Source organism: Medicago truncatula, chromosome 3 (assembly GCF_003473485.1).
Source record: "Medicago truncatula cultivar Jemalong A17 chromosome 3, MtrunA17r5.0-ANR, whole genome shotgun sequence".
Lineage (NCBI taxonomy): Eukaryota > Viridiplantae > Streptophyta > Magnoliopsida > Fabales > Fabaceae > Medicago > Medicago truncatula.
The window spans coordinates 52,279,619-52,422,227 of NC_053044.1; the positions used below are offsets into that span (position 1 = coordinate 52,279,619).

At 32.6% G+C, this 142,609-nt stretch overlaps 14 protein-coding genes, 3 long non-coding RNA genes and 1 other non-coding gene across 23 annotated transcripts in view; 8 read left to right on the forward strand and 10 right to left on the reverse strand.

Moving 5' to 3' along the window:
• Positions 1 to 444: 444 nt before the first annotated feature.
• Positions 445 to 1,113, forward strand: LOC11428801 (probable steroid-binding protein 3). The gene has a single exon (XM_003603231.4). The coding sequence runs from the start codon at positions 538 to 540 to the stop codon at positions 838 to 840; it is 303 nt and encodes a 100-aa protein (XP_003603279.1). The 5' UTR covers positions 445 to 537; the 3' UTR covers positions 841 to 1,113.
• A 3,936-nt stretch (positions 1,114 to 5,049) lies between these two features.
• LOC11423334 (probable protein phosphatase 2C 60) lies at positions 5,050 to 9,935 on the forward strand. Of its 2 annotated transcripts, none has more exons than XM_003603233.4 (11): positions 5,050 to 5,251; positions 5,508 to 5,633; positions 6,187 to 6,250; positions 6,571 to 6,679; positions 7,192 to 7,345; positions 7,545 to 7,670; positions 7,930 to 8,053; positions 8,430 to 8,506; positions 8,685 to 8,737; positions 9,165 to 9,219; positions 9,534 to 9,935. In XM_003603233.4, the coding sequence occupies exons 2-11, from the start codon at positions 5,517 to 5,519 to the stop codon at positions 9,741 to 9,743; spliced, it is 1,089 nt and encodes a 362-aa protein (XP_003603281.1). In that variant the 5' UTR covers positions 5,050 to 5,251; positions 5,508 to 5,516; the 3' UTR covers positions 9,744 to 9,935. The 2 variants fall into 2 exon arrangements, with proteins under 2 accessions (XP_003603281.1, XP_024635474.1); XM_024779706.2 differs by having other exon boundaries at positions 5,058 to 5,251; positions 5,511 to 5,633; positions 9,534 to 9,743.
• A 1,563-nt stretch (positions 9,936 to 11,498) lies between these two features.
• LOC11425825 (uncharacterized) lies at positions 11,499 to 14,959 on the forward strand. 2 transcript variants are annotated; one of them, XR_005645338.1, is made up of 3 exons: positions 11,499 to 11,664; positions 11,751 to 11,797; positions 12,246 to 14,959. It is a non-coding gene; the product is annotated as an uncharacterized lncRNA (long non-coding RNA). The 2 variants fall into 2 exon arrangements; XR_005645337.1 differs by having other exon boundaries at positions 11,751 to 14,959.
• LOC112420602 (U6 spliceosomal RNA) lies at positions 11,531 to 11,633 on the forward strand. The gene has a single exon (XR_003010774.1). It is a non-coding gene; the product is annotated as a U6 spliceosomal RNA (small nuclear RNA).
• A 1,661-nt stretch (positions 14,960 to 16,620) lies between the features above and the next one.
• On the reverse strand, positions 16,621 to 20,681 carry LOC11431942 (pentatricopeptide repeat-containing protein At4g31850, chloroplastic). The gene has a single exon (XM_024777824.2). The coding sequence runs from the start codon at positions 20,549 to 20,551 to the stop codon at positions 17,186 to 17,188; it is 3,366 nt and encodes a 1,121-aa protein (XP_024633592.1). The 5' UTR covers positions 20,552 to 20,681; the 3' UTR covers positions 16,621 to 17,185.
• A 2,916-nt stretch (positions 20,682 to 23,597) lies between these two features.
• Positions 23,598 to 27,183, forward strand: LOC11431486 (nuclear nucleic acid-binding protein C1D). The gene is made up of 6 exons (XM_024780145.2): positions 23,598 to 23,936; positions 24,046 to 24,101; positions 24,183 to 24,237; positions 24,603 to 24,683; positions 24,792 to 25,085; positions 26,854 to 27,183. Exons 1-5 carry the CDS (start codon positions 23,723 to 23,725, stop codon positions 25,070 to 25,072), a joined length of 687 nt encoding a protein of 228 aa, XP_024635913.1. The 5' UTR covers positions 23,598 to 23,722; the 3' UTR covers positions 25,073 to 25,085; positions 26,854 to 27,183.
• A 157-nt stretch (positions 27,184 to 27,340) lies between these two features.
• On the reverse strand, positions 27,341 to 28,170 carry LOC11435425 (early nodulin-like protein 1). The gene is made up of 2 exons (XM_003603241.3): positions 27,921 to 28,170; positions 27,341 to 27,816 (listed from the first exon to the last, which is right to left on the reverse strand). The coding sequence occupies exons 1-2, from the start codon at positions 28,102 to 28,104 to the stop codon at positions 27,458 to 27,460; spliced, it is 543 nt and encodes a 180-aa protein (XP_003603289.1). The 5' UTR covers positions 28,105 to 28,170; the 3' UTR covers positions 27,341 to 27,457.
• Positions 28,171 to 30,255: 2,085 nt separating this feature from the next.
• On the reverse strand, positions 30,256 to 34,083 carry LOC11428802 (transmembrane 9 superfamily member 9). Its single transcript, XM_003603243.4, has 7 exons — positions 33,768 to 34,083; positions 32,942 to 33,106; positions 32,578 to 32,687; positions 32,375 to 32,480; positions 32,176 to 32,288; positions 31,907 to 32,060; positions 30,256 to 31,644 (listed from the first exon to the last, which is right to left on the reverse strand). The coding sequence occupies exons 1-7, from the start codon at positions 33,870 to 33,872 to the stop codon at positions 30,487 to 30,489; spliced, it is 1,911 nt and encodes a 636-aa protein (XP_003603291.1). The 5' UTR covers positions 33,873 to 34,083; the 3' UTR covers positions 30,256 to 30,486.
• A 10,240-nt stretch (positions 34,084 to 44,323) lies between these two features.
• On the forward strand, positions 44,324 to 48,600 carry LOC11436600 (phospholipase D Y). The gene is made up of 7 exons (XM_013606411.3): positions 44,324 to 44,902; positions 44,981 to 45,185; positions 45,432 to 45,633; positions 46,088 to 46,281; positions 46,831 to 46,984; positions 47,530 to 47,694; positions 48,035 to 48,600. The coding sequence occupies exons 1-7, from the start codon at positions 44,752 to 44,754 to the stop codon at positions 48,494 to 48,496; spliced, it is 1,533 nt and encodes a 510-aa protein (XP_013461865.1). The 5' UTR covers positions 44,324 to 44,751; the 3' UTR covers positions 48,497 to 48,600.
• Positions 48,601 to 49,935: 1,335 nt separating this feature from the next.
• LOC11436034 (DNA-directed RNA polymerases IV and V subunit 2) lies at positions 49,936 to 57,353 on the reverse strand. The gene is made up of 7 exons (XM_003603247.4): positions 56,695 to 57,353; positions 55,998 to 56,210; positions 54,549 to 55,429; positions 53,621 to 53,912; positions 51,859 to 52,803; positions 51,324 to 51,595; positions 49,936 to 50,758 (listed from the first exon to the last, which is right to left on the reverse strand). The coding sequence occupies exons 1-7, from the start codon at positions 57,154 to 57,156 to the stop codon at positions 50,257 to 50,259; spliced, it is 3,567 nt and encodes a 1,188-aa protein (XP_003603295.2). The 5' UTR covers positions 57,157 to 57,353; the 3' UTR covers positions 49,936 to 50,256.
• A 1,436-nt stretch (positions 57,354 to 58,789) lies between these two features.
• LOC11426746 (chorismate mutase 2) lies at positions 58,790 to 68,506 on the reverse strand. Of its 2 annotated transcripts, XM_003603248.4 has the most exons (5): positions 68,030 to 68,506; positions 66,037 to 66,120; positions 61,810 to 61,953; positions 59,415 to 59,507; positions 58,790 to 59,247 (listed from the first exon to the last, which is right to left on the reverse strand). In XM_003603248.4, exons 1-5 carry the CDS (start codon positions 68,303 to 68,305, stop codon positions 59,020 to 59,022), a joined length of 825 nt encoding a protein of 274 aa, XP_003603296.2. In that variant the 5' UTR covers positions 68,306 to 68,506; the 3' UTR covers positions 58,790 to 59,019. The 2 variants fall into 2 exon arrangements, with proteins under 2 accessions (XP_003603296.2, XP_024634190.1); XM_024778422.2 differs by lacking the exon at positions 66,037 to 66,120.
• Positions 68,507 to 71,794: 3,288 nt separating this feature from the next.
• Positions 71,795 to 74,635, reverse strand: LOC11426747 (protein POLAR LOCALIZATION DURING ASYMMETRIC DIVISION AND REDISTRIBUTION). The gene is made up of 3 exons (XM_003603250.4): positions 74,125 to 74,635; positions 73,023 to 73,483; positions 71,795 to 72,470 (listed from the first exon to the last, which is right to left on the reverse strand). Exons 1-3 carry the CDS (start codon positions 74,486 to 74,488, stop codon positions 72,138 to 72,140), a joined length of 1,158 nt encoding a protein of 385 aa, XP_003603298.2. The 5' UTR covers positions 74,489 to 74,635; the 3' UTR covers positions 71,795 to 72,137.
• A 19,166-nt stretch (positions 74,636 to 93,801) lies between these two features.
• Positions 93,802 to 94,541, forward strand: LOC120579765 (uncharacterized). The gene is made up of 2 exons (XR_005645507.1): positions 93,802 to 94,163; positions 94,249 to 94,541. It is a non-coding gene; the product is annotated as an uncharacterized lncRNA (long non-coding RNA).
• Positions 94,542 to 96,002: 1,461 nt separating this feature from the next.
• Positions 96,003 to 100,254, reverse strand: LOC11423335 (probable WRKY transcription factor 40). 2 transcript variants are annotated; one of them, XM_024778175.2, is made up of 4 exons: positions 99,985 to 100,254; positions 99,539 to 99,859; positions 99,286 to 99,402; positions 96,003 to 96,744 (listed from the first exon to the last, which is right to left on the reverse strand). In XM_024778175.2, exons 1-4 carry the CDS (start codon positions 100,054 to 100,056, stop codon positions 96,382 to 96,384), a joined length of 873 nt encoding a protein of 290 aa, XP_024633943.1. In that variant the 5' UTR covers positions 100,057 to 100,254; the 3' UTR covers positions 96,003 to 96,381. The 2 variants fall into 2 exon arrangements, with proteins under 2 accessions (XP_024633943.1, XP_003603300.1); XM_003603252.4 differs by having other exon boundaries at positions 99,539 to 99,871; positions 99,985 to 100,251.
• Positions 100,255 to 102,736: 2,482 nt separating this feature from the next.
• On the reverse strand, positions 102,737 to 103,739 carry LOC112420280 (uncharacterized). Its single transcript, XM_024779063.1, has 2 exons — positions 103,614 to 103,739; positions 102,737 to 103,369 (listed from the first exon to the last, which is right to left on the reverse strand). The coding sequence occupies exons 1-2, from the start codon at positions 103,737 to 103,739 to the stop codon at positions 102,737 to 102,739; spliced, it is 759 nt and encodes a 252-aa protein (XP_024634831.1).
• A 2,537-nt stretch (positions 103,740 to 106,276) lies between these two features.
• On the forward strand, positions 106,277 to 116,217 carry LOC11425826 (transcription initiation factor TFIID subunit 5). The gene is made up of 19 exons (XM_003603253.4): positions 106,277 to 106,553; positions 106,640 to 106,721; positions 106,819 to 106,897; positions 107,264 to 107,361; positions 107,473 to 107,529; positions 110,090 to 110,177; positions 110,271 to 110,380; positions 111,325 to 111,432; positions 111,636 to 111,787; positions 111,916 to 112,026; positions 112,112 to 112,181; positions 112,298 to 112,337; positions 113,994 to 114,158; positions 114,280 to 114,356; positions 114,900 to 115,016; positions 115,165 to 115,430; positions 115,543 to 115,638; positions 115,714 to 115,786; positions 115,879 to 116,217. The coding sequence occupies exons 1-19, from the start codon at positions 106,387 to 106,389 to the stop codon at positions 115,930 to 115,932; spliced, it is 2,010 nt and encodes a 669-aa protein (XP_003603301.2). The 5' UTR covers positions 106,277 to 106,386; the 3' UTR covers positions 115,933 to 116,217.
• A 6,139-nt stretch (positions 116,218 to 122,356) lies between these two features.
• Positions 122,357 to 129,855, reverse strand: LOC112419950 (uncharacterized). Of its 2 annotated transcripts, XR_005645339.1 has the most exons (4): positions 129,027 to 129,855; positions 128,212 to 128,602; positions 126,302 to 126,414; positions 122,357 to 123,081 (listed from the first exon to the last, which is right to left on the reverse strand). It is a non-coding gene; the product is annotated as an uncharacterized lncRNA (long non-coding RNA). The 2 variants fall into 2 exon arrangements; XR_003010095.2 differs by having other exon boundaries at positions 126,302 to 128,602.
• Positions 129,856 to 138,086: 8,231 nt separating this feature from the next.
• The window catches only part of LOC11423336 (muscle M-line assembly protein unc-89), a 6,622-nt gene continuing 2,099 nt past the window's right edge, over positions 138,087 to 142,609 (reverse strand). The window contains exons 5-12 of the mRNA XM_003603254.4: positions 141,799 to 142,609; positions 141,571 to 141,678; positions 141,302 to 141,375; positions 140,602 to 140,653; positions 140,034 to 140,120; positions 139,920 to 139,963; positions 139,598 to 139,669; positions 138,087 to 139,020 (exon numbers count right to left, since the gene is read on the reverse strand). The exon at positions 141,799 to 142,609 is cut by the window's right edge and continues 26 nt beyond it. Coding sequence (XP_003603302.1) covers positions 138,501 to 139,020; positions 139,598 to 139,669; positions 139,920 to 139,963; positions 140,034 to 140,120; positions 140,602 to 140,653; positions 141,302 to 141,375; positions 141,571 to 141,678; positions 141,799 to 142,609 — 1,768 coding nt within the window. The 3' untranslated portion in view covers positions 138,087 to 138,500. The remainder of the gene's footprint in view (positions 139,021 to 139,597; positions 139,670 to 139,919; positions 139,964 to 140,033; positions 140,121 to 140,601; positions 140,654 to 141,301; positions 141,376 to 141,570; positions 141,679 to 141,798) is intronic.

Consider the following 142,609-nt stretch of genomic DNA (forward strand, 5'->3'; position numbering starts at 1 on the left):
TTTTCAAATTTTTAAATCTTCGAAAAAAATTTATAAAAATTTTGGAATATTTTTTTTTTCTAATTTTAAAATTTGAATTTTTTTTTAGGAAAAAATTAGAAAAACCTTTTTTTTCGAAAAAAAAAATCTGACCTTTTTTAAAAATTTCGTAAAAAAAATTATTATTTTTTATTTTGAAAATGATTTTATAAAAATTCTGAAAAAAAAAATCTGGAATATTTTTTTCTTTCAAAAAAATCAGGTGTTAATCATTCACAGGGCTACAATAAACCTACATGATCCAACGATTTCTATTTGAAAAATAGATCAAATAGTTAAAATATAACGGATAGAACTAAAAGAGGTAATTGCAAAAGACATAAGGGATCAATTTGACACACTTTATAGCTAGGGGACCAAAATAAAATCCGAAATAAGTTAACGGACCATGTATTAAGCCTAAAAGAAAAGCAGATAAAAGGATAGGGTTGAAACGCGAAGTAGTGAAGTTTTGTGTGGTGTGAGATTCATTCCTTAGATCAAGAAGAAGAAGAAGAGATGGAGATGACAGCACAACAACTGAGCGAATACAACGGCACAGACCCATCGAAGCCCATCTACGTGGCGGTGAAGGGTCGCGTTTACGACGTCACCACCGGTAAATCCTTCTACGGTCCAGGTGGAGCCTACGCCATGTTCGCCGGCAAAGACGCTAGCAGAGCACTTGCAAAGATGAGCAAGAACGAAGAAGATATCACCTCATCGCTCGATGGACTCACCGAGAAAGAGATCGGAGTTCTCAATGATTGGGAAACCAAGTTTGTAGCTAAGTACCCTGTTGTTGCCACCATCGTTAGTTAATTAATTAATTAATTAATTCAACTCTCTTTATCTATCATCGATTTTCATGATCAATCATCATATTCTGAAGTATGTTTGTGTTGTAACTATATGAATCTGTTGATGTTGATGAATTCAGTCCTATCCCCTTTGTCCCAATAATAAATTGAACTTTTAATTTCTAGAACTAGAAAGGGGGGGTTTAGTGTTAGTTTAATGCATCTGGTTAATGTAAAATTATATTTTATCTGTCTTTTAAATCGATCAATAAATTAACATTGGTGTGATTGATTACGGTTTAATTCATCTATATTTGACAATTTCGTGTTTGGCCTAAGAAGGCGAGTAAAGTGTGGTCAATGGTTGGTTTGGATTGATTATTGAATAAAAGTATGAGCGAAACCACTTGGTTTATATATGTATGTATGTATAACTCAGGGGGGATTCTACAAGGAATTCAAAGATACTGGATTATGTCTTTGTTGTAGGTAGGTTATTGAATACTGCACGGATATATGATGAAAGCTCCAAAAGGATTTGATACAAGTCTTTTTTTTTTTTTTTTTTTTTTTTTTTTTTTTTTTATTACAGCATAGAGAGAGTGACAGTTAAGTGATAGAAAGACTGTGTATGATGATCTCTCTTTTTTGTGTGTGCGCACAAATCTGTGTTCTTCTATAGTTCTATTACAATATTTTGAACAAAATATTTTCTAAATACAAGTAAAATATAAGATTAGATTACATCAATACATAAATTTATTGATAATTTGATATAGTACATAATTATCAATACTAGCAATTGATTAATTTTGTATTTTCCAAAAAACTATGTAACATGCCAGGACCAAGAGTCAATAGACTAATCATTCATCATAATAATTAAGCGATACTCCAGTAAACATTTTTTTGGTACACTTGAACTAAATTGACCTAAAATTGAATTAACTGGATTAATTTGCCCGTTTATGACTAACTTGTTTTGCCAATTAGCATGTTGACATGACTTTAAGAGTATCTTCAATGCTAACTAAAAATAACAGTGATGGTGATACTACATGTTAAGTGTCGGAGTAGCATCAATGTACACATCAATGTGGTCTTCACGTCACATGATGAGTTTTGAAGACCAAATAACCTCTCATCAGTCGCCACTTCCTCTCTAAATATTGATGTTTGACAAAATGGAAAAATATTAAGTTGATAACCATATATAACTGCTTCTCGGACACTTATTAAGTCGGAAATTACTGCATAATCACTACCAATTCAAATTGATGAGATTTCAGTTCCTTTCACTATAGATTGTGATTATATATAATGACATATGAGGATAATAAAAAAAGTAAAAACCAATTCAGTGAACATCACAAAAATTTAAGGGTGAAAACAACTAATGACAGATCCAAAATAAAGACTCCATACAATTGTATGTTTGCATTCCTTGAAAACTTTGCTCTAACAAATTCATTTGATGTCAATATGACACATTTTTTGTCTAATATTCAGAGTATCTCATTTGCCAGGTTGTTTGATTAAGTGTTAGATCCATTTTGAGATAATAACCATGTGGATTAGCATTCATTTATGGGGAGAGGAGAAGAATGTGCGTTGTTGAGGAATCCAACCACAATATTCATTGACCCTACAATATGGTGCATGAATTATCCAAGTTGTGCCATGGAATTCCAGATTATGAGGCAACATAGTACGTAACAATGATCAAAGTTGTGTTCGTTGGTCCAAACCTATAATTAATTATTTTATTTTTATTCAATCCTTTACTGACTTTCAAATGTAATACTGATGCATTGTTTTTAAAGAGCTGGAGAGAACGTGGTTGGAATTGAAATGTGTATCCGCAATGATCATGAATATTTTGTTGAGCGAAATCACTTAAACATGTTCCTCTATTGCCGGTTCGCGGAGTGGAGGCTTAGAGTTTGCTTCAAGCTATAAATTGGGTTGGGAGAGCAGGGGTATATACCCGACGATATCATTTTATAGCTTGATTTTAAAATAGTCGTGTGGTTTTAATCAAGTTCGGAATAATGTTTCTGAATTTGGATCCATAATAGAGGGACTAATACCTCAAATTCGTCCTTGAATTTTCAAAATTCAGCCAAATTTATTCCTGAATTTTGCGAAATATCTATTTAGTCCTCGGATTTACAAAATGTCCATCAAATCAGTCCCTCGGTTAAGTTGGTCTGTTAACGGAGGTGAAGTGTACTGTTAACCTCTTACAAGGCTTACCACGTCAGAGGTCACGCAAGCAAGGACCAAATTGATTGATTTACAGAAAATTGTCAAGGACCAAATTGAATGATTTTTAGAAAATTGTCAAGGAACAAATTGATTGATTTTCAGAAAATTGCAAAATTCCCAACGGCTCTTTTTCTCCTCTTCAAGCTCTATGTACAATGATGATGTGAAAGAGCTTCAATGTTGGTGTCTTAGAATTTGTGTTGTAAGAAAAGCCAACACTGTCAATAACCCAAGAAGGCCTTTCTATATCTGCCCTCTGCCAAAGGTTTGTTTAACAATGGTTATGCCAAATAGTACTGATTTTGTCTTTTGATTGTATAGGATGATGGTGAAAATTGTAAATTTTTGTTTGATTGAGTTGTTTAAAATGTTATTGTATTGTGCCAAGTCTGTGTAATGTTGTAATGAAAAGTGGTTGTCAATGAATGAATTTAACCCTTATGTCAAAAAAATTCAATCAAATTGGTCCTTCTATTGTATGTCTATCCATCATATCGATCTCCAAATTAGTGAAAATACCATCAAACAAGTCCTTGAATTTTCACAACATATATCACTGTGATCCTTAGTGCATACATTTGCTGAACAAAGTAAAAAGTAAAAGACATATACTTTGATTGTAAAAAGACAGACATTTGTATATCATCATAAGTCATATATTTGATGTTCATAAGCCATTACATAGCCAAAAAATTAACATTACATAACCATCAAGTCATTTGATGTTCTTAAGTCATTACATATCCAAAAAAGCATAAATTAAACAAGTTCAAAAAACATTAATTAAACTAGTCCAAAAACATAATTTAAGCAAGCATCATTACTTTGGAAATCTTGGAATTGGGATAAACTCCATGTATTGGGGTTGAGTAGAAGCGGATGATCCGCAATTTGAATTTGGAACTCTAATAACTCCAGAAGCAGTTGGATTTTGTGGAGCAGGACCCCTCAATGGTGTTTGTTTATGCCTGTCATTTGAAATCACTGGTTCTCTCATGCCATTTCTCCTTGTACCCATTACCTGCAAATAAAATCAATCATATTAACCCTTAAATTATAACAATATCCATCAAATTAGTCCTTAAATTATGACAATAAGTATCAAATCGATCCTTATCATAGAGGGGTATAATTGGAAACACGGAAAAAATGATAATGAAAAGTTAAAACTACAATTTTTACCATTTCCATCAAATTAGTCCTTGTACACGTGGTTGCCTTGTTGACACGTGTACATGACAACACAACATGCAAGAGGACACATCATCACCACTAACAGAGCTTTTGGACGGAGGGACCATTTTGATGGACGTCCGTAAAATTCAAAGACTAAATAGATATTTCGTTAAATTCATGAACAATTTGACTGAGTTTTAAAAATTGATGGACGAGAGGTATTAGTCATAATAGAGCACCTTTAAATGTAAAAGGTCCAAGTCTCTAACCCTCTGGATAAATTTGTTAGTGTGAAGTGTCTCCCAAATATTTAATTGAGTTTTACTGTTTTGGTAATTGATTGTTGTAGCTTATGTCAACTTACTGGTGGTTCTCGCCCAGTCTTTATCTGTCAATTGTCAGCTTATTTATTTATTCAGTTCTCAATTGTCAAACAATAACAAAACACAGGAAAACAGTTATATTTCCAGATAAAAAGAAACAGAACAAAACAAGTATGGTTTTATCGGTATATTTCCTTTCAGAGTAAAATAGTTAAACAGTTATATTTCCTTTTAGAGTAAAATAGTTAAACAGTTATTCTTTCTTGCACAGGGCAACATGAAATAAAATATAAAAGGAGAAAAAATCAAATCGTATCAAATCTAATCTACTAGAGCTGCACGCACGATACACTTTGGGGCTTTACAATAAGCAAAAGATATCAAATAATCTAAATAATAGTTATTTATTTTGTAACAACCGAATGAGAATCAATCAATAAAACGAATAAATAAATAAAGAAGATAAGAACAAAATCGAAGAGAGAGAAAATGACAATGTTGTGTTTTCAGTCTTTCAACAGTCATCATCCTTCTTCTTCTGCCTGAGTTACTTCATTCAATTTCATTCCTTATCAATCCTCTTCTTCTTCCTCTTCTTCTTCTTCTTCTCTTATCAATTCTCTTTTTTCTTCTTCATTTTCTATTAATTGCTCTTCCTCTCCTCAGGTATTTTACTTATGCTCTTGTTTTTTTTATCATTCTAATTCTTCTTGATTCCTTGACTCGTTGATTTGTTCATAGTATAAATCTTGATTTTTTGTTTTAATGGTGATCTTGATTTTCATGCATAATAGAAATCTAATTACACTGAGTTCTTTAAAGTTACTATGGTTGAACTAACAATTTTGATATTTCATCTCATGATGAAAACAATTAGTCTCTTCATATAATAATGCTTACCCTGTTTTGTTTTTTCATACAGAAGATAGCAATGGGAATATATCTCAGTACTCCCAAAACTGAAAAGTTTTCTGAAGACGGCGAAAATGACCGTCTTAGATATGGTTTATCATCAATGCAAGGCTGGCGTGCATCAATGGAAGATGCTGTGAGTAACTCTATTCAAACAATTTTTATAAATTGATTAAGGTTTCTTGATAAGTTTCATGATGCAGTGAGTAACTATGGACTATTGAATAATAGATAGTATTTCTTGATATGTTTTATAAATTGATTAAGATTTCTTGATTTGAGGCTCATTCAACATTTCTACTGGTATTGTTTTAGTATGTGAGAATTGTGGTATATTTGGTGATTTTGGGCACTGTGTAACTGGAAAAATATGATTTTATCTTTTGTTTCATTGTTTGAAAAGATTCACAGGTTGATCCAATGAATTGCAATTTCAGGAATATACGTGGATGCTATCAATTATGCTTTTAAGTTTCTCTTCATGTTTCGATTCATTCAATTGATTTTGCTCGACTGAGATTGATCTTGTCTACTCCATTAATGTGCTGATGATGTTTTTACTTTCCTTTCGTTTGTTAGTATTCTGCATATACTAATCTGGATGGCTCTACTTAATGTTTTGGTGTTTATGATGGTTATTCCAATCCATTAGTATGCTGATGATTTTTCACTTTCTTTTCTTTTGTTAGCATGCTGCATATACTGATCTGGACAAGTCTACTTCATTTTTTGGTGTTTATGATGGTCATGGAGGTAATATTTAAAAATGTTTGACTACTTGAATTGATGGCAGAATGCCACTTTCATTACTTTGTTTCAAATTTCAAATGTCTTCTTTCCATCGTGAAAAGTGCATAACCTTAAGGATGTGTTTGGATTGATGGTGTAAGATGGAATGGAATAGGCTAGTTAGTTTTTAAAACACATGTTAATATCATTCCATCCTATACCACCAATCCAAACATACCCTACACTTGCAAGTTTTGCAAATAAGCATCTCAATAATCATCTCAAAATGTCTACTTTGTAATCAAAGCTGTATTATGAATGCTTACCGAATCCAAAATTTTCAGGTAAGGTGGTTGCAAAGTTTTGTGCTAAGTTTCTTCACCAACAGATGCTAAAAAATGAAGCATACTTAGCTGGAGATATAGGAACCTCTCTTCAACAAGCTTTTCTAAGGTTAGATGCTTAATAGCAGTTCCTCTGCCTGTATTGTGTAAATAAGTGACAATTGGTTTCATGTTTGGCAGAAGTTGAATTTTTGTGCTGTTCAAAACCTTCCATTTGGATCATCAGTTAAAACCTTTGTTTTGTATATCTTATTCTACATCCTTTCTCTTTAATATATAAAAAAACATAGTTGATAAGTCTCACCGAAATTTACTTAGGTATGTTTCATGCTGGACTAATTGGGGAGTATGGAGAAACTATATGTATCTTTTTTCTAATGACAAGTTGTAGCCTATTTGTTAGTTATGATCATGGCATTGCATATTCTTCAATTTATTTTGTTCCAGAACCAACATTACCGAGTAGACATGAAGTGTGACATTATATCTTCCGTCTCCTGCTGTAATTGATATAGAAAAAAAAGTTCCACTGGTTCTTAGTGCGTAATGCTCTGTCTCCCCCTCTAAACTAAAATCTGAAATGGAACTTAGTTACGAACTGGTATTTTCAATACTATGCAGAATGGATGAGATGATGCGTGGTCAAAGAGGATGGAGGGAGCTATCAATCTTGGGAGATAAGATAAACAAGTTCAGTGGGATGATAGAAGGGTTGATTTGGTCTCCACGAAGCAGCAATGGTATTAACCGAGTTGATGATTGGGCCTTTGAGGAGGTAGGTCTGACATTTGAAGGATAGTTTAATACTCAACAGTATCACAACTTAGTTGGATATACTTGGTAATTAGGTGCCTGGCAATGAAATATCATGTTCTTGGATAATAGTGTTTCTCCCGACATGCTTGTTTTATGCGAGTCTATTATGTTATACATTCTCTGCATCTCTCTAATTTGAGTTTATTTTTTGGAATCAGGGACCTCATTCTGATTTTGCTGGACCAACTTCAGGAAGCACAGCCTGTGTTGCAGTTATTAGAAACAACCAAGTTGTTGTTGCAAATGCTGGTGATTCCCGTTGTGTAATATCTCGGAAGGGCCAGGTAACTCTAGAATGGAAATTCTTTAATGTTTATTATGTTGAATGCTTGCATAGATGTAGACAGACAAATACAGATAAATATAAAATGCTGTTTTCATATGCTTGAGTTGCTTGACTACTGCACATTGGTAAAAAATATGTGCCTCTTATTGAAAATGATTTGTCTCTTTCTCTGGCAGATTACATATTCTCAGTTATTTCTAAGTTACAAATCTTGCGGATGATTACACACAATGTTTAACCACGGCTCTTTTCTGTAGGCATACAATTTGTCTAGAGACCACAAACCTGATCTTGAGATTGAGAAGGAAAGAATCTTAAAAGCTGGTGGTTTTATTCATGCAGGACGAGTGAATGGCAGTTTAAACCTTGCAAGAGCTATTGGTAACTTCCTCTGGGATTGTGAACTTTTTTAAAGATTAATTTAAACTACCATTTTTGTTGCCCCTCTTTTTCCAATTTTAATCCGCCCCCCGGGTGAGCAAGCTGGGCAAGGGCCTTTATATCTTTAGCTCCGGATAATTCATAAATTTGACGAATAAACTGAACAAATTTCAACTTCTTTTTTTCCTTGTATGCTGTATTTTGGTTCTTCACAAGGCATCAGGAGTTTGGTTTCTAAACACATTTAAAGATTTCAAATTTGTACAGCTGTCTGTTCCTAACACTGATTTCTTCTGAGATATTTTTTTATAGGATTGAGGGGTGAAATTGGGTATAATATAAATTTTCCTATCTTTGATGTCTCAATTCATTGTAGGTGACATGGAATTTAAACAGAATAAGTTTCTTCCCGCTGAAAAGCAAGTTGTAACTGCCAATCCAGATATAAACACTGTAAGTTTGTCATTGATGCAAATCCACCAACTGTCTCAGTGATACACATACACTACACAGATGTGGCACAATTTCCATTTTCTTTATGGCAGATCCCATAAATAGTATAATGCATGGTGTTATGAAGTATTCATCTGTTGTGACTGATATATTGTTTTTGTTTTGACATTTGTTATAGGTTGAGCTTTGTGATGAAGATGAGTTTATGGTGTTGGCTTGTGATGGCATATGGTACTATTCTTATACTTTTATATCTCCATATGATTCTGAATGTTGTGATGTATTTGAGAGATATCAATAATTTACACAATTAAAATGTAATAATTAATAGGATTTCCATTCTAGGCACACACATAGGCAGACAATATTATGTCTTTATTCTTTGGCGTGGGAAAAGTGCATTGTTTCATGCCTCTATATGAGTAAATTACACTGATCTCCTCATGTTTAGACACTGATGGAAACGCTAGTTTCATAATTCACACAGAATTTTTTATTGAATAAATGCCTTCTGCTTAATTATTTTGCTAGACACATGTGAGTTGAGGTCTTATTACTATTGCTGACACTTGGTTTGATTCTGGAATTAGTTTCGGTTGCACATGCCTCTCGTACTGCCTTTCTTAAAATAATAATTTATTTCCTTGGATCATTTCAGGGACTGCTTGTCAAGTCAACAATTGGTAGATTTAGTTCATGAACAACTGTGTTCGGTGAGATCTAAGTTTTTAATTTCTTTCCTAATAAGCATAGTTATTACTGTCATAGTTATTACTTGGTACTTCCACAGATAAGCATTCTGCTATTTTTGCTTGCAATTAGTGTGAGAGGATTAATAAAGCATTCTGCTAGTGTTCAGTAACACATCACGTTTCCTTACCATGGACAGGATCCATGATGTTCTACATCCATTGATGCACTAGGCTTTAATAACCATTGTCTTTTATAACGTCTAGCATTTCACGTTATGCACCAGAAGTCTGGATAATGCATCCTATTAATCAGCTGGTCTGTAATTATGCTGCAGGAAACGAGACTTTCTACAGTGTGTGAAAGAGTACTTGACCGGTGTTTGGCACCATCAACTGCTGGTGGCGAAGGATGTGATAACATGACCATGATCTTGGTGCAGTTCAAAAAACCTGCTCAGTCCAGTGCACCTGCAGAAGAGCAATCATCATCAAACGAACCAGCTGAATCACATGTTGAACCAAAAGTGGAAAGAAACGAAGTTTAGTACTGTATTCTGTAGTAACAGTTCAAATATGTGCATTCTATGTATAAAAGACACAAAGTTCAAATACCCCTTTCTATATAATATAATGTATAATAGACACACAGACAAGCGTATGTATAGTATTAGTGTACACCAGTGATACATTGCATCTGAATACCCATTCTCCTTTCATCTAGCACTATGAAGTGCCCAGTACTTGTGTTCTAGTGTCTATTTTTCACTCCTAAAGCTTGTTCTGCATGATTGACAAGCGGCTTCAAATAAAAAGCATACCTGCCTATCAAGTTGATAGTAGAGGCCTAGAGGGTAGAGTAAGAGAAAAAATAGTATCTATAAGGTAAATACTATTTGAAGTTATTTTTTCAATTTATAATCCACCTTCGTTTACAATTACCAGTAGCCATCAGAAAAGAAAAAAACAGTTACAACATAGTGTTGTTTCTCTCAACAACAAAAAAAGTGATAATAAAGAGAGTGAAGTTCTCGTGTATATTAATATTGTCATCGGGCATGCTTATGTTTTATACACTTCATCGTTAGGGCGAGAGATGGTACATGGCGGCAGAGGGGGCGAGGCGGAGGTGCTAGGTGTAGAGCAGGAAAGATCAGAGCTTGTTCATCGTTTACAAAATGAAGTGAATTAACATTATATTTGAAAGTCAGCAATTACCATAATACTTTTTAGTGAGTTGTGAAAAAAATGAATTGTATAAAAAAATATTAATAATTTTTTATATAAAGTAATATAGTGCAGAAGAACCAAGTGAAAATTATATAAAGAAACTAAGTAGATACCAACACGAATATCAAGTTCTAACTCATCTTTACAATACCTGTTTGAATGGTGAGGAGTGTCTCCTCTATATATACTCTTCTCAATAATCCTATCTATCCGATGTGGGACTAAATCCCACCGAGTGTTGGCAGCTAACAGGTACAAGACTACAAGCTTGGGGAAATAGATCAAAACCTAGGCAACACAAAATGGTAAAAATACTTTGTCTCATTAGAAATCTTACCATGTAATACCCAATGGAGTAAAACCTTGATGAAAGGAAAAAAGTGCAGAGTTTGCAATAACTAAAATCATCGTCAACAAAATCTATATGAAGGTAAACTTAACATATTACGATGAAATCATCTTTAGAATCGGATATATTAACCCACTAAATGAGATTAGAGACCAATATTCGCAATAGGATCAACGTCAACAAATTTCAAGGAATAATCTTAGATTGTGTAAAAGTCAAGTTAATAAGTTGGGGATTATATTCAAGCCAAAGATGGATCCAACATTTCACTTGAGTTAACTCAATAGCAAGAATAACGTCCATAGTTTCAGCATTCAAGCAAAACGGCCAAGAAAATCAGCTTGGTAATTTCAGTGAGACCTGGACTACCATAAGCAGCACCGCCTATTACACTTAATGGGGTAAAGTAAAACGAGCCACATCACCTCCTTGATTTTAAGGAGCATTTGAAGGAGTATAAAAAGAATGTATGTAATGTAAGGTTGTGTTGTGTCATTCAAGATAGCAAGACGGACCAAAGCTTCTATGTATCTATCTATGTCTATGATATGATGATTGTATTGATTTGGTTTGAGTACAGTGAGGGAGAGGGAGGAACTTCTTCACTTGTTTATTTAACCTGAAACTCAACTCAAATCACTGAGAGTGAATGTTGAGAAATAAGTATTATGTTATGTTTGCTTTGCTATTAGTCCCACATCGCTTACATATACTTCAGTTATATTGTTTATATAGCCTAGACGAACAGCAGGGCTTGTCCCTTCGGGGACATCCGATAAAATTGGAACGATACAGAGAAGATTAGCATGGCCCCTGCGCAAGGATGACACGCACAAATCGAGAAATGGTCCAAATTTTTTTTGCATTTTTTCCCTTACTCAATCGTTCAGGTTATGTTCTTCCTTTTTTTTTTCTGCAAATTAATTTCGTTTTCCACTCGGTGGTTCCTTTTCTTACTCTTTGATTCTGCGTTTAGGGTTTGTCCAATTTTGACATTGGTGATGTCTCCTCCTACTTCAACCTGTATGTATTGTAAACTCTTATTCCCATCAAAGTATTATATTATAAGTCTTGTTCTGATTTGGTTGTTTGTTTGTTACGGATAAAGAATTTTATTATTCTGTCTGTATTATTGTAAATGGTTTCATTTCAATCTTGTCTATTGAAATGATTCACTCACAATAGACAACTGTTTTTCATCTTGCTTCTTAATTAGTTTCTTCTTTTTTTTTTCTCGAGTGAAGTTGTTGAAACATTGTGTCATCATTTGAAAAAAGCACGAACTAATGTTAGTGAGTACTATGTATGTCATTCATATAGACAATTTTCGCCCATTTTCCCAATAAAGGGAATAAGAAAAATATTTACTAGTGTAAAAATGCTTATTATTCAAAATGTCACTACTAATCTATGCCAGTAAGCTGCATTTACAGCCCAGTAAGTTATAAGCAAAAACAATTTTATGTGCAAGGAATTGTGAGGCCACCCATTCTTGAAATGAAGATTGGTTCAGGTAGGACACGGGAATCACAAACCGCTTCATTTCCTCTCGATGTATGCCACAAGATAGCCCGTTGGCACATTCATGACTTTCAATGATGTTTTGGCTACTGCTAAAGGTGCCATTCTTATTGCTGCAGGTAAACGGAAGCCCTTGCTAAATGTTTCAAAGAGCAAGCTAAAACTCTCAAATTTAAGGAAAAAGTATTTATCTTTTGATGCTTGAGTATGTGAATGACTTGTGATTTCTGTGAGGGAAAGTTGTGCATTTATAGTCTTCAAGAGTTTCTTCAAATCAATTTCTTTAAGAAATTATTATTAAAAGACGGGCTCCATGAGATGAGGGATCATATGATCTTGCCTGTTGATAACCCACTTGGAAGTCAAATGAGATGGCTAGGTTTAACTTAATGCTTGATTTATGGATACTCATATTTTTTGTAGACATGTCACATGTTCTCTTTATATTGATAACTCGGTTCAATGCCGATGCATAGCTAGCTAGCTACCAAAGAATATCTTGTTAGTGTGGACTCTAAGGTAGATAATGGTTAGTTGGCTACAAATTATAAATGTTAGGAGGCAGCAGGGAACCTGTACTGAGGGTTTTGTCAGTAGTCAGAAGATAATAGTACATGTTTTAAACCACAAGTAGCAGAAATACTGGATATGCTGAAAATTATATTCTTAATTTCAACAGTCCTGTATATTTTGTTTGAAATAATTGCAGTCTATCGAAGAAAGTCTAGCAACAGCTGCTTTGGCATGATTATGAGGTGGACTATAGCCCAAAATTTTAACTTGCGCGGATAAGGGTTGTTCGGTGATTTGTTTTCTGCATATAAGAACAATTAGCTAGTAGAACCTCTACTCATGGAACTCTATTGACGATTGAGGGGAAGGAGTTGTATTTTAACGTTTCATATTTGTGTTTTGGTTTCCTCTAGTTTGAGAACTTATCACTGCTTTTAAGTATCAGACTATTTCAAGTTCTCCATTTAAAAGCGATAAGATAAACAGTCATGAATAAAAGGCCAAGAGGAAACATCAGGCTAAGCAAGGGTGCATGGCCTAGTTTGGATGAGTTTCTAGCTTTTAGGAGTTTTCCAATTTCCAATTGAGACAACTATTTGATTCTTAGTTAACAAAAGTACCTTTAAATGATATTAATTAAATGCCTTTTAAATTAATTATATGTTAAATGTTTTTGTTTAGTATTTTTCGACTTTGTGTCCAATTATGAAAGACTTTTCATAATTGGGTCAATAAGTGGTAAACTTGAAATATATTATTTGATGGGTTTAGCTTCTGTTTTAGGCTCTAACTAGTTGCGTCTATAATATTAATTACTATATGATCTGTTTCGACTCTGTTTAGTCATGGAATTCATCCCCTGAAACATATGAGATGAAAGTATATTTTTAATCTGAGAGGATACCGGATGGAGGGAGTCTATGACCATCTTTTGAATAAGAAAAATACATTAGATACACTTTTATGAATTGTGGAGGCTACTAGGAACTTAGAATAAAGGGTTGCCACTAATTTTGTGCTTTCTGACAACAGAGAGATTCAGCTAAGTCATTGCAATGACACGGTTCTTAGCTTATGATTCAGTTAATACTTAATAGAAGCATAAGGCATATAAAAGTTTGTAAACTTGGTTTCTTTTTTTCCAAGGATTCACTTATCTAGTAGTTCATCAATAGAAACACAGAGGAGCCAGTTGAGTTGTTGAAACACTGTGTCATTACGATTAGACAGAAATTATGGAGAGGAAAATAACTTGTTACGTAGTATGTCATTCAGATGGACATGTTTCACCCATTCCCGATAAAGGGAAAAGGAAAATATTTACAAGTGTAAAATAATAAAATATGCCTGTTGTAGAAAATATCACTACTAATCTATGTCAGTATCTTCCAGTTTTAGATTTATAGCCCATTGAAGCTAACAGTAATGTGCAAGAAAACATCTTCTGTGCAAGGAATTGTGAGGCCACCCATTGGATGATCATATCCAAATTCTTTCTCCACTTACTCAACAAGTCTTGAAATGAGGCTTGGTTCAAGTATGGCATGGGGATTACAAATCGCTTCATCTCCTCTCCGACGTACAATGCAAGATATCCCTTTGGCACATCTGCTACTTTTGATGATGTTTACTGCTAAATGAAACCCGTCTAATGGCTACCAGTGAACGGAAGCCCATTTCAAAGGTTTCAAAGAACAAGATAAAGCTCATTCCAAAGGTTTCAAAGAACAAGATAAAGCTCTCAAATGTGTCTAAGTTTTGATGCTTGAGTTAAGTAAGCTGGATAACTTTTGATGGCTGTGAAGGAGGATACTGTATTTATAGACTTAAAAGTTTCTTGAAATCTATTTTTGTTGAGAAATGGTTGTTAATTGATGGGGGTCCTTGAGATGAGAGATCACGTGGTATTGTCGTTGGATGTCTCTCTTTCATAGATCAGTAAGCACCTTCTGAACGTAAGTCCAGTAGATTACTCACTTGGAAGTCAAATAAGGTGGAAAGGTTAAAATTAATGTTGTCTACTCATGTATATGTAGAGTGTAGACAAGCATTAAGAATATAAGAATAATTGTTAGCAGATATTGTATTGATGGATCTCAGTTAAGCATGGAGTGTCTTATTATGTAATAATGTTTAAGCAACGATTTCACATGATAATGTTAGCCTTGAAATAGATTGAATGTAAAATCATTTCTATTTAGATACATTCACGTAAAATTAATTTTTATGAATTAATGTATGGATATTTTATGAATTATACTCACCTCCATTCAAAGATACTTGAATTACACTCCTCTCTCCTCTTATGTTAAATTATACACTCTCCTCCCCTCTTATTCAAAACATATTAGAAAATATTTCACTCCCCTCTCTTGAGAGAAGCTTGAATTACATTCCCCTCTCCTCTTAAGCTAAAATCTACGCTTTAGTCCCTCAATAATTTTAAAAGTGAAAAAATAAAATTATAATATGTGAAAAATTACTAAAGTCGATTAAGTATGGTTATTTAAAAGTAAATTTTATACTCTAAATTATAAAATTAATAACAAAAGATTTAAATTTAATTGTCATTGACATTTAGATTATAAAAAAACGAATTTATATTTTTTAAATTTTGATTCAAAATTAATATATACTATAAAAATATTTATTTATGTTAAAATAGATTAAAGTGTAGTCCATATTTAATTATTAAGGGAGAGGGATGTAATTCAAGCATCTTATAGGGGAGGGGAATATAAATTTTACTTTTTAAGGGATGGTAGTGTATATTTTAACATAAAAGGGAGGGGAGTGTAATTCAATCATCTTTAAGGGGAGGGGAGTGTAATTTACTCTAATGTTTAAGCAACGATTTCACAGGATAATGTTATCCTTGGTTCAACGTGAAACCGAAAAGCTTAGTGTGTTTGGTTTAGCATTAAAAATTGACTTTGAAATAGATTGAATATAAATCATTTCTATTTAGATACATTCACGTAAAATTAATTTTTATGAATTAATATATGAATATTTTAGATATTAATTGTTCTTAGTTTTTTTTTTTTTTTTGTCTGGATGAATCTACAAATACCGTCTAAAACTCACAATTGTGAGATCTCGAGTTCAAACTCAGGCGAAGGAGTCCAGTCTAGCATTATTGATATTGTCAATTGAGTTAGGTCTATAAAATGAATTTTTAGTATGTAATTTACCAAAATGAGTTTTAACATTTAAAAAATTACAAAAAGTTACAATTGATCCAACATCAACGTTAATTTACAAATAATCGCTTCAACTTAGAATTGATTCTGAAATTAAAATTGTTTCTCATTATAGAAACCAAACATCATGAAAATCATGTCAAAACATGTTTGACCATTGTAAACTCAAGTTGTAGAGTTTCATAGCTGAACCAAGCTTTAAAAAAAATGGACGTTCTACAATGTCTCTTTATAAATTAGACAAGTTTTAAAAATTAGACAAGTTTGCATGTCTCTTTATAAATTTTACGGTACATTTTTCATAGCTATTTTTTTAAGGTGGATCATTTTGATAGGTGTTCTACCATGGGCTATAAACTTTTAACACTGGATTTCCTTGTCCTAAAATAATATAATAGATCATCATATCAGAGTTCAAGGGTAGTGACAGTTGAAAAGGAAAAGGAGAAAGTGAGATGATCTTGTGTATTAGTTGAATCTATGAACTCATTACATTAAACTTGATCAACTTGTGGTGTCTACCAAATAGACAAATAATTTATAATTATGAAGAACTGAGTTTTGTTTTTGTTGAATTGCAGTCAGCAAAGTTATTATCAAGGACAGAGATTAACTAACAATCTGGCCTTTTTTTAAGGGAAAGAAACCGACTGGTCAAGAAACATACGAACAACAATACAAATATAAAGATTAACTAATAACACAGATACTCTACCTAAATTATGAACAACTGTATCTTTTTGCAAATGAATAAAAATACCATTTAGCCAACATTTTAGATAAAAAGTACCGCCACTGCCAATATGCTACCATTTAAGATTACTTGTGCAGGGGAACCAGAAGATAATATGATGATCTATTTATTTGACCGCCACCACCACAGGTAATCCTCACTGCACAACTGGAAGTAGCAGAGTGCAATGGGTTATTTCAGCACAAGTGATGACAAGGATTGATGAAGACCAAAAAAAGGAACCTAAAGATGTAGTAAAACTGATTCAAACGGATTGAGGTGAAGATAAAGAAAAGCCCAATGAAAACAGCTCCAAATGGATTATGTACCAGGCCTGCTCGGGGATCTGCCTTTACAATTTACTTTCATGCCACCCTTTTGAGACCAGAAACTTACACAAAAAATGGTTACATATACACTGGCATGCGATAATAGTAAATATCAACACTTATTAGGCAGTTGTGCAAATGTTTCCGTGTTGGGGCTACAACCGACAACCATCATCTTTTTGAAGACAGAGAAGGCTTGATCTTTATTGCCTGACAAACTATGACCACGAATGAGAGCATTATAAGTGAAAACACTCGGTTCAAGACCCACAAGTTGTAGTTCCTCATACATCTTTACAGCGACGTCTACCTTTCCAGCAATTCCAAGATGTAAAATCAATGCATTGTAAGTATAAAGATCAGGAGAAATTCCTCTATTCTTCATTTCACTAAAGAGAGAAAGAGCTTCATCCAATCTACGTGATTTTCCAAGCCCGTTGATAATAAAATTGTACGAAACCGTATCAGGATCAAGCCCAGTCAACTTTAGTTCCTCAAAATACTGAACAGCTTCATCAATTCTACCAGTTATGCACAGACATTCTACAAGAATGGTGTAAGATTTCAAATCTGGCCTGATTCCTTCTTTAACCATCTTTTTGAACAATTCACAAGCAAAATCAATTTCACCCGATTTCCCAAATCCGTTGATAAGAATATTGTAAATAACACTGTTGGGCCCGCATCCATAATCTAACATCTCCTCGAAAATTTTCATTGCTTGCTCGGATCTTCCAGCTTTTAAAAGACCATCTATAAGAGGACCATATGTACAAGGAGTGGGAGAGAAATCACCACTCATGAGTTCATAATATAAATCCAAAGCTTTATTCAAATTATTAGATTTCACAAGCGCGGAGATGATAATGTTATGGGTTATAGCATTTGGCTCGCATCCTCTAGAACGCATCTCACTGTACAGATCATAAAGTTTATTGATCCTCTTGGATTTACCGTGAGCATCAAGCAACAAATTGTAAGTAAAATTGTTAGGATGAGTACCTGCGCTCTTCATATCCTCAAAAAGTTCTAGAGCCTTTTCAGTGAAATTAGATCCAAGAAGTCCATCCATCAGGCAATTGTATGATTCTAGGGTTGGGTGAATTCCCAAGTTTTTGGTGAATTTGTCAAATACATTTTGAGCATCGAGGGCTTTTTTCCGCTTACACAGGACTTTAATTAGAGGTAACATTACATGATCATCTTGGCAAACAGAATTGCATACCAATATTTCAGCAAATGAAATGGCTTCTTCAATTTCTGCTTCGGTTAAAATACATTCCATTAGTTCACCCCAGAATTGTGAATTTGTCTGTAAACATGCCTGGTGTACAAATTCCATTACAACCTTGATTGCATCCTCAACCCTTCCATGCCTTACAACACCGGGAATGAGTGTGCACAAAGTTACATAATCAGGTGAAAGAAATTTCTTCATCTGATGGAAAAACCAGAACGCGTAATCAATTCTTCCTTCTCTTATCAAACCATAGATGATAGTGTTGTATGTCAGAACATCAGGATTACAGTTCATCATTGTCATTCTACAAAACATCTTCAAAGCCAAATCAACTGCATCATTCTTGGAAAGACAATCGAGGAGCGAGTTAAAAGTTATTGTATTTGGAGGGCATCCAGACTCTGTCATACTCCCAAATAATTCAAGGGCCTTCAGGATTTTTCCCTCTTTCCCAAGACCAGTAAGTAAAATGTTGTATGTCACAACCGTAGGAGCTAGCTTCAAATTCTTCAGTCTCCCAAACATCTTCCACGCCGCATCAACTCGGCCAGCTTTGTAAAGTGTGTTGATTAAAGAATTGATTATCATTACATCTGGTTCACACCCCTTGCTTATCATCTCTGACAAAAGTTGTGTGGCTTTGTCAATTTGCCCCGCTTTGCTATAGCACTTCATCAACATGTTATAGGTTACTGAATCCGGCGAAAGGCCACACTTGTGAAGATCATTGAATATATCTTCAGCTTCACTGATCCTACCCGTCTCTGCAAGAGTATATAAAGACGCATTACACGCTGCTATGCTGGGCATAATTCCTCTCTTTTTCATTGTTTCAAAGGTGTCAATAGCTTTTGCAGGATCACCAGATTTTCCATAATAATCAATGAAAAGAACATAAGAAAAAGCGGTTGGTTTAACGCCCAAAGATTCCATATTTTCAAGAAGTTCTAATGCCTCATCCAATCTTCTTGCCTTCAAAAGTCCACAGATCATTGTGTTATAAGTATGAAGATTTGGAAAAATTCCTTTTGTTGTCATCACATCTAACATATCAAACGCCCGATCAACATCCCCGGATTTGCATAAAGCCTCGATAAGTATAGTGTAGGTAACCACGTCGGGAGCATAACCATCTACCTCCATCTCATTCCAGAATCTTTTCACGGTTTCCAAGTCCCCAACTTTACCAAACTTGTCCATCAATGTAATGTATGTTACACGATCCGGACTGTGACTGCTAGCTCTCATCTTTACATATAATTCCTTGGCCTTGTCAAGTTTTCCTGCAGCACAAAGAGCATCGATCAGAACCGTATAAGTGATAACATCAGGCCCGCATCCTTCATCGTCCATTTCCTTGAAAATCCCCCATGCATCGTCAATTCTCCTCGCCCTCCCAAGCGCTCTAATACATATTGTATACGTGTAAATATTCGGCCTCAAACCAATACTCTTCATTTCTTCCAATAAATTCATAATCTTCCTGGTGTCCCCTCTCCTCCCTAATGCAACCATTAACGCCGAGTATGTCTTCATGCTAGGCTTCATCCCTTCTGAGATCATTCTTTTGTAAACCTTCAAAGCCTCGTTACAAAAACCAGGTAACAGTAAATGAATCAACCCATTATATGAATATGCATTCAAAATAAACCCAACTTCCGTCATCTTTCTAAGCGCAAAAGGCGCTCTTCCAATCCCGCCTTTAATCGAAAGAGCCTTGAAAATAGTCATGTATGTAGTCAAATTCCTGTAAATAACTTTCTTTTGCATCAAATCAAACACAAAAACCATATCCTCAATTCTCCTTTGTTCTCTCAAAATCTCTAGCATGTAATTGCATGCATCAGTGGTATGCACAAAATTAGTCAACTGAGAAACTATCTTAAAGTATGAAAAAGCAGAATTTGGATCTGAAATAGACTTCAAAATGGTCATAACTTCTTCTTCAGACACGCTAGTTTTGTTCTTCTTTCTCTTGCCATTATTTACAACAACCAAATCATTGTCATGGTTACATCTAGTTATAGTCCTAAATGCACGATGACCCACACGTGTTGTTCCATGTTTCTTCAAATTTAACAACGACCCATTTGATAAAGTTTTGATTTTGACAAAATTGGTGGTTGGTCCTCCATGATTGGTGAGAACATAGAAATTAGTATCAGTCAAAGTATAGCAGAATGACATACCGTTGTTACAACATGTGGTTGTTGAGGAGCAGAGAAGCAAGACTGTCATAGAAGAGCAACAATTATGAGAGTGTTTGTGGATTAACCTGTCTCCCAGAATTTTGAAGTTTCTGCTTTGGATATTTTTTGATACCGCTCTGAGTGCTTGAAGTGCCACCAATACTATCACATTATCACTTAACTTCTTATTATTTTTTTTTTTCTTCTTTCTATTTTACTATTTTGATTAAATCTTTTTTGAGGGATAAAATTAGGAATTACTTTTTCATTATCAAACAAAAATTAGGTCTCACTCACCACCAAAAGAATAAAAATCAGGTCTTCTAAAAAAAATTATGTTTTTTAATAACAATTTCTTTTAGGGTTAACCTTTCAATTTATATAGAAATGAGCTCAGGTTATCCGAAGTTCGATCATGATGTAAGTATAGTCTCACAATGAATTGTCACTCATTAAAAATTAAGATAAAAACAAAATTAAAAAAACAAAATTAAAAAAATACATTAAAAATCAAACTATTCTCCTATATATGTTGTGGTCGATGTTGATTGTATCCTTTAACTTGACTTAGTATAGATTGTTCTGAGTTTACAAGAAAGAAGATTAGTTGTGGATCCATCACAAATGTTCTTAGAGTGTGTTTGGTTTTCCGTTTGCAACATACAAAAGCATGTTTGCACGTTTTCCGATGCATTTTTGCCGTGATTTTCACAAGCTTCAAATACTAACTTCCTCGCTAACGTGGTTTTTTGCCGTGATTTCCATTCAAACTCTGTTTTTCAAACGCTGTACCAAACAGACACTTAAGAATTGCAACATTTTTTAGTTTTGGATAAGAAACAAAACTTTGGTTGGATCCTTGAGTGGAAGGGTGTTTGTTGTGTGCGATATTCAGTAGGTTGTTTGGTTTGGTGGATAATAAAAATAAATTTTAAATAATAGGCTCATATTTATATCGACCATTCTAATTTAATTCTTTTTCATTCACATTGTTAAATAAATCCAACTTAATTAAAGGATTCAGTTTATGTTGATGTGGAAGGGGTTTCGATCAAAGGTTCGTCTTTGGTGGAGAGATATTTGTTTTGTTCGGGGTGGATAAGGTCAAACTATTGTTAAATAGTTTGTTGAAAACTGACAAATTTGGTTGGATACTGGGTGGAAAGGGGTCTGTTGTGTGAGATACTGGGTGGAGTTGGCGTAGGGGTTCGTTTCATTGGAAAATGGGTTTGGTGGAGGAGTGTTTTCCTTCGCTGGATCGTTTGAATTTACTAATAGGTGAGGAGGATAAATAGATGTGGTGTTCAACTTTAAATGATATTTACTTCTTTGAAAATGTGTACGATATTCTAACACGCGTTGAGTTGAGGATGTTTCTCTATTTCATGAGATTGTGTACATTAAACATGTAGCTCTGAAATTTTTTATGCATGCTTGGAAGATGATGCATAATAGATCGTCTACAAAAAATAATTATGTTAAACGTGACTTGTTGTTAAATGAACATCACAAATGCACTGATGGGTGTGGGGGAGGAGGAGAATATGCCAGTGATCTCTTTTTTTAATGCCTCGTCTTTAGTGGAAGGGTGTTATTTCATGAATGGGTTTGTTTTTTTTTGTTCCCAAATAATCCATTGAGTCATGCGTCTAGTTTTTGTGGCTTTTACCATTATAAAAAAAAAAAGAATGTGGTAAACTTGGTGTGAATTTAATACTCGATGCTTTGACAATAGTTTTTCACTGTCTTATTTGTTTGAACTAAAAATACAAAAAGAAAGAAGAACAAACAAATGCATCATGTTTATAGTACCTAACCAGGTAACTTAACGCATGAACTACACACAAATTACTCAGGTCATGACAATTTCAACTAGTAATACCCAATGTTTTTGACATGCATGGGAACAGGGGCTTAAAAATAAAAAATGAACAGAGGCGTTGTCATGACTGGAAAGGGAGGAGCGAACATCTTCTATGGGGCAGAAGTAGTAGATTGAGCGCAGGATCACGTTATCACATCCATTGTTGTTACATTGATTGATCAGTGCGTGACTACGGAATGAAAATTGCTTCTCAACAACAAAATTGTTCTCCCACACCTGAAAATGAACAAAATACCCTCAACCGCAGTTAAGAAAAAATAAACAGCCAACGATAGTTAACTGTGATATTAAATGTTATTTTTAGGTGTGAGAGAACAATCTTTGACGTCTAAAGAGCAATCTTCTTACATAATAGCCATGAGGGCGTGCATTTTTTTGTCCAAAGCAATGATATTAGCCTTTCTATAATGTTGAAATGGTCACATTATGATGGTATGCTTGTAATAACAAGTTGGATAGGGTTTTGAATGTCAATTAACGCGATTATTGAATTTGGAAGATGAATGTTGAACATTAATTGATATTTTGCAATCACTAATTGTTATGTCAATTACACTAGCAATAATTTTTCATGTCTATTGACTTTCGTCCCAAAGCCATTGCGAGCCGCCATTGTTGCTTATGTACTCATTGTCTACATGCAAACCTACACCCATACTCAAACACCATTATCAAAGGTTCATGATCCTCCGCATTCTTATACCTCAAACAATGTTTTATTAAATTCAACAAAAACAAGAGAGAGTATGTTGATAATCGAGACTTTAATACTCATTTCTCTTTTTATTCTATTTTATGAAACTGACATTGATTAAGTCACAATTTAAATTGTCAAAACGAAAAATATCACAAACTTCTACGAATTCTTTTTTGTGGTGGCCGGAGTTTGAACTCTACGTATTCTTTTTTGTGGTGGCCGGGGTTTGAACCCCGGACCTTGCATATATTATGCATTGTCATACCAACTGAGTTAAGCTCACAAGAACCACAAACTTTTACGTATAGAAGCAATACAATCATTATTTAAGTTTTGAACAATTTTCAAATGTTGATGGATCATAAATAATACTCCTTTTAAACCCCATTATTTTGATATTGCTTTCAAGTTTTATACAATCCAATCAATCTATTCCAAAAAAATATCAACATTTTAGGTTAAGTTTAGAATACTAAAAATAGTTATAAAAAAAAAAAAAAAAAAAAAGGGAATGAGAAAAATTACGGCATCTGAATTGATTTGAGAGTGTGTATTTAAAAGCCCTAGATTTTAGGTTCTTCTGCCTCCACCGCAGTAACAGTGCTGAAGTTCGAGACTTTGTTTCATTCAACACAAAAATGGTGAAAGGAAGTGAAAGTGAAAGCTGTGGAGGAGTACCCGAAGCGGTGATGGATTCAGTCAACACCACTCTCTCTAATCTTCGTGAATTCCGTTCACATTTTCAACAGTTTTTACCTCTTATGAACCCTCAAATTCTCTCCCAACTTCCACCTCTTGAACGTGCTCACTCTCTCTTTCTCCTCTCCAAGATCACTTCCACCCTCCTCACACGTAATCATCTTCATCATCATCTAATTTAATTATAATTACAATTTTAATTTTTGTTAATTCCAACTTAATTTTCTTGTTCTATTGTGTTTTTTGATTTTATTTTTTTCAGTGAAATTGAGGTGTAGTGGAGTTCAACCTGATGATAACCCTGTCAAATCAGAGCTTGTGAGTTATTTTTACTCTGCTAATTATGTTTTTGAACCTAACCCTTGTTGCTTACTCTGTTTCAATTTTTTGTATTTTCAGGATAGAGTAGAGTTATATCAAGACAAACTTGAACGCCTTCTAGATTTGAATAAGGGTATATTTTTTTATTTTTTTTTATGCTTTTCTTTTATGAACAATGCGTCTTTGTTGAATGTTCAAGTTAAAATTATAAGATTCTTCAAAAAAAATAAATTAAAATTATAAGATGATGGATATTTGACACATATAAGTCATATATTATCCTGACACGTAGACACTGATGATAATTTAAGAAAACGAAAGTAATTGAATTTTAGCACATGCGTCGGTGTTGGGCCACTGACACATGTTAGACATTGGACACACCTTCAATATGAGGGGTTGCTGCTACTTAGTCTCCCCCTTTTTTATTAGCTTAGCCTTGTAGTATTCTATGGTTAAATTGATTGTCTTTTGGTGATTTTGGTTTTGTTTGTGAAGCTCCGTTGCGACCTTCTACTATGTTGAATTCTCAAGCAGCTACTCGCTTCATCGAACACTCTCTGCCTGACCTCACTCCAGGTGGGTAGTTAACTTGGTTTATTACTTCTAGTGGTGATAAAAAAATCTATATGTCTTCCACTTTGATCACATCGCATGTATGTAAGGAAGTTGTTATTTCATATGCAGAGCAACTGCAGAAAATGAGGAACTTAAGTAGAGGGGAGGGAAAGAAGAGGAAACATCAGGAGCAGGCTGGTCAAAAGAGAAAGTATCAATCTTCTGAAAAGCCATCTATTTCTGTTCAAGCTGCTGCTCAGGAGTTTCTGGAGAAAGCACAGAGGGAACTTTTTGGTGGTAATAATGGCGGTATTAAGGGGCCACTTCAAATTGACAACATGTCAGAAAGCGACGACGATCAAATTGACAATTTTTCAGAAGACGACGGCGATAAACTACCTATGACCTGAATTTTGAACTATGGTAGAGTTGCTTATAACGACCTTATTTACTTTACGAGTGTAATGTTCTTTCGTCTGCAGTGTGGATTTACAAATTAGGGTGCTAAGAAATTTTGCCCCATCTGAATTATAATTTTATTATGATTTGATAATGCATTTTAGGGGACAAACTTATCGGGGTGAAAGATCGTAATTGTAACTCAAATGATCAAAACACTTTTCTCGATTAAACACACGTAGACCCAATGTTTTCAAACTTCCTACCTAGGACCGGAAGGGTGTGACAAAGGATCATAGCACAGATCGTAAGATAGTCTCAACATTAAACTAAACTTAAATTGGAGGCACGGGTCAATAAGGAGAGGTTACATAGAAGAAACAACAGGACTTTTAGTAAACTAGGCTGCGGAACCCGGCTGAAAACCGTTCTGTCAAGGTTTGTTGTGGACTACCAATCCTACATTTTTAAGATTTTGCCCGTAATCGCAATCTGATACTTGCCCGTGATCCCAACCTGATCCTAGAGCTCCGTGATCCTGCTCACGATTCAGCATGCTTGAGCCTTCAAAACTTGTAGGATTGTATCATTCGATTGTACAAGGAGACACTCTCGATATTGACAACATTGTGTGGACATTAGATAGGAATTTGTATTGCAATTGATGACTAAAGTAGATTCGGAAGTATTTTACTAATTCTACAATTTACTGTTATTTAATAGCTAGCATTGGAGCCACAAAGTTCAGAAACTCCAAATTAAAGTATATTGTACTATAATATGATGCTGATATGCCCACGGTACTCCTAGATACATATCCAAAGATTATCCTCCAATTTTTAAAGCATTTTAAAAGAAAATATTGATTAACGTGTTTGGGATACTACTTCCATAATTTTAGATAATACTTCAGAAACTTGTCTTGAAGATCCTTGTACAGCTTTCTTCTTCATCGTATTATAATTATTAGGGGAGCACATACTTATCTGTTCATTCTTTGAGGATTTAAGGAATAAAAAACGTGGTTGTGTGACATTAGTAAAGCTGTACGCAATCAACTTGATGATGGACTTTTTGAATGCAGAGTCGTTGCTTGGCAAAAGCTATGTTTTTTCAGATGATAAAAATGCAAGAGATGAGAATGATATAGTTAGTCTAAGATAGTTAATAGTAAACAATTGGCTAGAAGAATCAAGACTTCTTTTAAATAGACCTAAAATTTTTTGTGATACTGATAAGGGAAAAAATTATATTTGTGGCATGTTTATACTATTTTGAAATTTGATGGCGAATAGACAAAGATGTTAATCACAATTTACAAAAAAAAAAGCATTTTTAGTAAATTGTGATTAATATCTATTGATGTAGTTCTTGTCAAAAAAATGTAAACTTTACAAATTTTACCATGAAAGTTTGGAAAATGGTCTCTAAGATGAACATAATTGTATTCATTGAATATTTTGTAATTGATTTGTAATTTGAATGCTCATTTCCTTGTGTGTCCTTGAGAAGTTGCAAGAAGAGCAAAAACCAGCTTATCGATTTTCTATCTATGTCTTCATTGCTTAGTTTATAATATGCACTTGCTTATCAATTTGCAGAAAATGCTTGAAATTGGATTCTGTTAGAATTTTATGGAGTTACAGTCCCTGATATACATATACATGTAACATTTCTTTAAATTTTTGTGACAGAAAATCTCTTTCTTTCATGTTCATGTGCATAAATTGATTAATCTGTTCATAAATATTCACAACGTATCTAAGATTTTTTTTTTTTTCCTTCTCCGCAGGTGTGTGTGGGAGAGAGGGTCTGTACCTTTCCTTTGCCAAATGGAGCTTGTGTTCGTCAGATGGTTGTAGTTTTGCTTGCTTGTTTTTCGCTAGCCTCTATTGACACAACCTCTCAATTCACACCCATAACTGGACATATGGCATTTCATTAGTTAGACATGTTTAAGGTTGGATTTTGGATGATGATGTCAGTGCTTTATTTTTTTGCTTCAATTTGTGTTGTACTGGATGGGAAGGAAAGAATCAATTTGAAACTTCATGACTCATCTATTGTATGGAATCTCAGTTGTTAGATAATATATTGGTGGTGCTTTGATTTCTTGCTTCAATTTGAGAAACTTTGGCATGCCTCATCCTCTCTATGGAATTCTAAAAAACAAATTTTGTCGCAGACTCAGTTCAAAGAGGTATTCAGCCTCAGGACAGTGTGTAAGAATCCTATATATTCATAAGCTTTGGAAAAAATAATGAAGGTATTCAGGAGAGTATAAGAATCCTATATCAAGTTTTTATTCATAGCTTTGGAAAAAAATAATGAATCGCTACAAAAGAAAAAAAGAATCACAATAATAACTTCACTACATCCTAATTAGGTGCAGTGATTCATATGAGAAAACCCACATAAATAGCCAACAGTCCTAAAACAGTCACAAGTCCAGTTCGCAACACTGGCGCACTGCTAGTTGGTGCAACAGCTGGACCTTCTTCCAACTCTGCTGGAGATGGTGCAGGTGAAACTCCAATGGATCTTTTCTTTGGAGACATAACCACCACAATGAGCTTTTGTCCCTGCTCACAGTGACCCTTTGCTCCACTGATGAAGTAAAATGGTCCAGGTCTGTCTGGCTTCACCTTCGTGTTCCCATCATTGTACTGTTCAATGGGGTTTGAGCTGTTGCAATTAGCATAATCTTCTTTGTTTACTTGCAAAACTGAGTCTTTCCCTCCATCATATTTCCATACTGCAAAACAAAGGTAAAAGAAAAAGATGTGTCAGTAATGAAAATTATGATAGTAAAAAATGGGTTTATTTAATCTTGTAGTTGAATGAATATTGAAAAATTACCAAGATGATCGTCGACTTTGAAACGAGACTTTTCTGCCCATTGATTGAGTGAGTCTGTTTCAGAAGATGGAACCTTCCATGCATCTATCTTGCCTCCAACCAATAGTTCCTTAGCTGCAGAGAAACCAAAGAGAAGGAACAAGAACAATAGAGAAGCAGAAGCAGTTCTTGAGAACACAGCCATGGTGACTTTTTCTGATAACTGAATGTGGTGTGTGTAGAGATTTAGTTTTGTTATTGATGTGGTTCCTTAGATTATTGAATTATTTATAGATGGTCAGAAGAAACTAGCCGTTGAGACTTCGAAAAAGTACACAACCTTTGCGGCTAGGTTGCGAGCGTGTGTGGCATTATAACGTTACAAATAACGGTAGAAAACCTTGAAGAGGTGGTAAATGGTAAATGGTAATATTCAAGTTTCCTATCATTTTTGTTTTTTCTTCCTCTTTCTTCTCTCCTTCTCAAACTCCAGCCGTCACCCCTTTCTTCTTCTTTTTCTTTTTGTCGGAGAGGTGATTTTGGGTCAATTTTAACCCAAAAATCACCCCTCCGATTTGTTTTTGATTTCACATTTTTTTTTCTGTTTTCTTTTTGTGATATCGTCGTCTCTGAACGACTCTGTATGTTTTGATTTTCCGTCTTTGTGCGGTGCGTTTTTTATTTTCCGTCTTAGTGTGGTGTTTATTTGATTCATGTTGAAAGATTAGCTTTGAGCAAGTGCAGATCCGATCAATGACAATGACTTTGGCATCGTCACCGTTGCAGATCCGGAGACATGAGGATTCCGGAGACTTGAATATAGTCATATTAGTCATATTTGTAGGCATAGGTACATTGCCGTTTTATGTTATTAACATGGATGTTGTGAGTTTATTCATAGATTCATCCTTTTTGTTTTTAGCGAATTTGGATTTGTATTGTTTCGATGTACTCTATCAATTTGAATGAATTAATATCGTTTATTTTTGTCAAAAAAAAAAAAAAAAACTTGTTCGCTATCGCGTCACTATAAATGCAAACGGAAAAAACACCGGCCGTCAAATTAACATCAAATTTCAGAAGTGCAAACGCAAACTTTGTTAAAAAAAAAGGGTCATGTTAAATTGCCCTAGGGGATATGTTAAGCAATCCAAAAGTAGAAATATTCTCTTGAATTTTGTGTATTCAATTAATCTAAAATTAAAGAATTAAATTCAAATGAATTAATTACAACAATTTATTTCCACTTTTAGCTCATTAACTTGTGCCTTAAGGACACAAGATAATATTTCCAAAAAAAAAACAATGGTTATTTTTTTTTCTCAATAAAGAGGCTCTTAGTTTTGTACCCAAAAATTAAAAAAAAAAGAGACTCTTAATTTACTTTTTCGTCAAGAAAAATATTAAAAATGGACTAGAATTGTAACAATTGCAAAAAGAGTTTTAACATCTATATAAAAAAATTGCAAAAAAAGTTAGAATTGTAACAATTGATTCTACCTCGGTGTAACAAATAAAAATCGCTGCTTCAATTTGAAATTAATTTTGGAACCGAAATTGCTTCAAAAACATCATAAAAACTGGTCAAACATGTTTAACCATTGCAAACTCAAATTAGAGAGTTCCACAGTACCAACAAGCACCTCTATTACACCTCTTTGTCTTAAGTTTAATCTCATGGCTATTGTCACAAGAACAACCTTATTGATAAAAAACCCCTTATGTGTAAATATTAGATTGACTTTCCATCCATGTAAATTAGAGCAGTGTTATTTAGCACAATTCATTTGCCTACGAAGTCCAACGACACATAAATCTGGAGATTACTACATGGCAGAGAGAAAATAAAGGCGGTTAAGGAGGGAGTAACAATTGAAGAGGATGGAGATGCCCCCCTTAGAACTCGTATTTATTATAGATATCTTTACGGGACGCAAATCCTCTTTATAGACATTAAACTTGATCAACATGTAGTGTCTAGCAAATAGACAATAATTTAGAATTAAGAACGATTGAATTTTTATTGAATTGCAGTGGAAAGTTATTATCACAAGGAGAGATTCTAAAGTGTAATGACTGACCCAATTAATCGAGCTAAAGAGGTTAATATGCTTCAGTTTAGCACAAATCCCGCATGAGAACTTTAAGTTCAAATCATGACTTAAACCATTCGCCGGATTTTTATTTATGTCGAGCCAAACTCTGGAATACCATGATCCCTTTTCCATAAAAAAAACCCGGAAGATTAAGAACAAAAAACACAAGTGTCATGATTTGCTAGCTAAAATACATATTCCAGGCATTCAGGCTCAAATTTGATGAAATTTCATTTCTACCGAGATATAGTGCAAATATATAAAATCGTATAAAACAACCCATTTAGACAAACCTTCAAAGCTGTATTTATACAAGTCAACGGCAATTAAAATGATACTGAAACAAAAGAATCACTGTCATCATAATTCAAAATTGTATAGAATAGGTTACACGTGCACATGACAGTACTTGAATTTCAAGATCCTTACACAAACTTCCTTCACCCTCTAATAAACTATAGTAGATTAACCCAAACCATTACTTGCTATAACTAATCAATTTTGACTGAGGAGTAGATGAGCCTTGTGAACCAAAAGCATGCATAGAATCCAATAGTACCGGTTACCACAAAAAACGCATAAGAAGCTATAAGCATGTATCCAAAGTAAAATATAGCCGACACCAGCTTTGTGATTTCAAGCTTGGTAAAGAAGTAGAATGTTGCATAAAGAAAGAGGTACAGTGCAGAAGAACCAGAAGTAAGGTATGAACGCCACCACCACAAATAATCCTCACTGCACAACTGGAAGTAGCAGAGCACAATGGTTATTTCAGCACAAGTGACAACAAGGATGATGAAGACCAAAAAGAGGAACCCAAAGATGTAGTAAAACTGATTCAACCAGATTGAGGTGAGGATAAAGAAAAGCTCAATGAAAACAGCTCCAAATGGAAGTATTCCCCCAATCAAAACAGAGAAGGCTGGGTTCATGTACCAGGCCTGCTCAGGGATCTGCCTTGGGATTTTGTTTGTTTTCACAGGATTCTCAATTGCAGGTTTTTTGAAACCAATATAGCTACCCACAAAAACAAGTGGAACAGAGATCCCAAACCATAAAAAGACCAGAGCAAACATTGTACCAAATGGCACAGCTCCAGATGACTTTTGGCCCCAAATGAGAGCATTTAATATAAAGAAGATGACAGAGACAATTGCAGGGAACAAGGTTGCAGTCCTGAGGGCAATTCTTTTCCACTCTGATCCTTTGAACATTTTGTACAAGCGAGTTGAAGAATAACCAGCAAATATTCCCATGAAAACCCAAACCAAGAGCATGGCTGTCATGAGCCCACCCCGGTTTGAAGGAGAGAGGAACCCAAGGATGGCAAATATCATGGTTACTAGTATCATCCCAAAAAATTGAACACCTGTTCCGACATAAACACACAGCAAATCTGAGTTGTTAGGTGGCCTAAATACATCCCCATGGACAAGCTTCCAACCAGTCTCTTCTTGGGCTTCTTCCTGGGTCTCAAGCTCGTTATACTTTGCAATGTCACGGTAGAGTGTTCTCAGCATTATCATTGCCACCATGCCCGAAAGAAAGAGAACAATCATTAATGAGTTTACAATAGAGAACCAGTGAATTTGGTCATCATTCATTAGCAAATAGGCATCCCATCTTGAGGCCCACTTCACATCACTCTCCTGCAGTTAGCAGCCAAATGTATAAGCGGATAATAAGAAATAAAACTAATTATCACATTTCATCATAACAAAAAAGAGAGGATGGTGATAGTGAAGACAATCCAGTTGGATATAAGAAAAAATAGCTATAAAAATGCTCATCAATGCGAAAGAGGGTGTTGAATATTCTATACGCCAACGACAGACCAGTTTGTGTATGCCCATAACCATTCTAAAACACAAGGTATAGTTGCACTACTATAATATCAGTTCATAACCTCACCTGGAAATCAACATCATATGTGAAGATAATTTCCTTGTTCTCTTCAACTTCTTGAGGAGAGTTGTTGTTCACAACTGTGTGCTTAGCATGAGGGTCACAGGTTGTCAAACGTGTCTTTTTGTCATCCCATTTACCATCATACTCATGTTTAACACTGCACATAGACCATTTGAAAAATCACCACCAAATACTAAAAAAAAAAAGACGGGTCAAATTGTGGAAAATAAAAAAGATTAAATTGATAAGAATTAGAGCACAAAAATAATGACCTGAATGGCTTAACCTCAAAGCCCACGATTCTAGCAGATTCAGTTTGCACATCTCTATGATACTTGACAGTAAATGCCAAATGATTGTGGATAAAATACTTTTCCTCCTTGCTCTGCACATTAGTTCAGATAAAGTAAGTAAATAAACTTATTGGTATTGAATAACAATGGCCATGGTGCTACAAAACAATATGCATACCCCGGTATACTGCCCTTTGAGTCCAACATGGAAACCAAGCTGATAGACGGTAGAATCCTGATCATTCCGTTTTATGGGAACAACTAGAGGAAGGTTATCTAGAATCCTGTAAATGAGTGGCAAAACCATTATGAGATATAAGTTATCAATACGATAGCAGAAAACTTGCAGAAAATATTTTACCAAATAGCAGCATAACATACATGTTCACCCGATACTCGTCATTGATCTTCTCTTTGAACTCCTTAGCATTTTTAGCATCAAGTTTAATTTTACCCACAACATTACACATTTGTGGCTCGCGCATTTTAAACTGAAAAATACCACTGAATCAGAATCAAATAATAACCATAGAAATTACAAAATTTATATATAAATGTTAAAAAATTGCTTGGAAGAAGGAAAAAAAAAGCTCATGTAGCTAACCAAGTTAATGAGCGATTACCCATTAACTATTCAAATGTGGTTAACCAATTCAGAGGTTAACTGTTCCTAAACTATATATTTCATTACAAAATCCTTTCTTAGAAACTGATAAAAACTCAAGAATTAACATATAAAACTGACCACATATAGTGAATTTTCAATGCGGTCACCACGAAGAACTTCCCCAAGATTTTCTGCACTATCCTGTATCTTTTTGGGGGCAGGATAAGGAAGTGAATAAAATGAGTATGGAAGCTGGGTCTTCGTAGATGTTAATTTGTTTACTTTCACTTGTAATACATCTCCCTGCAACAAAGAAATATTTTAACAAGTGAGTTAGCAACTTAGGTAGTAGATCTACAACAATTCACTTCGCCAGATCAAGATTATGACCACAAAAAAAAAAAAAAAACATTTCATTACATATTCTTACAGCAAAATATCCAGCAGATAGCTGCATTACATTTAAAGGAGCTACGTAGTTAGTAAACTGATTTCATTGTCATCCACAAGTGCAGTTAAAATCCTAATGCAAGATTTCAACCAAGCCAGATTATCTGATGATATATCATTCATATTTAAAAATACACCAACTATTTATAACTACACTTATGGAGCTTAAACATTCTTCACTCGATTCATTGATGCAAACAAACAGAGCAATTAAAGTTGGCTAAATTAAGTAACTGATAAAAAACACAAATGAGTAATAGAAATCAAAACATAAACCTCACAATCCTCCATATATCAACGATTATTAGTAAACGTTGTTCTATGAATCGATCCACTGAAATTTAGATTCAATCTATTCCATACACTTGCATGTCTTGTTTCAACCAATTCAAATAGAAAAATCTAGAATCAATCAATCACATCACATCACATCGAATCGAATTGGATAGAATACAACACAGATCTAACATATAAGATTCAAATACAGATCGAGAAGAAATGGATGAGATAGTACCTTAAAGAAGTCTTGTGGAGCAACGCCGGGAAGGTAGAAGGAGAAAGCGGTATGAAGGAGAGAGAGAAGAAGAGTAGAGAAAACGAGAGATCTCAAAAACGCCATGGCGTTCGAGATCGAGATCTACAAGCTTCTTTCGAATACTTGTTTGTCGGTGATTGAGTTATGAAATGAAAAAGGAATAACACAATATAAACAACGATTAGTTGAGGATAACGGAGGAGATAGTAGTGTCGTTCGTCGTCGTCGCCACCAGAAGGAGAGGACTGATTTTCTCCGGTTGCAAACTGATACAGTTACTGGATTCTAGTTATATATAAGTGCTTCTTTCTGCTTCATTTCTTCAAACGCGTTTTTCATCTTTACTTTTTTTTTTTTTCTTTCACATAAGGATAAAATCGGAATTACAAAGGCTTGGACCAAACTCTATTCTCACGTGCGACAAGGGATAAGATAAGACAAGGTTTTTTTTTTTTTTGGCTAAACTCCACTTTGCGCCCCCTAAGTTTTAAAATGTTGTAATTTTGACCCCTTATTAAAAAATGATAAAAATGACCCCTTATGTTTAGGGAAATATGCTATTTTGACCTTCTAACATAAGGGAAATATGTTTTTTGACCCCTTATCTTTACAAAAAGTTGCGATTATGATCCCTTTTCTGGGGGCACGTGGCATCTTCTGAGTAATTTTGGGATGAAAATGGTCAAAATTGCAACATTATGAAACATAGGGGATGAAAAGTGCAGTTTAGCCTTTTCTTTTTTTAATAAGCATGACAAGGGAATTATGTATTCATTTTTTTTAAAAATATTTTTCTCGTTTCTATAAAAAAATTCAATTTTAGTCTCTAGAAATTTTCATCAATTTTTGGTTCTTAAAAACAATTCCATCGTAATTATCGTTTCAGTTTTTAAATCAAATTGTGTATATGTTTTATATTTTTTAATGAATTTGTATAGATTTTTTTTTTTGGAAATTAATATATATAAATTATGCATTGAAAAATGGTAAAAGGTGAAATATTTAACTTTATAAAAGTCAAAAAATTGTTGTTTTTAATGAAAATTTTCTATTTTTGACATCCTTACCATTGCCCTTAAGACACTGTGGCAAAACCCAATTTTTTTTAGAGGATAATTTGTATAGAGATAGTGCATATAATAAATACCAATAATTTAGATTATAAATATTCATTAGTTAAGAGATATGGTGGAATGAGAATTTTTTTACTACCCCAAAAAATAGTACCAAAGACATTAGTCATCATTCATTACGAAATACTTCTCTATAAAGCACATTTGAAATTACACTAGCATCTTCACAATCTTCATATGTTATTAATACATGTAACCCTTCTTTTAAAGTAACTCTTGAAATTGCAACTTATAATCGAACATGCGTAAACACAAACTTTGAAAGACAAATTCAAGCATGTTTAAGTGATTGCTCTTGGCTTTTACTAATAGTCATTGCAAATGAAACGTCTGAAGGAAATTATCTCCGTTGAAACTTGAAAGGAATTTTTATGTAAGAAAGTGTCAAAGATAACCTTGATATGAAAACTTTATCACCAATATTATTTCCTAATATAACATTTCCTTCAAGGCCACATATTCTCATCATTGTTATAATTAGTCTTGTTCTATTGCATAATCATTATATCTCATCAATATTCCTTAATAGCTTTACCGACACTCCAACTTTTAATCTCAACTTGAGATTTGAAAGTACTGCGAAGTAGCAATTGTGTTTTGAAAATTGGGGGTATGAGCATCATCAACTGCATCATCAACAATGTTGTGTGAATATGGAGTATAATAACTTAAATATGTTTTATCTTTACCCGAAAGATAAAACAAAGTTGGCATTTTCTTCAGTTAAAAAATAAATTTATTGTCTCTACTATTCGATTTAATTTTTAAGATTTTCGTTAAGTTGTTTTACGACAACTCAACAATCTATATTTTTAGAGCGAAAAATATAGTAAAAGAAATTAAAAATCTTAATTGATTAGAAAGTTAGAATATTATTATTTTACTACTTAATTGGCTATTACATTAAAATGATTATACTAGTGTAGAATTAACTACTAGGTAGTAAACCTTTTTTTTCTAAAAAAGAATAGCCTCATTTTTCTAAAGAATGCATATTTTTAAATAATTTTTTGGACCAAAATCTAGAAAAAGTAAATGAATTGAATATAACATGAAAAACAGAGGCTTCAACTTTTTCTAAAAAGAAATTGACAACAAAATGAGAACTTAATAATATTAAAATGAATATAGCATAACATAGAAATGTGAGTTCTGGCCGTGGCTCAGAGTTCTTTCCTCGGCACGTGGTTTTGTTTTGCAGGGCAGTTTTTCTGTTAAGCTTGCCCTGTGTTCTTGTGACCTTATGAGCCTATTGCCTGCACTTTTCTTGTGATCTTGATAAATCACCATAAATGCTTGTTTGTGAATAAAAATTAAAACATAAATTGCATTTCAAATCTGTTTGGTTTCATATATCTTTGTATAGGCAGATTGTAGCTGGGTTTATAACAGAGACACTTTCAATATAAGTTGTGTCCGGTGTCTAACACAACACGTTTATGCCAATTTTTCAAAATATAACTAGTGTCGTGTTTGTGCTTTATAGATTATAATTAAAAACTACCGTTTCTTCATCCGCCAAGTCAATACATGCTAAAGTAGGACATTAACAACTGTCATGGCATGGCAAGAATATAAATGACGTTAAAAAAACTAGACACTCATAGTAAAAATCAGACCTAAGTTATGTGGTGGAGATAGTAAATGGTGAGAAATTGTAAAGATGGAGAAAGGAGGTGAAACGAAAACCTAAAACAAATAGAGAGACAGAGAGATGATACGTGTATTACAATTAGAGAACCCAATATTCCAGTATTAATAAAGATTCATCATGTGTTTACTGTTTTAAGCATTTTTTTCATCCAATTTTTTTATATTAAGAAGCGATTGGCGATTACAGTTAAAAAGAGGCATCAAATATGCTCATAGTGCTTTCTAGACTACCAAAAAATAAATGGCACAAACACAATTAAAAAAACAACATACTCATAATGTGATGAAATTGTTGAAAATAATGATAATGATGTGAGATACTGAAGATGTATGTATTGTTTAGCGGACATAGGATTGCGAAAAGCACCTGAAACCCTTCATGTAGGTCTCTTCCCATACATGAACTATGGCAAATGTTTGTGAAAAACCACTTGAAGGATCTTTTAATATTGGAATATTGGGTTATCTAATTGTAATACACGTACCATCTCTCTGTTTGTTTTAGGTTTTTGTTTCACCTAAAAATATGCTCATATTGACTTGGAGGATGAAGAAACGGTAGTTTTTATTTTCATCTAATCAAGCACAAACACGACACTAGTTATAATTTGAAAAAATGGCATAAACGTGTTGTGTTAGACACCGAACATAATTTTTATTGGAAGTGTTTGTGCTATAAACCCAACTACAATATGCCTATACAAAGATATATGAAACCAAACAGATTTGGAATGCAATTTATGTTTTCATTTTTATTCACAAACAAGCATTTATGGTGATTTATAGTGAAGAGTAATAATAACCTTGAAGCCAACATTCTTCAATTCCAAAGCAATGTTTCCCATTATTATTTTGTTTTCCGCATGAAACATGATGTTTGAAACCTGAACAATTTATGTTACAACTTTTCCATCACGATCTATGATTGCATTGCCAGCAGTATCAACACATGGATCTTTCCTCCTAATGAAAACAATGAAAACTTTTAACCATAGAAATTTCAAAACAAATTTATAGTTAATTTTATTTACTCACATTCCTAATGTTGAAATCAATCACCCTTTCCAGAAAGTCATAACCTAAATAATAAAATAAAATAAAACTTAGCACAATTGAGATTAAAACAGCAGTGTAAAAATCTAGGAAATGAAATTGGAGAAATTAATATCACCGTCTAGTTTTTTTTTTACGATGTCGATGAAGTATTTGACAGGTTGTATTGTTTGGTTAAAACAGACAAGTCCAGACAAAAAACCAAGCGAGTTGACAAAAAGTGTAGATGAAAAGGTTCAAACTTATAATTTCAAAGGGTTCAATATATAGCCAAACACCAAAAAGTTAGTGTAAATTTCTAATGTGCCTGAATGACTCCCCCACATACATATAACTCAATGATATATTGATAACAAATAATAAAATCAACACCACAAATTAGTGGCTAGATATTGTTTCCAAAAATAATATCAATGACTTTTGCTTTACCCTCTGGTTAATAGAAATGTAATCATTGATATGTATTAATTTGTTTGTTTACAATGTTGCAATTAAAATGATCGCTAACGATTTTATTATATTTTTGAAATACGACGTCTTACAAACTATGATATTTAATCAATTCATAAATAATATACCTATTACAAAATTTGATTACTTGTCTTCCTAAACTCTTTATGTTTATCATATCAAAACTTCAATCGTGTATTGCAACAAAATGTTTATATCACCTCTTCCATAAAAATGTAATAAAAAAAACGAATATTATGGTGTTATACGTGGTGATTATTGTACTAAGAGTAGTTTTGATCTCCTAACCATTGTGTTGGAGAGTGTTAGAAGATTGAAAAAAAAAATGTTGGTATATATAATTATAAGTTTTTGTTTTTGAAAGAAATGTTCAATATAGTTTTGTCTAACGTTGAATTTGTTGTTCCAACTTGACATTTGGCATATAAACGTGTTGCATAGATGAAAAACAAAACAATATAATCAATGAACACTCGAAATATACATGGTTTATAAATGTTTTTTTTTTTTTACCAATAGAGATAGCTATAATTTGTCCATGTTCAAAACCTATTTTGTTCCTTTATAACTATAATTTTATAAAGTATTGTTTTTTACTATTTAATAGCAAGTAAAGAACATGAACACACATCAATATTCAAGTTAAAAATAGTCAAACACATACATTTGAATATGAAAATCGAATACACATTTTGCATAAGTATATATTTCGGAGTTATGCTAACAAATGTTAATATGTTATTCAATAGAGATAACATAATACTTAGATTTTGTTATGTAGAACTGTATTCACTTATATGTGTGCGAAGTGATTAAGTATTATTCTAGTGTGTTTTAGCTGGTTTGGTCGCCCATTAGGGTTATATTACTTTATAACAGTCTAATAACAAATAGCGAAAACAACACCACAAATCATTGGTCGGAAATTGTTTCTAAAAGTAATATATCAATGATTTTTTTAAAACTCTCGTGAATTACCATGTTGTTTTAGTTTAGATGAATACTGATGAAATTTTACGTGTTTGAAATACAATGTCTTTAGAATGTGATGCCTAATCAATCCATAACTACATTGATAACTCACTTTTCCATTTAACCATAAACAACACACTTATTGCAAAATTTGATTACTTCTCCTCATCAACTCTTTTTATTCATCAAATTAAGACTTCAATGACGTATTTTGATAAAATGTCTCCATCGTCTTTTCCAACAAAATTTGATGAAAATAAGAACTATGTGCTACTCTGCGTGATGATTATTGTGCAAGGGGTAGTTTTGATCTCCTAATTATCATGGGAGGGTGTTAGGTGGTTTAAAAAATGTGTTGATATATTTAGTGTTACATATTTATTTTTGGATGAAATATTCGATTTGACCTAACCTAAAATTGAACTTGTTGTTTCAAATTGACAATTGACATAAAGACTTACTATTTGGACGAACAACAAAAGAATATAATCAATCATAACCGAAAACAAACAAGATTAGAAAAAGATTTTTCCCAGTTACACGTTGAGTTTAAAACCCAACACAATAGTCTCTTTGTTAGTTTCTCCTAAATGTTTAACAGTCACATGGCTTAATACATACCCCAATCTCTTAACTTATTTTATTTTCTCAGTTTAGTCCCTGAACTATTAAGTGTGTCAATTTGGTCCTATAAGTCTTCTTCCGTTTACTAATATGGTCCTCTCCGTTAGTTTTTTTCAAAAATTGTTAACCCCTTGTTCACGTGTCATTTTAGATTGATGATCAAGGACTGGATTTAGAAAGCGCACAAATATACAATGGACTCACAACATATAATTATTTCTATTGAATTTCCTAAAAATTAAAATTAAAATAGAAATAAAAAAACTCATTTCCCTTCTTTCTTTCTCTACTAACCTCTTCTTTCTCTCTCTTCTGTGTGTTCCCTCTTCTTCCTCTTCTTTCTCCCTTTTCTCTTGTTCATTCTCCTCCCTCTCTATTCATAGTCTTCTTCCAATCTTTCATAAAAAAACTCATTTTCGAATTCCAATCCTTCATCATCAACATCAATCCTTTCAAATTTCAATCTAAAACCCATTTTTGGATCTAATCTAAATCCTTTCAAATTTCAATCTAAAACCCATTTTTGGATCTAATCTAAACCCTTCCAAATTTCAATTTAAACTCATTTTTTTTATGAACATTAACCCATTAAATTAAAAAGTACAGAATGATTCTTTTTTGCTTTAGGAAAACCAAACATAGATTTAAATCACAACAAGTTGCTTCCTCTACCAAAAACATTGATAAGAAGGGGAACGCTGTGATTTTATTTTTTGTTTAGTGGTTTCATTAATTTCTTAATTCGTTTTTCTGGTGAAGATACAAGCAATTAATTGGTGGATCATGTGGGAAGTGTTGAATTTAATTTTCATTGTTTTTGTTCATTTATTTAATTAACTTACACCTGGGTGATGGCCATCACTTGTTGTTGTGCTCATATCGGTTGCGGATATACAACTTATTGTGTTGGTTTTGTTGTTTTGTTTTGATTAGGTTTGGTGTGTGTTTGTAATTTTGTAATTTTTTGGGTCTTGTAATTTTCTGGAATTTGGTGTTGGAGTTGCTGGAAAATAGTTATGAAATTTTGTAATTTCTTGGAGTTTTGTTTAAGATGAAGATGAAGATGAAAGAAAGATGCAAATAAAGAAGATTGCGAGGGGAAGAAGATGAAGACAAAAAATTAGGTGGTTGTGGTTTATTATAAGCTACAATAGACCCCTCCATGATTCAACAATCTTCATTTAATAGATAAAATGGTTAAAATTACAAATTTTAATAAAGTCTATGGTAGACCACCTACAAAGTTGGTTCACCTTAGACATTTAAGGTTAAAAACTAACAGAAAGGACCACATTAGTAAACGTAGAAAGACTAATGGGACCAAATTGACACACTTAATAGTTAAGGGACCAAATTGAGAAAATAAAATAAGTTAAGGGACCGGAGGATGTATAAAGCCTTTAATTTATTATAAATAATTTTGTTATAAAATTCATAATGAAATTCTCCCACTTAAGTTCTTAAATGAATTTCACATGTACACATAATTTATTTTAGGGTTAAATATGTTATTAGTCCCTACATTTTGCGCTACTTTAAATAATAGTCCCTACATTTCAATAAATATTTTTAAAATCCTTACATTTTACTTCCGTTAATACAATTGGTCCCTACCGTCTATTTCATTAACAGAATCATGACAGAGCCCATTTTGTAAATAAAAAAAAAAAAAGACAAAATCAAAATTGTAAAATTTATTATAATGGACCAAAAAAAAAAACCTTCATCTTTCTCATTCAGCAGTCGCAGCACAAAAACAGTGAAACCGACCGGCAAACAAACTGCAACAACAACACAGGGCTGGCAACCACAAACAAACGGACAACAGCCGCGACAAATTTCCAAAACAGATGTTGCTGCACACCAGAAACACCGCATGCCAAGGACAGACAACCACCATGAGGGTGGTTACAAGAGAGAGAGAGAGAGAGAGAGAGAGAGAGAGAGAGAGAGAGAGAGAGAGAGAGAGAGAGAGAGAGCTGAAGAGCGGTTCGTCGCTAGTGAGAGTTGAGAGTGGTGGTACGTTGGCGTTAGATAGCGGTGACAGTGGTGCTCCAATTGGAGACCAAAATTGGGGTCCTTCAAATATGTGTTGTTTGGAATTTTAAATCCCTAATTTCTGAAAGAGTGGATGATGATGATTCTAGAACGATTGGAGTACACAAGAAGAGGAAAGAGTGGGGTGGTGAATGATGAATGCCTATGAAATGGTTGTGGATTTTGGAATGGAACTTCAAAGTTGCAGCGCATGGTGGAATTTTTTTGAAGACGGGTCAGATTCATGTGAACCGGGTCAAATTAGTGTCATTTGGCCCAAACCCGGTTTTAATTTTGACAAAAAAATAAACTAAAATAAAAAATAATGCCACATCATTATACTCTTTACTTATCATGTAAAAAGAGACGACATGGACCAATTGTATTAATTGAAGTAAAATGTAGGGATTTTAAAAACATTTATTGAAATGTAGGGACTATTATTCAAAGTAGCGCAAAATGTAGGGACTAATAACATATTTAACCCTTTATTTTATAATTTATTATTGTTAGTACTTAATACACAACTTCTCCACTCCTCAAATCCAACACCTTAAAAAAATCAACTAAGTGAATCTCTCGCGAATAACTACATGACATTGCATTTCAACAACATTAAGCACATTCCCACTTATTCTCGAGTCAATAAACACATTCCACTTTTCTCTCTAATAGAGTTACCTATGTATAGCCAATGCTTATCGAGTTGTAAACTTAGGCTTTGTTTGCGAGTTTTAAGGGGAAGGAAAGGAAAGGCTAAGGAGGAGAAGGGAAGGAAAGGGAGGGAAGGGAGAAAGGAGAGAAAACCTTCCCCTTGTTTGGGAGTTAAAAAGCCAATAAGGAAAGAAGATGGAGAGCTTATGTTATAATTTTACTATTTTACCCTTTTTCCTCTTAAAATTAATACATTGTTATATTTCGTAATTTAACTTCTAATTTATTCAAAACAACTTATCTCATGAAAAACAAATTATTACGATCTATTTTTAAAAAACAACTTATTCAAAACAACTTATTTATAAAATAAAAACCTTATTACAATCACTTTTTAAAAACAACTTATTTATACAAAACAACTTATTATAGCATCTTTTTAAAAAATAGCTTATCTTAGGAAAAACAAATTATTACGATCTTTTTTTAAAAAACAACTTATTCGAAATAGCTTATTTATACAAAACAGTTTATTATGACCTCTTTTTTTAAAAAAAAAACAGCTTATTCAAAACAGGTTAATACGATCTCTTTTTCAAAAACAGCTTATTACGACCTCATTTTCAAAAACAGCTTAATACGATCTCTTTTTCAAAAATAGCTTATTACGACCTCATTTTCAAAAACCTCTTATACAAAACAGCTTATTACGACCTTATTTTCAAAAATCGCTTATTCAAAACAACTTATTTATACAAAACAGCTTAATACGATCTCTTTTACAAAAACAGCTTATTCAAAACAACTTATTTATACAAAACAGCTTATTACAACCTCTTTTTTCAAAAACAACTTATTTATGCAAAACAACTTAATACGATCTCTTTCAAAAACAACTTATTCAAAACAGCTTATTTATACAAAACAGCTTAATACGATCGCCTTTTCAAAAACAGCTTATTCATACAAAATAGCTTAATACGACCTCATTTTCAAAAACCGCTAATTCAAAACAGCTTATTTATATAAAACAACTTATTACAATCTCATTTTCAAAAATCCCTTATTCAAAACAACTTATTTATACAAAACTGCTTATTACGACCTCATTTTCAAAAACCTCTTATTCAAAACAACTTATTTATGCAAAATAACTTATTACGCTCTTTTCAAAAAATAACTTATTCAAAACAACTTATTTATGCAAAACCGCTTATTACAATCTCTTTTTTAAAAAACAACTTATTCAAAACAACTTATTTATGCAAAACAACTTCTTATGACCTCTTTTTCAAAAACAACTTATTCAAAACAGCTTATTATCCAAAACTGTTTTGTATAAATAAGTTGTTTTTTTGAAAAGAGGTCGTAATAAGTTGTTTTGCATAAATAAGCTGTTTTTTAAAAGGAGGTGATAATAAGATGTTTTGGATAAATAAACTGTTTTGAATAAGTTGTATTTGAAAATGAGGGCGTAATAAGCAGTTTTGTATAAATAAGTTGTTTTGAATAAGCGATTTTTTGAAAAGGAGGTCGTAATAAGCTGTTTTGTATAAATAAGTTGTTTTGAATAAGCGGTTTTTGAAAATGAGGTCGTAATAAGTTGTTTTTTTTATAAATAAGTTGTTTTGAATAAGCGATTTTTGAAAATGAGGTCGTAATAAGCTGTTTTGTATAAATAAGTTGTTTTGAATAAGCGGTTTTTGAAAATGAGGTCGTAATAAGCTGTTTTGTATAAATAAGTTGTTTTTAAAAAAGATTGTAATAATTTTAGTAATGTCTAATATACCTCATCTATTAGATTTGAACTGCCCATTTAATTAGACCATTCTATTCTCTCTTCATATAGGTGATGATAAAATAATTTTTCTATTCTTAAGAACAATGTGTCAGTATAAAGATTATTCAATACAATTGATATGCTAATTATTAATTGGAGATTTGTTGTGTTGTATGTTGAAATGCGTCCTTATATGCTTCTAATGCCCAATTGCACATGATATGCTCCTAATAGTTTGAGGTTAATTTCTAGGGTGACGATTGTAACCAAAATATCTACATGACTAGAATTTGATCAGATATATGATGGTGTAGGTTTGACATTTGGAGTGTGTGCCATGTTAGATTTTTTTTTACCATGACAATTTTGGTGGCTTATAAAAAATCATTTGTGATAGGTGTAGAAAATATTTAAATTGGTCTTAACCTGAGTTTAGCTTACAACAACGTTGCTTTGGAAATATCTTTCCAATCGTATATTCCAGGAAGATACTACTTGTTTTAGTAGATTCAGTTCATGAAAGGATAGTCAACTACCTATATATAATAGTTTACAAACAAGTTTAGACAATATAGGGTAATCAATCATGAGATGCAGTGTCATAATTTGTCTATTGACGTTATTGAGTTTAAACAACCTTTGCGAGTCAACCACCTCATCTTGTAAAGCATGGCTAGTGCAATCCATTCCCACCGATATGCCCCACCTCTCCCACTTTCCAGGAGTCCTCTCCACCGGTAAGTTTTTTAATTGACAAATGTTAGTAATTAGTTGTCAGTAAGGTAAACTTGCAATCGAGTTGGATTGGTTTTTAGGGGATGTACTCAGGTGGATGGCTGAAAACTCGACTCGTAGACTTGATGTAATTGCTCAGTATTGGCAACTGCTAGCTTCTTCCGATGATCCTCGCTCCGGGGATTATGGTTACACTCAAGATCAGATGCACAAATTTGGTGCCCATCAAGGTGCTGCAGTTTATCAAGCATTAGATGCTGCTGCTGACCGTAATGTTAATATTAGGTGCGTTTCAATTTGACTTAGTTTTGTATATAAGTAAATAACTAAATATCCATGATATTGTTCCCTTAGTTTCAAATTCATCTATGACTTTATCAATTTAATCTCATTCCAGTCTCTCCAAATAGAAGTGGAAGTACAAATTTGATTAAATTTTAAAATCATTTTAAAATATTGAAATGGGTATATTGAAGATTGATGTAGGTGATCTTAATTTCTTGTTGCATGTTACATTTGGAGTTGATGTAGGTTACTGTCTCACTCTGGGGTTTATCCAACATTTACCTTAGAACCATCCAAACTTGCTTATGGAAGGTCAAATGTTAAGAATGTGACCTTGTTATTGAAGGATTGGTGGGGCTCTGGAATTGTCCATGCCAAAGTTTGGATATCTGATAATAGGGATGTGTATATTGGATCTGCAAACAATGACTGGAAATCTCTCACACAGGTCATTAATTTCATGTCATTGACATGTTTTATGTTGGCTATTACCTTTCATTGTGGACTATTAATCTAACTGATGTAAACATTGAGCCTGTCTTCTGAAGGCAGTATTATCAGTTTTAGGATGTTTGATTCTATTTTAACAACTTAATTAAGCTTTTATAGCATAAACACTTATTATGTACTCGTGTTTATGTATAATATATTTCTATAACAAAAGTTAAAATAAAGCCAAACTGTTTTTATACACTATCTTGAAGAGCTTATGAAAAATAAGGCGAAAACAACTTATTGACATGGGAGTTGTTTTCTATAAGCTCGCTCGAACAGTCTCTTAAGTGTTAAACCCACTGGATAAGCTCAAACAGTTCAAGTCAATTCAAACAGTTTCTAAATATAATCTACTATCTTTTCAACCAATGATGCTTGTTTCATTTCTTATTTCTTGCTTGCTTTAGGTCAAAGAAGTTGGAATTTATCTTTCTGGTTGTCCTGTAATAGCTAAAAAGGTTGAGGTCTACTTTAACAATTTATGGACACTAGCATCTCTCAATCCTTCAGCTTACACCAAAACAGTGATGGATCAACAGTGGCAAGTTGAAAGAAAGGTTCCTTGTTGGTCACATTTCATCAAACCTAGGGAGAGGTGTAAGTAAGTCTATGATCCAAGCCTTATGATATAATTAAGTTTACTTGGTTTCTCTTCAAGAAACTGCTACTTTATGTGATTTTATGCCTTCAGGTATCATTTCCTATTGTTTGTATATAAAATTTCCTCACTAAGTTCCTACATTATATGAAATTTCATTCACTTGAATTTTGAGTAGAAATTGAAATGCAGTCTTAAGTATGATGGTTAAAATATGAGAGATGGGATACAGTAGTGAATGGTATAGCATACTTCAAAGAGCAGGCACTTGAAACTTTTTATGCTTACAGAAGCAACTAAGAATAGATGATTAGTAAAGCTATGAAGCATTAACACATACATGAACACTGGACACAACACTGACACGTCGGCACGGGTAATAATCTGAGAAAATGAAAGTAATTTAACATAGACATGTGTGACGGTGTCAGCATGTGTTGGACATTGAACACATTTTCGATCTAAAGTGTCGGTACTACATAGCAGGAAAGTAAGCATGATGGAGTAACATTCTTGAGTTTTTATTTATTACTATATTTAACTGTGTCTCAGGTCACCTCTTCCTAGATATGTAGAGACTCCTCATGTTGATGGATATCCTATTCTTTATGACCCTTATATGCCTGAAATTTCAATTCGAACTCCTGGGAGTAACTATTCCACAGAGCTTCCTCAAGTCAGCTATCTCTCCTTTGCTCCCCCAGAGGTAATGTTTATTTTTAACAATCTGTTCGGTAATATGTATCAATAAAACCATGCATCAGAAATTAGTTGGATTACAGCTAATAGAGGCACAGCCTTATAACCATTTAAATAACTTTGATACTGTGCTAGTACTACAATCAAAAGCTTGTTCATTTTGTTATCGTGTTTGTTTTCTAATGAAACTGGGGATTGGTTTAGCTAGGAAGGGCCAAACTTGCCTTCATATCATGAGATAATTGCTAAGAAACCTCGAAAATAAGTTAGTAGAGAAATCTTTAAGCCATTCTCTATGTTGAAAAGGCAAACCTATTTAGCATTCTTGTTTTGAAGTAATTATTAGTGATTATGCCCTTAAATTTGTGAATGGTTATATTGCTGGTTTGTCTGCAAATATGCGTGATACATTGTACTGTAGTTACTGAGATGTTGTTTCTTGGAAATTCTGAAATGCTCTTATTACATTAGCTGGCAAATTTCGTTAATATTAATTGACATATTAAATTACCAGTCTTCATTGGGTCTTAGTATTATACTGGTGTTTTGCAGCTATCATTTGGCAGTTACCAGAGTGATGAGCAGGCATGGATTGATACAATTAAATCTGTAGGAACAAAAGATACGGTTAGAATCAATACCATGGACTGGCTAGGTCAGTCACAATTTACAGACCAAACAATTTTCTGGTCATCTCTGTCTTCTGCAATATCAGAGGTAACTAAACTAACTTCCAAGTGTTCTTTGCATATTCTCTGTTGTCTTTCATGGTTTTCTCTCTTGTTAGGCAGATGTCTAAAATTTCATTCTTGTACAAAATTTAGAGTTTTTGATACATTGTCAATGTAAGTTTTGCACTGTCAATAAATCACGACAAACCATATACATGGCTTTAGAACTAGTTATGATTAAAATCAAATGTTTTTCATGATCCAAAAATTATGACTTATTAACTGTATAAAAAACCTTCACACTGACATCGTATATTATGAATAAAATAAAAAATTTATACTATCTAGGGTGATATTTTCTTACGATGTTTCAACGGAACAAACAGGTTGTGTTTTCCAAGCATGCAACAGTAAAGATATTGGTGGCATATTGGGCACACTTCATAAATAGCACTGATGAGTACCTAAAGTATCTCCTCTATACCAACAATCTCTGCTCTTCTTCCAAATACAACAAATGCTCTGGTAAAGTTGAGATCAAATATTATGTGGTACCAGGTTTCAACAATACAGGACCTGCCATTCATAATGGAAGTAGTACAGGAAATATATACCCTGATTTTACAAGAGTGAATCATGGAAAATACGCAGTTAGTAATGTAAGGGCACACATTGGGACAAGCAACCTTGTATGGGACTATTTCTATGTTACAGCAGGTGTTAGTTTTGGGACATACAACACTGCCATTGTATCTCAACTTAGGGAAATTTTTGATGCTGACTGGAACTCGCCATATGCTGTTCCTATTCAAGAGTTTGAGAGAGTATATATTTCTAGTTTCAAATAGATGATGTATGACAAATGAAAGAATAAACTCAATAAACCAATGTAAGTTATGATAAAAAAGAGAAAATTGTTTATTATCTAGTGAAAGTGCACTTTCTCCTTTAATATAGCAAAATTTCAAGGCTTAAAAGAATTTTTTTTGTTGAGATTTTTAATCTTAATTGATTGATTTAATCAGAATTCTTAGTTTAAAATAAATAGAAAATGATAAATAAACTTGGGACTTGTTAATTCTAAAATTATAAGACCAATAGTGGATTGCATTGAATGCAGCTGTGTTCCCCTTTCTGTCACCATTGTGAGAAGTGTCGAAACAGTGTTTCATGTTCTTCGCGATTGTCTGTTAGCAATGGTGGTTTGGGTGAGCACAGTCAGAGCAAGGCACTGGGAGACTTTTTTTAATTCAGATATGCAGTAGTGTATAGATCTTAACATGTTTATGGCGATGGATGAAGGGGAGAAATGGGATTGGATGAGCTTTTGGGAGAGAGCATGCTACTCATTGTGGTTTTGGAGGAATAAGCTTGTGCATGATGTCATGATGATACTTTTGTTAGGCCCATGAACCCTTGTACTGAGATTAAGAGGAGAGTTCATCATTATGTTGATGTTTCTATTATGGCTATGGTTAACAATAACTTCTTGAATGTGATTGAGGAGATTCAGTGGCTGCCCCAAAACATATGTTGGATCCGTCTGAATACAGAAGGTGCTTCTAAGCATGGCATGATAGCAGGTTGTGGAGGAGTTTTTCCAAAAGGTTTGGGAGCTTGTAGTGCATATGTCGCAGAGCTTTGGCGGGTGTTCGAATAATTGTGTGGTTTTTTTTTTTTGAAGTGGAGCTTCTCATTGACGCTTGGTAGTACACCCTCCGGTCACTATTATAAGAAAAAATCTAAAAGGTGAATTTTTGCTTATACTAGTAACCGGAGGGTGTAGCTTCTACTCTTGCTTCAGAGAAAGGTGGAGCGGGAGTGAGAGGTCCAAATTTGACATCCGTATACTAAAAGCAAACAAGTGTGCGGATGTTTTGTCAAGCATGGTGTGTGGCGGAGTTGGAGTTTTTTTTTTAATGTTATTTAAGCAATGTCATGCTCATATTAGTTTATGTTTAGCCAATTCTATTGGTATTTTGACCCCACACCTTGTTAGTTATAACAAAAAAAAAAATTAGAAGAGAAAATTCATTTAAAATTAGTATAAAAATACCTGATTAAATTAACAATTATAATGGTACAATATTTTCTATAACTATATCACTTGTATAGTTTTAAATTTCTTGACCCATTTACCTATAATAACTATATATAAAAAGTTTCTGCATGTTTATCTGCTGACAATTTCCAACCATTTATTTTGGAAGGTAGAGTCATCGGCTCTACAAAACGAGCATGCAAAAATCCTGCTTTTGTCGTCAAGTAACATTAATTTGCAAAAATATAATAAATAAACATCAATATTAAAAACAAGAAACATCACAATTCACAACTAACAGCAGCCCATCATTCGTTAGTTTTTTGGAAGAGGAGCTTCCGGATACGAGCATTCCACTTAAAAGTTTAAACAATTCAAAAGAAAAGAAATGCAAGGGCATTCGGGCAAATCAGGATGCTTGTCATAAATTACTCCTAACTGGTATCAAGGAAACATCCAGGAACCAAACTGATATATACTCCTAATTCAAAAGTCTGGTCTAGGGAAAGCATTAGAGTGATGACAAATTAAGTAGTTGTCTCTAGCAAAGACAAATTAAGCAGTTGTCTAGCAAAGCTCAGTTTCAAATTTGAGATTAATGCCCATGCTGAACAGCTCCTGAGACAATAACTTTGCTCCATATGGAACACTGGCCACCACAATGTCATCGGCTGATTCACAGAAACGGCAATACGGACCTCGAATCTTCCGGCCACCAGATACCGGTCGCAAGATCACATTTGCAACATTCTTGCATTTACTACAAATGTGTATCTGAGACGAATCACTCAGGGTGAAGAGGCGTTCATACAAATTTGCTGAAGCACCATGAGCTATCAGGCAATCACGCTCCATCTCACCAAACTTGATACCTCCAAATCGCTTCCTGTCAGCGACAGGCTGTCGGGTCAGCGGGTGAACTGGGCCAGTGTTCCTGAATTTGACTTTGTCTTCGGACATGTGGTGCAGTCGCTGGTAGAATGTTGGGCCCATAAATATTAGCGATCGGACCATCTCACCGGTCCTTCCGTTGTATACTCGTTCGTTCCCCCATCTTGAAAAGCCAGCTCTGTAATGTACAAAATAAATAGGGCTCAGTACAACAACAAAACATGACGACTTAAAATGAAACTTTGGGACGAAATTCCTAAATTTAAAGCGAGCCTGAAGCTAATGCAATACACATATTGAGACATGTTATTGTTAGGAATATTATCCTAACATGCTCTTTCCAGTTCCGAAAGCCTGAAAGCGAGCCTGGATCTACAATAAAATATTCCTAACATGCTTTCAAGCTTTCGGCACCTAGCAATGAGACGTGATTGAGAAATACATAGCAGAATGAACAAACAAACGCTAGCACTCTTAAGCATCGGTCACCGGTATTTCAAGCTCTTTCCCAAACTGGGTTTTCAAGTAAATTGAACTGAACTTTAAGAAGTTGGCGGTTAGTGAACTTGTTCAACTAAACAGTACAACAAACTGAACTGTGTCAAAAGTTCGGCTCTTTTCCAGTTCGGATCAGTGCAGTGCATAGTTCGGTTCAGTTTTTTAATGAATCTTGAACAGGCCTACATAAAATACAAGTAACCAAAACTGCAATTAAAGTAAACTAAATCATGATGGAAGATTACCTATGAAGCTGGTCAGTAATGGCTTCAACAGAGGAAGTGGAGAAAGGAGTAGCATTCCTCAGTGAACCAACACAAGCGATGCCCTTTCCCAAAGCAGCCTCTAGTAGTTGTCCAGGAGTTTGTCGCGAGGGAAATGCATGTGGATTTATAACAATATCTGGAACAATGCCTTGTTTTGTGAAGGGAAAATTTTCTTGAGACTCCAGAAATCCCAAAACACCCTTCTGTCCATGCATACTGGAGAACTTATCTCCAAGAACTGGGCTCCTAACCTGCAAATTTTATTATACAACAGTTTTTCTTAGCGGTCAAATACAACTTAGAGGTAAAAAAAAAAAAAAAAATTAGATTTCAGTTGTGGAACATAAATAAAATATCCATGTGCAGATTATGAACAAACTTATATATTTGCATGTTCATCTCAACTTGCATCTAAGTATTCAGTATGTTTGTTGTTCAGTGCAGTAACCCAAATTTTTTTATCCATAAGACAAGATGCATCATAATTGAAGTGGTTCTTGGTTACAACAGTTACCTGTCTCAGCGAAACAACAGCAAAATTCTTCCCCTCATCATTCGAAGACAGCACAACCTTCTGAACATAACCCCTTTCGGTGTGCTTTAGCTTTATACTATGGTCCGTCCCGGAATCAGCACACCGCCCGATGATAATATCACCACTTTGCAAATTTGCTCCAACAAATGGAAAGCCATCATCATCAAGGCTATCAACTCGGCCAATTTTACTCTGTATCTTTCCAAAATTAACAATGTCTTCAGGTTTCTTTCTCTTTTCTGAAGATTCCTTATTCTCAATTTCAGCTTTGTAACTCCTTATATGCTCAGATCTGAACATGCCGCGCTGCAACGAAGCACGGTTCATAACCAACGAATCTTCTTGATTATATCCGAGATGCACATTGACAGCCACAATTGCATTCTGCCCATTATAGAATTCAGACTTTGGAACAACTTTACTCTGACCAAGATATCCAGGTTTTCCAAGACAATCAGATGTCATTGTCTGAAAGAGTGGTCTCTGTGGATAAAACAGTTGGTGAGACAAAGCATCGACTCTTATATTTGGGTTTGTCGTAGCAAAGCCAATAGCCTGAGAAGAATGCTTCTGGGATTGGTACAACACTCTCCTAGCATGGTCATGATTTGCAAATGGAACAAGTGAGCAGCTTAGACCTAATAAGAATGACATATCAAGTTCACAATGTGTGTACTTCACAGAAGATTTTCCCTCTTTGCCAAACAAATACTGAACACCCCAAGCAGTCTTGAAGTCCTCTTCTTCTTCAGGACCAATCAGCTCAATCACGCCATTATCCAATAGGGACTGGAAAGATTTATGCTCAGACTTAGATCCTTTAATCTTGAGCAGATTACTAACAACCAAGAGTGGACGGAGAATCCTTCCTGCATCAGATAATATGCGCACTTCTTGTTGACACTGATCTCTTTTGATTTCCACCTAAACAAAAATGGTTAACACAAGGCTCAAAGAATCAAAATCAACAAAATCACAAATTTATTGCAATTACTGTGGCATATTATTTTCAACCAGGGAAACAACAATACAATTGAAAGCTTACAAAGTCAACATAATTGGAAACATAACATAGGAGGAAGAAATGGGAAAAGAGCAGTATTGGAAGCTTCTAACAAAATCAACAGGAGTCACTCCACTACTCTAGTGCAAGGTCACAACTCACAAGGAGAAAGTGGGAGATGCGCATGCTCAGTATTGAGATTCTTTAATTTAGTATTTCAAGCAATTGTTTCCCTTTGATTTGTTGTTCTCTATTTCTACAAAAGGTGCTATCACAATCTTATCAAAACAATGAAGTTCCAAAACTGAATATATATATAAACCAATCTTTGACACAGGAGAGGAACACATAAGTGACAGCGTTTTGCAGAGGTAGTGTACATAGAGACATGGTCTCGCTCACCCAGAAAGCAAATTTCAAACAAATAATATTATCATGCTAGCCATTTAATCATATGTTAGACATAAACTAAGCAGCAAAATTATTATATTCAACAAAAGCCAAGTTTCCAGATACTTAAAACATAACTATGCTATTTGTTAATTAATGCATCATCTGCTCTGCTCTGCGAGTTGAAATGCTTTAGGTTAAGCTATTAAATATCAAATTAACAGCATAAAACAACCACCTTGTTCCACTATATGGGTTCTCTCCATGACTCATATCTAAAGTAAGTGATTTAAAATATGACAAAGGTAGAATACACTGTCACATCAAAATGAGAGATTAAAAGTGAACCTGATGAGGCAACTCATTCCTCCGTCTTCTAGTTCGTAGCTCTGCCACAAATGATATGGAATCTGAACAAACTCCAACCCAGTCCCCATTTAGGAAGACTTTGTCTTTTTTCCCCAGAACAGTTGTAGTATCATCAACAAGTTCTTCCATCCCACAATCGGACAGCTGAGGAAGTATGGATTCAGTTACATCGGTACTTACTACTCCTGTGACAGCCAAATTTTTTACAAGTCCACAATTTTCACCATCTGGGGTGGAAAGAAAACAAACCTTACCCCAGTGAGAAGGATGCCTGCAACCATAAGCTTCTATTAAAATAAATGAAAGCATCTAAACTTTTATAATAAAGCAATAGTTCAAATATACAAAACAGCAGCTATGAACTTTAAACTTAAGAGAAATCAAGTATTCATTGCACTACTACCATCTGAAGCTACTAAGACAATGCCAGAGACTAGATCAATCCCTGAAAAGGTTGGGACGTTGATACTTATAAAGTTATACTCATGTTAGTGATGACTAAATAAGAGATTAATTTACAGGTTTCAACATGAGTTATGACGGCTGTTTCATTTAGAACGTACTGATTTTTACATTTACATCCCCTCAATGAAGGCGCATTACAGAAGCTGATACGGAACATGAAATGGAAGAAACAGAGATAGCCACCATAAAAACTCGGCATCTAGTCTACACAGGCAACACTATAAAGAATTGAATGTATGAACCGTGAGTTTTAATGACCAGGTAATTTTATTTAGTTTTAGTTTTCTTGTTGGTTGATAGCAATATTATAAGGGGCCTTCACATGTATAAGTAGTTTAGGATTATTAGTGATAACATTTTGTATGATGCTCATATTTAGGATAAAATAATTATATTGGCACAGACTACAGAAAGACTAAAATAGAAGTTAAAAGTAACTTACGGGTATCTAGCATCCCCGACCTTTCCTGTGTACTGAACTTGTTGCCTTGTTCTTCTTAATTCAGCCATGGTTTGTAATGGATTGGTTCGCCCAAGAGTTGCAACCACACCAGAAATCCTTTCCATCCTTTTGAAAGGATGTGTCCAAGCTCCAGTAGAAAACGCTCTTTGGAGACCATTTGTAATAATGGAAGCGTCAAGATAGTGCTCAATTTGACGAACTTCTCGTTCTCCATAAAGGTCTCTCTGCAGAGCCTTCCCCATTCGCTTCCTAGCATGTGCAAAGTGCACTTTAATCTCACGCTCCAGCAGCTCACCAGCCAACTCAAGCCTCTTGTTTCGAAAATCGTCCCTGTTATCAGTTTTTCGGCGGCCAGTATATGCTAGTAGAAGAACCTTCACCATGTAAGCTAGATACCTTGCCTTTCTTTTTAATCCTTTAACGTTCGGAAAAACATACATGTTAAAGCACTCGTCAATAGATTCTGCGGGTGGAAATTGTACACCTTTTACACGTTCCTCTAAGAAAAGAAGAGCGTTCTTTCCCCTACGAAATGCTTCACATTTATCGTCTGCCTCACGGATGGATGCAAAGAGAATGTTTTCAATTCTTCCATTTGCCTCTCCATAATCGATGAGATCAACAATTTCTTTATCTGATGTGACACCAAGAGCAAAAAACAATATCCATACAGGTATCTCTACAGACAGAAAATACACTGTGAGCAGCTTCTCTCCGTTTGTAATTCCCTCCGTCGAACCTTCCACCAATTTAACAACCATCCTATTTCTCTTCATCTGCGACTTGAAAGCAACAGCCCAGTATGGAATATTTGAAACCCAGAGCCTCTTCAGAAATATTTGCTCTTGTGCGATAAAAATCTGCAACAAAACCGATTTACAATCAGCAGCAAAGAAATGATTGCGAAGATATAATATAGACAAACAAAAATAAGACACATTAAATGCGCTGCACTAAAATGTAGGCTAAATGTGTTCTTAATCCCAATCAAAATGCAATTTTTTTAGTTCTGTCTCTAGATAAATTTTAGTCCCTATTTTGAAAACATTTTACAAAAGCAGTATTTTCTATGGCATATTGTGGCGGAGACCCAAATTTCTGCAATTTTGACCACTTTGTGGCACATTTATGGCGGAAAAACCTGCAATATTGACCACCATTTACCACATCGGCAATGTCAAAATCTGCCACCAATAGGCGCCATAACTGCCATTGGATAACACTGAACAAAAAACAGGTGATTTTCGTCCCTAAAGCAAAAAAGAGACTAAAATTTACAAGTAACAAAACTCATGCAGGGACTAAACATAAACAATTGTGAATTTTACAGGGACAAAAATCACTAAAAACATATGTAACCCTAAAACGTACAAAATCGGTAACAAACAAGACAGAAACACGTGTAAATAAATCATAATTGTAGCTAACCTTTTCAGCACCCTTAATCAGAAAGTAGCCTCCGTGGTCAAATTCACAATCACCTTTCTCAGCTTCACTCATCCAACACAGATCAGACTTGACCATAACAGGCAGTCTCCCAATAGTTATTTCCCTCGTATCCTCCCATTTAATATCTTTATCAATGTATTCTTCTTTCCCAGTCTTAAACTTATCACTCCGAACCTTCTTCATAACATATACCTGAAATTAACACACACAGTTCTGTTATCTGAACATCAAAATACAAACACTATGTGTTTATCTCTATATCTCATACTTTTTAATCTTCTACACACACAAAAATCAAAGGACGCTAACAATTTTGATGTCAAAAATCATTTCTTGTTAACAAAACCATCAAATAGGAACTAAAAATTTCAAATCATACTAACCCACATTTCAAAATGAACATTAAAATACACCTTGTAATTAACACACACATGCAGTTTGCGTTATTTGAACACCAAAAAACAAGCACACACTATGTGTTTATTTTAGCTCTTCTACTATTTACACAACATTTAAAAAACACACACGCAAATCAAAGGACACCCAAGTAAATTTTAAGTCAAAAAAGCATTATCTCATAACATAAAAACACGAAATAAGAACAAAAATTCCAAATCAAGCTAACCAACATTTAAAAATGAAAACTTTGTAAAGGAGTAAAAAAAAAATCCCTAACCTGGATGTGAACATCAACTTTCATCTTAGAAGCATAAGTCATCCTCTGCAACCTGGCATGTCTGGGAAGCATCTTCAACTCTTGAGCATTCCCTTCACCACACCAAAACTTAGGTCGCTCAAGCGTAACCTTCCCAAACTTAACCGTAGCATAACGGTAATGTTCATCAGCACCTTTCTTAGAAGGATCAAAACCAGGCGTAACAGTGAGATCACCGAAGGAATCGAAAGCGCTTTGAAGACCCGAATTGATGAATTGATTGTACGAGTTGATTTGGTGACTGATTAAACCGTATTGGTCGAAGAACATAACGGAAGCTTTCTTGCAAAAGTATTTGACCATATCGTCGCCGAGTTCGTTGAGGATTTCGGCGTTGGATTGATCTTCATCGTCGTCAAGGTCAATGTCCATTTCTGTGTAGTTGGTGTTGTTAGCATCTTTGCTTGAACCTATGTGTTCCATTGTGGTTGAGAAATGAAAAATTAGGGTTTATGGAGAAAGGGTTTTGGTACAATTTGCCCCTTCTCGCTTAAGCTTCTTCTCACTGTGTAGCGAGTGAGTGAGTGAGTGAGCGAGAGTGTGACTGTGTGTGTAATTGAAACGCCAAAAACCTTTTGAGTTTTTGCGGAAATGTGTAGTGTAGTGTTACAGTACTACTCGTGTTGTTCAATAATAATCAGCATTTTTTTGGTAATATTAATACTTTATAGGGGGTGTATATGGTAAAGCGTTACTCCTAATTACAGTCTCCCAAAGTTCTTCTTCCCACTGCCGTTTATTGCTTCATTTACTCGATGTCTGACATGTGAGGACAAATTAGAATGAAAATACGCATGTAACCCTTGGTTTGGGAAGATTGAATCAATAGCTTTCTTTTTTTTCCTTTTCTATTTACAAGTTTGACTAAACCAAATGAAATTGGAATGGGGATTTTTTTTACACAAATATTTTTTTAATTCAGAATTTTTAATATAAAAAATATGTTAAAAGCATTTGGTATAAATAATGTTTTAGCATTTATTAATTTTAAACTAAATGAATCTTAAAGTTTGACATGAATACGATCGAGTCTCTTGGTTCGATCTAATTTAATATAAAGACAAATTTTTTATAGACCGAGTTGTCCAGTTCAATTCGATTCTATCATGCGGTTCAACCAGCAATTCAGTATCATGGTCGAGTCGATGACCGATCCGATTTTTAAAATTATGAATAGAAGTGTCTCTATTGAAGAATTTCAACCCGCTGAATTCTAAGGTCTACACTAGTTCATCACACATTGATTGAACTTTCAATAAATAGACAATGCCAAAGTTTTAGGTTTACCACATTTTTTTGTTAGACATACTATTTCGGTCAATATATATATATATATATATATATATATATATATATATATATATATATATATGCAGTTAAATAAATATAAATGATAGTTTTATTATTATTATTATATAAATTTATTACTTTGTGTAAAATAATAAATTTTCCAACTTTTTTAGAGATGAAGAAGTATAATTTTGCTTTGGCACATATTTGTTCAGAAATAGATGAAAAAGATGAAGGATCCAGCGGTGTTCTTCCTGTTTTTCTAGAAAAGAATGAAGAAGATAAGGAATTCAGATAAAAATTAATGTTTTTAGCAAAAACACTAACAAAAAGGATCAACATGACTAACAGAAGTTCATTTGAGATTAAAAAATGACAAAAATTAGTTAGAAGGTCAAAATGAAATTAAAAAACGATGACACCAAAATCAGAGACAACTTCTTAAGAACCTTGAAATTTTTGAGTTAAGCTCAAAATCAGCAGCATCCATTTAAACTCATTTGATTGCAGAGAGAAAAGCTCACACACCTCCTCTTCATAACCTTCATAACAAGCATAAATCGGTGGACACTCAACTCGCTCATGAATTCTAATGCGAGTTGGCAAAACATTTATACAAACATGCTACACATGATTATTACATCCTTGTATGTAATTGATAATGATATATGATTAAACATCCTTTGCTTAAAAATAAAAAAAAGGTTAAAAATTATCTTATTAGTCAAGTCTTTAGACATAATCAATTGAAAGAAACATACGGGACTAATTTAATTTCCAAAATAATTTGTCATTAAAGAATAAAAACGTCTACACTAAAAAAGTAGAAGCAATTTGAAGTACTGATCCTTATAGTTTTCCTTCTTCAAATAATATACACGCAAGTATCTTGATTGTGTACTATCTGGAGATGCTTAAGAATTTGATCGATCATTTGAATAATGAATCATCGTATTGTTCTTCAATTAATACTTCTATTAATGGTATTAAATGAATTCAATCGAGACGACGCAGTAAGTACTCAAGTTCAACATTTTTTGTCATGGGTATTATCCATTTCTTGTATAGTCGAGAAACTATTGCTGGATCAACCTTGTAATTTCCCTTGACATCATGATCAAGGCTCACTTCTTGACCAAACACCATGGCCTTCTTTTCAACCCTCTTCACAACTATCTCTTCTACATTCTTCGATGTCAACAATTTCAGTAGTGCTTTTCTGTCCTGCAAAAACAAACCATTTACCGTTTCAATTTTTACACAAACGTAGTAACAACATAAAAAACCAAGTTTTGCATTTAAAGAACGATAGTAGAACAATGACTAGAAATGCTGCAAAAATATTTATATTTGTTATTTTTCTTATAAACAATAGGAGTATCACTGTATACCTTGGCACGAATTAAAGGCTCATAGTCACGAGGAGATTCTCTAAACTTCGCCTCAGCTACAAACTTTCCATAATGAATCCTTCTAGAGATGGCCTGTGAATATATTTTATAGAATAAGGATACATTTGCTAAAGTCACACTTGTCCTTCTAAAGATTGTCCTTTTTTTCTTGCTTAAGTTTAAATAAAATAAAAAAAGTTGTTATAAACATTGTTTTAAAAGTTTTTAATTTTGTCTTAAAGACCATCTACAATGGCTTATTGAATGCCATTTTCAACCTATTGAAATCATTGGAGAGGGTTATTGAAAATTAGAGAAGAGGAGAGAGGTGATGAAAGGTTTAAACATGTTGAAAGTCTGACCGTAGGGGCCACGCGTCGCATTTTTATTTGCCAAGTTGGGCGCGTGTGAGACACACGCCGACAACGCGCGTCGCTTGCAGGAAAACGCGGAGAGAGAATGAGTTGTCGATAAAGCAGTGACACGTGTTGCTTCACGATTGGCTGCTTGGATTTTTATCTTCTTAATAATTTGGACTCGATTATTTCATTGCAAATAATTTTATTTATTTATTTTTTACCAAAATTCGTGATTTTTTTTTCTCTACAAATAGAGACTTTGATCATTTGATTTGGACACAGAAAAAAAACCAAGTTTTTCACTCTCTTAATCTTATTAAAAGCATTTCTTTTGAAGTTTTAGTCTTTGTTTAGTGAAATGGATTCCAATAATAATCAATTCAACACCCAAAATTCTTCTGATTACCCATTTAGCTACCAAAATCCCAACAATTATCAACACCTAAATCAATTCCCAACCAACACCTTCAAAACCCAAATCAATTTCCCAACCAACATCCTCAAAATCCAAATCAATTTTAAGAATAAATTTTGTGGAGTGTATCCTCAAAATCCAAATCAATTATCAATTTTAAATAAATTTTGTTTTTACAAAAAAAAAAATGTTAAGTGTATATTTATTTTAATTTAATTATAATTGCTAATTGTAATTTTATATAATTATAAAAACAAAATTATAAAATTAAATAAGAATAAGAAATAAAAGGTGGTGGGGTAGAGTGTTGAATGAAAAAACCATTGGAGAGGTAAAAATTGAATGGATGTTAAATTAAGAGAGAGAAAATAATGTGTTGGGAATTGAAAAAGTGGATGTTGAAGGTTGTTGAAAATTTTCAACCATTGTATATGGTCTTAGCAATCCCTTATTAATTTGTTATGATGTACCTATAATATCTACATTTAATTTGTTATGAGTTGTTTACTTTAGAGAAATCGGAACCTAAAAATACCTTATTCAATACTTAACTCATAGCATTTGTTTTTCCTCATTTTTATGAGACTATTGCCAATCAAGTTACAATCTCAATCACCAAGAGGAAGAGAACCGTGTTCTTTTATTTTAATTTTAATTTACTCTAATGTGTTCTTTTATTTATTTTATTTTTTTGTCAAATAGTCTAGTGGCTAGAGCTCACACAATTTAGTGTTCTTTTATTTTTAAATGGCACATTAATAATCTTTGATATTTCAGATAAATATTCAAGGGCTAATCAACCGTAGATCATATGTCTACCGTAGATCAAATTTTAATTGCTTGTTATCACAATTTCACATATTTAAACAATAAGCACGTCGATGGTCAACGATTTAAGATTTATCGATTTGGTTTTAATGTTGATTTTTATCTTTTGTAAAAATATTGAGGTTCAAATTCAAATTGTCATTCAAAAAACATTGATTTGTTGATTTCTTGTCTCATCTAAATTAATCATATAACTTCTCAAAATGCATCTAAATTAATCATATAGGACCCTTTTGAAAAAATAACGGGAATTAAGATAGTGGATATTTGTATTAAATATGTTTGTAAGTATTATTGTTTTTACAATTTTATCCTTTAAGAGAGAGAGTTGGTTTATGTTTTCAACATGTTATTTATTGCTAATTGAAGAAAAAGATGTATGATAAACAGGGGCATGTATGTAAAGAAATAATTAATGTAGTTGAAAATAGCAAAGCAGTCTTATAAAAAGGGACAAAAAAATTTCTCAAAAGAATCTTATAATTATGGACGGAGGTAGTAGTATTGTTTTTGTCAAGTAAAATCTACTCTCTTTATCCCTAATTATAAAATTATTTATGAATTTTTGTTGTCCGAGATAATTTACAAATTTCTAGATAAGATTATTATTACTACATTATTATTTAAAAATGTGATATATATTAATTAAAATTATTAACTTGTCTTAAAATATATATAAATCATCTTAGAATACGAAAATTCAACATTAGATTAGATGTGTATATAAATAAGAAGAACTGAGGGATCATACAGTACTCCTAATTTCTAAAAGGACTTGGACCGAAAATTTTACCTGCAGAATTGAAAGATCACTAGCTGCAGTTTGTGCATAGTTGCCATCATCCCCGAAAGCAACAAAAAGCGGAAGCATCTCATGGAAATACACTTTCCTTATGTTCTTGTTTGTGTTAATCGAAGAGGCTGCAGTATGCAAAAACTAAACACAGAGTTCAAAAGAGATCCTTATTTTCCCAGTGTCTAAAATACTTAGGAGGAGTTGTTTCATGGTTGAGAAATGAGATATTTATTTCCACGAATAAATTTTATGAAACATAACATATGTAATTTTATTTATTAAAAAAAACATTTGTAATTTTATTATCTTGTATTGATTAGATCATAAGTGTTTGGTTTATACTTATGAAACTCCTTAGAATTATTTGTAATCGAGGTAATTACATAATTTTATTTTGAAAATTACTGTTCACATATTTCATAAGACTGAGGCACACAAGTAAAATACGTAAATGCCCCCTCGGCAGTTACTGCCGAGGAATTAAAAATCCGGCTGCAGTTAACTGCCGAGGAAAATCTCGGTAGTTAACTGCCAACGCGTGCTGAACATAAACAGAAGCAGAAACACATATCAGTTTCAAAACTTCTCCAAACTTCTCAAATTCTTTCCAATCTTCACCAAAGTCATTTTCACGAATTGCAAGCAAATCAACTGCACATTATCACAAGTAAGTTGTATCAATCATTTTAATGATAATGTTAGTTTGTTTAAGTTTATTTAAAAATAAAAATAAAAAATTAGAGTAGTTTGCATGTGGTTAGGGTTGATTTTAAAATTGACAATTTGATGATTGCATGTGTAGTTTATGAATTGATAAATGAATGTAGTTGTTGCCTATGTTGTTTAAATCATAATGTGACTTTGAATGGTGGTAAATGAACATAATTTGAATATGTTTTATACTTTGCACACAAAGTGTTTGATCAAAGGCCTCAATGAAAATTATATTGATTATTTAGTTAGTTTAGGTTATGGAAATGATGTTAATTATAGTTTGGTTAAGTGTATATTGATTTTTTAGTTAGTTTAGGTTATGAGAATTATGATGGACACAAATGATTAAGTGTATAGAAATGATTAAGTGTATGTTAATTATTGAATGCAGTTTAGGTTATTATGGAAATGATGGACATAAATTTTATTGTAATGATGATTATATTGAATTATTTTAGGTTATGGAAATGATGTTCATTGCTTTACTTTTAATGTGTTTGATTATGTTTATGTTTAATTTAGGTTTAATGTGTTTGATTAGGTTATGGAAATGATGTTAATTTTTTAATTTTTTGTGTAGATATGGCCGATCAGGATCCCATTGATCCATCTAAGATGATTGGTGGTAGGCGTGCGATGACCCAAAGAGGGGAAGAGGTCGGAGGAGAGATGGTTCAGGGACTTCTCAGGCTACACAGTCTGACGAGTCACATGTTGTTAACCCGTCACTGCTTGTTGACCAGTCTGAGGTGGAGTACCTGAATTATCAGGATCAGGTACACCACGATGTGACTGATGGTGGGTATGACCAGGATCATATACCAGAGCAGCAGCAGCATGAACTAGACGATGATAACATTGCAGCAGCGGCTGCCCCGGAGGTGTTACCTGTGGACCCTCCCTTTGTTGGAGGACAGGAAAATATATCTCTGCTGAACTCTTATGTCAATCATGTGGCATTGCCGCTTTGGTATAATTCAGATAACGTAAGTGTAATTTTTTTAAATGTTTTTTCTTTATGTTTAATTATTTTCTTTATATGTGTGTTTGTTTAATTATTATATCAACTTTTATATGTGTTTTTTTTTTAATTCTTTTCTTTATGTTTAATTATTTTCTTTATATTTTGTTTATTTCAACTTTTATTGTTTTCTTTATGTTTAATTATGATTTAAATTGTTTTTGTTATGTGTTTTTTTTAAGTTTTACATGGGTTATGTCTTAAATTGAAAATATGTGCGGCAATTTAAATTTTTGATTTTTATTTTTGCATTTGTTAAGTTTTATTTTGATTACTTAAATGTTTACATTGTTTAAACTATGTTTATTTTTCTATTATTTCAGTGTCATAAGAAGCGTTATATAAAACCGAATTAATCATGGGGCTAAGATTTTAAGTCTCGGACGTCCAAACGGGAATCAAGATTGGTTTTGGGGTCCGCTTAGGGAGAGCGGGTTACATGATTTGGTTTTCCTGGGCTACGCCACTGTGCCTCATGCTTTGTTGATGACTCTATGCAAGAGGTGGCATCCCAAGACTAGCACATTTTGCATGCCCATGGAGGAGATGACCGTGACTTTGGAGGATGTCGCATGTCTTATGCATCCTCAGATTGAAGGGCGGATGTTGGGCCACTGAAAAAAGATGTTGAGACATGAGGGAGAGACACTACTGGTGAGGCACTTGGATGCGTCGAAGAAGGAGGCAGAGAAAATTTGCAATAAAGAGTATGGTGGGTACATTAGTTATCCAAAGCTGAAGGACTTATATACGACTAACCTTGGTAGGGCTAACATTTTGGCGGATCCAGAGGAGCTGGAGTAGTTGGAGGGGGTTAGGATTTATTGTGTGAGGTGTTACCTTCTCTACTTGGTTGGATGCTTGTTGTTTTGGGATAGAAGCTACAAACGCATCGAGTTGATCTATCTTACGACCATGGAGGACGGCTACGCGGGGATGCGTAATTATTTGTGGGGAGGGATGACACTTGCATACCTATACAGCGAGTTAGCTGAGGGCTGTTTACCTGGAGACAGGCAGATTGGGGGAAGCGTGACACTGCTCACTGTAAGAAAACTTATATTTTATTTTTTTGTTAACTTTTATTTTTTTTGTTAACTATTATTTTTTTGTTATATTTTCCATGCGTAATAATTTTATAAATGTGATTTGTTTGGTTTGAGCAGACATGGTTTTTGGCGCACTTTTCTAAGGAGGTATTCGAGGAGGTATTCTGGTATTCAGGCTGGATTATATGCAGTGTTCGTAAGGTGTACCGTCACTTGCCCGAGAGGGTTTTGAGGCAGTACGGATACGTCCAGACCGTCCCTAGACATCCGTCGGATGTTGTAGAGCTGTCATCGGCTGAGATTGTGCAGACTTTCGTCGACTTCCGCACTCACACGCTTAAGGCGGCCGATTGGAGTGAGCATGCATGAGAGCAGGCATGGCGTATGGCAGATGGCTATGTACGATGGTACACCGTTGTGTCTCACCCTCAGATTTTGCCACTTCTTCCAGGAGATATTACGAGGCCTCCAAATGAGGAGAAGATCATTGCTGAGCAGTGGGAGCGGTACGAGGCGAGAAGCTCGCCTGATACCTATGACATGGTTAGCGGCGTTGTTGCCTACGCTGATGCACAGATGAGCCAGAAGGAGGTCATGAGCCCTCAGCAATGGTTTCAGGCCATGAGCCATGTTAGAGAGCAGATCGCGTCGATATTGGTCAGAAGGCAAGGCCAGAGGCTGAGGAGGAGGCACCAGCAGCATCATCAGGACCAAGACCAGCAATAGTTCGTTTTTTATTACTTGTTTTTTAGTTTTGGTATTTTGATGACATTGGTTTGTATAATATTCGTATTTTGATGACATTACTTTTCATTTCATGGGATATTTTACTTTGTTTAATGGTATAAAAATGTTGGTTTAATTAAGTTGTGCATTTGCGCCAATATTTGTTTTGTGATTTGAACCATTATGCATAAAAAAAAACTGGTACATATGTTGTGTTTTGTGTTTGAAACACATTAGAGGTTCAGGAAATGAAGCTACTGCCTCTGCCTTGGCTTCGGGACGCTTCGGCAGTTTACTGACAAGGAAATCCTCGGTAATTAAGTGTCGAGGAAATCCTCGATAATTAAGTGTCGAGAAAATCTTCGGCAGTTAACTGCAGCCGGTTTTTAATTCCTCGACAGTTAACTGTCGAGAAGGCATTTACGTATTTACTCGTGTTTCTTAGCCTAACAAGATGTGTCAACAACAATTTTCTTTTATTTTCCTCTTCATGGAGGTCCCTTTTCTCCAACATCTTCCATTGATATAAAATCATTAGAAATGAAAATTGTTTTATTCCCATAAATATTTTCTATTGGGGGGCTAAATTTTTTTAATACAAAATGTTTTTAAGAAGATAATATTTTTAATACAAAATGTTTTTTTTGTTTCAGCAACGAGTGTTCAGAAGATAGCCCTAGAATATCAAATCACACAAGAGTTTTAGTGAACTACCTGTGAGAAGTTGTAATGTGGCACAATTGAGGGTGGTAAAATTCCTTTATAAGGATTTTCTTCTGGGTTGATGTATCTTCCTGACTAACAAATAATATTTCAAAGCAATCAACATAAATAACTTATTGACGTAGATATAATAAAGTAAATCACCAGTTTATTGAATATAAAAATTTTAGGTGTCACTAAATTAAGTTGTTGTACGAAAAAATTAAGTTGTAATATTGTGACGATTTTTAAAATCGAAAATATTTTCTAATATAAATCTTTGCTCAATTTTGTTTTTCAAAATTGAATCAAAATCAAGGACATTTTAATTTTGAAAATTTTGTTAATTTCATTACGTGGTCATGCTCACGAGTCTTTTAAAAGTACTCTTCGAATAATCTTATTTAAAAATTACTGTCAAACATTTCAATTTTCACTTCACGCAAAGTTTAGTAATTTACACAAAAATTTACTACAGTATTTTTTTTTGACAATAAATTTTATTAAACAACTAGATCCCTGCTCAAGACGAACAAAGACAGATGAAACTGAGAATACAAACAAACGATGCCGTATATAAGAGGAACATCCGAAAATAAACACTTTAAAAACACCCCTGAAGACAACACCCACCAAAATACATGTCACCACCTAAAAGAGACTCCTTTACAAAAACGATTACGGTAAAAACAATATCCAATGTCATCCGTCGTCACTACTCACCTTAAAAGGAAAAACACCCCTCAATTAAGTTAAGATTCTTAAAAAAATGTCCTTAGACTTAGAGCACTGATCACCATTTCTCTTTCATTAATTCGAATGTAAGGACTAAATTGTTGGTTCAACTTATCTAATATAATAAGGAGAAATGATATTTAAACATTCATTTTTTGACAATTTTTTCTCTCATACTCACATTATTTTTTTATTTTATCTTTCTATTGCTTTGGTTTTCGTGTAAATACTATTTTTTTTTCTTTATAAATTGTGGTTGTTACATAAATTGTCACCCCAAATGAATGTTCAAATAACACTCCTATGTAATAAAAAACATTCTTTATTTTTTTATTTTTTTGAGAAGACACATTCTTTATTGTTGCGTATGTATTATGTAGAAAAAATAAAAAGGTAAGCGCTTACATGTGGAAGACAACACAGTTTTTAAGGATCTAAACACGCATACACATTTTATTTGTCCCTTTTGAAATATCATTAGATTATTTATTATTTTTTTCACTACCATACTCTTACTTAGTGCATTTTAATAATCTATAACTATTTAATTAACTATAATTAATAAGAGTGTTTTAGCAAATGATATATATTTTACCATTAAAATTAATATTTTTGTTTTTTTTGAACAAGTCAAAATGATATATTAAAATCACAAAGCAATCAATAAAGCAAAAGATGTGACTTAGAGACTACCAAAAGTATACAAAGAGAACAGATAATACAAGGAACCCAGCAAAACAAACATTAGCCTATACCCAAACAAGTTAAAGGACTAGACCATCACTACTGAGTTCCATAAATATAAAATTAAGATTCTTGATCATTCTTTTGTTAACCGTGTAAAGGGCGGAAGAAAAATACATACAGTTCCCCGTGAACTTAGCTCAGTTGACAAGAACATGCATTGTTATATATAGGGGTCGGAGTTCGAACCTCAAATACCAACTTATTCACCTTAAAAAAAAAGTTGAATTCCGGCTATTTGACAAAAAAAAACATACACATACACATGCATAGGTAAAAAAAAGAAAAAAAAAACACAGATAATTGCTCTAAATAAGTTCTTCATGTTGTTCAACCTTACCAAAAAAAGGACCAGAGGATAAGAAAAAAAGAGTAGGAAGATGTGGTCATTAGAACAATCACCAAAAACACACAAGTGAAGGCCAATAAATTCTAATACAAATTGTTATCATAAAAAATTACCGGTTCAAATATGAGAGGAAATAAATAATATCTGTAATTAAGCAAGGTAGGAAGTAGCAACTACCTTGGCTTGAATGGCTTCTGTATAGTCAAGAACGACATCGAGCAAGGAGCCAGAAAAGTGAGGAATGGAAGCATAATGTTGATGGTAGGTGGGAGAATTAAGTGGGAATCTTGCTCTCTCAATCACACTAAATATGATTGTATCCTCTTGTCTAATTAAAGATGCTCTCACTGATTCAACTGTGTATTCATTCTCTGAACCCTTTGCAGTTGATTTGTGTCTCTCCGTACAACTTAACAGCATAACAACCACAGCCATAAATCGAAGCTTCATCATGTGGTTACTGTTGTTGACACAACAATTTCTGCAAGCTGAAACAGAAATGGTTGGAAAGTAATGTCAATTAAGGTCTGGCGTATGTATGTATGTACGCCTTTCTTTATCAAGAGGCATGGTGAATTAATCACGGGCCGTTTTGGCCGCACAAACATTACTCCTATTTTTTTTCTTCTTTTTCTTCGGTATCTGAAAAGTATTCGGCATATTTCCTTCACTTATTTTTTATTTATGGTAGAATTGATTCTATTAGAGCTCAGATTTGCAGTCGTTGAGTTGACTTATACGATTTATTTTACATTTGATTGTTCAATATATCCAAATACAAACCATTTTATATTTAACTCATCGTTTATAGGAATTAATTATACTAAATCAATTTACTCGTAATAAATTTTCGTTACCGCATAACCAACCAGACACTTAATTGAACATGAGGAAGTACTTTGGGAACCACAAAAAATCAATAATAACACGTATGGGACAAGAGGGATATCTTCCAACTATTAAAAAAATCAAAAATATTATTAATAGTATGTACATTTGGTCGCTATTGTAATTATAAACAAAAATTAATTTTTTAGATTTATTGAATAACCGACATATCCCATATATAATATAGTTCAAATATATCATATATTAAATTAATCGATTGTACCAAAAAAAGAATTAATGAAAAATTGTTTATTTTTTTACCTATAGTAGGGATCACATGAACGTGATGTACTCCCTCCGTTTTAAAATATAAGCAAAATTCACTTTTTAGGTTCATTCACTTTTTAGGTTCATTTATTTAAATGATGTATGTGGTCCATATTAGACCACATACATCATTAAATGGATGAATCTAAAAAGTGAATTTTGCTTATATTTTAAAACGGAGGGAGTATTAGAGAAATGTTAGTAGGATTTTGTTGTCCAACAATAGTTTTATGTGGTGTGCATTGGTAGAGCGCTAAATAAGTTGTCACATATGTGTACCACCGAGAAGTTAGCAGGTGTGCGGCTGTTGCCAACATGGATAATATAGGTGTGTTTACCGGTGTTTTTGGTAAACTACACGGCTAATTTTTATTATTACAAGCAGGATCAAACTAGAAATTTTAGGACATGATGTGCAATCTTTTTCCAAAAAATGTGTGAGTGTTTATCATATTCATACGTTGCTTTATGAATACAACGAGTTTTTGTATAAAAGGAAACATTTCTCAACGGAAAAGACGTAAAGAAAAATGCAAGTAAAAAAGCTTAAAAGTTCAAAAACATAAACTTAAAGAAATGTAAATTTCATTGCATTTAAATGTAAAGGTGGTTCGACAAACCAGTTTACATACATTATGTATGACTCTTTTCTCTAGACGTCGGTGCTTCGAGTGCTATAATTCTATAAATGATTTGTGACATGATTTTTCTATGAAAAACTATTATTTATACATAGAAGAAATAATCGTAAAAAGCTAAACTGCCACGAGATGCACTCATTCCATCGAAAACTATTTGTCCCCCACATCTTCATGAGAAATTGTTGCTTTTGAATTTGAATTCTTTTCCCCCTCGACATCAACTGCTTGACTTCGACTAAACCTCTCAGTGAATCACCTCTTGTCGAACTTCAAAGCTCTTAAACTCTTCTAAATGCCAAGTCCTAGATCGTGTCGAAAACTTCATGCTAGAGATAACATTTTTAATTTTTAAAAGAACAAAGGTCAACTCTCATTGACTGCATTAATTGAGCCTATCGAAATTACAGGCAAACAAGTGACAAAAAAATTACAAATCTATAACACCCTTCTTCAAGAGTGTCTAAGGTTTTATGTGATGATTGTATGAGTGTGTCTACAATGTTTGATTTTGTTGTAATTGTTTTTTCTTTTTGGACTTAGATCTCGGCTTATACCAAAAAATAAAAAATATGTTGTCAACTTTTTGGTTAAGTAGCTTGATGATTAGACTCGCACATTGTAAGTATGGAGAAATGAGAAATTTGAGTTTTGAACTTCAACCCTTGCAAATCAATATCCATGGAACTATCGGTCGAGCTGCACTTACATGACATAAGTCGTCAAATTTTAGTTATTGAAATAACATTCAAAGTATTAACCCATTTGGGTTGTTCTAACAATGTTGACTTGAGATTTTGAAGTATCATTCTCTCGAGGTCTTGAGTAAGTTTGATCCTCCTGTATCAATTTCAATGGGTTAATTTGACTTCTTAAAAAAATTAAAAATCTTCAAAGTATTATTGGACACAAGATGGTAAGAATTTACTCCCTCCGTCCCAAATTGTATGACGTTTTGAACATTTTATACATATTAAGAAATGTAATTAATATTGTGTGAGAAATAGATATTATGAGTTGTTTTTACGAAATTGTCCTTAATAAATGATATGAGAAAGATAAATGAAAGAATTGAAAGATGAAGAGTAATAAATAGTTAAGGATATAATGAGCAAATTAACATTTTTCATTAATATTATAAAGTGACATATAATTTAGGAATTTTTTTTTCTTCAAAATAACATATAATTTGGGACGGAGGGATTACTCGTTGTGGCCATTGGAATGGGCTTAAGGCTAATGAAGCTCTAGAGGTTTTCAAAGGCATAAGAAGCGTAGTGCCCACGCAGGAGATTTATTGTCACCACCGTAGCATGCAGCGGCAAAGAACAAGCTAGTTTTGCTTTGCTTCATTGTGTGGTCCCCACACCATAATGAACGAATCAACTAACCATCTCGCAAGTAGCTTTTATGGTTACTTATGCATTTTGTTGGTGAAGTTCACGTGAATCTGAAGCATTTTGTTAATAATATGAATTAAATAAAATTTTGAAACGCACCGGTCACTCTGATACCCATATTTATTGTCGGGAAATGATAGTTACAACAACAAACTATATCAAGAATTTCAAGGCAGTCTATTTGCTAACATCTTTTCTTAATTACACACCATTATTTCCATTGATTTTCGACAAATAACAAATTTAACTTGCTGAAACATTTTTTTGATTAATTCTTGATAAAATCTCTCTAGATAAATAGCAATGCTCTTTATTGCCATACCCGGATCATGTAGAAAATGGGTTTTCATTTTAGTTGGGGGAATATAATTTAGGGAAAGTGTAGTATGAACTAATGGATCTCAAATTGATGATCAAGAATAACTAATGTGTGTCACTGTGCTTTTCGTGGATCCAAAACCATAAAAATCTACACATATGATCCTATTTCCTCCAAGTACACGCATAAGAATTAGTATTATTGTAGTATATGCTCAGATTTTATACCAACAAAAAAAACACCTATCAAATTGAGCAACAATAACTGCACATCTCAAATCAATAACATTCATTATGACGGAGAAAATGAAATGAAATCTCGCTACATTAGTGAAGAAATGTATACCACAGTTAATTTGTTTAAAAAAGATACTTGAAGGTCATTGAAATTCAACTGAATGTAATCTATGATTTTCTACAAATAGCTGCAATGAATCAAAAACAAAAACTTGAGTTTGTGTTCACTGCTAAATCCAGAGAAATTTCACAATACAGCTTACTAGTAGCTTACTGACATCTATATTACCTTAAAATTGAGTACATACACGGGCCATTTGGCTCCCTTCAATTTCTTTTCTCTCATTGGTTATCACCAACAATGAACCAAAGCTATTGAAGACGTCCTCCAAACAAAACATTTACACCAAAAGACTAAACAAAAAATAAAAAAATTTGAATCTATAAAGTGAAGCACAGGTCACTAAACCGCAGTACTGCACTGCCGGTAACAATATCGTGGCGCATTAATCAACTTCACACTTTCAAAAAACTATCCTACAACTTGACTAACTTTAAAGCAGCCTCAGGATCAAGTGGGAAAGTAAACCGAGCGGTTTCTGGAACATGGTCCGGGATACGTCTTGCAGAATCTTCCCACCAAGAACTCCTTATCTCCTTCTCATTGAGCTTTTGCGTGGCATATTCTAAAGCAGACTCCAGCTCTACTATCCGTTCTTGAAGCCTAGTTTCAAGTAGTTCATGTAACCTTCTCTCCAGTTCCACCGGAGGGACTCCAAATGACATATCATAACTTGCTTCTTGAGGCTCCATTATTATCTCGCCAAAACTTGAACTCTCGCTTTTTGAACTGGAGTCGTTAACAGCAACCTGCCAATTCACATTTTCAGCAATTCTACAATGTAATAATAACCTATAACAAAGTAAACACAAATATAAAATCAACTAAGTTCCTGCCAACTTACAAAGAGTCAAAGGATTCGGAAAATCAGCATATAATTACAAATTAATAATATAATTTTCATAACCTGTGCCAGTCAAAATTCAAGAGTGGCCACTTTTGTAGAAGTACCCTCCTCTTGACACCAAAAGGGCACAACAGTGAAAACCCATCTGGATATTGTCTTTCAACTGATTGAAGAGACTATTTCAGAATCAATAGTTGAAAGTTTTATGAAACTGGTGCTATTTGTAGAAAATTATAAAAAAAGTAGCAAATAATAACAGCACCCTGATTGTATATTGCTTCTAAATACATATATCCATTAAAGACTCAACAAATATGAGAAAATATTAGCTAAGATATAACTGGTGCAAAATCATCACTTTCTTGGTTTACTCATCTAGTTTTAAAGTTGGTCATCCCGTATCAAACTCAGGAAATAAATATAATCATGAGAAATCAAACATGAAACAATTTACCTCAACTCTTTCTTGTGGTGCGTCTTCGAATGCATCTTCTGCATCCAAATACAGCTGCAACCGTTGCAACTCATATTCAAATTCTGCCTGAAGGTCATTAATTTCTTCTGCACATTCATCTTGTTCACTTATATCATACTCTAGAAAACGATCACAAACCGTGTTGCATTTCAACTCTAGCTGAACATACGGCTTTTGTGAATTAATTGAAGGGTGACTACTAGAGCAAGAAACTTCTTGAATATCAGTGATGGAAAAGGCAAGAGCATCATCACATTGTTTCAATGACTTAACAAGTACATCTTTACTTTGAAGTTCCCCTTTCATGTTTTGAAGGATTATTTCCATTTCTTTCCGCAACTCAACCATCTTGCTAAGCTCATTTTTAGTTGTTGCAATCACATATAGCAAACCACACCCAACTCCTAGCTTAAACGACGTATTGTTCCAATCTAACTGCCCTGTATAACACCCGCACCATTATAAAATTAACTTCAAACCCAATAAATGGGTAAGACAGTTTTTCTTTTCATCACAAACAAGAAAACAAACATAGATAGCACATTTTTTTTAGAAAAATTCCAAAATAATTTCACTAGAAAAAAGTATTGAGAATCTCAATTTGAGATAAACACTCATCGCATTCCCCTACTACTCATTGAATATGATGATGACAGAATGAAAAATAAAATCATTTCAGTGATTCACTCTATGAAATGAGAGTTTCACAAACTAACCTTGACAAACAGCAAAATTAACTGTAACTAACAGAGGATAGCAAAACATAGAATCATGTGTGTAATAAAAATTTCAAGAATTGGATTATTTTACACGAACTATATTATTTGAGATAATTATACAGGCTTAGGTTTAGCTTACACAGTAATCAAGAATATGCAGAAGCAAACAATTAAGTATCAATTGAATTTAAGATTCTCAAATTAGTTAATCATCATGAAAAAACTCGCAAAACTTGATCAGTAACACTAATTACAGAGCAATTAAGCATAAACAGTGGCAATTACCAATTAGGTAGCAAATGAAGCTGAAATTCACAAATTAGTTAATCAAAATCAGATTACAGACAGATAGAGATTCTCACTCGATTCTTCTTCGTTATCTTTCAATTCATTTGTCATCGGAGATGACGGTATTTTCTCCCGGTGTTTCAGAATCCGGCGCTTCTTCATCGGCCTCATAGCCGCCAGCAACCAAGCAACGAGCCGCCGAGGTGAATAGCATTTGGCAGAACGAGAAGAACGGTGCGGTGGCGTTTGATTAACAACGTTCATTGAAGAGTCAACGGAGTCGGCGGCAGCGGCGTCTTCGTCGGCGAGAAGAATATCGGCGACACGTAAACGACGGTTGTGGGTGGAGTGGGAATCGGGGAAGGGAGAGAGAGTGATGGGATTTGGGGATTTAAAGAAGAGGCGCTTCATTGATCGTACGGATGAATCGAAGGGCATTAAATTCGATTGTGTGATGAATTGATGATAGTGATGGATTCAACTTCAAAAGGTTTTGTGTAGGATAAGAGACATGGTTTTGGATTTTGGAGGGAACTTTTTGGTTCTTTCTTCCCTACCTAAACAACTATACCCTACCCTTATTGACTCATATGCAAAGTGTCTCGACAGCAAATATCATTATTTTCATAAAGAAAAAAGAGATTTTTTTTATAACGTCTTGTTAACCCTTATCCGGACACTAATTAAGAAAGTTAAATATTAAATTTAGAAAAAATTATTGGAAACAACAATTTTTTGATTTTTGAAAAGTTAAATACTTGCTTTTTTATAATTTTCAATACAATTTTTTTAATTTTGTGTTCTTAACTAGTGTCCGAGGGGCACTATTTAACATTTTCCTTTTTTATAACCAAAATCATATTATATCCGTCCATGTATCTAAGCACCTATTTGAATAAAAACATGTCTCTAAATCTAAACCCCTTTTTAAATTAATAAATGCATTTATTATTTTATTCCCTAAACCTACCCTTAATTAATACTATTAATTTTTCTTAAAATATTAAAAGTCAAATTTAATATATATACAAACAAATGACAATTTAGTAATATTAACACACAAAATAGACAAATTAATTGCACTAACTATTTTTCTTAATAAATGTGAAGAAAAAAACAATGCGCTTACATATAGGGACAGAGAGAGTATTTGTTACTCCATCCGTTTCAAAATGATTGTCGTTTTATCAAAAAAAAAAAATTGTTTCAAAATGAATGTCATTTTCAGTTTCCAATGCAATAATAACTTTTTCTTTTCAATTGTACCCTCCAATTAATACTATATACACTAATTTCATAGTATTATTTTTTCTTTAATTAAAAACAAAGCAATAGTTGATTAAAATAATATATTTCTTTCTTTTAATTAATGCATTTCTTAATATGTATGTAAAAAACTTAAACGACACTCATTTTAAAACGGAAGAAATATAAATCATTGACATCACAATTAAGTTAAAACCTCACTGTATCATCCATAAAGAGAATTAAAAACCAAGTGCATGGAAAAGTGAGAGAATAAATGAAAGGGAAATGCTCCTTCTTGCTGAGAATTAATTAATAAATATGAAGAACTACTTATATTGCCTATTTCATCATTTATTTTAATGGATTATGATTATCTCAAGCGAAATTCTCTCAATTTTTCTTAATTGTTACATCTACATCATTAAATATGAGAAGGGAAAATGATATATAATATTCTAAAGAAAATATGATATTGACTTAATAGTGTGAATGTAACAATAAAAAAATGAGAGAATTACACTTTAGAGAATTCAATCGTTTAACCTACACTTCTTGCTCTGTTTTGAATTTATTGATTACTAGATCACAGACCCGTGCGTCGCACGGGTCTTATTAATTGTAAGTCGTACGGGTCTTATTAATTGTAATATATAAGAATAAAGTATGTGATAAAAAAAAAAATTATACTACCTCCGTCCCTAAATATAGGAGCATTTTGCCAAAATTGCGGAGATTAAGAAAGTTGGTTGTAGTATTAAATTTGTATATAACTACTATTGTTTTTACAATTTTATCCTTAAGAGAGAGAGTTAATTTATATTTTCAATATAATATTTATTGTTGATTGAAGAAAAAATGCAAAATAAATAAAGGTATGTTGGTAAAAAAATAATTAATGTACTTGGAAATACCAAAAGGGTCTTATAAAAAGGGACAGATTATTATTTTAAGAGGGTCTTATAATTAGGGACGGAGGTAGTATTACCAACAATGAATTGATCAAGTGGTAATGGATTTAGGCCCCTTAAGCAGGTATTTAGGGTTAGAGTTTAATTTTTGAAAAGTTAAATACTTGCTTTTTTTTATAATTTTCAATACAATTTTTTTTTAATTTTGTGTTCTTAACTAGTGTCCGAGGGGCACTATTTAACATTTCCCTTTTTTATAACCAAAATCATATTTTATCCGTCCATGTATCTAAGCACCTATTTGAATAAAAACATGTCCCTAAATCTAAACTCCTTTTTAAATTAATAGATGCATTTATTATTTTATTCCCTAAACCTACCCTTAATTAATACTACTAATTTTTCTTGAAATATTAAAAGTCAAATTTAATATATATACAAACAAATGACAATTTAGTAATATTAACACACAAAATAGACAAATTAATTGCACTAACTATTTTTCTTAATAAATGTGAAGAAAAAAACAATGCGCTTACATATAGGGACAGAGAGAGTATTTGTTACTCCATCCGTTTCAAAATGATTGTCGTTTTATCAAAAAAAAAAAATTGTTTCAAAATGAATGTCATTTTCAGTTTCCAATGCAATAATAACTTTTTCTTTTCAATTGTACCCTCCAATTAATACTATATACACTAATTTCATAGTATTATTTTTTCTTTAATTAAAAACAAAGCAATAGTTGATTAAAATAATTTGATAAAATAATATATCTCTTTCTTTTAATTAATGCATTTCTTAATATGTATGTAAAAAACTTAAACGACACTCATTTAAAAACGGAAGAAATATAAATCATTGACAATCGCAACTAAGTTAAAACCTCACTGTATCATCCATAAAGAGAATTAAAAACCAAGTGCTTGGAAAAGTGAGAGAATAAATGAAAGGAAAATGCTCCTTCTTGCTGAGAATTCATTAATAAATATGAAGAACTACTTATATCGCCTATTTCATCATTTATTTTAATGGATTATGATTATTTCAAGCGAAATTCTCTCAATTTTTCTCAATTGTTACATCTACATCATTAAATATGAGAAGGGAGAATGATATATAATATTCTAAAGAAAATATGATATTGACTTAATAGTGTGAATGTAACAATAGAAAAATGAAGAGAATTACACTTTAGAGAATTCAATCGTTTAACCTACACTTCTTGCTCTGTTTTGAATTTATTGATTACTAGATCGCAGACCCGTGCATCGCACGGGTCTTATTAATTGTAATATATAAGAATAAAGTATGTGATAGAAAAAAATGATACTACCTCCGTTCCTAAATATAGGAGCATTTTGTCAAAATTGCGGAGATTAAGAAAGTTGGTTGTAGTATTAAATTTGTATATAATTACTATTGTTTTTACAATTTTATCCTTAAGAGAGAGAGTTAATTTATATTTTCAATATAATATTTATTGTTGATTGAAGAAAAAAATGCAAAATAAATAAGGGTATGTTGGTAAAGAAATAATTAATGTACTTGGAAATACCAAAAGAGTCTTATAAAAAGGGACAAATTATTTTTTTAAAAGGGTCTTATAATTAGGGACGGAGGTAGTATTACCACCAATGAATTGATCAAGTGGTAATGGGATTTAGGCCCCTTAAGCATGTATTTAGGGTTAGAGTTTAATTTTTGGATCATGCGTATGGAAAAAGACCGGTTAGGAGGGGAGGATCCACCTTTTGTACCCCACAGGTTCCCCAACCGAGATTAATCACTCTAAGCATTGGTGGATACTTCATTCCAAATTGATGTTAAATAAATCATATAATACTCGTCAAAAACTAAATAAATAAATTGTTTAATACAATTGTATTATTATAGTTAACATACTTAATCATTAAATTACGAAATACTTCTCTTTAAACCAGATGTAAAGTTATAGTAGTATCTTCATCATCTTCATCGGTTATGAATATCCTCCGCCTTCTATAGAAGTAACTCTAAAAATTGCAATGTATAATTGCCCTTAAATAATAACTTTATATGAAACTTGAATATTCAATGTATTCAGTTGAATTATTTGACTTTTTAAATGAATGATTTCTTAATCTTTGAATCCTTGAAGAGTGCCCTTTATCAAGACCCTATAATAAAATACAAAACAAATTAAAGCACAGTGCTTTCCTGGCATGGCTTCACCTGATATAATTGTATGAATGTGACGACTTTTTCTCCTTTCATTTAATTATCTCCTCTCATGAAAACCACTCAATATAATCACATATCTTAAGCTTGAATTACTACGACTAAGACTTGCATTCCTCTTTGAAATATGCCAGCACACTTACTACTTGCACAACAATCGCATCAAGATTATGTAAGATTAAGAAGAAAGATGAATATAATCAACGATTCAAACCCTATAGTTCACTAATGTACTCCATCACCCATGACTTTCTGCATCAATTTAGGACAAACAAAGTGGATCAATCATTACTAATAGTAACACGTACTTGACCTGCTAAAAAGCTTAATTTTTTCTATAACATATATTGATATGCCTTCATAGTGTTCATAACAGAGTCTAAATTGTAATAAAGTTACACTTACAACGATCCAATAAACAACAATAAGTATTACTACTTACACAAAGTAGTATGAAGCAACATGTCATAAGTATGCGGCGTTGGCTACGGTAGGTGACCTTAATGGGTCTCTTACCATAGAAGACTCAATTTTTATTTTTATTTTGTTGCTGAAAATTGATTGTTAGTCTTTGGATATAGTAAGTAGTTATTGAATGGCATGGATCTCTTGGCAAGTTGACCCATTAAAATTGTACTCCCTCCGGTCCTTTATACAAGAAACAAAAGACATAAAACATCAAGACTAAGGAAATACATTGAAAATAGTCATCTTCATTTAATACATTTCTACATTTAAAAAAATTTCATGAATACCCCTAAATTAATTACTCTTTATTCCACCAACTTACTTACTTTTAATATTCTCTCTCATAATAAATAAGGGCACAAATGAAATTTACCTTCAAACATACTTGAAACTTGGTCAATCTTCTTATAAATAGGTTTTTTTTAGATATTATTTGATTTTTTTTAGTTTGATTTTATTTAGAATTTTGACATTATGTGGTATTTTACCCTCGTATTTAAAATTGAAACAATAAATCACCGTTTATAATCACTTTATTTAATCACAATACTATCGGCGGAGATTTCCAAATTTGTATCACTTTAATCTTAAAATTTTGTTGTTTAGAAATATTCTAATTTAATTCATTGCATGTTAAAAAATATTTTTTTTTTTTTATAAAAGAGTTCCTTAATGCTCCTAACAACTCTGTAAAAAGGTGTTCAAAAATTAAAATGTTGAAACATAATTAAACAAATTCTAAGAAAAGTTTTAGAATTAAAGTCCTCCCTCTGTTTTTAAATATAAGTAAAATTAAGTTGTTAGGTTCATTCATTTAATGATGTATGTGGTTTATAATATGAACCACATACATTATTAAATGAATGAACCTAAAGTAAATTTTGCTTATATTTAAAAACGGATGGAGTAGAGAATAAAATTGGGGGTTGAATTTTTTCACTGAGACATCATTAACATGTCAAATTATTTTTCATCTGAGTCTAAAAATTTATTTAACTCTTGTTGTATATTGACCATTCAACTAATAATATTCAATTATTTAAAAAAAAAACCTCATAATATTCAATATCTATAGTAAAATCGTAAATATATTTTCAACTACAGTCATTATATTTCTCTAAAAAGAAATTGCAGCCATTATATTAATGGCGTTCAAGGAATAGCAACGATGCTGCAATTACAATGTTGCTGGGAAAAAAAAAATTAATTCGGAGGAAATTCCAAGATTGTCCAACAGTTAAATAAATAACTTATATAGAATTTACCTCCAATAGTAGGTTACCAATGTACAACAACCTACAAACACATGTCATTTTGATAACCAAAAAAAAAAAAAAAAACTGTGTTTTATATGACCTCCTACCGTAGGAGACCTATTCACGTCTCCTACCTTAAATGGCACCATGCAACCTTTAGTTTATAAATTAAAGACAGTAAACTAAACAAAGAATTGTGCTTACTAATAAGAAACATAACATATACTAATAGCAATGGTTCATATTTTCATGTTAAACATTATGCACGTATAACAATCAAGAGAGAAAAAAGTATATTCCATACAAACATCAAGAATTCACTTTGGAGATATTATTATGATCACTAATACCAACTATGTATTCCATACATCTAGAAGAATATAACCATGTATATCATATATTCATATATTAAAAGGAAAACTCAAATAACATTTCTTCGGCCAAAGTCAATTAGTCAAGTTGAAATCAAACCTACAACCAAATGCATATGCATACAGAGGAAAGTTCTCCAATTCTTTAATTTCCTACTAAACATGAGTGGGACTCTTGATATGCACTCTTAAATATTCATAACAAATAAAATAAAAATGCCAAAATGTTCAAAAGAAACTATATTTCATAAATTTTAATCGCACAATTTTTGGCAAGTTCAGATAAGAGATGCAAATTCATTCTAGGCTAAAGTGCACTTTTGACCCCCTATGTTTCAAAATGTTGTGATTTTGACCCCCTAATAAAAAAATGGCAATTTTGGCCCCTTTCATCCCAAAATTGCTGAGAAGACGCCACGTGTCCCAAAAAAGGGGCCATAATCGCAACTTTTTTTAAAGATAAGGGGTCAAAAAGCATATTTCCCTTATGTTAGGAGGTCAAAAGAGCATATTTCCCTAAACATAGGGGGTCACTTTTGCCATTTTTTTAATAGGGGGCCAAAATCGCAACATTTTGAAACTTAGAGGGCGAAAAGTGAAGTTTAGCCTTCATTCTAATATATGGTGCGAGTCCTAAAGCATTTTCAGGATGCAGAAAAGGAACAGTTAACATGAACAAAAGCTTGTGCAACAAAGAACCTTAAACTCCAACTGCCAATATAACTAAATATGCAGAAAATATATACGGCAGAAAAAATAGTCCAGCACCAAAAACTACCACAAAATATACACAAAATAGGAGTTTATGATGGCAACAAACACCATCGCAGCCTATAAATCATCAAAACTAACAACAGAACTATTAAGTCATGATCACAATAGAGATCACATTTATCTATAGTTAGATGCGTAGTAGTCATCTTTAAAATGTCAGCTTATAAATGAATACCAAATGCGTAAAAACTCAAATGCCCTCCCATTACATTAAGGAAACTTCTAATGCTTACAAACCAATATGCAAAATATTTATGAATATCAAATATTGATTGGTAAACTTCTAAAATAGAGTATGTCAATAGGACATAGTAAAATTCCAGAAATTGAAAACATTCTTGAATAAGGCAGAGATTGAAGAATAGAAAGAACAAAAAAATTATTTGCTTTAAAAATGAGCAAATGATTTAATATACATGACTATGTCTTGTGTAAATCTAGCTATGCAAAAAGTGGCTTGATAATTAATACAGAGTAAGGTACAATGTGATTCCTGAAATATGGATTTTTTAGAAACTTCATTTCATAAAGGAAAGAATAAAAACGAAGATAGATGGAACAATCAAGAAGATGAATTAAATAAGTAAACTAAATTCACAATTTTTCAATTGAAAACTCAAAACCCATTACCACAAAAATACTCTTAGCATTGAAGAACTCTAATTAAGAAATTAAACCCAAAATAGTTTTGTGATTGTATGGTTACTCGCTCATTTTGCACGCTCACTTCCTTTGCCTCAAATTCTGAAAATAAAATATTCAACAAAAAAGGCGCAACACAATGAGACAAAAGCTACTCCCTCCGTTTCAAAATATAAGCAAAATTCACTTTTTAGGTTCATTCATTTAGGCTTTGTTTGGGAGTTTGGAGGGGAAGGAAAGGAAAGGCTTTGAGGGGTGCAGAATATGAGGAAAAATAGAGAAATCTTTCAAAAAATTTAAAAGAGTAGTTTTTTAGAGAATGATAAATTAATGCATATGATTACTTTATTTTTAATTTTAAAAACATTATAACAATTTTTTAGAGAATTCTTCTTAACCCCCCAAAACCCTCCTCCAATATAATTTTTTAGTTCCTCCAAATTATGAGGGTTTTGTATTATGAAGAAAAGTTAACCCCCAAAGCCTTCCTCTCCCATTTTCCTCTATTTCTTCCACTTACTTATTCTTTTTTTTCCAAGTCTTCCCCTCCCTTCCCCTCCAAACTTGCAAACAAAGCCTTAATGATGTATATGGTTCATAATATGGACCACATACATCGTTAAATAAATGAACCTAAAAAGTGAATTTTGCTTATATTTTAAAACGGAGGGAGTATAAAATAAGAAAAAAGGAAATAGAAAAAAGTGAAATAGCTGAAGGGGAAAGAAACCCGTCAAAGGGTCATCTTCTCATCAAAGCCTCACTCTCCATCATCTTCAACATTTGAACTCAAGCCTAGCAAGACCACCATCCATAAAATAAGAAAGAAATTAACAAAATTCATAAATCTAAAAGAGAAAACGAAAAAGATGAAAGAAATGGTAGAGGGCAATTTGGAGGAAAATGAGTAGAAGGAGGGGGAAGAAGATGATAATAGAGAGTCAAAGGAGGAACATAATTCACAGAGATATGTTTGGCGTGGTGAAAGAGAAAGGAGGAAAGGATAAGATTGAAAATTTAGAGTTACATGAGTGAGAGAGTGGCTGAATTCAATTTCTATTGAATAGTGTATGCAGTATGATAAGTTCAACTCACATTGGTAAAAGAATATTGATTTTAATTTGCATTGGAGTAGCAAAAATATCACACTGTGATGTTTTAGTGGCACGATGAACAATTAGAATTCCAATGATAATCAGAATTTAAATTTCAAATGAAATGCTTGTTAAAAAAAAAAAATTCAAATGAAATGGAGGGAGAATGTTAAGGGTTAAATTTTAAAGTGGAATGCTGATTAGGATTAGCATTTAGAAGGAGTTAACACTAATACAATGAAGGGAAAAATTAGGTTAAGATTAGGGTAAACAATACTACCTCAGTCCCTAATTATAAGACCCTTTTGAGAAATTTTTTTGTCCCTTTTTATAAGACCTACTTGTTATTTCCAACTACATTAATTATTTCTTTACATACATGCCTCTATTTATTATACATTTTTTTCTTCAATCAATAATAAATAACATGTTGAAAACATAAACCAACTCTCTCTTAAATAATAAAATTGTAAAAACAATAGTAATTACAAACATATTTAATACAAATATTCACTATCTTAATTCCCGTTATTTTTTCAAAAGAATCCTATAATTAGGGACGAAGGTAATAGCTTGATCAAACAAGCTCTAGTAAGAAAGATTTTTTTCTTCTTGTTTTAGTGTTTCTTTTATGAAACTATTTCTCTTATTTAATATTTTGCATTATGCAAGAGCTTTTTACTAAAGTATTACTATTAAAAAAACATTTTATTAGAAAGCATCTGCATAACACAATATACTCCATCCGTTTCAAATTGTGTGACGTTTTGAGCATTTCACACATATTAAGAAATGTAATTAATATTGTGTGGGAAAAATATATTATGAGTTGGTTTACAAAATTATCCTCAATAAATGATATGGGAAAGATAAATGAAATAATTGAAAAAAAAGAAAGAGTAATAAATAGTTAATGATATAATAGAAAAAATAACATTAATGTTTCATTGGTATTCTAAAGTGACATACAATTTGGGACAAATATTTTTTTTAAAGTGACATACAATTTAGGACGGAGGAAGTATCATTTTAGTGTACCTTTGTAGTCTAACTCTTGCATTCCTTTTTGTTTTATTTTTTGGAAGAAGTCTCGCACTCCTTCGTTGATTAGTGTTTTCTTTGTCACACTAATAGTGTTTTTTTAAGTAATCAACTGATTGTTGAAAAAAAAAAAAAAAAGTAATTTAGTGATTAGGTATGATTAAATATATTTTTTATCCCTGTAAATTTGTCAACTTTTTTTTTGTCCCTCTAAAAAATTTATTCAGCTTTTAGTTCCCAAAATTTTTTCCATTTTCACTTTTGATCCATCCTTTAAAGTAAGTTCATATATATAATTCATATTTTTGAATAAAATTTTGCATAAAAGTTTGTTATATGATAAGAATCTCTCCCAAAAAAATAGATTTTTTTTAACGAACCATGAATTAAATATGAATTTTAATATTTTTGGAGGTGAAAAATTCATATTTAATTTATGCTTTGTTAAAAAATTCTAATTTTTTTTAGAGTTTTATAATGTTCTAACATTTGTGCATAATTTCATTAAAAAAATACAAAAATTAACTTAAGAATAGAGACAAAAAATAGTGATTGAAAGTTTCATATGGACTAAAAATTGAAGGAAAATTTTAAAGGGATAATTTTTTTTTTTTTTATATTTATAAGGAATAGTGTTGTTAGCACAAGTCTTTTTATATGTTTGTTCCTAACCACCGAATTTAGAAGAGCAGATTGCTAGTTTGGATTTTCATACACCGTTGTGATATTTGTACAATTATTTACGACAATTTTGATGATAACTTTTATTTTCTCTTTATTTATTGGTCCAAAATAATAGAGAGAAAAAGAAAGAGAGAAGATAAGAATATAATACGAATATAAGAGAGAAAATTATCAAAAATATTATTACAAAGTGATTGTATAAATATCATTTATACAACTTGGGTATGTGCAATTTGGCTTTGCCAAGAAGAAGGATAATAAAGCCAGATTATCCAAGAAGAAGGACTGTGTGTGCTAGAGGTAAAGAGAAATTGAGGCAGTGGCTATGTGCCGTAATAACAATCGAGACCGATGATCGACAAAAGAAAAATTAATTTTTGAGAACATGTTATTGTTATTATTGGGAAAGAGTACCACTGACACATAAGATATTTTACCTAAATTTTGTCCTTAATTTAAGCATTAATACCAAAATCTAAACAACACTCTACTTTTAGAACTAGTCAAGAGGTTTGTGAGTTTAGCTCATTTGAAAAACATCTCTTATCACTTATTCATTAAAGTTAATCCAGACGTAAATTGTTGCCCTAATGCCTAATTTTACTGTATTATCTCTGTTTAATTAGGTTAACAACAATTTAACCTAAAATTCCCTATGCAATCCCTAATATTTCTCCTCACCCTCTGGCATCACATATTACCGTAGGGTCAGTTCTCTCCCTCTCTCCTTCTCTCTACGACACTGCTGCTGTGACCATGGCCTTTTCGATTTCTTTTTCTTTCTGCTTCAATCGTTTAAGCCAGATACTCGCTTGCACGCATCAATTTGTTGAACGCACAAATTGATGGATCCAAGACGGCGACCAAAGGGTGATTGTTTGATAGAACAGTTACACAAAGCCATGGTACAAAAATATTCATCATTGAGGTCGAAAAAGCCAATGAATTGCGACTGAAGATAGTTGTTGTGTCGTACAAAAATAATGAATATATGATGTGGATTTGATTATTATTATTAATTGGTAATCCAACAACAAAACGATGAGAACCCCATTTTTCTCTTAATTTGAATTGGAAATTTGATATTTTATTCTATTGCCTTTTTGTAACCCAACTTTTATTCTGTTTCTTTCTCGTCGTATGTGAAATGGTCAGAATGAGAGTTACCATAAGCGTGATCACTAAAGTCTGTGTCTAACTCTTCACCATGTTTGTATTTTGTATGTAGTTTAACGTTGAACAACCTTATTCTTTGATTTCTTGTCCATGGTGGTCAAAATGAGGAATTGAAATTGGAAGTGTTTTTATGAAAATGTAATTAATTGTATTTTTTTTTTTTAAATTATGTAATTTCATTTTTTTTTTTTTGGTTTTTTTTCTTCTCTCATGAAGATGATGAATAAGTTGATGAAGATATGATTAGAGCTATCAAAACGGGCGGCCCGGCCCGTTTAGGGCCGGCCCTAACGGGCTTCGGACTTTATCGGATCGGGCTAAAAAAACCCGGTTTAAAAACGGACTTGAAATATACTACCCGAGCCCGGCCCTACACGGGCCGCGGGCTTAACGGGCCGGCCCGTTTTAAAAATTATATATATATATATATATATATATATATATATTTTTTTTTTTTATAAAAAAGTACTATAAAATACTCATATAATATTTTTAATATGTTTAAATAATGCCTAGAACAAAATAAATTGTAAACATTTTCGTACAAACGTCGTAAACTAAAACGGCGAGGAAAACAATTTTAAATAAATTAGATACGTTATGGTTATAGATATTTATATATTCGATCTTTAAAATTATAAATAACGAAACGAGTAAATATAATTTTATATTACATGTATATTTGTGTTAATTCATTGAATTTTCACTTTTATTTATTACTTTGATAATCAACTAAGTAAAGAATTATTTGAACCAAGAAAATCTTATACAACAATCAATTATATTTACTAAGAGAGAGATGGCACGCTAACGGTGAACCAAGAAAATCCAAGAAAACTCTTCATCGTTTCCCAGTTTTATCTTGTTCCCCCCTTTCTCTTCCTGTTATCCTTCTTCAATCACCATGATTGTAGATAGTTGAATCCTGGTTTCCCCTTGTGGTTGTTTGATTACACCTTCTGGTGATTGTTTTCCCTAAGCTTGTCTCTTCCTCTTTTTTCTCCTTCCATACCTCTTCTTCCTCCTTTCATTCCTATCTTTTCCTCTTTCCTTTTTTCCTCTGCTTCCTGTCATATTCAATCCTGTTTCTTTTATATCTTCTCACAATGTCTTCTTCTCATGGCAAAAGTGTTATCTCTAACACTGACAATCCAGGAACTACTAGTATAAGTACATCAATTAACATGCGCCCTCTCAAGATCCAGAAATTACAACTTCCCACCTCATCTCAATTTGAATTTGGTTATAATCCCAACTACATATCTGAAGAAGGTCCAAGTGGTGCTTCTCAATACAACAATCAAGAACAGCCAGAACCTGCACAAAATCACAATGATCACAATCAAGATTCCAACTTCACTGAGGAAAACACAACGGATCCTTTTTGTTATTATCAAGAATCTTATGTACAGGAAAGTATTAATCAGTGTAAACACAGCATCATTGGGAAAATTTTAGCAGATAAACCTATCTCTACTCAGGTTCTTTTCAATTCTTTATCTGGTATATGGTGTAACCCAATTGGCCTCAAGATCACTGAATTAGAGGGCAAGATTCTTCAAATTAGAATGGACAAAGAAGAAGACATGCAGAGAATTCTCAAAGGCAACCCCTGGATATTCAGAAATTGTTGGCTTCTTCTTCACAGCTAGAATAGAAAACTGGATATATCTACACTGGATTTTTCCCAAATCCCTCTATGGATTCAATTCTGGGGTCTCCCTCTACATTGTAAGTCTATTCAAATGGGGCAAGAAATGGGATCCCAACTTGGGCAAGTGATGGATGTTGGTCTGTATGAGTTCCCAGAAAAAGCAAAAATTGTTAAAGTCAAGGAACTGGTTAATATCAAGGACCCTATTAGGACTGACATGTTTATATGTTTATAGGTAATGATGAAGATGGTATAAACTGGGTGGATTTTAGGTTTGAAAATTTTCCCATGTTCTGCTTTGGATGTGGTCTAATTGGACACAATATGGAGAGTTGCAGAAATCCTCCTATCCCTATTATAGGAGGGACCAACCCTAGAGGTGCATGGCTGAGATCCAGGAACTATGGTCACAGGATCTATGAAAGGAAGGAGAAAACCTTTAGCATCAATTTCTTGAAGTCAATTAGTGGTGGCCAGTTCAGTCCCTTACCGAAAGGTTTACTTGACAAAATGGCTGCTATTAACCTCACCAGAACAAGCCCTCAATCTACTGGACAGTACCCCTCCCAACACACAACTCAATTTGGTAATATCAAATTCTCTGATCCCAGAAACTTCAACAAACAGATGGCTATGGAGGTCCAACACATACACACAGCCACATCAAATACTCAAGGAAAAGCTAATTCTAATGACAAAAAAATTGCTAAAAGGAAATTGGGATACAATGGAAAATCTGAAGTTTCACAAGAGAAGGAAATGCTACCTAACAATGATATGGCAGGCCTTGCTGAAAAGGCCAACCAACTCCAATGAGATGCATTTCATGGAACTGCAGAGGGCTTGGAAACCCCTCTGCAGTTAGGGCTCTTAAGAAACTTTTAAGAGCTAAGAACCCAGACATAGTCTTCTTAATGAAGACTAGTATCACTAAACTTCACTACACTCTTGATCAGCTTCATAGATGGAGTAGAGACAAATTTGGAGATGTCCCTTCAAAAATCAGAATGCTACAGAATACCTTGGAAGCACTTAAGAAGGGCATCCCCACTAAAGATTGTATTTTAAAGATCAAACAGCTAGAGGTTGACTTGGATGATCTTCTCAAGCAAGAAGAATTATGGTGGGCTCAGAGAGCCAAAGTGCACTGGCTTAAACATGGAGATCTGAATACAAAATATTTCCATCACAAGGCCAGCCAAAGAAAAAGGAAGAATTATATCTCTAATATTCAAGATCAGTCTGGCAATTTCTGGCAGGATAGTAACAAAATTCACTCTATCTTTTCTAATCATTTCCAAAATATTTTTTCTAGTTCCCATTATAATGATAATAGTAATGTTTATGAAGCAGTTAAGAATAGAGTTAATAGTTAGGACTTCAATTATCTAAACTCCCCTTTCTCACCCCAAGAAGTGATAGAAGCCATCAAAAATCTAAAAGCTAACTCAGCACCTGAACCTGATGGCTTTACTGCACTTTTCTATCAAAAATATTGGAGTACTATAGGCCCTGACATACTTGACTTTGTGCTTAATATTCTTAACAATGATGGGGATACCAAAACTATCAATCACACTTACATCAGTCTTATTCCTAAAGTTTTTTCTCCTACCAAACCTGAGGATTATAGACCTATTAGTTTATGTAATGTCTTACTCAAAATTATTACTAAGACTTTGGCAAACATGATCAATCAAATTCTTCCTAACATTATTCATGAAAATCAAAGTGCTTTTCTCCCTGGTAGACTTATTACTGATAACTCCTTAATTGTTTTTGAAACTCTTAATTACATTAACAAAACCAGGAAGAAAAATAAAGGATTTGTTGGAATTAAGCTTGATATAGCCAAAGCTTATGATAGTCTTGAATGACATTTTATTCAAAATACTCTTAATTTTATGGGCTTCCCCCCTAAACTCATTAACACTATCATGCAATGCATCAATTCTGTTACTTTTTCTATACTTATCAATGGACATCCAACTGATCCTTTTCAACCTCAGAGAGGCATAAGATAAGGGGACCCTCTGTCACCCTACATTTTCATTATTTGTGCTGAAATCCTATCTGGTTTGATTGAAAAGGATCAGAAAAATGGTCTCATCACTGGCGTGTCTATTGCTACTAATGCTCCAACTATTTCCCATTTATTGTATGTTGATGATAGTATTCTTTTTTGTAAAGCTAAACTTGAGGAAGCCAATGCTATCATGAGGACTCTACAGGTCTACCAAGCAGCCTCTGGCCAAAAGGTCAACATGGACAAATCTGAGATTATATTTAGTCCTAATATCTCTATGGATTCCAAAAAGGAATTTCAAGCTAATCTCCCTATCAAAATTAGCAATAACATTCAGAAGTATTTGGGGATGCCAACCCACCTTGGCATGTCTAAAGAGCAAGATTTTCAATTTCTAATGGATAGAGTTTGGAACAAGTTGAAGGGTTGGAAGGAAAAAAGCCTCTCTTTTGAAGGCAGAGGAATCCTTATAAGAGCAGTGGCACAAGCAATATCTACCTATATCATGAGTTGTTTTCTCCTTCCTAAGGGTCTTTGTGACAAGATTGAGAAGGCTGTTTGTGCCTTCTGGTGGGGAAGCACTGACAATAAGAGGAAGATTCACTGGACCAAAAAAGAAAACCTATTTAAATCAAAATTAGAAGGGGGAATGGGATTCAATATATTGAGAGACTTCAACTTAGCTATGTTGGCTAAACAAGACTGGAGGTTTCATACTGAACCTAATTCTCTCATTTCTAGATGCTATAAAGCCAAGTACTACCCCCATTGCAATGTTCTTCAGGCTACTATTGGCAATAACCCAAGCTATGCTTGGAGGAGCATTTTTAATGCATTATGGATCATCAAAAAAGGATCTTGTTGGAGGATTGGCAATGGTCAAGAGGTAAATATTTGGGAGGACAATTAGATTCCCTCCAATATTGGTTTCAAACCTATTTCTTCAAATAGTGGCTCTACTTCAGTTAGATTGGTCAAGGACCTGATCATGGTTAATAGCTCAACCTGGAACTCTGAGCTTCTTAATAACCAATTCCTTGGAATTGACACTGAAGCCATTGAACAGATTCCCATTATTGACATTTTCCATAGGGACACTCTTATGTGGATGTTTGAGAAAACTGGCAGCTACACGGTCAAGAGTGGTTACACAGCTATTCAGATTTGGAAAAATGGTTCTCAGAACTCTCCAAGTTCAAGCTCTGAAAACACTAAATTATGGAAGAAAATCTGGAATCTACACACTATTCCTAGACATAAAACTATTTTATGGAGAATTCTGAATAACTCCATTCCTCTCAGAAGTGAACTAGGTAAAAGAGGAGTGTTGTGCTCCCCACTGTGCCCTAGATGTGAAACTAAGATTGAGACAACAGACCATATTTTTATGCACTGCCCTAATATCTCCAAAATTTGGTTTAGGTCTAATCTTAACCTTAAAACTTTGGATCTACCCATACCAAGTTTCAGAGACTGGCTTATGCATTCCATTCTCACGCTCAAAGAAGATACGATAATACAGATAGCCTCTATAACTTATAACATTTGGCAAGCTCGTAATCAGAGCATATATGAACACATGTATAAACCTGAAGCAGACATAATACAGAGATCAGATCGTTGCGTTTCTGACTTTCTCCAAGCTCAGCTCAGCGACACGGTGGATAATCTGAATCATGACATCAGCTATTCCAATGCTCCTCACCAAAGCGTTGCTCGTCGTCAATGGCAACCACCTCCGCTGGGAATTTTTAAAGGCAACAGCGATGCTAACCTTCAACAAACTGGCTGGTGGGGCTTAGGTGCTATCATCATAAATGATTTGGGTCTTGTTATGGCAGCTGCAACCTGGCGCTTAAAAGGTTCAGAAGAGGTCATCACAGCAGAAGCCTTCACTATGCTTCAAATGCTTCGCCTTGCCCGAGACTGTGGTTTCAGACATATGGAATTTGATTCGGACAATGAAAAAATAGTCCATCTAGTTCAAAATGAGAAGAAAGAGAATATATCATACCTTGGGTTGATTTTATCTGAAATCAGGGTCCTCAAATCTTGTTTTGACACATGTCATATTAAGTATATCTCTAGGTCTTGTAATTTGGTGGCTCACAATATAGCCCAACTTGCCCATTCTAGCCTAGACACAATATGGTTAGAGGAGGTTCCTTTAGATGTTCAAGAGGTGTATTATCATGATCTTTTGATTAAATAAATTCAGTCTTTTATTGAAAAAAAAATGATATAAGTTTTTTTTTATATAGATATTAGTATTCATATGTATTGGGTATAGCCAATGGTGGCCTTGAGCACGGTTGATATAAGATATATATATATATATATATATATATATATATATATATATATATATATATATATATATATTATAAAATTGTATATTAATAGTTGGATAGATTGTAATTTTTAATACTAGTGCGTTTGGAAAAATGTCTTTTGTTTTATGTATTTGTACAAAAAGAAAAAACAAAAGAAGAAAATTCAAAAGAATCTATGAAAAAGAGATCAATAAATAATTATTATTTTTGATCTTCATGGTCTAATTTCAATATGGTAAATGAAGTAATTTATAATTTAATTTGTACATAAAATAATAGAACATTACAAAATTTATGTGATCATTTATATAAAAAAAATCAACTATTTGATAGATAAAATATACATAACATATAAATGTAACAAATGTTAAAATTTACGACCGTTTTGTATTTCTAATATATATAATATTCATTCTCACACGAAATGCATGATCCTAATAGTCATATTTAATACATTAAAAATGAGAGAAATATGAATCATTTGTATAATATATTGGTGGATCGTGTATGTAGTTGAGAGCGTTGTGTGCGATTAAAATACAACTCACACAATCATATGCGATGCAGAAATAAAGAATAAAATATATATTACTTGTAAGATATATAGGTGGTTCATGCATTTAGCTAACCGTGTTGTCTGTGATTGAAATACATGAATCCAAAAGTCATGCTTAATTCATGAGATGTGAGAAACTTAATTGTTTGTGATTTATGTAATATTTATTTTTTAATTTAAAATTAATGATATATTAACTTGCTTTGATATTTTCTTTAATTAACAATGCATACATTCACTAAGGTATGGTAAAAAAAAAAATACTTTCTTAATTGAATCAAGCAAGTTGTGAATCAATTCACAACAAAATTCAATATTTTAATGGTTGGTTTCTTAACAATATTTAAGTTGTTTAATATTTCTACTGTTCTATATCAACAAAAAAAAAATAATTGTTTATCGAACGGAACTTTATCTTATTTAGTTGGAAAAAATAAATTGGTGGTCATGACTTGTGTTGTTTGTTGCGATATTTCTTATATTTATCTGTATTTTACAAAGTTGAAGTGTTTTTCTTTAGAATAATGCTACTTATAACGAATTATATTTTCATGACACATCGAGTCATGTTTAATCCACCAACACAATTTTGTTGACTTTTCTATCTATCTACGACTTCCAAATAAATTCTAGCAAGGATTGTTTTTCATTGGTTGAATTCATTTTCATGATGAGTTTGTAGAAATTTACTTCGCTTTATATAACAATTTTTTATTAGGAATTTTCATCCTTTATTATAAAAGTTAGATTTGGTTGGCTACCATATTTGTCCTAACCCCTAACATTTTTCCCTCCTAAACATGTACTAATTGCTAATATAATCTCACCCGTTTAAACTCTATTTTCACACTTGATCACACCCGTTGATTCAAACTCTAAAAATGTTCTCTCATATAACTTAGTTAATGCAATTGAAGACGTATTAAATGCTAATCAAGTCGGTCAACAACCCCCTACACTAATTGCTAATCTAATATCACCCGTTCAAACTCTATTTTCACACTTGATCATACCCGTTGATTCAAACTCTGAAAATGTTCCCTCATATAACTTAGTTAATGCAATTGAAGACGTAATAAATGCTAATTAAATCGGTCAACAACCCCTTGCACTAATTGCTAATATAATCTCACCCGTTCAAACTTTATTTTCACACTTGATCACACTCGTTGATTCAAACCCTCAGTTGTAGATATCATATAGAAGCGAACATGTTTGCCCTAATTCACCCTAATTTGCCCTAATCCCTAGCATTTTTCTCTCCTAAACATATATTTATTGCTAATCTAATCTCACCCGTTGATTCAAACTCCTCATTTTCTCTCATATAACTTAGTTAATGCCAATTGAAAACAAATAACATACTTTTAGTGCAATTGAAGACGTAGTTAATGCTAATCAAGTCAGTCAACAACCCCCTACGTCTCAGCCGTAGATCCCATAACAACACCCTATGAGATTCTAACTACCCAATCGTCATCCTCTATGTACACATATAACTATGATTCAAACTCTCCATTCCACTCAATGTATACACGGGCGTTGACACCCTCCTTTGTTTGCAGTTTACATACAACTATAACAAATTCTATCAACGTATCATCAAACCTCTAACGGCTGAACATGATGTTGAAACCATGTTGGTGTTGCATTCCTTGAAAGGTTAGTAATCTGTTTATGTTGGATGCTTATTCTGCGTGTTCATTCGGACTTGAAAATAACTTTTTTCTTCTTCATGTTTTTACAGCTCCATTGGATCCAATTATGATCAAAATTGTCCATGCGAAGGTTGAGTCTGTCAAACAAAATTGAGATTGGTTGCGTGTAATTTGCATTTGTGCAATTTTGGTCATGTTGGCATTTTGCATCTGTTCAAATTGCAACTTTATTCAATGTTGCTGGATTGTTTTTATTTTGGTTACAAGTACTTTTAGTTATCATCTAATGCCTTTATGTTGATTGTTTTGTAATCCAAACTAAGTATTTTATCAATCCTCATGATTTCGTTTGTGTTATAATCGATTTACAATTGTTGCTACAGATCCAGTTTTCATTGTTACAAGCTGCAATAGCAAATACCGTATTATAAGTTAGTTTGGTAAGGGATGATGTTAAAAAGAAAAGGCATTCCTTTAGATTTCATCAAATACACTACTGAATTTTGACTTAGTGTGATATAAAGCCAATCAATCTCACTTTTCATCTCTATCATATAATTATAAGGGTTGGAACTTGATACAATACTTTTAAGGATTAGAACTTTATACAGTTACAGATGCATAGTGTGGAAACAAGCATATATAAACAAATGGATATTCGATTGATCTATTAATCACCAACTAATATGAGAAGCATATAAAATACATAATTAGAACAAAGTTCTTCTGACACTTATCAATGGATAAAAAATCATTTGCATGATAATTTCTAACGTGTACAATACTACTATGCAAGTAGCAAATGCCGTCACACCAATGAAATAGTGCAAAGTAGATTTAAATTGACAGTTTATTATGACATTAATTCTTATTGACCAAATTCTTATTGCCTAAGTGACTTTTACGTTTACTTATGAGATGCAGAATGAGTATTAATGTACTACCTCCGTCCCTTATTATAGGACCCTTTTAGAAAAAATATTTGTCTCTTTTTATAAGACCCTTTTGATATTTTCAAGTGTATTAATTATTTCTTTACAAAATTACCATTATTTACTCTAAATATTTTTTTGAAAAGCAATAAATTCTTTTTTCCTTTGATAAAAGAACAACAATAAGTTTATGTGGGAACTACCATTATAATGATATTCATGCTCTAATTCAAAATTAGAATCATCTCTTGATTGAGGCTGGCAACTGATTTATGTTATCATCGTGATCATAAGGATTAAAATAGATGTTTAAATCTATGTTAGGTGGTTCATGGCTTCCTATAATTTTTCATATTCAGTTTTCTATAAGTATATATACTCTTGTTTCATGTTCCTTGTGCTTAAAAATATGGCGTCAGAAATTTGCAAATAAGTAATTCCTAAAATTTTAAGTTTGGAGCCTTCAAAATTTAAATTTTGGGAAGAAAAAAAAAGAGTGATTTCAAATTTTTGTGGAAAAAAAAGAAAGTTTTTTCTATATTCACGTTCCAATTTTTGTGCCATGGTTATTCACGTTCCAATTTTTGTGCCATGACTTTAATTTGGTGCATTATTCAAGTAGTAGTGGGTAGTTAATATAGGAAAATAATGAACTGTGATTTCAATTATTAGAAGGGCAAACATGGAAAAAATATCATTTATCAACAAATTTAATACAATAATCAACTTTCTTAAAACCCGTGTTTTTTCTAAAAGGGCCCTATAATAAGGGACGGAGGTAGTAATTAATAAACGTGATGGAATTGACAACGTCACAATTAATAGGAGACAATCAGAATTATTAGCATTAATATCAAAATGTTAGTCTTCTAAGTTGTGCATCTGATATGGATATAGAATAAAGAAGAGTGTTCTCCGTGTAAAATGTCGTTTACCGTGAAATATTTCGTAACGTATGATGATAAATGTAAAACGTTAACAATAACTAGACTATGACCTTATCGATTTGTTATCATTATTTTAAATTAGGGCTAACTTAAACTTTGTCATGCTACTTTTATTGGTTACTATACATTCATTATGCTATAACTTCTTCGTTTATATTTCATTCGGTATCGCACGGATCAAAAGTCTAGTTTATATAATAACACTTCTGTTTTCAATATTTTGACCGATTTTCTTTTTCTTTTCAAATTGAGATGTCATTATTTTGTTGACCTAAGACACGAAATATCTCAAGGCCGGCATCGAATATAGCCATACAGATAACAAAATCATGCAAGTGTGAATTTACTTCGGGTTTTCCACATCCAGAATTATTATTCTTCCAGAAATGGCAGTGGCAAGTGCTGCTGCGAAATTAGGATCTCTTGTCAAAGAAGTAGCCATTTGCTGAACTAATAACTGCTGGATAGATGACTTATGGGAATCATCAACTACCAATTGTCTTGGCTGGACCAAGTCAAGCTTTGAAGCTTGAGCTGTACGCCAATTAATTGGTGAGGACGAGGATGCTGGAACTAAATTATATGTAGGGGTTGTTTCACTTTGGTTTGAACTAGTGAGTGACATTTCAGGTTGGTGATGTGCATGGTTGTGCTCTCCTTCGTATGTGGTCACTAATACATTTTGGTCTTCTACACTTCTTTGCACCTAATAATTAACATAAATGGGATTTCATTCAATTAGTCTTACTTCACGATGCATAAAGGTCAATGTATATTCCATCGATGTCAACATAAGCAACACAAAAAAAATAATATAACATTTTCTTTTGTGTAAAAAATAAACACAATAATAAAATTAAAAATAGAAATTAAATTAAATGATGTGAGTAAATTATTTCTCTTTTATATTTTATCATTTATGCATGTGTATCCAAATAAAATTTACTTAGGGTGTACATACGAAAGAGTTGCTCGTTTAATATGGACTCGGTCTAGAGGTAGATAATATGATTTTTAGTAAATTCTAATGATTTTTTTTATTCTCTATTTTTATTGTTATAATATTCATTTCTAATTAAAAATCGTGAATACTCACCTCTGGACTATTTTTTTAGAGGTCCATAAGACGCATTTTTTTTACATGTTAGTTCAACCAACAAGAATTTGAGTTTGAAATTTAAGAAAGGAAGTTCAAATCTGAAAGACATCTAAAATGATGATTGATATCATTTTTATTAAAAAATCTTTCCTTTCTCATTTTTTTATATAAGCACATTTCACTATTCCATTCTATGCTTGTAAGAAAAAACAACTACTTTCTTCAAAAAAAAAAAAAAAAACTACTTTCATTCTATTTAGTTTGTTTTTTTTTGGTACAGCATTCTATTTAGTTTAATAACGCAATTCTTAGAACCTCACAGTTAATTTTAGTGGCCCACCCTGACATTTTTTTCTGGCTCCACCACTGAAGGAAGTTGTAAGTTTTTGATAGATCGAATCATCACAAAAGTGGGGTCAGGGACCAAAACCCAAACGAGACATATTTGCAAGGATCAAAGACAACAATTTTTTTTACAGGGACTAAAACCAAAACGAGGCATATTTACAGGGACCAAAACCATATTTTAGCCTTATAACAATATTATCAGGCAAGCAAGACTCTTTTACTCTAGAGACTGAAGTTTGATATTTTTTTTTTGTGGTGGTCAGGGTTTGAATCTCACAGTTTGTATATATTATACATTGTCCCTACCAACTAAGCTAAACTCACGAGGACAGAGACCGAAGTTTGATTGAGTATGCACTTATCATCCAATCATTTAACATATAACATTTTTTATACTTAGTTATTTTTTTTCAATAAATTTAAATTTTGAATTAATTTTTTCTACAAGCTACCGCTACTTAGGCCCAGTTTGGATAAACAGATTATATAGATGCTTATGACATTAGGGCTTATAACATTAGAGCTCACATCATAAGCTCTTATACTTGATAAACTATTTATGGTTGGATATGTACACTAAAAAGTACTTACATAAATTGAAGTGTTTGAATCTGACATTACATAAACAATTATCGAAATTTTTGAATATTTTTAATTTAACAAAAAAAATCGAACCACAAAAATCAAAGATAAAAGACAAGTTAAGTTTGTTTTATTTATTCAGTTTCATTTTGTTACGTAACAAAAAAATAATAAAAATCTTCCTTAAAAAAAAAAATCTTAGTTATGTGTGTTACTTTGGTAACATAAGTATATAGCAATTTTGTTACTCATGCACCGCCAAAGATAACTAATATTATAATTAAAATATATGTTTGTTTCTAAAAACAAAAACAAAAAAATTAAAATATATGTTTTGAAAAAGTGGATCCAGAGAGAATCGAAGGAGGTTACATAAATTCATAAGCTCCTTGTTAAGCCGGAGGATAAGCTAAAAATTTAGACTTATTAAAATATGACATAAACAGCTTATGAAACTATGATAAACTATTTTTATTTATTTACCCAAACTTTTAAAAAAGCTTATGGAAGTAGATAAACCCATATAAACTCTAAATAAGCCAATCCAAACATGACCTTAATTAACTCGTACCCAGCTAAAAGTGTATAAAGAATTCTCCATTTTTTTTTAGGGGGGAATTTTCCTTATTTGGTTGACAATGTTTAATTTCAAGAATCATTTTAAAACTTGTTGTCCTAAATTCCACGAAACATTTTGATGACTTACTATTTTTTTATTTTTTTTGTTAACTTAATTAAGAGATTGGGACTACTACTTCTATTAATTAAATGGGAATTTCTATGGTACACTCACAATTTTGAGTGTACTGGTACTCTTGTTTCATAAAATATATAAATTAAAGACCACTTTAATGAAATAAAAAGGTATTTGTCAATATTTATATTTTAGAAAACATCATTTCATAAGAAAAACCATCATTTCATTGTTTATAAGGATCATATTACAAAATTTACATTTTGTCATAAAAAATAATCAATATTCATTGTTATGAGTAATAAAAATTCTTAAAAATTAAATTTTATTTCGTCGAAACTTTTGGTTTATAAAATTTAATTATCTTAGTTGTCAATGATAGAAAATAATTATTTTTCTTCAAAAAAACAACTCATTTATTATTAATTTTACGACTTGGTGTACCGATACATTCAAATTTATTGGGTGTACCATAGAATTTGCCTAATTAAATACGTTCTTCTTAAAAAAATAAAAATAAATACCTTCTTCTTCACAGGGCAGCCAGGAGCAAAGGAACACTTGAAGTAAGCCCTAGGAGAGGGGTTATCTCTAGTGACTTTCTGACCATATTTTCTCCACTGATATCCATCCTTCACATACTTCAATACCCAAAAAACAAATTCAACATCTCAGTTAGTATATACTAGCCAAAAACTATTATCTTTATTATATAGTTCCAAAAATTATATTAAAACAACAAATCTGTATGATTAAATTTGAAATTGTAGAACTTACTAAGCCGGTATTGGATGCATCTGTTTGCACAAGAACCTTGGAAACTTTTGGCGAGATTATGTTGTTGTGTTTGAATGTCTCCTCCTCAGTAGTAATGGTGCTGCTCTCAGCAATGGCATAGCCAAACCGATTGAAACAATTTTCAACGCTCTCGGCCTTTCTCTTCCGCGATATTGGTGATACTAATTCATTTTCAAAATTTGTTTGACTGAATTGACTCAAATGCTTTTGCAAAGCAATATAATTGTTGCACATGTGGTTCAGTTTCTCGGTTAGCCTCTTATTCTCACTGCTTAGACGCTCCAACTCTTCAACCAAAACCTGATCAGCAACCTGAATTATCATAAGTTTATTTTTCAATATGTTATGTTATACTTAATTCAAGGAATGGAGAGATAAAATTAAGATTAAGTGTTGAGTATAATATAGTGCATGTGTATACTAACCGCAGCAACTGGTTTGTCCCGAGAAGGGATAACGTTGAGGTTAAGAGAAGTATCCACACATGTTGGTTCCATGTAGAAGAACTTGACACAGACAAAAATGGCTGAGGCAGTATTAACAAATTTAATTTATGCTCAATGCTTTGAATTACTTATGAGATAAAAATTATCCGAACATGGAAGTATATATATAGTAGCTTGTAATGTATAAAGTATAAGAGAGAAATGGGAAAAGGGTTTTGGGAGAATGTCTGCTGGGAAAGGAGGAGGAAAATGAGAGTGAGAAAGAAGTCGCAATTTCGTCCTTTCTAGGTTGTTTGTAGTTATTTATTCTATGTATGCAAGCAAGTTCAAGCGGAATAGACGCGCATTCAACAAAGACAAAAACAGAATAATACTAGTATTTTGTTTTAGGGGATAATTCTAGTATTTTTGTTTTCCTCATATAGTATTCATTTCAAAACAATTAAATAATGTTCTATTCAAGGTGAAAATCAAATTTGGTCACTCACATTAGTACCAACATTTGTATACGAGAACAAATTATTTTCTAATTCATTTTGATAGAAAGACTAAATAATGTTAGGGATTAGTTTGAGTTTGTTATTTATCATAAGCTAAATTGGTTCGTGAGAAAATTTTGAGGAAATGAGATGAGTCTTTACTCTTTTATTTGAGTAATTATTTATACACATTTTAATTTCTTTTGCTCAACCAAACACAAATTTTAAAATTGATCTATTTCCTCCCTTTTCTCTTCCTTCCCCATTAAAAATCCTCGTCCATTTTGTTAAGAACATGTCTTTTCAACATTGACTATAATATATTTTTTTAGTGTGAATATACGGAGATCGACCACTTTATATAAAATCATTTCTATGTAGAACCTATATTAATTTTACTAAATAAAATAGAGATTTTTTTTGGGAGATAAATAAAATAGAGTTTAAAAAGAGAGTATTTCTAATACAATTAGTTAAACAAATATCCTTAAATTCAACTCTCTCTAAACTTTTAGTATACTATCTATAAATTAGAAAAGAAATACTCCCTCCATCCCTTAATAAGTGACCTAGTTGATCCAATTACGCATACCAATGCGTAATTTTGAGTTTAAATATCTTGAATAATATATTGGAAAAAATTATGAAAATTTGATATTTTGAAAATACTCATTGAGACGAATCTAACGACATCTTATATGATATTATTTATCTTTGTATATTAGTAGAAAAATATGGTCAAAGTAAGTTAGGTAAAAATTGCACATTTTCAAACAGATCATTTATTGCGGGACGGAGGGAGTACCTCTTATGAAAAAGAATATCCAATTGTCAGTCTCATCCTTTGTGACGAAGAAAAGGGCAAGTTGATGAGTGTTTCCCATTGACCGCTATATCTCGTCGACTTCGTGATGGTTTGCATTAATAAGTAGTAGTTGCGTAGATTTCTTCCAAAGAGATGTTTCATCAATGATAAACTAACTTCTTGGTCTTCTTCATCATTGACTTGACTGTTCTCTTAACTAACGCAGTTTCTTTCTTGTGATTGTGAAAATATGGCTTGTGTTGGACTTTTGGTGATCTCTTTTTGTCGGAAAGCTGCTCAATCCCCACGGATTCCCAAATTGAAATTATACTAACACCAACACTTTATAAACCATTACCGGTAAAACTATTTACTAGAAGGGTAATTTTAACAAGTTTGATATCCAATTCAGTAATAGATTAATACTATGAAAAATCAATCTCACTTCACAATAACAATAATAATATTGTGATAACTTGGCTATGCAAAAATTATATCTTTTGAAAATAATACTTTTGTATTAAGCTACATTACTAATAACATCATTTATAAGATAAAGTTTTTTTTTTTTTGAATTTCTTATCAGTTGATCTTGAGACACTTATTAATATTCCTTTAATTAAAATATCAAACATTTCAATAAATATAATACAAACATTCTCAAAAAAAATACAATCATTAGTGGGGGCAATTGCCCCTCTAATTTCATGTGTGTAGATCCGTGAGACGGTGACAAGTCATTGTAGGTGAGTTGATATTTCAGGGTCCATCAAGATTAGAGTAAACTTTAAAGCTCAATGAACGCTTATATAAGCACTTATTCATCTACCAAATGACCATGTAAGTTAGTCAAATCTTTTAACTTTCTTTGACTAGACTCGTCCAGTGAACTACTACGCATTATGCTTAAGAGTAAAATGCATAATAACAATTTACACACAAAAATTAACCACTCAACCTTGATGATATGGGTTCGAGATCGTGACACTGCGAATACAATTTATACACAACAAATAATGATGACATCTCATCCAAATTCAAAGCACGTCTAGAACACGAAAAGACCACTAAACTTCAGGGGTTGTAGCATCGAACAATAACACTGAGAAGTTGGAGTTCATGCACACAAAATGGCAAACATATTTTTTTTACTAGAGCACATCCCTTTTACAAAAATTATTATTATAGACGGATAAAATGACAAAAATTATTGAAAACTCACGCACACAAATGGAGAAGTCGAATTTCTAACTTTGATTTAACATACTTATATGCAACAATATATATATTTTTGAAATATTATATACAACAATATTTTTACCAACTAAGTTTTTTTTTGAACAAACAAAAATGAAACCTATATAATAACAAACCGAAAACTCTCCGTAGTACAAGGTGTACCAAGGAGAGCCCAAAAAATTACAGATATACAAAGTCCAACAAAAACTTAGGCCAGACCCAAACAATCCAAAGGCCTTGACCACCACAAATCATAACCGAAAACAAAAACGATATTACTAGCTTTTAGCCAACACAAAGAGCGTCGCTTCACTTTATCCAACAACTGATCAATGGAACTACCTATATTAGTAAACAACCTTTGATTCCGATCATTCCAAATGATCCACGCACAAAGTAACCAAACAAGCTGCAAAAGAGAGCGTCGAGCCCGCACCCTTCCTGCTGAATGAGTAAACTGAAAGAAGTGCTCTGAAACCAATAAGGGGTCTGGACCTGAGGCACCAAGCCAAGACCGAACCCGAGACCACAAAGAACCATAATAATCACAATAGATGAATAAATGCTGAGAAGACTCCAAAGCGTCGCACCCTAACAAACAGCCCGCAACAGTGGCTGGAAGGATACCATAATGCACTAGATTTTGCCTTAAAGGCAAACAGTTCTTCAGCAACCTCCAAGCAAAAATAAAGACCTTAAGCGGAACATGAATGTGCCAAACCAAAGCATCAGCACCATCCACCTGAGGCCGATCCTGAGAAGTCAACAAATGATAGGCACTCCTGACTGTATAACCTGCAGAATGATCCAGCGCCCATCTCCATGTATCTTTCTCATTAGACTGCAAAGAAACATGACGAAGTAAAATAATACACTCCCCCAGCATCTCCTCCTCCCACACCTACAACCTCCGCCTCCATCTCCAACCCTCTCCCCCAACGCCCACCCACTAGAGAACATATGCGCAACCGAACAAGACTTATCTAAAGTAAGGTCAAAAAGGTGCCTGAAGCGCACACAAAACGGGACATCACCAACCCACACATCACGCCAAAATAAAGTATCTACCCCGTCTCCCACCATACGAGATACTCCCTCCTGAAACCAACCACCACCAGAAACCTCCACCCCATCCCTAATGTTAGCGATTTCTCACCACCACGCAGAACCACTCCAGCCCCCAACCTCCAACCTCCCATCCTCCTCACCATATCTCGCCACCAAAACCCTATACCATAAACTATTCCTCTCTACCAACAGCCGCCAACACCATTTACCTAACAATGCAATATTAAACTCCCTCAACCTCCGCACCCCCAAACCTCCAAACTCCCGCCGTGAACAAATAGTGGTCCAACTAACCCAAGAGAGTTTCCTAAGCACCTCACAACCCCCCCAAAAAAATTTAGAAAAAATAGAATCAAGGGAAGAAATTATACCTGACGGAGCCTTGAAGAAGGTAAGAGCATAGACAGGAAGAGAGGTCAAAATTAGGTGTGAGCATTAGGGTTGTTCATCAAAATAGGATATTAGGTGTGAGCATTAGGGTTAAAACAGTAAAATTATGCAATAAGGTTTAGGTTAAATTTAGAGCTTACGGGTTAACTTTAATATATAAGAAGATTAGATGATAGCATTAGGGTTGTTCATGAAAATAGGAGATTAGGTGTGAGCATTAGGGTTAAAACAGTAAAATTATGCAATAGGGTTTAGGTTAAAATTAGGGCTTACATGTTAACTTTAATATATAAGAAGATTAGGTGTGAGCATTAGGATTGTTCATGAAAATAAAAGATTAGGTGTGAGCATTAGGGTTAAAACAGTAAAATTATGCAATAGGGTTAGGTTAAAATTAGAGCTTACGGGTTAACTTTAATATATAAGAAGATAAGAAGATTAGGTGTGAGCATTAGGGTTGTTCATGAAAATAGGAGATTAGGTGTGAGCATTAGGATTAAAACAGTAAAATTATGCAATAGGATTTAGGTTAAAATTAGGACTTACGGGTTAACTTTAATATATAAGAAGATAAAACAAATAAATCAATTGTATTTATCTATATCTCTCTATATACATAGAGGGGCTATCAACCGTTAAATCTAACATTCCCTAAAAAAAAAAAAAACGTTAAATCTAACATAAGTTTTTTGACAAGAAATCTAACATAAGTTGTTGATACATATCGTGTGTGTATTGTAAACCACAATGTATAAAGTTCGGATGTTAATCATAAAAAACGATACACCAAGTTTTTGTGTAGTTTTTATATTTCAATTTTATATCCTTAGTTTATACTATACTATTTTATTTATAAAATCATTTTACGAAGACTACAAATCAATCTAGATAGTTAAAAATTTATAACTCTCGCATACACTATGCATCAACTACTTGCATTAGTTTCCATTGATATTATCATACGTCATGTAAGATATTTTTTTACAATCTTATTTTCTTCACCCAATAAAATAACTATTTTAAAAATAATTACGTAGAATTTTGTAAGTTGAATATTTTTATAGAGAAAAACAGGTTCTAGGAAACTTCAATAAAATACATGGTGCAATTGCAAATTTCTTTCTATAAAAAAACTCTTCCAGAAACATTATGGTGCGGCTGCTAGGCTAAATAAGAAAAGGAACACACGCGCAAATTGAAAGAAAATTGGTTTCATTTCATCATTGATGATATCATCATCAATCATAATTTCAAAGGATGGTTGACTGTTAATGGACCTTGACTTGAACTTTAGAACTTAGATTGGGCAACGTGGTTAAAGAAGCAAGTTCCAATTTAAGTTCTACATTTTGGATGTCCCAAATACTCAAACTTTGCGGCTCATTAACTAAATTATTTAGACGTAAGGCTTACTTACTTCTGTGATAAATTATTACTCATAGTTTGAAATTTTTCATTTCGTACATATCACTCTAATTGCCCAGTCTCACTAGACAATATATGAACAGGGAACTGATGTGAACTTCTATTTAATTATATTAGATTGTTTGATTGTATTAACGAGTGTTCAGTTAGAAGCTAACACAGGAAATAATTTATGATGCAACTTAATATATTAGATTTAGTCCATATGTAATAATGAGTTGCAATCTAATTTGTTTCTGTTAGGAAAATGTCATAAAATTGTGAGCGCGTTTGTCATAGTTTAAAAAAAAAAATATTTTTGAAATAACTTACTTTGTTTTTATTTTTTGATGGTCGGGATTCGAACCCCAGACATTACATATATCATGCATTGAATATAAACTATATAAAATGAATTCTTTTGATCCTTATTTTCTTTCTCCTAGAATTTTGTTTTACTTTTTTGAGAAGATGCTCTCAACAGTTTCTCATTTAAAATTGTTTTTAGATTTTTTTTTTTTAAAAAACTTGTAACAAAAGAATCCAATTTTTTTTTTCCAAATGAACGATCCAATAATTTTCTTTTTTTGAAGGAAGGATCAAATATTCTTAAAAGTGATTATTTTCTTAAAAAAGCTATAACAAACCGGCTCTAAAACAATTTTTTTTGTGCGATTCAAGCATCCTTTATGCGTGCAAGACATGCATTCTTATTCTTGAAAACAAAAAAAAAGAAGGTAAGATTGGATAAAAGAGGGTGTAGCAATAGAAAGGAGAGTGTAAATAGTATCCCCATACATGTTTTGATCTGGGCTGAGATTTAGTGAGCAAGGCCTGTTATTCAAGAGCCCAAGCCCATTTATCAGATCTGATTCCAGAACCAACCCTAACGAGACCAGAATCAAATTCAACACGAAGTGTCTCTGCGATTCTGAGAATCGAAGTGAAGTGAAGTAAAAGGGTTTTTGAGCTTTGAGCTCGAATTTGCAATCGAAAATGGACGAAGACGAAATTCTCGGTTACGTAACCGCATACTTGAAGAAGAAAGGGTTTAAACAAACCGAAAAAGTTTTCCAAGAAGAATTTCAACAAAACAAAACAAGTTCATCCTCCAATTCCATTCTCGAACCTGACATTGCCAATCACCTTCATGCATTCTCTCAGTAATTTTCCATTCTTCAACCTAATTTTTTCATTCAACGATTCTTCCTCTAATTCACGTAAATTCGTAATGTATTGTGTTTTGCAGGTTGGAGAATGGTCCTGCAAGGTATCATAATGGATATAGTAGATTAAGAACTTGGACTTATTCTTCATTGGATTTATATAAGGTAATTAATACACTGTTTAATTGCTTAATTTCATTTAATTTGTTTATTGAATCAAAATTATGTTTTAATTTTTGCTTTTTTTTCTTTTTCTTTTCAGCATGAGTTGCTTCGTGTGCTTTATCCGGTGTTTATCCATTGTTTTATGGACCTTGTAGCGAAAGGGCATATTCAAGAAGGTACAATAAGTTCATGTACACTTGCATAGTTTTATTGGAATGTTTGGTTTTGGATTGACTTATTTGTTCTTATCTACTTACATAACCACTTATGAGAATGTTTGATAGAATTCATGGAAATAGAATTTGACATATTCATAAGCTTTTTTCAGTTGATTTCCATAAGCTCTCCAAGATAGCTTAAGAAAACTTTTACCTTATACGAAAATAGTTTGATTTCTTGTAGTAATAACCTATATACAAGAACTTATATGATAGACACTTATGTTATAAGTGCTTAATTAATCTGTTTATCCGAACATGACCGAAATGTGAACCATCAGATGTGTTTTATAAAATCAAATATTTTGTTTTTGATGTCCTCAGCTCGAAATTTTTTCACTACTTTCCGCGAAGACCATGAATTGATGCACTTACGTGACATTCAAAAGTTGGAAGGAGTTCTTTCTCCTACTCATTTGAAGGTTAGTTTCTATCTAAAATCTTATTTTACTCTCTGAGCATCTTCTTGTTTTTTGGATAATCATTCATCAACAGTTTGTTTTGAATAATCCAACTATGTTCTTTTTACTTAGGAAATGGAGTTTGCTCATTCGCTAAGGCAAAGTAAATTCAACATAAAGATATGTGAGGTAATATCTTTATTCTTCTGAATCTGAATTAGTTTATTGACGAAGTTAGTTACAGGTTGTTAGAGCTAGTGTGTAGGATAACCAGTTTCTAAATAGACCTGATGCACACTGTAATGATTATGAATTCAGAAATGAAAGAATAACATTAGAGATTCATAGAGTTCTCTCAAGTGAATGTACCAAGTGTTCATCTTCTAACATACTCTACTGGATTAATTTCAGACGTCCTTCAGCAATTTAACTCCCGTTCCATGCTTTCTCTTCTGTGTTACATGAATCTGTTTTTTACCAATTTATATGATGCTTTTTATTTTGAGAGAATGTTTGGCTATTAGGATTTGTTCCATAATGATGTCACTTAACAGGCAGAACAATTTGTAGGCCTATTATGTGTCTGTCATGAAAGTTATCTATGATATATGATCTCAAGGGTTAGCCATCTGGGGCTTCAACCCTTACTTCAAATCACTCAATTCCTTGTTGGGTTGCCCTTGGACTCTCCTTTCCCATAATGCAATGCAAATGACTCTTCATATCCAGAGGCGGAGCCCCTCATGGGCCAAGGTGGGCCATGGCTCATCCCCAATTTTTTTCTTCTTATTATATATATATATTATGTTTTGTAATTATATGATGATTGTGTAGCATGCTGTAGTGGTTAAGAGCCTTTTTGCCAAGTCTTATGTGCTAGGTTCAACTCTTGCCAAAGCCATTTTCATTACTCTTTTATTTTCTTTTGTATAAAAAAAAGCATTCATAATTGTTAAAATAATCCTTTTTTTTTGTTACTTAATCCTTTCTTTCTTTAATAAAACATAACTCCTTTATTCAATTTAAAATAATCTTTTCCTTCCTTACTCTTATTTTTGGGTACAATTGTCTCTTTACTCTTTTATTTTATTTTATTTTTATACAAAGGAAACTTCAACTCTTTTTTTGTCAAAAAAATTCTCTTTCAAAACACATAACATATTTTTTATATAAAAGAGGACCTCAACCATCTTTTATAATGCATAACATATAACATAAATGTTAAAATATCCTTAAAAAACATGATATCATAAAAATATTTAATTGTATAAACATTATTTTTTAGGTAAAAAAAAAAAAAAAACTTCCCTAAAAAAAAAGGTAAAAAAAAATACTATATTCTTTATTAAATTAAAATATATTTCATTATTGTACTTGATTATAAGTATATTTTCTTATGTAATGATCTTTTTTACATTAATATATATGTCATGAGTTTTATTTTAATTTTTTTTTTACTCGGTCGTTTGATTCAATTCGATTTAATACCTATACATCTGTTTATTGAAGTCGAGTTATTTAATTCAGTCGTTAGGTTCAATGACCTAGTTGTTCGATCAATTATCTTGTACTTTATTAAGGTTGATAAACGGTTCAGATTTTAAAATATCGGTTTGAATTATATTCAACAAATAACAAATTTGTAGTCATTGGAACTAACCAATAATAAAATGTACTTGTAAGAAAATTAAGCTCCATCACTATTTATGGCCCACTCTAGACTTTTTTTCTAGCTCCGCCATCATATCAATGTGGTTTTCCATTTAGGGTCCGTTTTGTGCACATGATATTCAAGAGACATGATAGGATTAGAAAATGGTTAAGGATAGGATAGGATAGGATAGTGACATGATAGACACTTATCCTATCATGTGTTTGGTGTACACATGATAAGAAAGATGATTGAGAACAAAAAATTCATATCGTTTAATTAAAATTATGAGGAATTGAACTTTATTGAATATTTTGGAAATTGAATTGATTGGAATAAAAAAAAAACACAACATACTGCATGTCGAAATCATTATAAGGAATTGAATTGAAATAAAAAAAATTGAATTGAAGAAAGCAAAAAATTTAATTGAAGAGAAGAAGAACACGAAATGAAAACTAAGGATAAAAAAAGTTTAAATCATCAGCGAAAAATTGAATTGGATAGAAGAAGAAGATCACGAATTGAAGAGAAGAAGATCACAAATCGATGAGAAGAAGAAAATCAGGTTGAAAGCAACAACAGATCACGTTGGAGTGGAAATCAATTGGGAAGAAAATCTGTAAAAAAAATGAAAAAAGAAAAAAAACATGAAGAAAGGTAGAAGCAACGAGAGTCGAAGGAGGTATTGTGAAAATAGATGATACGCGTGTCTGATAATTTATGCTATCAGGTTGCTAACCCACCCAAAAGGCCAAAACTAAGGATAAAAATAACAAAGGAGAAGTAGGATAGGATTAAAAACAGGTTTAAATTATCTTCCTGTTGGTGCACCAAACAACGGATTGAAACAGGATATGATAGTCTTATCATATCCTGTCTTCCTATCCTATGCACCAAACAGCCCTTTAAGGTGTTATTATGGTCTACCTTTTTCAATGCTTACGGATCCAATCTGATGACTGTATAATCATGCTTGCACATGATACTGGACTGTATTAATCTGTTTATGTTTGTATTTGCCTCTTCACTTTCATCATTGCTGTGTTTACATTTTTCCGTGATGGAGGAAGCTGATAATTGTTATTGTTTTAATAGTATTCCTATGAGCTTCTTCTGCAACATCTACACAGTACTCAATCAACCACTATACTTGGTATAATCAACGAGCATATTAACTTCCAAGGTAGTTTTTTTCACTTTGAGCTGCATTTGTTCATTTAATCTTTTTGTTATTGCTCATACCTCATTTTTCTTTTTTACTTTTTATGTAATATAGTTACCTCTGGACAACCTAGCTTGATTTCTGATGATCCAGAGGCTGTTACCCTTACTGGCAGCAGCCAGGAAGCAGCAAACCAGACAAACCAGAAAGAAATACATTGGGGGGTGAGGCTATTATTATATCTTCAAATTTGAATAAGTTAGGAATTTTGATGCTGATGTTGTTTCTGTTAATTTGAATGTAGTTATTTAATTACTGGTAATGCTTTTTGATATATTTTTTTAATATTTATATATTTGAAAGATGAAACATCAAGTCCTATATATCAAGTTCTCAATTTAAACAATGTTATGAGTAAATTTTTTGCCGAATTCAGCAATACATTCTCAATGACTGGTTTAATTTGTGAACATGATAGCAAGGATATAAGAAGTTTATGAGTAAATTTTTTGCCGAATTCAGCAATACATTCTCAATGACTGGTTTAATTTGTGAACATGATATCAAGGATATAAGAAGTTTAATCAAAGATTTATCTATTCAAAACTCCTTTTTGACCAGCCTCAGTTCAACTTTTATCCTTTCATCCTCCATCTTCAACGTTACAAGTGGTCTAGTCTCGATGCATTGGGTTATTGGTGTACTCGTAGTCCCTCCCTCTGGAATGAATTATAAACAAAAATGATCAAATTAAGCATATTAAGAAAGATAGTTGTTCACATTTATTCTATGCAATCCCAATAAAAAATTAAGTCTGTTGCCTAAATTACCTTCCATGACTAATAAACTGGATAATTGGAAAAAATAAAAAAATAAAATAAAATTAGGGATATTTTAGAGATACTATCATTAAATATGAGAGAAGTTTGTTAACTTCTGCTTATTTTTTTCCGAAAGATTGAATTAATTTTGCTTATATCTCCTTGCCATGGATCAAATTTGGATTTTAACATCACCATTCTTGGTGTACAGTGTTAATTTCAACTGTTAATGGCTGTAGAGAAACAAAGACTGCATTTGTTGCTCTTCTAGCTTCAGAACTGCTCTTCATTATAGTTTTTGAATGAATGGCTTTGCTGATGTAAATTACTAATGACTGGTTCAATAGTTGCTTGAAGACTCGCTAGAAGAACGGTTGGAAAAGCCTGGGGCCTTACTTTCAGACTCTGAAAAGGGCGACGGGGAAGCAAAAGAGGGGGAGAATGACGAGAATAAGGTATATCTTTTTCAAAGTGCACCTCTGACTCTTTATATCCTTCCATATTTTTAAACGGTAACCTAGTCCTCGATATATTTTGAACCTAGGCATTTCTAGTAATGAATTTCAATTGAAGACATTTTTGCCATTTTAATTCTATAATCCATTATTTGAGTTTTTTTTTTTTTTTTGCTTTTAAATTATACATGTTTTTCTTTTAGAAAAGATCAATTGAAGTAGGAAAGCAAGGTGCTTCAAGCAAAAAGATGAAAAAGGATAGGGGTGGAACTGCAACAGGGAAAAGTGCAAAGCCTGAAGTTACAACTGTATCAGCAGCTCCTCGAGTTAAAGCAGAACTCCCCTTGCCCATAATGTATGCTCTTAAATCTAAATCTTTATTCTGAAACTACTTTAGGTATTAGCATTTTAGGTCACTTTTAATTACAAGCTAGTAAATTTTAACTTCATTCTGTTGATTTTAATAATGTTGCATTGTTGCAGCCCAACAGAGGTAGAACACTCCATCCTTGAAGATTTAAGGAACCGTGTACAACTTAGTAGTGTTGCACTGCCATCAGTTAGCTTTTATACTTTTATCAATACGCATAATGGGTAATGTCTACTACATATTTTTCAATATTATTTATTATGTTCGACTTCTTCCACTTAATGCTAATATTTTGGTCAACTCTCTCAGTTTAAGCTGTTCATCAATATCCCATGATGGATCATTGGTTGCTGGAGGATTTTCTGACTCATCACTAAAGGTCTTTTTAATATGCATTCCCCATCATCCATCTATCTCGAAGAATACCCTCTACCAATAGAGTTTTATCTTAGTTGATGATTGAATTTCTGATAATTTTTCCGATTGTATGCACAGGTTTGGGACATGGCAAAGCTTGGACAACAACCCTCCAGTTGTGAGTTTGAATTTGGTTATTTCTTTTGTTTAGACTAATCTATGACTCGTGCATTCTTTGATTGATAAACTTGGATGTGGTTGGAAATAAGTATAATGATTGAAAGACTATTTTTAATGTGCTTCACTGAACCAATATAGTTCAAACAATGCACTGAATGAATCAACTCGTTTATTAGTGAAAGATACTCTGATATTACTTTATATTTTATAAAACTTTGGCTTAAATATGTCATTAGTCCCTGCAAATATAGTGGTTTTGGGTTTTTGGTTTTAGTCGCCTACAACTTTTTTTGTTTGCATTTGATCCTTGCACAATAAAAAATCTTTGCTTTTCATCCCCAACGTTATTTGAACATTAAAAACATTTCTGAAACTAACGAAGGGACACATGTGCCAATATAAACGTGCCACTTGGATCCCATTTTATGATTTTTAATTTATTCTTGGCAGCTTTACAATTTAATAAATAGTTTTATTAATTAATACAAATAATATTAGATTTCCTCATTTTCTTCTTCGTGTTTACTTCATCCATTTCAGCATTTCCACCCTCCACTAAGTACTAACTAGTTTCTTCCTTTTTTTTTCAACAATCAAACAAACACAATTTCTGCAAAAAAGACTTATTCTGAACGTTAAAAAAAATGTTCTTGAGTTGTCGCATCATACTCGTGTTTGTTGATTCCACTCACAATACCGAAAACCGAAACCCTAATTTCCTCAATCCCCACCAAAAAGAATCTAAAACTTTTTCCCCAAAAAATCAAAGATAGCTGTGTTTTCATTTTTCCGTCGAACACTTTGGGTCGACAGCTTCTCGTCGGAAATGTTTGGAAATAAAACTGGTTCCTAAGGTTTGTTGCGACCTCATCATTGGTCGCCGGGAATGTCCATGGGTGGTGATAGTGTGTTTATTCGTGATGTTCCTTCAACGCTTGCGCTTTTGAAAATACTGATGTCCGTCAAATCGGCTCCAATCTGTAACTCTGCCAAAAATAAATTAATGTTTTTTTAAAATATTTGAATTAATTTAAAATCATAAAGTGGATCCACGTGGCACATTATTATTGGTCCAGTGTCTCTCTGTTACTCAGAATTTTTTTTAATGGTCAAATAATGTTTAGGGATGAAAAGCAAAGTTTTATATTGTGCAATGATCAAATCCAAAGAAAAATGTTGCAGGGACGAAAATAAAAAACCACTACATTTGCAGGACCAATGACATATTTAAGCCCAAAACTTTTCACTATATCATATATAAAGAGAGGGGCTGAAAGATACTTGGTATTTTTTTTTTTTGTTGTAGTTTAAGAATATAACACAGGCCAATATGGTCATTCTGTTTTCAAATGTTTGGGAAAAGATTTAAGGATAAGATCTTTGGGTTTCTTTCTTCTTGTGCTGGGTTATTTAGTACCCAAACATAAGTGATATTATTATAATTTATATGCAACGAATGGTAGTCATTTTCTTGCTGATATGCATACCAAAGAGGCTATTAATGCTAAAAAACACGGCTTTTGCTAAAACCTTGAAGCACCGGTGCATGTATAAAAGAATTTGATAGTTGTGTTGAACAAAGCCATCACTGAGTTTATGATAACTCATGCATTGCTTTTTATAATCGTCCTGTTATCAATTCTGCCATCCTCAGCTCTTTCACAGGGTGAGAATGATACGTCACAAAACGAACAGATGCTCGGAAAAAGTGGTGGGAAAAGACAGTATACACTGTTTCAAGGTCACTCAGGGCCTGTTTATGCAGCCTCTTTTTGTCCTGTTGGAGATTTTATACTTTCATCCTCAGCAGATTCAACAAGTATGCTTACTCATCTCGTTTGAATATTTGCCCGCAATGTTTCTTCTTTGCTTTTGGCATCGTATTTTTTTGTTTATTTCATACTGTAGTTTTAATTTTGGGTTTTAAATGTATTATGCAGTTCGTTTATGGAGCACAAAGCTTAATGCCAATCTTGTTTGCTACAAGGGCCACAATTATCCTGTTTGGGATGTTCAGGTAAATCATTTTTTCTGAAATTTTATTTTGATGATGAAATGTAGAATCGGCATGCCAAACACTTGAAGAAAATATTACTTTTAATAACATTTGATGTATTCAATTTTTCCACTTGCTTTGAACAAATAGAGCATGTGCATGTGTGCGAGTGCGAGTAAGATATTAATTGTTTTTACTACGCTCTCAATATGTCCTCATAATGTGATTCACATTATTTGTTGCATCTTTCTGTACATATACATTATTATGAATATGAGAGTAAATTCATTTAGCAACAACAAAGAAGTGTACAAAAGTATAGGAGTATTGGAGGTCCTTCTTAAATTAAAAGGAGAAAATATCCAACGTCAGAGAAAATAAGACATTGATTTTGCAAAGCTACCCATTCCCTCAAAGTATCTGTTTTTTTTTAAACCCACTTTATTTCTCTTTAGCCGGCTCTCTGTTTCTTTTTAGCCTAGAGAATCGACGTCTGTTAATGGCAAGATATTGTATGCACATATATTTTGGAAGGTTGTGTTTATTTCTTTTTCCTGGATGCAGTTTAGTCCCATGGGTCATTATTTTGCCAGCTCTTCACATGACAGAACTGCTAGGGTTTGGTCCATGGACAGGATACAACCCTTAAGAATAATGGCGGGACACTTGTCTGATGTTGATGTGAGTTATTATTAATCAATGCTTTCTCTTGTTCTAATTTTCTCCAGAATATGTTCTCGACAGGGTTTATATGTTTTCCTAGCTCATTTGATTTTGTATTTAGATCTGGTGATTTAAGAATGCGTGCCTGTTTTATACTCTTAATTAGTGCGTCCAATGGCATGCCAACTGCAACTACATCGCAACTGGTTCCAGTGACAAAACAGTTCGACTATGGGATGTGCAGAGTGGAGAGTGTGTCCGGGTTTTTGTTGGTCACAGGGGTATGATCTTGTCTTTGTCAATGTCTCCTGATGGTCGCTATATGGCGTCTGGTGATGAAGATGGCACAATCATGATGTGGGACCTCTCTAGTGGCCGCTGTGTCACGCCTTTGGTCGGGCACACGTCATGTGTCTGGTCACTTGCTTTCAGGTGATACTCTACCTCAATCAAAATATATTAACTCATACTTGTGGGAACTATAGGTCTTTGCGGTTGCTATCGTGCTTTAACTAATGCTATTCATAATTATTGGATGTATCAGTTCTGAAGGTTCTATTCTAGCATCTGGTTCTGCTGATTGCACTGTAAAATTATGGGATGTAAATACGAGCACCAAAGTTTCTAGGACAGAAGAGAAGTAAGTTTGTCTAACATGGCAAAATATACAGATTTTTGTTCTTATATTATTACTAATTAATTATTCTTTCGGCAGAAATGGGAATGCTAACAGACTCAGATCGTTGAAGACCCTACCAACGAAATCCACTCCTGTGAACACTTTGCGGGTAAATGTACAGTATTGTATGATTATATGTTTATCCGTGGATATTGTCGATAATCTTATGATTTGATGTTTGTATTCTGTTTTTGGAAGCAGTTTTCTCGAAGGAATCTTCTTTTTGCAGCTGGAGCTCTTGCAAAAAATGCTTAATATATTCTGAGGATGCCAAGTTGGATAAAAATGTTAAATCATGTACACATTTTATACAGGATTTTTTTAATGTAAATTTTGTAATCACATTTTTGTTGTCCATCTAATTTATATACCTGTAGAATGTAGTGTTAAACTACTGAGCGGAGATTAAGATCATATTCTTGCTACTTCAAAAGCCAAGTATAGGTTATATTGTTAAAACCAAAAGATTAAAACGAACTTGTGCATAAATTAGCTGGTGTGCTTTTGAGAATCCAATTTGCATCCGGGAACATTGAAGTATATTATCAACGCTTGTTTCACGTAATGCTTTTTCTTTGAATTGAGTTTACCTAATATTTGAAAAGAAAGACATTAATGGTATAATTATAAGACCCTTTTGAGAATTTTTTGTCCCTTTTTATAAGACCCTTGCTTTTTTTGTCCCTTTGTTGTTTCATGTAAGTTGCTAAGGGTCTGTTTGGGAAACCCAAAAAAAGAGCTTTTAGCTTATAGCTTATAAGCTCGTTTGACAAAAAAATCTGTTTGGTAACACTTTTTTACCATGAGCTTATAGCTTATTTCACGAGCTTATAAGCTATTTTTCAGAAGCTATTCCAAGTAGCGTTTGAGCTTATAGCTTCTCACTTTTTCTTCCAATTTTATCCTTATTATTTCATTTAAATTGTATTTTTATCCATTATGATTTTTATAATAAGCTACGTAATAAAGACTACTATCCCTTTATTCCAATTTTTGTATATATATCAGCTGGCCTTTTTTTTTTTTTTGAAAAAATATATACCTTCGCTATTTTTACCAAACACTTCAGTTAGTTTATCAGCTAAAAACTATCAGCTAGTTTATCAGCTATCCGCTATTTTTACCAAACAGTGTCTAAGTATCCACATTAGAACATTTCTCTAATTCATTACAATTTGTCATTTTCAACACCTATTAGAAACATTAACAGTATAATTTCTGAATTAATTTATGCGACTTCATTAAAGAAAAAAAATTGATGTCTGAATACAAATCTCCGTACATTCTAGTGAATCACTCATTTGAAACAGCAGCTTCATAATATATTTATCATCCTTCAAATAAGATCACAAATAGCAATTAATTTCAGATTATAACGAATAATAATAATACGCACCATTCGTAAAAATAAAAAATCTCAGACAAACTGAGCATATCCACTTGACCAACAAAAAAAACTGGAGTGTGATCATTTAGAAGATTGAGAATTCATAGCCAAGTACTAGTTACGATTTAATGATTTTATAATTTCTTTGAGGAAATGATTTATAATTTTGTATGTATATGAGTTTAACCGTGAATGTATAATCTCTCAAAAAAAAACGTGAATATATAAATCTTTATTTTCTTTTGTCAAAAAATATTTATTTTCTATTAAAGGTGTAGTTTGAAAAATAATTTTAATATTGAGAATTCAGAAAGAAAGAAAGAAAAAACTCAATCACTTAGAGCCTGTTTGAAACACTTCCCAAAAACACTTTTTTAGTTTTTAAAAACTTGAAAATTAAAAACTTTTTTGCTAAACTATTTTTTAAAATTTTTTGAAACTGTTTTGAATTTTTTAATTTTGGGGACTAAAACAAAAACATGTAAAATGATAACTATTGTAAGAAGAGGACTTGTATATTTCAAAAGCTAAAAAGAAAAACTATTTCAAAGAGACTGTTAGTAATGTATCAAGGCTTTGCTTGGATGGGAAATAATTAGAGAGAGACAACAGTTAATGAACCCCCTGATTAGGAAAGAAAATGCGAGAAACTTGCTTTATCTTTTTTTTTTGACAAAAGAAATATGCTTTATTTTTTTTTTTTGGTGGTGGTCGGAGTTTGAACCCTGATCTTGCATATATTATGCATTGTCCATTGCAACTGAGATAAGCTCACGAGTACGAAAACATGCTTTATCTTTGTTACTCGATTTATACCACCCAATGTACCCAAATTATTTTTTCACAAGAATGTCACTCCATTATCCTCCACCTTAATGTATTGACTGTATATTTTATATGTACAATTAATAACGGTAATACCCATAAAAAAACAACGGCCATGCCATAAAAACAAATAGTAGTGTTATTTGAACATCAATTTGCTTGACAACTAAATGAACAATCATATTTTTACAAAGAAAAATATGTATTGGCACAAATATCAAAGTAATAGAGAGAGAAAGTAAAAATGTAATATGAGTATGAGAGAGAAAATTGTACAAAAGTTGTTAGAAAATGGTTGTACAAATATCATTTCTCAAAAACAAACGCCTAAGTTCTCGATTAATAAAATTTTATGTTGAACTTAACTAAAAATAATTTACATTTTGTCAAAAAATAATATACTCATTTTGACAATCCAATAACGATTAGATAAGATGACACAAGTTTCTTCTATTTTAATTAAAATTTTGGATTCGAATTCAGTCTTATACATGCAGCAACGACAAAACTCGAGTTTGCCAACCATTTGAATTCCACAAAACTCAAAAGATTAGTCTTCGCAGTTGCATGCGAAAGATACCCTATTTATACTAAAAAAACTCATTTGATAGAATATCTTAGCAGTAAATAGAGGTGGTGGTGGGTGTCTCTTCCCTTTGGGAATTACTTCCCCTCCCATTAAAAAATATCTCGGTAATTTTAAAAGTGCATTCATGAATACATAATGTCTTAGCAGTAACTAGAGGTGGTTGCTGGATGCCTCTTGTCTTGGAGAATTACATCTCCCCCCTTAAAAATCTCTCACAATTTCAAAAGTGCGCCCATGAATAAAATAAACTATACCTCCTTGTAGTGACATTTTTACAACTCCTTTATATTTAAGTCTCAAAATACAAAATTTAGGATTTGAAACGTATTTCCTTAAAAAAAAAAAAAAAAAAAAGGATTTGAAACGTATTATTCTTCCTACAAGCAAGAATACTAACCACTTAACCAATTTCATATAAATAGTTTATCATATTTATACATTTTTGAATTTATTTTAGCCCTCACACATAATTATGTCAAGCTCCCATCTCTTGTGCCATCAAGGTACGTTTATAGAATACAAAGGTAAAAAAAAAACTTCTAAATTCTGAAAAAATGGAATGAAGAATTTTCTTGTAGAGGGAAAGAAATAATTGCTCCAGTAATTATAATATAAATAGTAAAAGAAATTGATGATTTTGATTGGTATTAACTCAACATAGATATATTTATCCACTTTTTATTGATGGGTAATATAGTTTTTTTTTTTTGAAAGAATTGATGGGTAATATAGTTGTCACTTAATATTATTCCTTTAAACTAGAAATTCATTGCAAGTTACTTATTTTAAAGAGAAATGATATTTGTACAACCACTTTGTGACAACTTCTTGACAATTTTTTCTCTCATATTCACATTATGTTTTTATTCCCTCTCTTTCTTTTTCTCTCTCCATTGTTTTTGACCAATGAAAATTGAGAAAAAAGAAGTTATCATATAAATTGTTTCAAATGATTGTTCAAATATCACCGCTCTATTTTAAATGAATCAAATCTCTCTCTTCTTTGTCAATATCTTCTGCCAGAAAAAAAGTTGTAAGCTATATTTACTCGATGCAGTTTTAGGCAATAAATTAACAGGATTTCACTACCCTCACGAAAGAAGAATTGTCAAGATAAATAGGCTTAAATGCTCTTTTTGTCCCTTAATTATTTAATTGATATCGCTTTGGTCCCTTAACTAAAAAAAGATTGTTTGAGGATTTTAAGTTTTTTTTTAGTCTCGTTTTGGTCCCTTCTGTTAGGTTTCCGTTGTTTTAATAAAAAACGTTAAGTGTGGACACGTGTCACCTTGTCATTGGCTCTGAGTTTTTTTTTACGAAAAAAATAAATATTTTTTTTATTAAAAAAAAAATTATTTTTTTTAAATATAAATATTTTATTTTTTTGTAAAAAATTCCCAGAACCAATGACAAAGTGACACATGTCACTTTGTCATTGGCTTTAGGATTTTTTTTTTAAAAATAATATATATTTTAAAAAAAATAATTTTAAAAAAAAACTCAGAGCCAATGAGAAGGTGCCACGTGTCCAGGAGTTAACTTTTTTTAAAACCCTAACGGAAACCTAACAGAAGGGACCAAAATGAGACTAAAAAAAAACTTAAAATCCTCAAATAATCTTTTTTTTAGTTAAGGGACCAAAGTGATACCAATTAAATAGTTAAGGGACCAAAAGAGCATTTAAGCCAAATAAATATATAAGGAGAGAAAAAAGAAAAAAAATGAAAAGGGCAATATAAAGAAGTGCTAATACATGACCATTAAACTTTGATGAATTCCACATGTTTAGATATGTGGTAACAAATTCAAAGCAAAGACATCTTTTCAAATTACTACCAAGTAACACACCACATGCCACAAGGAAACTAGCGAAGGTACTATACATATATAAAAGTTACTCACATCACATAACTAACATAAATGTAACATAATCTCAATATTCCCACTGAAAAGTGTTGTCAAAAACCTGGTTTTTGTTCATGCCTTTTCTTCCTTTAGCATTTTGAATCATCAGTATACATTTGTTTTCTATTCAATAACTAATTGAACAACAAGTAAAACACAGTTCAATTATTAAGCAAAATACAAACTGCACAATCTGTAACTTATTAAGCAATCTGCACAATTTGCACAATTATTAAGCAAACACAGTCCTTATTTAGGATGAATCCTACATTCTGTGCCGCTGTTATTTGATACATTCCCTTCTGCAACTTGAATACTACAACTCCTGATAATTATTAATAATTCATAATAATAAGAAGAATAAAGTTTAAATTCACTGCAAATTGCATATCAAGGACAACAATGAAAGATGATGTCCGTGGACCAAGAGTCCACGACAATAAAAGCAAAAAATTTGTTCTATCAACTTCAACTTTATGCTTTATTTCTAACTAACTTCCATTTTAGGCCTAATATCTCTAAAATGCGACCTGTTGGAAAATGTCTAATCTAGAACATTTGAAAATAAACATCAGGCTGATGAAGTTTTCATTATGCATGGAATTTGTGCTCTACTATAACCATTTGCCTCTCAGCTACCTTAGAGTGTGTTTGGATGGAAGAATGTTTTGAGGGAATGTATTGTTTTGAGAGAATTCAAATACTTTGGGGTGAATTCCATTGTTTGGATAATAATTTGAAGCATTTTCAAAATGATGGAAATTTATGAAGTATTTTGTTCAAGTTAAATTTAGAGAATTTCAAATGACACCTAAAAGCTAAGAATTTCAAATTTCTTCATTGTTGTTATTTTTCATATTTTCCATTTTGGTCCTCAAATTTTCCAAAAATTTCAAACTGACCTTGGTCCCTCAATTTTTTCAAAAATTATAATTTGACCCCTCAATTTTTTGAAATTTACCTTTTGACTCCTAATTTCAATTTTCAAATTTGACCCAAAAAAATTAAAATTTATAAAAGTTGCCTAAAAATGATGACAGTGAATTTTTTTTTATTATTTCATCCAAACAAAAGAATTGAGAAATGAAAGTAATTTAATTGAATCATTTAAATTGCCTAGAATTCTAAATTCTTTAAAATTTTTCAATTACCTCATCCAAACATACTCTTAGTTCTCGACAGTATTTTTGCAAGTTTGATTTTGGAAGGAGCATTTTGTAGGACTAAGTCTATATTTTGATATTTTTAAAAATTAAAATTAAAGAGCAACATGGTATATATGCTCGTGTATTTTTTTCAATTTTCTAAAAATATCTATTATATATCAAAATATAGACTACCCTAAAATCCAACTTGCAAACAGACACTCGAGAAGGTCCTGCTTGCGAGTTTTTTTTTTTTTCTTCTCCTTTTTTTCTCTCTAAAATATCAAATATATATTAAAATATAAATAAACATAGCCCTCCAATCCTCTATCCAAAAACTATCTCGCAAACATATCCTAAATCTTGTGTTCTTCCCCCAAATAATAAACTCTAAATAAATTTTGTGCACCTTATATGTCGTGTGGACAAAAAAAAAAGCTCAGAGGCTAAACATATGTCAAAATAAACCATATTTGACAATTCAATAGGATTTCCATTACGAAATAATAATAAATGAATATGGTTGGTTTTACTCGGTTAAGACATAGATAGTATAATTTGAACATGACCTGCTGAGATTAGAAAAGATCCAGCACAACCCTCCAGCAAAAATCGTAAGATGTTTGAATTAAAAGATAAAGCAGGCATGTAATTAATTAGTCACCAATTAGTTACTAGATAATATAAAGGCAAAAGCAAAAGAAGGTTCAATTTAAGCCCTTATAATCAAAGGCAAATAAGGAAACTATAAGACAACATAAGACCATCTCCATAAAAGTACCAAAAGGTACTCCAACCTACAAGGTTGCATCCTAAAGATCATCAATCTCAACTAAATCTTTAGAAACTATTATACCCTAAAAACACATCAAGCAAGGGAACAAAACATCATTCATATATAATACACACAATAATTCCTCAAACTCTAGGCTAGCTTAAAGCACCAAATGTCATATCAATGATTCCTCTCTTTACCTCGAGGTCCCAAAGAAATGAAAAACAAAAAGAAATAAAATATCTCGACTAATGCTTTGTTTCTTTTTGCGGTGCACTAAGCATAGACGCACGTTCTGCCCAAAGCCACTATTTTGAGCTTCTTAAAAATCACGGTAGTTGAGCATTGGGATGTGATATTTATGCTTCCACCGTAGAACCAAACAACCACTAAATAAATTGATGCATGATGTTTCTCACCCCTAAGCATAAAATAAACAATGTCCCCCCTTTTTCCTAGCCAAAGACCATTTTCCAGGACATAAATTTAATCTGTCAAAGACTTCTGATACCGTAGCCACCATACCTAAACAATATAGTCTTATTCATTGCATCCCAAACAGACCAAAACATAGCATGCAAATTTACGACTCCAACGCTTTCCCCTTACCCCTTGAGATGCAAAAATGAAAATAATTTGGTCCAACCCCTAGGCACTACACTGACTTCCCAAGCCACATGCCAAACTGAGAAGGAAATTACATGCTTATTGAGTATAATTAAACTTGTTTCCACTGTTATCAAACTAAAACAACATTACATGTTTGATGAGCAATAACCTGTAAAAACAAATGAAACTTATTCGTAAACAAAATGTTTTTCTTTGAAAATTTAATGAAAGGGATGTACTATATTAAGGAAAACTTCTCCTAAGTAAATATCCATGGCATGATGGCATGATGTTTTTCATTAAATGCTTGAATAATTAATTGAAAGACAAACAATAAATACGAAGGGAAATCCACAGATCTTACCTTCGCAGACAATTTATATGCATATATAGGAATTGCAAAAATTATGAATAAGATTTCCATTCCTGAATCATTTTGACAGCCTGCTATACAAACTAATAGGACGTTCATTTCACTGTTTCCAAACAAAGCTTATTATCATTTTTTGGGCGTAATTAGCTTATTTATCATATGCATGTTTTTCTGTATAAAACAGCATTTCATTGTTGATGGTTCAAATCAATTTACCATAATTGAATTTCATGTAAGAAAACTTATAAATAAAGTAGTAATCTAAAACTATAGCTCTCTTATATGTCTTGTGCATGTAGAAGCGAGTATCAATATAATTTAGCCGTTTCAAAAAATAAATATAAAACTAAAGGAATATTCAACAAATACTAAAACCAAGAACAAAGGGGGGGGGGGGGGGGGGGGGGGGGGGGGGAAACTAAACTAAAAAAAGATCACAAACTTAACCAATCAACAAGGTGGACTCCACATCCGAAAAGAAGACAGATTTATTGAGATAGGTAAAGGGAGGGTTACACAACCCATTATGTAAAAAGTACAAGGAGATTCCAATGACTTATACATGCATAAACCATTTTGAAGAGGAGGATTTTATTTGATCCATCAATTGCTCTAAATTGACTACCTTATTGAGAAAATAGCACATTTCTACGATTTCTGGATCATCCACACCCGAGTTGAGATCCTCTCCATTTAAACTCTTCTCTATTTCATCCATTTACAAAGATAAAAATACAAAAAATCTTGAAAATAATTAATGATGGTGAGACTCATTTAATGATAGGATCCACCACCTATTTTATGTGTCTTTATCTTTAATAATGGTAATCTCCATTTAATTTTATAAATGGAGAGGATCTCAACTCATCCACACCCAAAGTCGTTTTTGAGATTTTGGAGAGCCTAGAACAAGCCTACAATTTAGGCTCTAACTAATAAGTATATATAAAAGTTTAATTCCCAAAGTTTGAAAAAAATATTGTTTGAAGATGAAGTTTTATTACGTTAAGAAATAATTTGATAAAACATCAAACTTCATAAAAAAAAACATTGAATATTTATTTAATATCAAAATGTCCATTCGAGCATTTGTATATGCAGAGTCACTAATAATTGTGTCTATATTAATATGCTCTATCATATATAAAATTACTAGATCATCAAACTTTTATTGTCCCGTTGACGGCCTCAAATAATTTTTCAATAATTTTAATTTTGAAAAACTTCTTTCTGCAGATGCAATAAACATTGAAAAAGTTCAATAGCTCAGTAAAACATTGAAATATTTGGATAACAATATGCAAGCTTTGACAATCTAAAAAAATTCAAATGTTAACACATTTAACAAAGATATTTGCAACACTGTCATTCAGGAAAAAAAAATCATTTGCATTAACATACAACACCTCCCTTTAGAAGAGTCTCCTTGCAAAAAAAGAGTCCTTGTTAAAATTCATCGGATTCTTTACCAAAAAATGTTCTCAAAAAAGAGGCCTCTCTTCCAAGTGAGCGTACAAGTGACCTCCCATCAATATTTGAGATGTTTGTTGATTTGAAGTACCAAAAGACAAGCAAACAAATAAATTTTTGGAAAATGCTAACCAGTGTCAAGGAAACCAAATACGGTGAAACTTGTGAGCATGATTGTGGTCTATGCTTAAGTCTTGACAATAGTTCCATCATACCTAGTTATATTGGAACACTGTAAATCCATAATTACGAGTCGATTCTTTGGTCATTTCTATAAACTTGCCTCCTGCACTAGTTTTGGCAACCATTCCTTCTTTCTTAAAGTTACCAGGTTTCCATACCACGACCAAAAGAGAAACATACAATTTTAATTATGGTACACAAGGATTATACGAAGTAAAGAACTTAGATTCCCCCAATATGGTATCATTAGCACATGAATCAACAATCCAACAGTGACTAAGAGCGACATTAAGGAGGGAAGACTTTAAAAATAACCTTTCTAGACTATGAAGCAAGCAAAAGGTTTGAGACAAAGACTTTGTTTGGGAGATTGGAGGGGAGGGGAGGATTTTGGGGTAGGAAATTTAGGGGAAATGGAGAAATTTTTTACAATTTTTGAAAGAGTATTTTTTTAGAAAATGATAAAGTGCGTAATTGTTATTATTGATATATTTTAAATTTTGAGAATATTATAACATAAATTAAATCTAAAGAATTCATATAAGCTTTTTAAAACCCCCAAAACCATCATCTAGTATAATTTTAAAGGTCATCGTCACAAAATATGCAATGCAGTGCATTCAAATAATGAATGAAAAAGCCCAACAATAGAAAACAATTACGACCCAAATTGCATTGAAGAAGCAAAAATCTTCAAAAAACAGCAAAGTCGACTACTTTATTTTATTCGAAAGCAAAATCCATAAACTGAGTGCTCGTGATACCATGTTGAAATTACTGTGGCAAAACTAAATAGATATTCTAATAGAGAGAGTTATACTTTTATAGGAGAAATGCATAATGTGAACTCCTAAAATTAAGCAATGACATCAACAATAAACAAAAATAAAATAAAATTGTTCTTACCAATAAATTGGAAAAATTATGATATTAAAAACACCCCCATTTAATATAGATATTTTCAACAACAACAAGAGTTAATATTAGAAAGGAAACATAACGGATATACTAACATAAAATACAAGAGATCAATGTCATCACAATCTATCTAGATACAACTCATCTAGAACTCGTCACTTGAAAGAAATTTAACTCTTTCTAGAGAAGATACAATCATTCCAATAAATTCCCCGACACAACACAATCAAGAGAATAGAATAGTTAGATCAGCTGGGAGAACTAAGACCATCCCAGCCAGCGAAATCCCGCATATAATTAAAATCTACTAAGCAAAATCACACAAAGGGATAGATGCAATGAAGTTCGAAAGGACCCCCCATGGTACACGCTGAAGTTTGAGACAAGATATAACACACCTGGTCTAAATCCTATCAAAGAGAAGTTGTCAAGAGAAAAGGCTAACCTTAGTTGTGGTAGGATTCCAAATATGCTAGATAGAAAACAAAGGATTCTTCCTCCACAAGATTCTTCTGGGTGTAAGTGTTGCCTTGCAAGCAATGAACAAGTAGATTTTACCTACAAGATTCCTCAACTTATTTATATTAGAACTAATTGCCTTGCATAGCAAATTACATTTTTGGAACATTAAAAAATATGATACAGAACATAATGGAATATGATCCAATGCATTTTATCCCATTTCAGATGATACACTTTTTATTGTGTCAATAATCGTTTTTGGGTTCAATATAGGGTTAAACTAGTTTTTTATTTTTTTTATTTTTAAGAGGCGTTAAAACTAGTTATTTTCTTCGTGCCAGCATAAAAATATCCCAACAATGAAGTGGTTTTTTGGGGCAGCAAATAATGGAATCATGATTCATCTCATTCCAATGCATCCCCCTCTCCATTAGATATCTAAAATACACTTGATTTTTCTATTTCGATGGCAGTGTATCTTTTATATCTTTCAAAGGAAATAAATTTGAATATTAGGATAGCTAGCTGATAAAGAAAAACTCCAAAATCCAAGTGGCGTCGGCTACATGGATTAAATTACGTCATAGTGTTCTATCATAAATCATATTTGGATCCAACTCATTGACCTTTATAAGTTCTTTTTAATGATTTCTCTTATAGTTTTCCTAGGTCTTCCTCTACTTCTTTTGACCCGACTCTCCTCCATCTGATCTACTCTTCTTACGACAACATCTGCGGGTCTTTCTCTTTACATGCCCAAATCATCTAAGTTTATTTTCTACCAACTTTTCTACTATAGGTGTCATTCTTAATCCTATCTCATCCAATCTTACCGCTCATCCAACGCAACATCCTCATCTCCGCACACTTACTTGTTTCTTGTGTTGGATCTTAAACGCCCAACACTCCGTAACATACAACATTCCGTACCTTACAAAATCTTTTTTTTTAATATCAAACTTTATTGGATAATGCTAACTTGTGCCCTGCCATAACTTAAGGAATCAAATGTAGAATTTTTATTTTTTTTTGAAATTGTACATTCAATGTTTTAAAAGTTTCAAAAGTTATCTTTTCAATATAAAATTTATTACTTAATTCTATTTTAAATTCTTTAACTTGTGTCCTAAGGGCACAAATTAGCATGACTCTTATTTGAATTTGATAATTGCAAAACCTTTGCATTTTTTGTGTGCAGTGTGTGGCCCCTTGTATTTAATATAAATTGTTCCGGACCAGCTAAGAGTCAATAAGCTAAGGACCAACCACGACAAAGGCACATGTTAAGTTCTGTGTGGGAACACCGCACTAGAACACGTCTGGGTCCATTTGAGCCGCTAAACCCCTCTCTAACCGCCTTCTACATAGGCGCCACATTTTACGGAGGCAGTTATTCTCCTACACGCCTATATAAGGGTGATGTAACGTCACCCCCAAGGCACAATTAACTTTTACCCCATTTCGCACATATCCACCTCATTTTCATACTAACTTGAGCGTGAGAGTGCTAACGAGTTTGCAGGCACAATTCTCCTCCGCCGTGAATTCCACAACGAAGGATCAACATCCACCGCAACGAAACGCTCAGCACAACTATACTCTTTTCTAGATCTTCATTGGACAGATCATAAATCCTTAGATTAATCTAATCCAACTATATGAACACTTTCAGCTATTACAATATCCAATAGATTTGGCAGGAGGAGAAATGGGGAATTTGAGATTATTAAAGACTTTCTATAGATTGATGCAAACTACCCAAATCTTACCATTACTCTAATAATCATATTGAATTGCAAATGGTTTGTATTAAAATTAAAATGATGTTTTATAATATTAACATATAGACATGCACATATGGACATAACCGGATATAATCACTTCCTTATTAACCTTCAAAATAATTGGAAGAAAATTGCCAGAAGAAGCCACTGTATACAGATGTGATAGTTAGCTGCCCCGCTATGACATATGATTTGATTTTATGACGATGCAACTGGAGTGTGCAATAAATGTACATTATTAAGGCACAAAAGGAACATGCATGGTGTTATAATTCCATCTGCATCAAACTCAGACACAAAAATCAGGTCAAAGGTAAAACATATATCACAAACAAGATCGTTTTTCCATATCAGATCACACTATTCAGATGAAATAGAAAAAATGTATAAGTCAAAAAATATCAGTTGATAGTTTACTTTATCATATAAACCCTACCGTCAATAGTAAAATACCCATTTGAAATTCCAGCTGAACAAGAAATCGGAATCTGTAGCAAAACCTGAATAAGCACCACATAACATGAAAGTGAACCACGTTAGAATTATCAAGAATCATATAAAATATGGAAGGGGCTAAATATGAAATCAGTATCATGAATATGATAACGGTGAGAGGAATGTTTTAACAGGACCGTCCTATATAACGTGAATCTTCCTAAGTTGTTATGCTACATATGCTAATAATCTATAATTTACTTTCATCAACCAAGAAAATTCTAGAGTGTGTTTTCATCAAAAGAAACGCTTTCTGTTTTTTAATAATAATGATGATAACAAACTAATATTAAACTGAATCATTGGATTTGGTGATGACTAAAATATAATAGTAATATAATCTATTGGATAACCTAAATTCAAACAGTATATTGAATATTAAAAAAACACATAAACGCCAAATTAAGTAACACTGTTACTTTATACAACCTGTTGTAGTAGGGAGTAGCGGTGATCTTGCATTTTCCATCAAATATATTGAGAGAGAGAGAGAAGGGTTGAGGTTGGAGGTGATGAATAGGAACAGAACCAGAATGAAAGCAATTTCATGTGGTAATGGAATTTGACAGAAAGATGAGTGAGCACGCAAAGGCAACGATATACATCTATACCGAGTGTCTATGTGCTCACTCTCTTCTGTCAATTTCTATGTTCCAATGATGAGCAAAAACAAGATGGTTATATGAACAGCACAATAAAGAAAGCCAAAACTGGAAACTATGTGGAGTGAAGAAAATAACCAAAAGGAGACACAATTAAGGATTGAATCAAATCTGAAGGAAAAGGTAAAGGTAGGAATGTGTCCATTAATGGAAGAAAAACAAAAATGTGGATCTATACGGACATATTAGGGTTTGGTTCCAAAGAAAGAGAAAAGGAAAGATAAAATGAAAAGCACAGATATTATAAGAAAAAAATCACACAAGTGCAGGTCCAAATTCAACAAAAGCCTACTCTCTCTCTCTCTCTCTCCTTTTCTCTTTTCATGTCATTGATTTAAGTGTGGTGCCGTGATTAGACTGCTGAGAGAGAGAGAGAGAGAGAGAGAAGTTGTCTTGTTGTGTTCTGTGTCGATTTGTATCACAGTCATGCAAAACATGGCGATGATGCCAGATCACTCAATCTCTGAAACAGAATCAAAGCAAAGAAGGAAAATGGAGGAGATGAAGGAAGAAGCAGCCTTTACAGTTTTTTGTCCATTCCACTGACTCAAATAAATAGTGAAACATAACACACCAAATCACTTTCTTAAACATAATTCATCACTAATTGATGTGCATTATTTATTATGCTTATATATAATCACCACGTCGCTCTCATTCTCTCTTTTTGAATAAGTCAAGTCAACTATGAATACAGTTAATGAGTGAGTGCTCCTTTCCTTTTCTTTTGGAGAATGAATGAGTATTATTGAGTGGGGGGGGCGGAGTAGGTATACGAAGAAGGAGGATTTCACGGCTATAGTTACGTGAGTGAGTCACATTCAATTGTAACCGTTGATGGAGAGGAGGATTTCATGCCCCGTTGCCATTAGATCTGTAACATTTGTTATATATGGGACCATATACAATACATGAATGAACATACATGCGGATGCTGTTGTGTTTATTGGGAGTGGTACCACAGAACACGTTAAAATTCAAAAGTAACTAACCCTCTCATTTCCAAAACAACATGGGGACGATGTTGTTTATTGCCGTTGATAAACATGAGGTGGTTAATTTCATCGCTGTGTTGTGTTGTGTTGTGTTGTGTTATGTTATGTTGTGGCTACTCACCGTGCCACACGTTAACAGTAGTAAACTAACCCTCTCCTTTCATTCATTTTGGCTACTTCTGCATTGAATTCAGCTATCTACCATATGATTCCATCCTTGTTGTTGGTTTAACATAACAAAACAATGAAAAATGAGTTTGTACCACTTTTTTATTTTGATTATACACATAGGTTATTTAATTAACCTAAAAAATTATTTTTACTTATAAGAATGACCATATATCAAAGGTGTAATCTATAATGTGCAAACGATATACACATACATGTATAAATTAGGATCCATCTCTAAAGTCTACACATACATATGGTTTTTATGCTGTGTTTGTTACAATCATATCTTATTCATGTTAAAGTGTATTTTTTTTAAGTAATTTATTCTTAGAAATATTTTTAAAATATATTAAATTTAAAATTTAAAACAAAAAATAAAACAGTTGAAATAATATAGGAGTGGGAAGTTATGGGTTGTTATCCCTTATTCCAGTGGAAATAAAATATTTTCATCATTTAACATGGGAATAAAAAGTGGGAAAGTTTTCCACAAATTTTAGCTCAATTGATAAAATGTTGTTAGGTCGGATGTTATGAGCAGAGTTTGAACCCCGGCACCTCCACTTATATGTGAGTTTATTTATGGCATGTTTGGTAGCACGGTAGAATTGAGAAAAGGACGGAAGGAAATCACGGCAACGCTAAAGCTTCAAAACCCAACTTCACAATTTTGAGGATTGGAGTGAATTGGGAAGCGATATTTTAACGTGATATGGTTTCAAAATCATATCCAAACACACGCTTGGAATAATTCTAACATTTCATCTATCTACTAAAAGAAAAAAAGTGGCAAAGTTCTTAACCAACAAAAAAAAATGAAAAAGTTATGTGTAAATTATATTCTTATGAATAAAAAGTATATCTAAACATAATTTATGAAAACTTAAAACAAACATGAAAATCAAGGATTTCCAATATCATATTCTTAAAAGTAAATTTTGTAATCCATGAAGCAAACAACCCCTTAAACTCCTAAGGCACAATAGTTTGACAGTCAACAAGGATTCTGATTTAATCAAAATCGTTCAATTACATATGAAATATGAATTAAATTAAATCGTATTTGATTAATTAATTATCACCCTCAATTATTTAATTGAATAAATATAATTAAATTAAATCTTATTTAATTCTAGCCCAAATATTTTTTGTGTTCAATGATCAGAGACATTACGTTTTACATGTAAGAGTTGGTTTCGAACTTCTCACTTGGTCACCTCAAAATGGTGGATTTTAATTATTAAACTATTTGAAAAAAATCAATGAATACTTAAAAATAATTTATTATTTATAATTAATAATTGTGCCAAAAATCAGAAGAAAAACAATTATTAACACTGTCCATATAATTTTTTTTAAAGAACTGTCCATATTGACCCAATAGAAAAAACATTATCCATGTAAAAGTACGTAAATGTACTTAATTTAAGTAAAATTATTGAAGGTTTTGTGGTAATATTACGATGAGATGTGTACCTGTACGACGTGCACCCGAAAAGGAAAGGTTAGCATTTGAAAAGGAATTGTTGGCCTTTGGAGTAAAATTGAGGTTCCGTCCATTTATTGTTAATATCATAGCAGACACCGACACGAGCAGGGACCGTTTTTTCGTACACTGTACCCACTTTTTTTATTTTTCTTTCTTTCTTTTCTATCTTTATATTTGTGTTTCACCTTTGGTAAAAATAAATAAATTTGTTTTACATATTGAACCCTAATCCTACTAGCTTTTTATTGCCCAAATGATGTCATGGATGATGCATCCCTTTAAATTATTTTAGACATAATTACATTCATGACTTCATAACTTAATTGCATATAATAATTTATCTTTGTTTTAAGGAAATTTGGTTATCTATCATTTTTTTTACAATATTTAGATCATACACTCATGCTTTTATATGGACTTTCTAGCTTTAAATCTATGATTTTTTTTTAAAATAACATATATTTATGGTCGAGAACTCCCACAGATAGAGAATCGTATAGATTTGAAGCTTGAAATTTGCATTCAAACACGAGGGAGATATATTACCTTATTCAAAAACAATAGAGAATGTTTATGAGAGCTATATATCTTTTTATAAGAAAAATTTAGGGTGACGGGATGGTCTCTCCAAAGATACCTGAAGGACTTGAATCTAGAATCTTTCAAATTCAAGGATTGTCTTTTAACTATTAGATCGAACTCTTTAAGTTATGAATAATATATATTTAATCTTTAGACAGTTAGTATAACAATATGAAAAAAAATCCTTTAAAAAATGTGAAAATAATTTAAAGAATTTATCAAAATTTATAAAACCCTCAAACATCGCCTTTCAGTGCAATTTGTAATTTTTTTCAAATTGAAGAACTTTGTATATCATATAGAAAAATAAAGTCTTTAAAGTCTTTCCTTCCAAAGTCCTTCATTCCTTTTCCTTACCATGTCCTTTTATTTTATGTCATCTCCTCCTAAACTTCCAAACAAACCATATAGTTTATGTTCATACACTATAGTTTAATTTGATAGCCCATCTAAGTTTTTTTTTTCTAACTTCGTCACAGTGATCTCCTTATATTTCTCCGTCATTTAATATTATGTATTAAAATTATTTAAATCAAGTAACTTATGATATTATAAGATATCCAACTTTTATCTCTAAGCTATGCATAGCGGGTCGGTCCCATACCCAGAGAAAAAGAAATAGTTGTTTTAAGCAGTCGACAACTAACATAGAACTTTATCGAATCTCTATGATAAATACGTGATAAAAAATTAATATTTTTATATTTTTTAATAAAAGTTTCTTAATTTTTTTTAAATGTTAATACGATTGAACCAAACAAACTTGTTCTTAATTGGTAGAATTGGTTTGGTTTCGTAATTTTTTTTTTATAAAAACTAGGGAAACTGAACTTATCATCTTTTATTTTTTGTGATTCATTTTCTCTCAAAAACAAAACCTACACTTTTAGTTGCAGCTGATTTATCATCTTAATTAAAAAATATCTTTTTATGTAAAAAAATATATTATATTCAAACATTTATTGTCCTGGCAATATAACCAAAGCTTAGGCACATGTTGAGCCAAAACTTAGGAGTATTAAAGATTACTTTCATATATATTCTTTCATGGAAAAAGCTTGTTGGTGCGGCATGTTAGTGCACGAAAACCTACGAAAAATATTAGTATTTGGATATGTTTGAGATTGTAAGGTACCGTTTGACCTGGTTTTTTTTTTTCAGCTTCTCTACATTTTTAAGCAGAAGTTAGGTCAAACTCAATATCAATAAAGTACCTTAAAAAAAAGTATTTTTTTAGAATGCATAAAATTTAATGGAATGAGCTTTAACCAAAAATTGTTTAATGTTACTTCAAAAAACTACTTCTCCGTAATTTATTTCACGCAGGCAACATTTTCTTTTATTTTTTAATATTATATTTTAATTTGTTTTTTTCTTCCATTTAATTTTTTTTAATCGGTTCATATAATTTTTTTTAAAGAAGATCAATTTAATTTTATTATCTATTTTTGAAGAATTTTATTATTTTTATCACTTATATATTTAATTTTAATATCGTTTAATTATCACAACCTCACAAATATTTTTATTCATGCTGTTATTCAATGACACCAAATATTTTTATTCCCTTTCTTCAACCTCACAAATATATACACACACATTAGTGTTTAGAGTAATATTTTATGTCTGTATGTTTATTTTTTTGTTACGCTAATGCGTATAATTTTTTTAATGTTGCGTAATGCGTACAATTATTATTTTTATAAAATTTTTATTTTAATTAAAAGTACAAGTATATATGCCTAAAAAAATTATACTTATATATATTTTACACATTTATATTGTAACAAACTATGCATATCTTTTTCTTATTAAAAAATCTAAATATATCTTTCTCAATGACATCAACAATGTAACAAATATAATATCATATAATATAAATTTCTATCTTTTTAAATGAGACCAAAAATATGGTATTTTTATAACAAAATTTGTTATACAGTATAATTGAAAGAAAAAAAAACAAACTATTATCTAGCTTAGCTCAGTTGATATAGACAATGCATAAATATATGCAAAGTCGCGGGTTCGAACCCCGGTCACAACTAAAAAAATAATAAATTCAAAGTTTTGTATAATATTTTGTCAAACAACTTTTAACTTAAAAATAACTTTAGAAAAAAATAATAAAGAAATCAAACAGCTTTAGCCTTTTTCTTAAAGAGCTTTATTTTAACTTTGTTTTAAAGTAGCTTTTAGACCGAAAAAAATCTGGCGAAACGATACCAAATCATGTTGACTTTCATTTATTTGAAAAATATAATAACACTAGCCACCTGCATATCGTGTGCCAGTCGCGTTGCAAATTTTCGCATTGTATAGCAATTCTCTTTCTTTCATACACAAAACGTTATTTCCTTTTTTCTCTTTTTTATTTTTTTTTGGGTGAAACTAAGGCCTTAAAAAGGGTGGGAGAGGTGCACTCTTTTCCACCTATACAGGTGGAGTTATCTTTCTCTTACATTTTTCAAATCATAAGACAAGCACAGTCGGTATTTTTTTTTTGGTACAAAAAGGGACACAGTCGGTATTCTTTCTTTCATTTTTTTTAAATAAGCACAGTTTAAATTCTTTTCATCAATATAAAGGAAAAATTGTGCTTCCATAAATGCGGTTTGCTGTTAATTAATTTATCAAAATTAGTATTTCTTGCTTTCACCATAAATTTTTGTGTCTCTCAAAATCCAAAACATGTACACTCTAGATCGACTATTAAAAAGGTTAATTATTAATATAGTTTTATCTTTTTAGAGGAATTTAATTGTTATAGTGCTGGACAAAGGAAAAAATGGAGAGGATCCTTGCTCCCTTAGTAGAACTAACAGTGATCAGTGATCACTTAATAATCATTAATCAAATATTATGCCTTCAGCGTGAGGACAAAAGTGAAGTCAGGTTTGCTATATGAAGTTATGAACCATATCCACACTTGGTTTTTAGCGTCTGCTATAATGGTACACAAAGTAACTTCACTTTGCAGTAAAGTTTGACCAAAATAAAGGAGGAAAAGTAAAATAAAGGTTGCTTCGATCATTAACATGCCAAAATAAAGAAGTGCTGTAACATTTCAATAATTAAAAAGAAAATATAAATAAATATCTTTAATAATAATAATCTTGATAAATTAACGGTATTAGACTATCTACAATGGCGGGTGATTCATCTATGTAGCATCATGTTAAAAGACACCCCTATGATGGAGTATAATATATGAGTGATTATGGAAGCACCCTCTCTTCATTTTTCATGGGTTCCATTTAATAAATTTTAATAAAATAAATAATTTTTGTTGAATTGTAATGATATAAAATTATTTGTATGACCTATTTAATAATTTCTTTTGAGGTGCTGAGTTGGAGAAAATGAGTGCTTATTAAGTATTACCGTAAAATGAACAATGTAGATATATAAAATTAATTTAAGCACCAAATTTAAGATAGAATGGTCTTATATTTTATATATTATCATCATTAATAATAGTACAAACTAAAATACTCCTTCCGTTCCAAATTGTATTACGTTTTGGCTATTTCACACGTATTAAGAAATGTAATTAATATTGTGTGGGGAAGATAAATTATGAGTTGTTTTACAAAATTATCCTTAATAAATTGTATGGAAAAGATAAATGAAATAATTGAAAGAAGATAGAGTAATTAATAGTGAAGGATATAATAGGAAAAGTAACATTAATATTTCATTGGTATTGTAAAGCGACATATAATTTATGACAAATTTTTTTTCCTAAACGACATACAATTTGGGATGGAGGGAGTATAATGATTTGAGAGTAATCGTACATTATTAATTGGAAGAAATAATTATGAAAGGGAATTAATATTAAATCACTCATCCTCCTTTTTTTGCCAAAACTTATTTCCAAGGTAGGTTATTCTTTACTGAATCAACCGCCTCGTCCACCATTAGAAACTTGGAGGAGAAAATGAAGGCATTCCTAGCTTTCAAAATAACCCAAGTAATTGTGTGTCATATCAGTAACAATCCTATCAACTCATGCCCTTGATTGAATTTAAAACAAAAGGCTTGAAGCAGTTGAAACGGATCCTACCGCATTATTAATATACTCCCTCCGTTTCAAAATACATATCTATTTTGGAGAAATTGCTAACCAATAAATCAAATAATTTTTATAATAATCTTAACCATTTATTATTTCATTCTATTTATCTCTCTTTACAATAAATATATAAGGATATTATTGACAAGACAATAATTAATGTTGCATTGAAACTTAAAAATGATAAATATTATGAAATAAAATTATTCTCTAAAATAGATAAGTAATATGAATCGGAGAGAATATTTCCCAATCAAAAACATAAGGAGGAGGAAAGACATTAGTGACAAAGAAAGCTATCTTTTAGTTACAGTCCCTGATGGAAAGACATGCAATAAAACACAATAAACCTGTTCTTTTTGTTTCTAGGCAATCATGTGAGATAAATGTTTTGCAAGTTTATTTTCACAATTAGAATAAGTGTTACCATTAATCCTCTCAAAAGAAAATCTTATCAATAAATCAAATGAGATATGATGTAACATATATTGATCAAATTGCGAAAAACAAATGTATACATGGTGCAATACTATTTTATTTATGCACCATAGACTTGACCTCGTTTTATATACATATGTTGAGTTCCGGAATCTTGCTTCTTTTAGTATAATGTGTTGGCGTATTATTTACTTCTTATGTCTGCAAATATAATATCTATTTGAAAAAACATTTCATACTAAGTAGAGTTTAATAAAAGTGCACCAACATATGCCGATCTAAAATAAAATATTTTTTTATCTCAACAATCAATGAGAACTCTGTCACATAAATCCACTTTATAACCTCAATTTAAAAATAACCGTAAAATATCAAGTTGCTTACCTCCTCTAGATGTTTTAATAACCTTATCACTAGCACCATTACTAAACATATTTAAGTACAATTTTTCTCTCTCAATTCTTCCCTTAGCTCCAATTTCCTCTTCCAAATTCCAATTCACCTCTCACTCACCCAAGCCATTAGAACTTGGGTAACTTTGCATTTGAAATTGAAGTATTCAGGAAAATCACAACCAGTATCAACATATAAAAGTTAATTACCACCTCCAGGTGTTTAAATCCCCTACCATTAGTACCATATATTTTATTACACTTTCTCTTCCCTCACAATATTTCCCTTCCAATTACTCATCTTAAACGGCCAGTTCATGCCTCTTCCATTCTCACCTAACTCTCCCTGCCATAAAAACTTCGAAAAACTCTCGTTTGAAATTAAAATATTCAGGAAAATCACAAATAGCATCAATATATAAAGCTACGTACCACCTCCAGATGTTTTAACATTAAAGTAGCTTAGTGTATTCCAGAGCAATTTGAGGGAATACAAAAAAACTAAAGCAACCCCGGAAAGTAATATAGCTCTGATACACATATATTGACAAACCTTGTACATGATGTAACCAAATAAACCGCACAAATATTGGGTTACTCCCCAAGTTAGTGCCGTCAACTTTAACAGCTCCTACCTCGTCAATTAAGCTCAAGGCGGTACCAAACAATAAAACACCACATCTCAATCACAATAATATACACACTCGATATAAATGAAAATGAATTGGGTGGCCAGTAAACATCTGCCAGTATTGAAAACTAGAGCCGAAGCATTCATTCAATGAAGGTTGCTAACCAAATGATTTTAGCTGTTTTCAAAAATCCATCCATCTAGTCTAGAAACAATGGAAAAAAAGAACTAAAAATATTACCCTACTAACCCAAAAAACTAGTAAACGAGTCTAAGGATAACAATGCTAGCATAACAACAATGAGCTGATCACGGAAAACTATTAGCAGATACCTAATAAACAGCTCTAGATTCACCAGAGAACACGGGCCAGGGAAAGAATGTCCAAATGTTGTAAGAAAGCGCACTGATAAGCAGAAGGCAAGCAACTAGATAAGGAAAAATCAAGGAATAAAATTATTCCTTCTAGCTTCTCTGACGCTTCTTTCCATTCATGGCATCACCTGATGTCTTGCCTTTTGTATCTTCTACCTCCTCGCTTGCAGAAACATCTGATTCAGAGTCATCATCCTCCAAGTCTTTTTTCTTCAATGAATTAGATTTCCCCTTGCCACCACTGTCGACAGTGGACTTTTCAACACCTTTTGGGGGCTTTCCCTCAGAAGCATCAGTCTTTGGGGTTTTTTGTTTGGTTATTCCACTCTTTGGGGTTTCCTGCTTAGACTTGACTGAGGGTTTTGGCATGATAGTGTCATCATCCTTTCTTTTGCTTGTCTTGGAACCACCAATGTTCTTGGATTTACCGGTCATTGTCTGTGTAGCAGATTTACTGCTACCACTTTTAGGAGTGCTGTCCTTAAACTTTCTGCTAACTTCATCCTCAGAATCACTAACAGTCCTGGATTCGTTCGATTTGTATCCACCCGTAGACTTCTGACCAAACTTCAGTACACCCTTTGATTTACTTGATCCTGATGCTCCACCACTACAAAATCGAAGGAGGAAAAAAATGATAATAAACAACGGTGTCAACAAAAAAATGACACTAAATAAAGTATTAAATCATTTTTATACTTGCAAGATAATAAATTCATTTGCTTTATTTAATACTTTTTCTATTTAACACAATGAGAATGCTTTGAGAAAATATAATGAGTTTAATAACTAAACACCGACAGCTTAAGATGTACAATCGTATTGTACTATCCTCTAAAACTGCACAAACAACCTCCTAATATAATACAGTATGATGTTGGAATATAATGAAATATGATTGAAATTATATGTAAAAACAATTTTTTAACACGAATATGTAAAAACGTATTTACTCCATCAATACATTGTCATTGAATTCATATTATATAACTTAAAACTTTAATAAACATGTAAAAGTAAAAAAGCAAAATTGTGCAAAAACTAATTAAGCCACCTAATAGCATTGCTTCTAGCTGTTCCCTTTGATTTATTAACCCAATTTCTCCCCCACGACAAATCCAAGTAGAAAATTTAACATATCAGAAAAAAGGGGGTTCAGAAAAGTTGATATATTGATATTGACAAACCTGGAAGAAAGACCTGGCATTCCTTGCTTAGTTGGTTCATCGGAACTTGGTTTTGTTTTCTTCCTTGCAGGCCTGAATAGGGTCAAAGAACAATACACCATAAATAAGAACAAATTAAGAAACGGCAAGAAAAGCAGACCATATTGGCCACAAGACACATTCAATTAAGCTCCATATAATAAAGGAGGAACATGAAACACACACACACAAAATGCAAACAAAATAATTTAGGATAGTTTTCTGACGATGTAGTAAAATGATTGATCTATAAAAACCGCTAAAATTTTAACAACAAAAGACACTAATGCTATGCAACACGTACATTTCAATGGAAGCATCAAGACTGCCACGATCACTTCCTTCTTCCTGCCCACAGAAATAATTGTCATTAATTTAGACAGAGAAAGATTATGGTGTAATATAGGTATAGACCAACCTCATCTGCATCTGAATCAGCTTCAATGACGTTCCACTTTTCCCTGGCAAGATTTAATACTTCAACTTCACCATCGTCATAAACCACCTAAAATAGAAAAAACAAGCATCAGAAGATAACAAGTGCATTTGTATAAGCTTTTAAAAAATGCTGTTATGCTATAGCATTCTTTTTCATTATGCCAACCTTTCTAGTTTCTAGCTAATAAGAAAGCACAAAAAAAATCTTCAGTTGGGGTTTATTCTTTTTTGGGAAAAACTTCTCCGATTATACACATTTTATAGTTTAAAAGCACTGCTTGCTTGAGGGGGGGAACAACAATGGAGCCCAGGATTTCAAATCTAGCATGTTATATTTTAATACCATTTAAAGTTATATCTTAAATATACACCCTAAAGTAGACTGTAGACACACACATTCGCGCTTTTAAATAAGAAATTCATTGGAAGAAATAGTCAGAGTGGGACAATAACTATCCAAAGGGGAAGAAATAATCAGAATCCATACAATAGACTATAAAGAAAAGAAGGGGAGAGTGTAGGAATGACTTAATAAACAGCCAAGTCACCTTGTGTTTCTTTTTGCGAGAATCAAAAGATTCAATGACACCTTTGTAAAACCTGCAAACATTCATATATTTGTCAAAAGGGATAATATATTTATATTCTACAAAATGAAAAGGCAAACTAAGAGCAAGAATAGAATATGCATGAGCAAACTTAAAAGTCCAAAAAAACAGGATATGACATTCCTTCATTTAGTTTAAATATCCTCTCCCACAATTCCACATCAATGTTTTCTCACAGTAAAGTTTACAGAATATTGCAGTTTACAAACAGTAATTTGGTGTGTAACTACGATAGTCAATATGTCGTTGTTTAACATATCATAATTGTTTACAGAAGACAACTATTGCAGTTTACAATATAGGCCAGGAAGCAAACTCTAGAAGTCAAACCATGAAGACCATGATAACATCGCCAAAAAGGTCTACACAATGATTACATATAATTGTTATCAACGAAATAGAAATGTGATGAAATCACACAAAACATTAGGCACACAATGCAACATCATATCAGGTTAGGAGGTCTAAAAATAGGTGATCCATATACCAAACATCTTGCGCAACCATGTATGGAAAAACTAGATATTTACAATTTTACATGTAAATGCCACACAGTATATAACACTCCCTGGACCCTTGTTAGCCAAAATCTCTTAGACAGCATGTCAAAAATTCAGAAATGGTAATGCAGAGTACTTACTGACGATCCTTCGGCCACCATACTTCAAGTCTTACACCGACAAGGTTTTGATCATGTTCCATGATATCAGACTCCTGATAGCAGCAAGACAATTAGCGATCAAAATGACAAGAAAAATAAAGTTCTGTAATTGCTAACTAGGAAGACCAGACATATCTACAGAAAGAATTCTCCAAAAGAAAATGTACCCTAAATCCTAATGAACACATCATGAAGATTTCATATTATTGTTAGAAATTAAGTGTAAATGCCAAACAAGAGATACACACATTTTTTCTTCCCGAGGCGTGTTTCCTCTTTCCATTTGTCATGGTAGTCTCCTCTAACTTTTCATCTTCAGATGATTTGATATCAGACCTTGGAGAAGAAACCATTTCCTATATTAACAAAAAACAATTATTCCATCAATAATTTCTTTTTAAAATGAATGAAGCAAAACAAAATCGTGTTGAAATAATGACAAGAAAAAAGATGTTTAAAAAAGCACGAAAAAGTACCTCCTGCCCCCGCTTTTTCTTATCTACCAGCTGCCTGGAAGAGGATCCACCACCACCCTCGTTATCATCCAATTTCTTGACCGAGTGCTTTTTAGCATCAGCACCACTAGCAGACCCACTTTGTTTTTTGCCTGAATCTGTACCAGCAGTTTTTTTTACGCCTGAGTTCTGACCAAGCACCTTTCTCACTGGCTGCTTGACAGGTTTGGCTTTTGATATACTTGCTCCTTCAGATGCCTTTTTTGAAACAGCCTCTGCAACCTCGACATTTGAGGGGCTATCTTTAGTTTCTGCTTTGCAGAGTTTCTCTGAATGATTTTCGTCAGGGAGACTGTCACTAGGTGAAGGAGAAGCCATAACTTGAGATTCAACATTGTATGCTCTTCGACTTGTAACTGCATACGCAACTTCCTGGTCCTCGTGTGAGGAACTGAGAACTTTTTTTCTGTGACTTCCAGAATCAATCATCTTTTCGGATGGTTTAGCAGATTTCGTCGAATGACTCGGTTTTCTCCTGCTCTTCTTGGTGGCTTCTTCTAGTTTTTGTTCAACTTTTCTTCCATCCAAATCATTGAACTCCTCATCTTCTCCAACGCGTGCAACCCCATCGTTTGTGACTGACTTGGAATTTCTATTCCCATTTCGATTATCTTTTGGCGATTGTGCAGCCTCTTTAATCGCCTTAGCTTCCTCTTGGAAAATTGAACCAAGTACTTCACTGTAATCATCCAGAGATATACCCAATGTTCTCACTGCTTGCACCAAGCAGGGCTTTAGTTTGGATCCGCAGCTTTCGAGGACCCTCTCTCCC

Bases quoted from the DNA above. Each gene is read 5' to 3' on its own strand.
- LOC11435425 (XM_003603241.3), bottom strand. From the start codon at position 28,104: ATGGCTGTGTTCTCAAGAACTGCTTCTGCTTCTCTATTGTTCTTGTTC. The intron at 27,817-27,920 runs GTAATTTTTCAA...TTTGTTTTGCAG, and splicing joins CAAAGTCGACGATCATCTTG to TATGGAAATATGATGGAGGG.
- LOC11436600 (XM_013606411.3), top strand. From the start codon at position 44,752: ATGAGATGCAGTGTCATAATTTGTCTATTGACGTTATTGAGTTTAAAC. The intron at 45,186-45,431 runs GTGCGTTTCAAT...GAGTTGATGTAG, and splicing joins GACCGTAATGTTAATATTAG to GTTACTGTCTCACTCTGGGG. The intron at 47,695-48,034 runs GTAACTAAACTA...CGGAACAAACAG, and splicing joins TGTCTTCTGCAATATCAGAG to GTTGTGTTTTCCAAGCATGC.
- LOC112420280 (XM_024779063.1), bottom strand. From the start codon at position 103,739: ATGGTGAGGAGGATGGGAGGTTGGAGGTTGGGGGCTGGAGTGGTTCTG. The intron at 103,370-103,613 runs GTATGGTGGGAG...GTTTCTTTGCAG, and splicing joins GTTTCAGGAGGGAGTATCTC to TCTAATGAGAAAGATACATG.
- LOC11425826 (XM_003603253.4), top strand. From the start codon at position 106,387: ATGGACGAAGACGAAATTCTCGGTTACGTAACCGCATACTTGAAGAAG. The intron at 107,362-107,472 runs GTTAGTTTCTAT...CTTTTTACTTAG, and splicing joins TTTCTCCTACTCATTTGAAG to GAAATGGAGTTTGCTCATTC. The intron at 114,159-114,279 runs GTATGCTTACTC...TGTATTATGCAG, and splicing joins ATCCTCAGCAGATTCAACAA to TTCGTTTATGGAGCACAAAG.
- LOC11428801 (XM_003603231.4), top strand. From the start codon at position 538: ATGGAGATGACAGCACAACAACTGAGCGAATACAACGGCACAGACCCA.
- LOC11436034 (XM_003603247.4), bottom strand. From the start codon at position 57,156: ATGGAACACATAGGTTCAAGCAAAGATGCTAACAACACCAACTACACA. The intron at 55,430-55,997 runs GTTAGCTACAAT...GTTTTGTTGCAG, and splicing joins TGATTAAGGGTGCTGAAAAG to ATTTTTATCGCACAAGAGCA. The intron at 53,913-54,548 runs GTAAGTTACTTT...TTATGGTTGCAG, and splicing joins GTCGGGGATGCTAGATACCC to GCATCCTTCTCACTGGGGTA.
- LOC11423334 (XM_003603233.4), top strand. From the start codon at position 5,517: ATGGGAATATATCTCAGTACTCCCAAAACTGAAAAGTTTTCTGAAGAC. The intron at 6,680-7,191 runs GTTAGATGCTTA...AATACTATGCAG, and splicing joins CTTCAACAAGCTTTTCTAAG to AATGGATGAGATGATGCGTG. The intron at 8,507-8,684 runs GTAAGTTTGTCA...CATTTGTTATAG, and splicing joins CCAATCCAGATATAAACACT to GTTGAGCTTTGTGATGAAGA.
- LOC11426747 (XM_003603250.4), bottom strand. From the start codon at position 74,488: ATGCCCTTCGATTCATCCGTACGATCAATGAAGCGCCTCTTCTTTAAA. The intron at 73,484-74,124 runs GTGAGAATCTCT...GGTGTTATACAG, and splicing joins AGATAACGAAGAAGAATCGA to GGCAGTTAGATTGGAACAAT. The intron at 72,471-73,022 runs GTAAATTGTTTC...GTGAATTGGCAG, and splicing joins CACCACAAGAAAGAGTTGAG to GTTGCTGTTAACGACTCCAG.
- LOC11431942 (XM_024777824.2), bottom strand. From the start codon at position 20,551: ATGACAGTCTTGCTTCTCTGCTCCTCAACAACCACATGTTGTAACAAC.
- LOC11426746 (XM_003603248.4), bottom strand. From the start codon at position 68,305: ATGATGAAGCTTCGATTTATGGCTGTGGTTGTTATGCTGTTAAGTTGT. The intron at 61,954-66,036 runs GTAGTTCACTAA...CTCTGTGTTTAG, and splicing joins CACATTACAACTTCTCACAG to TTTTTGCATACTGCAGCCTC. The intron at 59,248-59,414 runs GTATACAGTGAT...TTGTTTTTGCAG, and splicing joins AGCCTTTAATTCGTGCCAAG to GACAGAAAAGCACTACTGAA.
- LOC11431486 (XM_024780145.2), top strand. From the start codon at position 23,723: ATGGTGAAAGGAAGTGAAAGTGAAAGCTGTGGAGGAGTACCCGAAGCG. The intron at 24,102-24,182 runs GTGAGTTATTTT...TTGTATTTTCAG, and splicing joins ACCCTGTCAAATCAGAGCTT to GATAGAGTAGAGTTATATCA. The intron at 24,684-24,791 runs GTGGGTAGTTAA...TTTCATATGCAG, and splicing joins TCTGCCTGACCTCACTCCAG to AGCAACTGCAGAAAATGAGG.
- LOC11428802 (XM_003603243.4), bottom strand. From the start codon at position 33,872: ATGGCGTTTTTGAGATCTCTCGTTTTCTCTACTCTTCTTCTCTCTCTC. The intron at 32,688-32,941 runs GTCAGTTTTATA...GGTATTTTTCAG, and splicing joins TTGAAAATTCACTATATGTG to TTTAAAATGCGCGAGCCACA. The intron at 32,481-32,577 runs GTATGTTATGCT...ACTCATTTACAG, and splicing joins GACGAGTATCGGGTGAACAT to GATTCTAGATAACCTTCCTC.
- LOC11423335 (XM_003603252.4), bottom strand. From the start codon at position 100,056: ATGGAACCAACATGTGTGGATACTTCTCTTAACCTCAACGTTATCCCT. The intron at 99,403-99,538 runs GTAAGTTCTACA...TGGGTATTGAAG, and splicing joins ATGCATCCAATACCGGCTTA to TATGTGAAGGATGGATATCA. The intron at 96,745-99,285 runs GTATTTATTTTT...GTTAATTATTAG, and splicing joins GCTGCCCTGTGAAGAAGAAG to GTGCAAAGAAGTGTAGAAGA.